Source organism: Vanellus vanellus (genome assembly GCF_965231255.1).
Source record: "Vanellus vanellus genome assembly, chromosome: 1".
NCBI lineage: Eukaryota > Metazoa > Chordata > Aves > Charadriiformes > Charadriidae > Vanellus > Vanellus vanellus.
Genome location: NC_138905.1, coordinates 79,053,957 through 79,198,135, shown reverse-complemented (window position 1 = coordinate 79,198,135; position 144,179 = coordinate 79,053,957). Strand labels below are relative to the sequence as shown.

Genomic DNA, 144,179 nt, shown 5'->3' with positions numbered 1-144,179 from the left:
ACTTGCAATTGCTGTTATTGCCAAGATAAAAGAAGCATCAGAGGAGATTAATTATGGTGCCAGGATTCTCAAAACAGGTGTTTCTAAATTCCCATTTTCCATCAGTGGTGTCCTTTCAGTCTGCAGGTGCATACTTAAAGCCATACACAGTCACTATGCAGTCACAGCTAATTAATAGTATGCTTTGTTAAAGTTGCAATTGTGGAAAGAAAGCACTTCAAGCTTCTTAATGTTCCTTACAGAGTTTCAGACATAATACATTTAATAGATGTGGAGCAAAAACTTGGAAGGGGAATTGTTCAGATAATGAATATCTATTTAAGAGCTAGGAAATGGAGCATTAAAAAACGTAAACCAGAAGATCCTAACAATCAGGGCTGTTTCTGCATTGCGTGATCACTGCACTTAAGTGTCTTATAGTTCTGTCTCTAACTAAACATAAATCCTGAAATAGTACTATATTACTAATTAATATTCTGCTGTAACTACTATTATATTTGTGCAACATTTTGTATTATATGATTTATGCCCACTGAAGTCAATATGTAATTTTTCCATGGCTGATTGATTTGGCCTATGTGACTATCTTTCAAGATACCCAACAGGAAAAAAAAAGTCATTATACCTACTTATGGTTGAAGGGAAGTGAGAAATGGAGCACATGCTCACTCACCAGGTCACAGAGCTGGGAGTGAAACCAATAAAATCTTTACTGACATGATAAGCACTTTGCGAGTAGGATGTCCATGACATTAATAGCACTAGCAATTCTAGAAAGGGAGGCCTAAAACTTAGACTAGTGAAGATAAAGAAGAAATATAGATAAAGAGCACTGTTAATATCCAAGAACGAACCCATCTTTCCCTGGCTTAGATTTAATCTAGCATGAGATGTCTACCTGTAGTATGTTTGCAATTTTAAATTGCAATGCTATTGCTGAGCCCATGGTAAAGGAAGCTGACACTTCACAGTGGGGTTAGGAATGGTTGGCTAAATAAACATTACATACACATCTACATCTGAAAAACAGATTTGGGTGTACAGTTTCCAATATCACTCAGCGAAAGAACTCAGCTGCCGATGTACCCAGCTACATAGTCCACAGACAGTATTGCCTGGAGGTCCCAGAGCCAGAGGTGGGTTTATATTCCAGCTGTCTGAGGCTAAGTGCTGTTCCCATTTTACAGCTGCAGAGCTGGAGCAGAGTAAGTTGACAGGTGTATGGGAAGACTGAACAGGAAGGAGGGGGATGGCACAGGAACTGAACAAATCCCTCTTCCATCCTTCATCAGTTATACTTTGAATAGCCTGACAGCTTAGTGAGGGTGACATGCCAGAACGTATCTTTCTGCCTTGGATGAGTGGCTTGCATGCTTCTAGAAGCCCAGAGGGGCTCTGAGATGCTCCCAAGCTGTTCAGATGAGAGGTGACAGCTTGCCTCTGTAGCAGGCAATAACTTCAGCAGAGTTGAAAACTCAAGGGGAACCAGGAGCTCACAGCCACTCACTTGCACTGCTACCTCTTTCAAGATACCTGGCCTGAAGTGGCCACATTGCAACATCCAAAAGTCAGCCATGTGCCGAGTTTGGCATTGAGGCCAGAGAGTCTCAAGCCCTTCACTGGAAAGGTGGCACTCTTTCCTAGTTTGAATCTGCATAACAGAGAGCTGGAGAGAAGGCTGCAAGGTCCAGAAGAAAGCTGATGTTTGGAGCAGACTGCCACTAGCAGCAAATTTCAAAGGGATTTCTGCCCCTCATCTCTGCCTGCTTAATAGGGGCAGGATCAGTTGCAACATGCATAGAGGCTATGGGTACTCCCACAGCCAGCTACTTTTCTATTTTCACTTGCTTTCACAGCAGCAAACTTTGTGCTGTCTGTAATTCCAGACTTCACATCAGGCCATCTGGTCCCTTGGCCCAGGAGCCAAGGGGGAACCGCAGGCAGCAGGACAGGGTCCTTACCAGGCAGGGCCCATCTCATAGCCCCAGGCGAGCAGAGCAGGCCTTTGGGTGCAGGAGAAGCAGCCAGGGTCCAGGCCATCAGGCAAGGTTGTGATGATGAAGCATGTCCAGCATCAAGACAAGAAGTCAAACCACAAGTCAGGATCAGGTCCAGCAATGGTAACCTGGGTCAGACAGATCCCAGTGACCACCAGGCAGATCAATGATGACAACACAGGCTAGAGGTGAAGCCAGAAAGGCAACCCACAGGTCCAGATCAACAGGGTCCATAATCAGGCAAGGGCACAGCTACAGCTAGGCCAAAGACCAACACTCCTACAACACTAGTCAGGCAGCACTCATAGCACAAGGCTGAGCTTAAATAGACCCCTGGGCCTATGGGCAGGGGTGTGGTGGAGGCCCAAGGTGAGGCTGGTCAGGAACATTTAGGCCTATTTGGTGCCCTCAGGGCCTTGACACTTCAGTAGAGTTGCCTCCATTTACAAGGAAATTAGAGAGCTTTAAGTTTGAAAGATGTCATGCTGGTATTACCTCTTTTTATAAATGGCTTACTTTAGAGGTTTACATAGCAAAAGACAAAAACTGTATATTTTAACTGAAAGAAAAATATACATTTTAATTATTTGCTGCTTTGTTTACTGACTTAAAGCTGCCATTACCCTAGGAGTACAAGGGAAGAGAAAGACCATGTCTGCCTTGGAAACACACATTCAGTAAAGTGGGAACATTTCAACACATGTAATTGATTTATACTTCAAGAAAATGAATTATTTTTTTCCTCCCCACTCCTAGGCTGCTTGATTGGAAAGTAATTGCTCTGCTTTCAGGAGGTAAAGAGAGTTACAGACCCAATGCTTACGTCAAAGCTGGTAGCCTCAATGCCACATCAAAGCCACACAAAGGTGGCTGTGAGTGAAACCAGATAAATGCGGTGATAGTCAGTCAGCATGAGCACTGGCCAACTGAGACAATATTTATACATGTGCAGGGAGTGTATTTTATTTAGTGTTTAGAAGGTGGTCATTTGATCAACCAGAACTTGAGTTTGTTTGGTGGGGATGAGGAGGCGGGGGGCCTATGGAGGTCCGACCAGATGTTCTGATTGAAGACACTAGCGCTGATTTCTTACTCCGTGTTGCCACCTAGTGAAGTCATAGGTGATTTCATGCCTGCTCTGCATTTAGGTTTTGGGGCGGGTTTGGTTTGGTTTTGTTTGTTTTCCTCATTTGAGATTTTTGGTTATTTTGTTTTCTGAGGCAAAAACAAAGGAAAAGGGAAGCCCAGAAAATGTAACCATTGCAGGTAAGGACTGGAGAGAGACTTTTCTGACACATTTTCAGGTCTGATATTCTGCTATATGGCCAAACACAGGTAAACTCAGGAAAGCTCCCATAAGCTTCCAGGCTCATAAATTTTTACTTATGTTCTTCTACATGCAGACTGGTTGCCTGGTACCTCACCATTACAGTAGGATATGTTATTGCTTCTTATTCTTCCACTACAACAACAAGCTTCCTCCCCATCAGCCCCTGCCCCTTGCTTATTTTGGCTTCTTTCTTCTTCCTTTCTACTTCTATTGCCTCTGTCTTCACAAATCTTGGTCTTCATACTGCCTCCCTCCATAGTTCCTTACTATGAGCAAGACACCTTCTCCATGTTGTGTTTGAGAAGTAAACATCTCCTTTAGTCATTGTCATATGTTTTGGCAGTAGAAATTATTTTTTTTTCTGGTCAGTTCTAATTCTGCCCCCTGTCTTGGCCCCTGAAACATCAGAAAAGGAGTGATACAAGGACAACTTCTGACTGAGGTGCTAAACTGGGCCTTGGGAACTCCAGTTCCTTCCTATCTTGTAGCTTTTTGTGTGACTATGGCAAGTCACTTAATTGTCATGTGCCTCAACTACTCTATCCTGAGAATGCCCCTGGTCTTTATGCTTTGCATTGTGAGTCTGCTTTTATTATTAAAAATTGTGACAACATGACAGAGACATCACAGAATTTGTCCACAGATAGAAAGTATCATAGTATCTGACAGATAACATTCACCCCTCTGCACTAAAATGAAGTTTGGTTGACTTCTCTGTGCCTTAGCTGCCACCTGGCTGGCTTTCCCTCATTTATTCTGCTATTTTACTTATGCTTTGAAGTTCTCAAGGGCAATATGGAGTACAGGGTACGTAAAAACCCTGCACTTCTGGTCCTTAGTAAAATAAGAGTTAATAGACTCATCATAGTTTGACAACATTGCTGTTGCAAATAGCAACCTTATTGATTTGCATCAGCACCTAAGAGATTATTTGAGAGACACTGCATTTTACACAGTAGTGATTTGATCAACAAAAGAAAGATTTCAACAAGGTAATGCCTCAAATAAACATCCCTTGTTCAATTTAATACTAAATGAAGCAATAAATTACAGGGGTGAAACACTTGAAAATTTCAGAAGCAAAAATAATCACCTCTTGGAAATGGCAAACATTGATTGAACTGTATCTTTGGAGGGGAAAGGTTTGGCTGCCAAGGTGCTTCATTTATAAATTGAAAAAGACCTGCTGATTAGAAAGGCCAGTAGAATTAAAAGATCATTTTCCTCCAAGAAAACACACATTTATTTCAGGGGAATAGTCTTTCTCGAATAGTATCTTAAAACCAGGAGAATTTATTAGCTGAGGTCAGAAGATTAATAGGTGTTTTCATACTTTGCAGCTCCAAGGCCTTTTACAGCTAAAGATTTCCACACTCAATACTTAGACATTGTTCTATCACTGCTGCACATAAGAACACCAAGGACATCCTATAGATAGGCACGTTCTCATTGTGTGTAGGCAGTTATTACCAAGAAGTATATAACAGTTCTGTAATTTCATTTGCCCATAAGAATTTCTTCCCCAGTTGCACCTAAGTACTGCTGACAGTAGCATAAATGTGAAAGTATCAGAAAACTGTCATTTATGACAGACAATGGACACTGCTGATAAAATTGCAGCTGGCATTAAAATTGGCAAAAAAAGTGTATAACAGTAGAGGTAAAGCAACACACAAACTGACCTTGAGAGCCTAGTAAATCTCATAGCCAGATGCAAATATCATGCATCTGAACAAGCAAGGTAAACTTTGTCTATGGACAGGGGAACACGAAGCTTCAAATCAGTCATTCTGAGAAGGACTGAAAAATCACAGGGAGGAATGAACAGACCCCAGAGAGAAAACTGCCATTGGGATGATAAGGTAAAAATTATTCACGTCATTCTTTGTGAATGGAAATTGGGAGTTATGTTTCCTAAAACATGAAGACAACATGATGAAGATCACTGGAAGCAATGACATCTGCATAAAATTCCATAACTTTCTTATGACAAAGATTTCAGTTTGTCCAAAAATAGTGCATGAAGAGAGAACTTGGTTACAGCACATGACAGCCTCTGCAGGAAGAAAAGACCATGTACTCTAGTCTCTTACATTCATTTAAGGGAAAGGCAGGAAGAAGTGAGGAACAAAAATGAAGCCTGCTAAACACAAAGCTTGGCAAAGCCTTGTCCATTAAAAACTGAGAGTAACTTTTTAAACATAAACATGAACTAATTGAACAAGCCGTGACAAATGATGCACTAATGAATCATTGGTGAATTCAAATCATTGTTGGATAACCATAGGGCAGAAAGCAGAAGTTACATGGATAATGCAGCAGTGGTTCAAAAGCCATGTTCCATGACATGCAGGCATGAGACTGAATCATTTAGTGTTTCCTTTGGGTTTAAATTGCACATTCTGAACAATAATAATTTTCAGATTTCCTGAGGACAGTAGCATCTAAACCAGTGTCATCTCTTTTCCAGCCATTTGCCTGAGTTGGAAGAGTTACAAAAGTAACTCTGCTGACTGCTAACTCTGCTAACTCTGAGAGACTGCTAGTCTCTCAGAAAACCTTTCTGCCTTTTATCCTATCTTTCTTTCAACAGCAGAGGAACTCTATGGCATATAGAAGAAAATTCGTGACTGAGAGGACATCAGAAGGCAGTTACTATTCTGTACCAGAAATTTTAGGTCTCCTCTGCCTGGTTTTGGTGAAGGAGTTGCTAATTAATAGGAAATGGCAATGGCTCCCTCTAGTGAATTGCACTCCCACAGACACGCAGGTGTGCAACTCTTGGGACTCCTGCTTTTTCTACCAGAACATCCCCAAAACTCTTTTTCAGATTTAGTGCTATCACATACTAATTGCAAAACAAAACACTCAGATTTAAATCCCTGGGACTTTAGAAAAGTTTAAAATGTATTTGTATCTAACTGTATGAAGCTGTAGTCCGCATCCTATACTGGGCCGGTCAACCAAACTGTTTTCCTACAGCCAGGATGAGAAACCATCAGGCTTCTTGGATTTATGCTGATAAGAACGGGCTTGTGAATGAGTCTGCAGGTGCTCCAGTTAAGCTCCCATTTTTGCCCTCCCTCACAAACAATAGAGGGTCAGGCTCAAGGGACCTCAGTTTCCATTTCTCCTTCTCTGGCCAGAAGGAAAACAAACAGGATTCCTAAGAAATATGGAGGAAAAGGTTTTTAGCAAAGGCTGTCAAGCTGTCATGCCTAACCATTAGCATCTTAAATGCTCCTCTGCCTTTCAGATTATTCATTTCAAGTACATGACCTGTTGTCTTCTCTCATGCCAGCTAACATTGCATCTTTTTCCCACTCTTTCCAAGTCTTGAGCCTCACCTCTCTCCTTTCACTCCATTTCTGCAAATGAGAGGCACAACAGCAACAAAAGAGAACTGCTGTTTTTGTTTGTCCTTCAAGATAAAACAAACTCCTGAAAGGAATCATCAGTTATTCTGAACATCAAGATATGAACTCTGTCTTCATGGCTATTGCTACTTGTGCTGCATAAACCTCTTGCAAAAGGTTTTAGTGCAGCTATAAATACAGAAATGTTTTCTTGTCACCTAGTTATTTTACTGCTTTTCCCTTCTGAATTAATATTAATTCATCAAGCTTGCAGCCTGCAAGGTGCTGAATGTCACACTCCACATAAAGCAGTCATGGAAAACAAGCTTCCTCTGACTGTGGAACAGAATAAGACAGTAGTTGAACTGGAAATAATAGTCCTCCAACTTAATCCCTGTAATGTCTTGGTTTAACAATGTAATTCTGAGCTTCCTCTCAGAGAGGTATAAATGTCTTTACTGCCAACAAGCGCTGTTCAACAAATGATTTTATGGCCATCTTTTGTAAGTATTGCACAATTCAGAGTGTGAATGTGACTACAGATATAGAGCAAGATTCACATATCCTTTCTGTGTGGCATTGGATAGAATTAAGCAGGCTGAAAACTAGTTTCCTGAGCTGCCTTCCCCACTGTGGGATGGGGAAGACATCTGGGAGTGGTGGAAGGGAATCTCAGAAGGTGGAAGGGAAGCTGAGATTCAAGACAGTGTTGGTCTAGATTATATAGTTAATACTAAACCAGGAGTGAATTAAATCCACCATAAGCTTGGTCATATTCTTAGTGCATGTGCACAGTAACATCTTTTCCCTTGAATTGGATAGTAAAGTAGCTTGCATTAAAGCTAGTGAGGAAGGAAATAAATCATTTTTTTGAGCAGGCAAAGCAAGGGGTGTTGTAATCAAAAAACTACGGAGTTTGCAAAGGAAAACACTGAATTATAAATCTTCAACTCAAATGTTATTTTGCCCTTTATCTTTGACTATGAAACCTGGAAATCCACCAATGTTCTGAAAAATCTCAGAATGCCTTTTGAAGGCAGTACTTCAGGAAAACATTTGTTAATGTATATAATGAATTCTTAGTAAGTGTCGAGATTGTCACATAACTTATCAGCTTTATCCAAAGAAGGTGGATAACTACTTGAGACACAAAGGAAATGAAGCCAAAGTATCTACTATGACAAGCATACCTTTGGACAGTCCAAGAGTAAAAGGAAAGGGGTCAATCAAAAAAATCCCTCTGCTGAACAATACTGAGGAAGGAAGAGTGTATTGATTTTAATCTAGAAAATAAGTAAAGCGTGGCCCAGGATTAACAGGAATAGAAGAACCTTGTTCATGACCTCAGCAATGTTCATCAGGCTAGAGAGAAGTGAACTTATAGTGTCCTAGTTTTACTGACCACAATTCAACAAGTAGACATCTTCAATAGCTTTGATTTTGATTTTGAATTAAGAAGGCATTATCTGGGGAAATTATTTCTGGTGGGAATGATTTGAAGTGACATTGTTTGAGAAAAACTACTTCAGATCATTCAGATTCAGATTCAAAGTAATTTTGAATGCTTTCCCTAGAGCTTCCTGTTGTAGTCCATCCTGCCTCCAGCAGTATCTCAAACCATTTCCACAACTGCTAATATAAGAGGAAATTCGTAATGGCTATCTTATTTTTGCAAATAGCCAGGCGCAGCTCAGTTGCAGCTGGATGTTTAGTTATGGATATGGGTGCTTCACGCATCATAATAACTTCACATACATTCATCTTATGTAGCCTAACCAGCTGTAGTTTTTGACTGGTAATTTAGCTGATACTTCTATATTGCCAATTTTTAAACCTTAAAATTGTGTGTAATTTGGATGAGTTGTGGTTATAAGGGAAACCATATTGCGAAGACTGAGTTTGTAGTCATTGCTGTATTACTTTGCCTTTTATTACTTTGTAATTTAAAAAAAGCAAGTATTTTCTTTTTCTCTAGTTTTCTTCCTGTCCTGCTTTATTTTTATCCCTTTGTTTTCACATGTTCTTACACAGCTCTGACACTTCCCAAGCTGTTGCTCCCAGAAGTCACATGATAATGTGAAGCAACTGGGTTAGGACAAATCATCCATTTTCCTGTAATTTGGCCTATTAAAATGATCAGGAGTGTTTCAGGGAAATGCAAAAGGACTTTATAATAGAAGTCTGAAGAGTAGCAGTCTGATTTCTGCCATGGAGAAATCTTTTAATAGCAAAACACAGAAGGAACTAACAGAAGTGAATACAGTGTCCAGATTTTCCAAAGGACAAGCAAATTTATTAATGCAAGTCAAACTTGGTTGGTTTGCGAAATAAAATTAAACCATCTATTTCTATGTGCCACAGGATCCTGTGAGGGGTGAAGAAGGAACAGAATAGATTTTATACGGTGATATTGTGTAGTACTGGTTGCATTCTGTCTTCCACTGTATGTAAAGCATGCAATGGTCTTTTTTGCTCATCATTTCCTGAGAATCTATTTTTAATTATCATGTATGCACAGATTAAGAGTCTGTTTTAACTTACAGCCTGAGCTGAGATCACAGAGTGAAGGTGGGAGAAGAAAGTGACTCATACAATCATAGAATGGTTTAGGTTGGAAGGGACCTTAAAGATCATCTGCCATGATCAGGGACACCTTCCACCAGACCAGGTTGCTCAAAGCCCCATCCAGCCAGGCCTTGAACACCTCAAGGGATGGGGCATCCATAACTTCCCTGGGCAACTTGTTCCAGTGTCTCACCATCCTCACAGTAAAGAATTTCTTCCTAATATCCAATCTTAATCTACCCTCTTTCAGTTTAAAACCATTACCCCTCATCCTACCTCTATACTCCCTGATAAAGACTCCCTCTCCATCTTTCTTGTAGGCCCCCTTTAGGTACTGGAAGGCTGCTAGAAGGTCTCCCCAGAGCCTTCTCTTCTCCAGGCTGAACAACCACAACTCTCTCAGCCTGTCTTCATAGGAGAGGTGCTCCAGTCCTTTGATCATCTTTGTGGCCCTCCTCTGGACCCGCTCCAACAGGTCCATGTTCTTCTTATGTTGGGGACTCCAGAGGAGGACACAGTACTCCAGGTGGGGTCTCATGAGAGCAGAGTAGAGGGGCAGAATCACTTCCCTCAACCTGCTGGCCACGCTTCTTTTGACGCAGCCCAGGATGCAGTTGGCTTTCTGGGCTGTGAGTGCACATTGCCGGCTCATGTTGAGCTTCTCATCAACCAACACCCTCAAGTTCTTCTCAGGGCTGCTCTCAATCCATTCTCTGCCCAGCCTGTATTTGTGCTTAGGATTGCCCTGACCCATGTGGCAGGACCTCGCGCTTGGCCTTGTTGAACTTCATGAGGTTCGCCCAGGCTCACCTCTCAAGCCTCAGAAAGACCTAAAAAAGAAAAAATACGCCAACAGAATAGGAAGTCAATTGAAGAGTGAGATACCGGATTCAGGACTGCAGGGCCTCCAGCAAAGTATTCTCTGCACAGCACTGGATATCTCTTCAAAATGGGACATTTTATCCTTAATAGAGAAAGCAAATGCAATTAAATGAAAAACCAGGAAATGGCTTTTGATAAGTGATTTCACAGTATCACAGTATGCTAGGGACTGGAAGGGACCTCAAAAGATCATCTAGGCCAATCCCCAATTCGGGATTTGCTCTAGGGAATTGTACTCTGGCAGACAGAGAGAAGCTTCATCTTCCATATTGTACATGACACTTTCTAGTTTAAAGAGAATTTAGGAAGATGCACTGGAGAACAATCAGATAATGTAGAATGAAAGGTACTTGATCTATGTTTGATAGTATTGGGCAATACCACAGGGATATTGCTCATGGATTGCTCAGGATGAATACCTAAATGAAGATATCAGTGGAAACATAACAGCTAGTGCTTTGCATGTTTCCAAAAAATGACATCTATACTTCTTAAATTAGCTCTAACAGCTTCTAGAGCAGGTAGACTCATGCCACAGCAGGCCATGATTTCAGATGAGTGAAGAATAGTTGTTGAGGAATTGAACATTAAGTTAATGTATGGCACCTTTAATAATTTCTCAAAGTTTAATCAGGCTGTATACCAATAAACATGAAGTATTTCTCAATGGTAATGGCACATTCAAGAGATTCAGTACATTTCTAAAAACATTGATTGGTTCAAAAAGTAAACACAGATGCTAAGCACAGGAAGATGTCAAAGATATTACTGAGAACACAATACTTATTCTCTTAATGTACAAACCATCTGTAGGAAGCAGCTAAAGGATATTTTGAAGAGGGGGATTTCTATTATTTTAGGTATAAAAAGACTGTTTTGTCAGCCTGCAAATTTTATTCTTTTTCTCCCCCTCTCATGGCTATAAACTGCACAATGAAACAGCAGCAACTGAATTGGGAGGTGAAAGACACAAAGGAATCACTAATTTGTTGGTTTGTCTTCTGACGGACAGGTTATTTTGTAATGTCTCTCAATGGGATTTTTCCCAGTTTCTTCAGACTGGTTCTATAAATCCAGACTAAATGACTACAGAGACTAGTGTGAACCAAGTGCACAATTCCTACTGTGTGTGCTGACTCTCTGAGGTGTTCCAAGTGCCTCACACACAAATGTAGAGAGTGGGAAATATTTCCAGTTTGTGTTCAGAACAAGGATATTGCCTGTGTTCAACAAATGACTATTTTCCAAACAAGTTTCTGTTAATGCAATGATGAGTTTAAGGTTTTGCAGAGAACAAGGCAGATAAGCTCAGGCACTGTGTCATGTTAATACTGTGAACTGGCTGCCAGACAGGGGCTGGCTCATCTTCTGGGTTACATGGAGAGGAGGTTAAAAAACACACAGCTATATATGTTCATAACCACAGTGAGCTAGCTACAAAAACTAGAAGAGAGGCCACATGCCTAGATTTCTAGTGCCCTACCAAAATGAAAATAAAAAGGGGTTGCTATTGGTATGCAAGAGATTTATATATCTTTATGTGTGTTAATGGTAGTTAGTCAGTACTTTGATGGGTATATCACTGTAAATTTTCAACACAAAAATGATTGACTCAAAAGAGAGAAGCCAAAATAGAAATGAAATGATGTGTGTCAACCAGCTCTTGATAAGCTTCACTGAATGCGCCTTCTGAATTGGCTCATCCTCAGGCTGTCATGATTGTGTGGCTGAGAACATGCTTGAAATGATTACTATACTGGCTTTAAATTTAAAGACGGCTGATTGAATCAGCTTAAGTATTAACCAATTTTAACCCCATTTTATCTAATTGGAATCTAAGTAATGGAACATCCCAGCCCTTTCACTTCTTCTTATGGAGACTCGTATTTCTGGCACAGCTGGATGACTGAACTGTTGCTCAAAACAGCTGTTACGATATTTCTGTCAACTTCTCCCAAAAAATTCACGGAGAGGGGTTTTGCCTTGTTTTCATGCCTGAGTCGGCATTTGATAATTATTCTGTGTATATGCCTTCCCAAACTGTTCTTATCCTCAATCTCTGAAGTGGCTGATGAAATGCGTTGTCATTGCAGGGAGGTGTATCTGCCACAGAGGCTGCCTTCTTCACTTACCTGATATACCACAGTGTCAAGAGTAATGACTGACTTTGGTTTGTAAGGGGCTTGCAGCCGCTCATACTACAACTATACGCCTTTTCCTGGTCAGTGTTTTCCTGAGCAGACTCTTGCTTATGACTTTGTCCATAGCTATTTGACAACAAATTCCTCTGAAAAGGCCTGAGGGAAGTGGCTCGTGAGCAGGTTGCTCTTTGGGGATATTCTCATCTCAAGCAGTTATAAAGCTATAAAGTAGCTTATTGTTTTGTGCAACCTATAAATGTTCACTGTGGAAATGAGAGTACTTTTGTTTCAACAGCTCCCATAAACAGGTCTTTCTTAAAGTTTCTCAGTGCACGACTAACTACTTCTACTGTGTTTCTGCATTTTGTGAGTGAGATGAGCCTCTTTACTGCCAGAAGATGGAGGGACAGGAGGGCATTATGCGGTCTTCTAAACTAAGCCTCACTGCCTCCTTTCTACTTTCTGAAACAATACAATTGTCCAGATAAAGTAAGACCTCTCCTAAGGAGGAAGAGTCCTGCGCTGCTCCCTTGTCCTCTACTACCTTCTCTGTGCATCCTGTGTTCTAAACAGGGTAGTATCAGGCTCCCATGCAAGCAGCAGATGAGGCAGTGGGCAGGAGGTGGGAGTTGTAGCAAGAGATTCACTTGCCTACACCAAGGCTGAGGAACATTTCCTGTCAAAATTGTATTTTTGTGGAAAAGTATTTGTTTGCTGTATTTTTCATTTAAGATAAGGTATTTTTTTGTTGGCAACTTACTGAGCTTCTTAGATTTTCTGTGTTCAGGGCTGATGGAAAGTATTTTTTCTCCAAAAGACTTCCCAAGCTATTTTTATGAGCAGCTCTAGTTTTCATATTTGATAAGGAATTTGACTGAGTTTGCTGTATGAATTAAATGTATACATTTTCTAGAAAGGAAATGTGGGAAAGTTTGTATTATGTTGGAAGTTAGAAATGGTAGAGTATATCATTGACTCTGGGAAGAGAAAGTGGGATATAGCTGAAGGTGGGCTTAACCTACACAAATTTGTTTAATACTTCCAGTACCCCTCAGCAGATCTGGGTCTGACTTGTCAAGCCTAACAAGTATTTTGCAAGTGTGCCCAAACTGTCTCTGCTAATTAAAAAAAAGGAAATTATAAGAATTTAAATTTTGTTCCTTTGCTCCAAACAGATGGACAGAGTGCTAGAAAAGGGCTGTAACCTTCCTATTTCCTTCTAGGAGAGGAGTTGTACTGCTCAAGACATACTATTCCATCTTTGGAATATGTGTATGTGCTATCACAGTGAAAATGTTTACTGGTTCCTGCGCTAGCAGGATGTTTAGCTTTGACAGAGTCATACAAACTGGATAATTGGAGAGTAGGGACCACAAATGCAGTGGTTGTCAAGGTCATAAGCTCAATCATAAGCTCACAGACTATCCCAGTAGAAACAAATTAAGATACAGAAACACAATAAGATAGCCATTCTGGCAAGCAGCCTGCTAAAATAATGGGTTTTCTCTTGGCAGCCTTGATAAGCCTACAAAAGCTACTAGTTAGCTGCAGTGTTGAGAATCCTTCATTTTAAAGACAACACAAAGTAGATTTGAGGCATTCAGAAAACTGTGTGCAACAGCAAAGTTATGAGGTGGCAAAAAATGTACAAATGTAATTTCAAGATTGTCGGAGGAAGCTAACATCAGTGTTCAGTATCAGCTGATAGAAGTCATTGGCAGGTGACGATAAAGTTGTAAATTTTAAGGGAAGCAAAACTCACTATGACTAGCATTAATTACGGCTTTCAGAACAGAGAAGCGTTTCTGATCCAGAAGCCAGCTGACAGCTGATCAGATCCACATGAAACACTGGCCATGACACATGCAAGATGAATTGTGAAATGCTGAGCCCTCACAGAGGGTACAGCTGAGGTAAATGCTCAGTTGTACAGCTACCTTCAGATCCTGAGTGATGGTGCTGCTGAGAGAATCACCTCCTCAGGGTGAAGCTCCACTAACAGTTCAAGCTGGCATAAACCAGTGTTGTATCTTAAAGAGGCATTCCCACCCTACCTGCTATGTGTTCCTGCCACTACACACCTATTGTCTCTTGTGACTGCACAAATATTTGTGAAAGTGAACAGTGAATTGATTCTGGTTAACCCCCTGAAAACAAAAAGCTGTAGTTAACCCAGAGAACTTCCCTGAAAAGGTTCATTGGAAAAACCTTCCAGGAATGTCTGAGCATGCTGAAGTGGAAAGCAAAAGCAGTTCATTTATGGTAAGATTTGAGATGAAATTAAAAATATATATAAATGTTCAGAGCTGTACAATTTTACAGAGGGCAAAAAATTAACATACAAGCACAACAAAAGGAATATCAAATTGAACCAAAGAATAAGTTTTGAGATGGTTAGATCAATACAAGAAATTGGCATGGTGTTTTTGCTGTGCCAATACTGAGGAAGCCTTAACAATTGCAATTGCTTTCTAGACAAACAAATCTGAAGTCTGATGAGTGAAGACACATAAATCTGTGTGAAACAAGAGCAGCAACCATGTCTCAAAAATGCCTCCAGAAAAATAAGCGGCAAAAAACCCTGCATAGTGTACATTGGGAAAAAGCAACACTAGGAGAAACAAGCAAATATGTGAATTAACATTATCACAAAAGCTGAAAAATCTTCCAAAAGGTAACAATGTAAATCACTTAATTAAGGAAAGCAGAGTTTTGACTGGCAAGCTTATATCAACTGGAAGACCTGGTACAAATAGAGGGAAGTTTTAGAAACAGAAAAAACAAGCCTATGGACAAATCATACTTAAGAGATGGAACACTGGAAAGCAGCACAGAAAACCAGTGATGCTGACAGAGAGATTAAACAGTCAGAACCAAACCCTAAATTATTTCACATCACAAACAAAGCCGTGAAAAAGCTATATAAAATGTAAAACCAATGCAGTTTCAGGTAAAGATTAAAATCTTTAAAAGAAACCAGTCACAAAAAGCTGGAATTGGTAAGGTTATAAGTAAAACTACCAAACTGTAAAAAAAAATCTATGAGATCAGGAGAAGCTTATGTGAAAACAGCATTTCATTCAAAATGCCAAAGATGGCCTAAGTGTATGCAACAACTAAGCAGGCTCCAGGGTCCCTTCAGTCTTCTGAGGGCAAAGACAGCACTGACTTAAACAGAATTAAAGAACTAAGGCAAAAGTAAAGAAAGAGCAAGACATATTTCTTTCCAGAAAACCACGTGCCCACCAGATTTTTGTCCCAAGAATAGTCATCAAAGAGAGAATTGAATAGCAAAAGCCACTCACAAACTTCACATATTTTAAGAAAGCTTTTGACAGGCTTCAGCATCAATGTCATTCTGGAACATCTTGAGGTGTTATGATATCTGATGAAAATAATAGACATCAAAGCTTTTATAGCAAGGCTTAGCTTTATATTTTAAGTAAACATAGATTCAGAGAACAGTTTAACATAGAACTCAGTGTCAAATGAAAATGCCTTTTCTTGTTTCATCTTTATGGAATTTCTTGCTTCATTATGCCAATGGATAATTATATGAGAAAGTATTTAACATTTGTTTTATATAGCATCAGATATAGCTTAACAACAGCAAGCTTGCTTTAGATTTTACTGGTGGTACTGTGACCACCCTACCAACATAGTTATAAAAGAGCTTGTCCAGGTTTAAGTGAAAAGATAGCCTTAATAATTAGCAATGGCAGAAGTCTAGGGAGAACTCACCAAATTTCAGTTCAAATTTTCTGAAAGATGTCATCAACAGTGATAAAGGTGTTACCAGAAGAGGTTTAATTAGGCAACCAGAAGAGGTTTAATTAGGCAAGACAACAACAGCTTTCCCCAGCTTGAACACTCACAGCTTAACTCTGCTTGGACTTGCAGGCATATGAAAAGCAGTATCCATTCAGAGCTCTATCTGCTCAATAAAACCTATTCATCCCTGGGTAACACTTATGATATGTACATCGCATACTGAATGAACTTGCATTTCATACTCATTACAGTGAAATAATATATTTACAGGCTTGAGAAATGCATTCCACCCAAAGAGTCATACATTCCAAAGTAGTCTGAGCTGAATGAAATTGAGAAAGGGCTAGAGAGGTGGACCTCTGAGGCAAAATAATTTTGCATCTGATCATCTTAGGAATGCCTCTTAATTTGGTGAGCAAATAATTATTTATTTGTTTAATAATGCATTATATATACATTCACATAGCTAGGTCTACAATATACTTTCAAAACAAAACATCAGCTGTTCCCTTGGTATTTACGAGAACATATGAACACAACTGTTGAAACAACATGGATGAGAGGTTAGGCCTTTGGTGGGTGTTAGACATACTTGGACTCCTCCCTGCAAACAGTGTGGGTAATTGAAGGGTTGGACTAAGAACAGCCGTGGACCTCATGCTTAAGTGAGAGATTTGGGTACTGATGGTACTCCTTACTGCTTTTGATTTTAACAGAAGAGAAATCAAGCCTTATATGCTAAATGAAAGAGGACTAATATTTTTTCTAGGTCAACATCACTATGTGATGAGCGTAGAATTCAATTTTGCAGTGGTAGAAAATAAGCAAAGACTTGATTTAATCTTTCAAGAAAGGGTTGCCGCATGGTTTCTCCCTAAAAGACAAACACAGAATGGCTGCTTCTAATTCTGCTGGCTATCCAAGATGAACTCAGCCAGTTCACAATTAGGGAATCAGTTCTGTGGGATTAATAGGATTAATCACTACTGGTCAGTGGGCTTGAAATGTGCAAGTATTTTTTAAAAAACTTTCTGCTCAACATTAACACAGAATCACAGAATGGTTGAGATTGGCAGGGATCTCTGGAGATCGTCTTGTCCAATCCCCCTGTTCAAGCAGGACCACCTAGAGCTGGTTACCCAGGACATTATTTTTTTAATCTCTCTAAGGGTGAAGATTCCACCACCTCTCTGGGCAACATGTGCCATCACTCAGTCACCCTCACAGTAAAAAGTGTTTTCTGATGTTCAGAGGGAATCTCTGGTGTTTCAGTTTGTGCCCATTGCCTCCAGTCTGGGCACTGGGCACCACTGAAAAGACCCTGGCACTCTTTGCACTTTCCCTTCAGGTATTTATATACATTGGCAAGATCCCTCTGAGCCATCTCTCCTCTAGGCTAAACAGTCCTACCTCTCTCAGACTCTCCACACATGAGAGGTGCTCCAGTCCCTTCATCATCCTTGTGGCCCTTCATTGGACTCTGTCCAGTATGTCCATGTCTCTCTTGTACTGAGGAGGCCAGAACTGGACACAGCACTCCAGGTGTGGCCTCACCAGCACCAAATAAAGGGGAAGGATCACCTCCCTCTACCTTCTGGCAATACTTCTGTCTAATGCAAACCAGGATGCCATTCACCTTTGCAGCAAGGGCACACTGCTGGCTCATGTTCAAACTGGTGTCCACCAGGACACACAGGAGGTCCTTTTCTGCCAAGCTGCTTTCCAGTTGGGTGGTCCCCAGCATATACTGGTGCCTGGGGTTGTTCCTCCCCAGGTGCAGGACTTTGCCCTTCTTGTTGAACTTTATGAGGTTCCTCTCAGCCCATTTCTCCAGCTTGTCGAGGTCCCTCGGGATGGCAGCATGACCCTGTAGTGTGTCAGCCACTCCTCCCAGTTTGGTGTCACCTGCAAACTTGCCAAGGGTTCCCTCTGCCCCATCATCCAGATTATTAATGAAGATGTTAAACACAGAAATGCTAGACTTATTACTACACTAAATATATTATTTTATGCATCAAATTTCTGATGATAGTCTTCTTTCATGAAATCAAAACTAAGTAAACATTTGCAAATGCTGTTTTTGTAATGGATTACTTTTGATCAGAACTAGACAGCTAAGAACTAATTCTCAGAAGTGTGGGGTAGCTGTATTTTCAGTTAATATAAGTGAGGGCTCATGTACTTCTCATGAAGCTAAAGAGTTCTTTCTCTTTAAAACTCAGATGTATTTCATGCCATTTCATGCTCTCTATTCAATTGGCAAAAGAACAGACTTATTATATAGTCATATTTTTATGGTGTGACTCACAATTATTATAAAAATCATTATTCAGGTAATGTAACGATGTATTCTAGAGGTTCTGCAATTAGAGAAAACTGCTACCACTAAAATGTCATTTGAATAACTCTGTATTAGTGTCTTTCACTGTAGTTCATTGATCCTTTGGCTGCTTACTTCCAGCAGTCTTATCTCATCTGGTGATTCTAGCTCACACGATAATAATGAGTTTCAAAAATGCATCATTAATGTCATTCATTCTTTGTGATAAAGGAGAAAAAGCTGGGAAGAAAGGGGAAAAAGAGCCTATTTTTTTCTTTTGTTCGTGACAAATACTGTTGATAATAATACTGCTGATTCAGGATCAACTGCAAACTGCATTAAATAATCAGATTTTCTGAAGCTATTGATTGTCTTTCTCCTAGTTCAAGAGGAAGACTTCTCCCCTCTACACTACCTGCCCTTTACACTACCTGCCTCACATTGGCACTCCATCTTTGGTGTAGATATACCCCAGTTCCTCAAATGCCCACCTGGTTTATTTGCAGCACTGCTTTGATGTCATTTGAGTATGTACCTCTAGAGAAATTGAAAGCATCCCTAACTTGTTAGGTTCAGTGGAATTCATTTTAAATGGCAAAGAAACTCAAAATTAAAACAATGAGGTTTATTCAAACATGACGGTTAAATTTTCATTTAAAACTGGAAATAAAAGCAAGAAACACAGACTTTGAGCATGGCTAGCCTTAGGCTTTGGTCTGGGGTTGTCCAAGGCACCTCTTAGCTGCAGTCACCAGGGCTTGACTCAAGAGAACTCAGCCTCGAGGGTGCTGCCCAAGGCTACCTTCCCACCTCCGTTTATATCCCAAGTTTCCCGATTGCTTTTGAATGTCAACGATGCTTCAAAGTCCACCACAAAAATCCGCTGTTTTCCAGAGAACCTCGCCTGAGGTGCTGCCTTAGGCATCTGAGAGGTTGCTGCCAGAATGTTCCTAAGCTTACCTGAGAATGACAGCCTTTGAAAGGTAGAGGAATAATTCAGGAAGCTCATTCCTCTTCTCATGTTTGTCTTTTCTTTTAGGAAGTCTTTTGAGTAATAGACTTGCTCTAATATATGTTACAAATCACATGATAAATGTGTTTTTGTTTTTATTGTGTAGCAGTTTCAGTTGCCTTCTGGTTTACTGACATTTCAGGGGGATCACATTTGCATAGTAAAATTAGGTGCTAGTTTTGAGGGGCATCCCTCCTCAAGGCATCTGCATCTAGGTTTTTAGGAATCATAAATGGGAAGTGCTCTGAACAGAGGTTTTGGGTTTAGTATAAAAGGAGAAGGTCCATTTGCAAATGAAATCCCAATTCTTCATAGGTCCAAGTACCTCTCAACAAAACAATGTTCAATGAGTGATATTTAAATAATATAGCATTCTAATTTGGACAGCTTACTGCAAATTCAACTTTTGAGTATTCTATAGGGTTTTTTTTTTTCAAACTTAAACAAAGTTTGCTGCTTCAGAATTTATTCTTTATCAATTTTTTTGCCAGCTACCGCCCCAAAGCAAACTTCTTAGTATGCATGTGGGGGAAGAATCCACTTTTAGTTTGGATTTTGGCGTTTGTAGCAAGAGTCATGTAAAAATCCAAACTTCGAGACCTCAAGCACAAAAGTAGGATCAAATGATGGGTTTATCCTCTGTAAATATACTTTTTTGTTGCAAAAGGAAATTTTTTAGCTATATTTTAATAAAGTATCTGTTCCCTTCTGGTGATGGTATCATTGTTAGAAAGGGTTCAGTAGGGTTCCCTTACTCAAAGTCGAGGGGATCTATTGTTTTATTGTAGTGTTAGCTGTTTCCCAGTTAGGCTGTAACACAGTACAAGACTCCTGCCTGCTCACTCTTGTCAGTCACTGAAGACCTCACAGAACTGTAATTTCTGGAGCTCTGGCCAACTTTCAGCTGAGATCATTCTGTCTTTTACTCCTAGTAATTCAGTCTATGTTTTCAAGTGGAGAATCCTTATGCCTCCCTTTCTGAACTGTAATGTTACAGTAAGTTATTACATAGCTGGTTTTTTTCACCCTGACAGCAGCTGTATTTTACCAGTAAACCACGTAGAATGGCTTAGGTTGGAAAGGACCTTGAAGATCATCGAGTTCCAACCCCCCTGCCATAGGCAGGGACACCTCCCACTAGACCAGGTTGCCCAAGGCCACGTCCAGCCTGGCCTTGAACACTTCCAGGGATGGGGCCTCAACAACCTCTCTGGGCAACCTGTGCCAGTGCCTTACCACCCTTAAAGTGGAAAACTTCTTCCTAATGTTCAATCTGAACCTGCTCTCTTCCAGTTGAAAGCCATTCCCCCTCGTCCTATCGCTACATGCCCAAGTAAAAAGTCCTTCCCCAGATCTCCAGTAGGCCCCCTTTAGGTACTGGCAGGCCGCAACAAGATCTCCCCGGAGCCTTCTCTTCTCCAGGCTGAACAGCCCCAACTCTTTCAGCCTCTCCTCATAGGAGAGGTGGTCCAGCCCTCGGATCATCCTCGTGACTCTCCTCTGGACATGCTCCAGCAGGTCCATGCTGGTGATATAGTTTTCATCTTTCTTTAAGAGATATTCATGACTTCATTAATGCTAAAAAAGGTTTTTTGGTAGGTCTTGTTGACAGACTTAATACAAACGCAAAATATTTTTATTCATAATTGTTACTATTTGAGTCCCTTTTTATTACTCTATATATTTCTCTAGTAGGTGAAATTCAATCATTTTTAGAGTGCTTGGAAGGCTTCTGAATTATGTTTGTGACAGGACTGAGGAATGAGTAATGAGAAACCTAAGGGAACATAGGTTTGTGCAAGAGCAAACATAGGTTTGTGCACAGCCGCTCTCTTTATCCTCCAAACAAAATCACAACATCAGCACATCTACTGCTCACAGTATAAAATAATTTCTTTTGAAATCACCCTTTTCTACAGTGCTTCCATGTTAGCTGTCTCTTTTGTTGTAATAAATTAACAGTGACCCCCCAAATGAGAAGTGCTGCACATGGCAGTGAGATCTGAGCCTTGGCTTGAAGGCAGGGGAAAATGAATTTGGATATAGCGCAACCTCTCTGAGCGTGGTGCTGGCTGTGGTAAATTGAGATGACTAAACTGTATTGATTAGAACCAGTCTGAAAGATTAATGTTTTTCAGGGGAAAAATGAATTTTAAAAAACCCACACTTCGGGATATTCAAAACTTTCTTGTCAGTACAGATATTGTGTTCAGGACAATTCAGCATCTGTTTGGGCCAAATTTAAAAATAATGGATGAAGTTATTGAGGATTTTCTTGAAGAAGCAATGCAATGGAAGGAATGTAAACATAGGGCTGGATTGCAGTCTGAGATATGCGCTGTCAGTGGTAGCCAGGAACAAAGCAGTGATAAGATACGACGAGTTGAATATTTAGCTAGGAAATGCAAGGAGTACAGTATCATTGACCATTTCCGCATTACAGTCTACCTCTTCTTGGGCCTTGTCTTCATGGGAAACTACCGTGGAACACATGAAGGTCTGAATGTTGGATGCAAGAGGCATTCTGTGCAAAACCTTTTTCTCAACACAGTCATATGTCCATTTATATGTCCACATTTTTTTTTCTAATTCTTTTCGGAATTAAACTAAGTTTACTAAAAGAGCCTGCAAAGAAGCACCCTTGTGTTATGAAAATGCAAGCAGGTAGCTAAGGTGAAATGTCTACTCTGCAGTCAGCCTTGCTGCATACACAAGGACCAAAAGAAAAGAAAAATCCCTCAGGCCAAAATGTTTTGAGTTAGGTTCATAAATCCTCAGTTTAAATTTAGGATCAAGAGGTTTCTGAAGCTTAAAGACCTTTTAATATCTGGCTCCTAAATGAATAGCTTGGTCCTTGAAAGCCTAAACACCTTAAGCATTTCTGACTGACTTAAATATGTCTCATAGGTCTTTTGAAAAAATTAAATCATAGCGGGCATGCCAAAATATGACTTCAGGATCCAAACTGACCTTTCCTGGTTTTAAAAGTATTGATAAATACGGGTAATATGGAATATCTCTCTTCTGGGAGGCTACCAGTCTCTCACAGTCCAGCCAGGGAATGTGCTGGTCTCTCCTGATCTCCTTTTCTAGACCTGAGCATGCTACACACCGCCTGTACCCAGGTATTGCCACAGGTCGGTGATACTGTAGCTCAGAGGGAGCAATGCTGTATGCAACAGAGCAATGCAGTGTCTCTGCAGCCCACCGTACAAACCCTGCAGGAAACTCAACTCCCAGCTGCTTTAAGCGACTGTTCTTCCTGCCAGAACACAATCATGTACAGACTGGAAGTGGGGAAGGGGTTAAAGCTAATGCCTTTCTTTCTGTCATTCAGGTCAATCTTTTTATAGTCATGCTAGGCTTCATAAATTCAAGTTCCCCTTCATGCTGGGCAAGGAGAAAAGATAGGGTGATACATCTTTAAGTACTGAAGATGAGATCATCATCTTTTTATAGAAACTGAAATCATCCAAAAGCTGCACAGCAGCAGGCTGAGTGCATTTCTCAAGCTGCATGGAAAGAGCACTACCTGGGAATTTCCTTCCAAATTAAAAGGGAGCAAATACCCAGCTAGATCTTATCTTGAAATATGACTACTAGACACTGTTTTTATGTCTTGGAGAGAACTAAGGGTTTGACTGGTTTTATGTTATTATTTCTCTAGGCATTTAATTCCATCCTTACAATCATGAAAGTGAAAAACAGGTCTGTCTTTTTTCCACTGGGTATGGCTGAGAAATCATTGTAACACTTTTAATCTCACCTCAGAAAGGAAAAATCTGTTGCAGTTATGGAGCTATTACTGGTCATCAAGATAAAGCAATAAAGCCCACATAGAAAAGTATCCCATCCTAACACTGTTCATTATCAGATAGGCACATAAGAAAAAGAGTGAATATTGCTTGTAAAAAATCCTCGATCCCCATGCAAGCACACATGGAAACTCTCGTATAGGCACAAACACAGACATATAGTGTGAGTCATTAGTGGGTCAAGCATGTTCTGGCAAGCAAGTTCTGGCAGAGGCCAGAACTGGGAATCCAGCAACAGCAATGATAATGTCACAGGGCATGTTTGCAGTCATGGCTTGCCCCCTGTAAAAGCTCCAAGAATGTATTCTAAAATTAGACTACCACAGGTGCATCCATAAATCCAAGTAATACCTTCATTTAACCACACGTTTTGAAAACCGAGTGACATAATTTTTTCCAACTGTTCTGTACCTTGCATTGCTTAGTGTAAGTCAAGCTAGAATCAGCTTCTTTTGTGGTTTCTGATTTTAACAAAGGTTTAGTAGTTTCATGCAAGAATTGAATATGTTGTGAGGTTTGCCTTTGGCTGGTTTCATACACTGTAGCTTTGCCTGGCAGAGGAGAAACAGTCCTTAAAGCTTAGTGAAAGCTCACAGAGAAGTGAAGTTATTTAATCAACGCAACCAGAAGTTAGGTCTAGCTCCCCAGACTGGCAGTCTGGTATCTTGTTCACCAGACCCTGGTGCTTCCCCATGCAAGTTCAGAGGGTAGAGTTCAAACAGGATTTTAATACTTGGTGTAAGTGGACTGAAGGGAGTGGGGAGTGAGACGTGTTGAAGGTCTGTGAATGTCTTTACTTGCAGTAAAAATGCAAGGGGATGAAGCACTGCTGTGCTGTTCCAAGGTTTAAGTCTGGATCCCCACTTCTCTGACACAGATTCCCTGAGGCACAAAGGAAATAAAATGGCCACATAGTGCAACAACTATAAGGAAACATTTCTCTTGGTCATTAATGAGCCTAGATTGTGACAATAAAAAGCCACAGTACATGGATACATACTGAGCTGCTGGATCATCGTGCAGGAGGAGTCTGTGCGGCTCCCTAACCACATCCATTTCAGGCAATCTCAAACTGCTTCACAGCTTAGAAAGCCTGTTCTGCTGTGACCTATGAACAAGTAACCTGTGGGACAAGCTGCACCAGGCTGTCCTTAGCCATCCTGCAGCACCATCAGCTCTGAGCCAACAGAGAGGGGAGGGCTTCCCACACTGAGTGCGCCAGCCTGCGGGAAGGCAGAACTATACAGACCACTTTGCTGTTTGGAAAGCACTTCAAAAACCAAGTCCTGCATGATCTTTTGGGGGAGGTGTAAAGTAAGGAAATTGGCTGTAATGACCTTACCTAGTTTTCAAAACTAGTGTGTTTGTGCATGTGCGCTCCTCAGTAGATATTACTTTGATTTATATTTGCTGAGTTTTACTATGGTATAGGCAGACCATTGCAGTATAGTATTACAGTGTAGGGATTCCTCTTAGGAATGACATAGATCAGAAAACCACAAAAAGAAAAAGGCAATTACAGTAGAATGTAAGCTTCATTTCTGAAATAGTGTCTTGTTTTATAGCTGTCTTCTCAGTTTTGACTTTCATAAACCTCTTATAAAATCAGCTGTGAAATTTCACTCCACCTTCATTAACAACCAAAACCCAACTACACTGAATGCTATGAAAAGCAGATAGTCTATCCAAGATAGTAAATATCATAAATCTTTAATATTACTAATACACGGCCATATCCTTAGCACTTGTAGACTGGCACAGCTCTGTTGGTACATAGGCAATACACCCTAGCTGAGAAGCCAGCCTTCAACATCTTATCCCAAGGACAGTCATAGAACAGTTGCTATCAATTTAAAGCAGGCTTGTTTCTTCTTCCTGACATTTTTTTGGTCTATTTTTTAATCAAAGAGCCCTCTTTTTATGTGTTTTTGTATGAAACAAAATGTGTGCAATGGGTTTGCATTTGATTAGTTTACTATAGTTGCATTCCTAAAGTTTATTCCTAGCAGGACAACATACTTTAATTGCAAGAATATACAGTAGTGTTCAGATTAAACAGTCAGTCTTTCATTAGATCATATTTTTGTTTTAACTGAAGCCTTAAGTTAATTCATAGAAGATGGAGTATGACCAGTAAATAGAGTGATTACTGATACCTTGTTGTATCTTCAGTAATCATTGCCTGACCATGTCTACTATGATGAATTCTAACTGGTTGTACCATGGAATAATCAATAATCTTACAGACATTCTTACAGTTTTCATCATAACTGTATCTGATTATTTCAAAACCAATAACTGCTTTTTCATATAATTTTTAATGTGAGAGCGATAAATACTTATTTAATATTGGAAGGTCAAGGCACAGAAAGAATCAAGTAAAAAAAAATACACTCATCTGGAGTATCCCATATGGGAAAGCAAGAACTATATATTTTTCATCTCTATTGCATTTTGTGTCATTTGTTCCAGGCACAAAAAGCATGGACTTCAGTTTCAACCAAGTTGATCTTCAGGAGACCATACTTACTAGATGCATTCTTAGTTTCTGCAACATCTGAAGCAGAGAGATTGTAGACCAGCTAGTTCTTTAAACAAACCTAAATCAACCCAAGAGCAGCTCCAGGTCAGGGTTCAAGTGTTAGACAGACACATAAAGTGACAAAGGCTGCTTTCAGGTTGCACAAACTGTGTTAACAGAGGCATTGCGGAACTTCTGAGCCCTAAGTTGTGCTACTTTGTTTTTTTTCCTCAAGCTTTTTTTATGCTGTCCCCAACATTTTAAAAATGTTGACCAAAATAATTTAAAATGATGACCGAACCCCTCCAACATAACTGTCTTTTTTATACTGAGAAGTCATCATCAGATTTAGAACATCTTGATATGCTACAAAGTGCTCTGCCACTTCACCTGGAAAGAGGATCACTACTGTAGTCAGTGGCCACCCCTCATACAGACTTGCAGTTGGCAGGATAATATTGCTTTTTGACAGTAGGTTCAGCAGTATTTGTTGACAGACAGTGGAACAAAAGGGCTGAAGGGAATAGGACCTCCATAAGACAATATGCCCGTGCAATCACAGAGAGCCTTTCTGCTCATGTTATTCAGGAATGCTGGTATTTCTCATTTTGTTCATCCAATTGCCCAACACCAGCAGAGACGTATTCTTTATAATTTGCTAACAGGCGAAGATAATGACAATTGCTACATCTGTATGATTTCTGTACCTTCCAGTCCATTTTGATACTTAGGTGGAACCCTGGTTAGCCTAAGGTCTGTCACTACTCAAACTGCAGCCCACTTCCCAAGTCTTAGGAAAATTGATGTAGCCTTTAAATAAAAGCATGATCCCAACTTTAGGGTTATCACCCAAACTAAACAGCTAAAGTTTCTGAGAGTCATTTACTACTAACAAAATGCATATATAACCAGGAAACCAAGCAGAAGTAGGATAGAAACCTTAAATCAGACAACGAAGACAACAAGGAATGAGTATGCATGTGTGCATTTAAATGTGTGAGTATGTTTAAAAGATTGCTGTATCTTCTCATTGATTTTTGCTAAAAAACAGTCATTCTACAAGTTAGATAACTTTAAAGCAATCAATTCAGAGGCATTGCATTAAATAATTTATCTTTTTTCTGCTGTCCAGCTAATAATTTGACTGTTCTAAAATTAAAACCAGTGTCAATAAAAAGAAGGTACAGGAATACACATGGCACCTTGCCCCTGAAAAATTTTAATACCTCTAAAATGAAAAGCTCTGGCTTTTTGGTTAAGGTTCATTGTGTTGCTCAGAGAAATGACAAAAAAAAAAAAACAAAAAACAAAAAAAAAACAAACCAAAAAAAACAACCAACCACCAACACAAAAACAAAGCGTAGCATGACTAATTTTCTGCCTTAACTGCATCAGGCTAGTAATAGCTGAACTGCTGCAGAACTATGTACTGTAATTCCTTTAAAGCCATGCTTAGAGTGCAGTATGCATGTCATTAGGCAATTATATACTGCTCTGGGCTGCTTATCATATCTGTGATATCAGAGCAGGAAGAAGCACTTCCTGCGCTGCCCACAGGCTAAGCTTATAATATCCTGTTTAGAAGAGACAAATGCTGAACCATCACTGGAAGGCAGCCACAGATTGAAGCTGGATACAGATGACAGTGGGAGAGTTAGTGTTCTGACTTCAACTTCAGCACCAAGACAGCACGTTAACTTCCATTTTCTTTGACTGTAGGAAAAGATGAAAATTATCCCTTTAAAATGTACTTATCCAGAGAATAAGTTGGGTCAAGTCCTGATCTCAATTCTTGGTAATTTTGCCGTGTTGTAAATTCTGATTTTATAAGCAGCTAATATGAGAAAACACGCAGAGCCATTGTCCCCTTTAGCAAAATAAATGCTGTCCAAGTCTAGTTATACAGGTCTGGCTAAGTTTCTCAGTGAAACACATGGCAGAGCAGCTTCCAACCTAGCATAAAGTTTGGGTGAACTTGCCTACGCAGATTTTTCTACTAATGCCATCAAGTCTTACCTAGCTTATTTCAAGCTACTTGTGGTATTTCTACACATTATACACTGCAGACATACAGAATTCTTGGAGCTAGAATTATAAGCCAGATTCAGTCCTGTTCTTGTGTAGTTACTTAACCACTGCAGGATAAATAATGCAGCCATTTTGATTTGTTGTTATTTTCTGTCAACCTTCCATAACGAAAAATGTGCAGAGCTGATAAGTTATGTCTTGGTTTCTTTCAGTTGTTTGGAAACCATAAACCATCATACATTTGTCTCTCAACATACAGGAAATTACTGTTTTGCAAAATTCAGAGTTGCAGGTTTATTTCCATTTGAATCAAATACTGATGTCTTGAAGAATGTGTATTTTTGAGGAATTTTGTTTATTCACAAAAAATTAATCTAGAAGTCTGTGAAAGGAAACAGTAGTTAACCATTTATTTGATCAGGAAGAACATCAAACATGCTTCTCCATGTTTTCTCATGCTCTTATCGATTCTTTCCCAGGCTTTCTGCTGACTTTTATAGCCTATTTTACATACATTCTGCTATAAAATACCTTAACATTTTCTACAATCTGCACAATACTGTCTTCAGCAGACCTTCCACTATGTGCAACTGTATCGTGGTAAAGGAAATATTTTTATTTTTGTCTCTTCATATTTTGATTTACTTTTATTAGGTTTGCTATAATCTTTGCATCAGATTCACCTAATGGCAGCTAATTAGTATCTTTCTAATTTATTTCATTACTGTAATGAAATATGTGTGTGTATTATAGCATAGAGACTATAGGAAAAACAGACCTACTGTGCCATTTCACTGATGAACAGAAAACCAACTACATAATTTTGCATGCAGTTTATTTAACTCTCTGCAAAAGGATTCTTGCATCTATGAACCGACAGAAGTCTGAGTAAGCCCATCAAAATTAAACCATATTTTCAAAAATGCTGAAAGATCTGAGTTTCATCTGAAGAACACCAGCAAATCCTTACATTTTTCAGAGTTTAGCAACCACAACTAACACTTATAATATTTGTCATCATTTTTTTAAAACAAATCACTGACAGGTGTATGGAATATTTTTGAAAACTCCACTTTGCTGTGGGCATTGAACTACTATGAACATCCGGGCCAAACAATGGTTTGAGCAACGTGATGTGTGATGGTTGTCTGTACTGGTGTGAACTTCATGTACAAATCACAACCAGTCAAAGACTCCCAAGTTTATGGTGTTGATTGTCCTACCTAATTCCTACTCCTCCTTCTACACCTCATTTTCACAGGAACATACTGAACAGGCACAAAAATCCATAGCCTGGACTGGCTAGGAACAGTAGAACCATTTGTATGGTCAATAAGTATATAGGATGAGGATATAACCCTGAGTACTGGCACACAATTGTCCATAAAATTAAATTGTTAGTATGATCATTTGCATGCTTTCAGCCCAGACCAACAGTTATTTCTCAGGCATCACTGGCAAATTAATGCAGGTCAGAGACCGTTTCTAGTAGGGAAATTCAGAAGTACCCCTATTTGAATGGCAAGACAAATATTTCATTATGTTTCTTTTTCTTGATATAAACCAGGCATTTGAAGTTAGAAGCACAGGAAGATTTTTGCTCACTTTCAGGAGTCACATTGTGGTATCACATATATTCTCTGGCCCTTTTCGTGAGGAAACCATGAAACCACTGTCCTTAAACACTGCTAAATTCACAGGTGTTTGAATGATAATTTTGTGTGGTTGCACATTAGAGGCTCATTTCAGACTATCACCATCACTAACAAGGGACTTTGGGTTGGACTTTGAAGGACTTAAAAGGAGGTGTTTCACTTTTCTTTGGTCAGAGCCAGATGAACTCTAGTCCTTGCCGCTTTTTCCATATGACGGAAAAATAAATGACTGCTCTTCAGTGGGGTTTCCTGCCACTTCCTTCTATTTACTATTGACAGGTTCAAGTCCCTCAGCTTTTCTGATTTCACATTTGCACAGTGAACAAGCTCTCCTGTTCTTAGCCTCTTTCTATCCCTGAACTTTTAGGCTTTGCAACGGGTTCAATCACTCATTTAAAACACTGGAGCACGTAATTAAAAACACTGCACTGTCTGTTAAAAGGTCTTTGTCTAGCATCATCCTACTCAGGCCCAGGTGATTATAGCAACATACATTTGACAAGGTAAGGGCTGAGTACCATTTCTGCTACCTACAGAACTTCATGTGCTCAGGATCCACATGAAATTCTGTTGTTTAATCTCACCTTTAAAATAGCCCTACAACTGGCTTGATTTCTTAAATATAGTAGATACTATGGGTTAAAGATGCTGTATCTTCATAGGCCTGTTAGGACAAATTAATTCTGCTACCACAGTGTTTCCCAAATATAACCATACTAGAATTACCAGTACTTTTTTTGCTCTCAAATATTGTGAGCTAGGTAGTGGGCCAACATGGGAAATCAATAGTCATGCATTGCAGATTGCTCCTGAATACCTAAGACATTTCAATAAGATTAACATCACAAGTGCTGTGCTAATTACTTCTGTTTCTAAAGTCTTCTTCATTGCAAGAGTAGATACTAATGAATGATAAGTAACTCCAAGATCTTCTACCTCAGAACAGCACTTCTCCTGTCGACTGTTTTGGAAACAAGTGGAAATATCATGAATGTGATCCATTCTTGACTTTAGAAATGGGATGAGACATCCGGATGTAGTTGCCTGATATCATGAACATCTTATCATTTTGACCATTTCATAAAGACCTAATAAAAGGCAAAGCTATTTTTTTCTTTTCTTATACACTTTTGACAGTGCAGTTCTAATTCACATTCTTATTGACAATGGAAGGAGCCAAGTCCTACTCTCCTGCTGGGTCAAAAAGCTAGATTATTTTGTCACTAGATTTGTCCTTCCACACCAAGATACAGATAGATTAGTAGGACAAGTATAGGAAATCTTCTGTTGAAGTTCCCCCATATATATTAGTCACTGCTTAAATAGGGAGCTTCCTCCTTTTTAGTATTACTGTTATGGCACTGCCTAAAGGATCCATCACGCTAAATGATCCACTATGCTAGGGCCCATGCAGATATTAGTCTCCTGAAGGGGTGAAAAAATGAGTCACTACTTAGTGTCTATACAAGTTTGACATAGAAGATGTTGAACAGGGAACAGAGGCACACTGGTCTAAACTGACTCATTCAGGACTGACCAACATGTCAGTGGCACAGCCAGGAGCAGAATCCCGATTTCCCACATTCCTAGCTCGAAAAGGTATTTCTGATCTTTGCCATGTGTGTATTACAAGCCTCATTACCTTGCTGTAATGCAAAGCAGCAATCATAAAACACCCAGCAGAACAGTACATGCTGCTGGGTAGGCAGTAATACCTTTGAAGACTAGAAAACTCTCTACTGGAGCAACAAGTGCCAGCATCAGGTACGGTTGTGTGGAAGGTGGAGTTTCTGCAGATTTAGCAAGGAACAATCTGTGAATTCATCTGCCCTGAATGTTTGTTTTTTAGCCTATGCTAATGACCAGAGGCTACCTAATAGCAACTGCAAATTCAACAAGACACTGTTGAATGCATTGGAAGCGTTTCAGGCTACTGTTTTGTATTTTGCTGTGCTCTTTTCATCTGTATCTGTTCACTTCATGTTGGTTTATGGCTGGATCATACATTCTTTGAGGAAGAGTTTTTATTTCTGTTCTGTTTGTACAATATTTAGCACAAAAAGGATTTGCAAATAATAATTACCCTTAGCATGGTAAAACTAATGGCATTTTTCCATTATAGCCAGGAAGTTGCCTGGTGTCTCTCACAAAACCATGATTTTGGTGTGTGCCCCCCCTCCCTTGTTTTCCTTATAGTTACCCATTTTAGTTGCTTATAAAAGAGTTCAGGTTCTCTCTCCCCTAAAGTTTTCAGGAAATATCTCAATCTGTAAAAGGAGGACAATCTGTGAGATGAAGACACATGTTTTCAGAGTACTCCTTAATCTCTGGTGCATGTTCAGGATGTGTCAAAAGCCATGTGACAGAGCTACCACCATGGTAGGAAAATGTTGAATGATTCTCCAATAGAAAGTTGTTTTGTTGATTCTCCCTCTTTCTGAAAGAAGGGGATGAAAGAAGGGAGCTTCTGTGAAGTGTCAGCAATCCCAAACAGTCCAGTGCAGCTATACTTTTTTTTTAACAAGAATTGCTTGATAACTAAAAAGGAATACATTCAATGTGAAAACAAAACTTTCCATGGAATTGGTAACAAATATTTCAATAAGCACACACTGTCATGGCATCCCCTTGGTGCTGGGCCATTTGAGCAGCAGACCCACACTCCTCCACAACAGCGTTAGTTCCAAAGTGTCCTACTTTCAGGCTGATGTATTTTAGCATCAAAAAAAGTCAACATTTACTGTGGCAACCTGCTGTCATTGTGCAGCCAGCAATATTAGATTGGTACATATACCTACCACATGCAATAATAGCTATTATAATACAAGATGACATTTATCGCAATGACATCAGACCCTTGTGCTCCTGAGGGCTAAGGGAACTTTGCATCAAAAGTTCTTTACATTGGCATATGTTCCTCATGATTGAAAACCTCTCCCAGGTCACAAACTGGTGGATGACTACCAAAAGTACCTCTTGTCTAGGTGCTGAGGCAGCTGGCTGCTATGCAAGAGGAAAGCCATGAGCTCCCAGGGATTCCCATGGGACTGACAGTGCAGGGTCCTCACCAGCTAGGACCTGTCCCACCACCCCTAGCCAGGGAGGGGAGCAGATTTTGGGGGTGCCCAGGGCAGTCTCTAACCCAGAGCGTCAGGCAAGTTCATGGCAACAGGCTGGAAAATCAAGACCACAAGTCTGGGCTGGTGTCCAGATCAGCAGGGTGCGTTGCCAGGCACAGGCATGGCTGCAGCAAAGCTCAAGCTATGAAAGGTGTGAGCCTCAGCTTGAAAGCAGCTCCCAGAAGTAGCATGAGGAGCCCCCACTGAGGCTTCTCAGCAGAAATGTTCAAGGGGAGCCTCTGCAGAGGCTCCTTATCTTTCTTTTAAGGCTACCAGCTACATCAACTCTGGGCTGGCCTTGAGCCCAGGTACCCAAAGCCCCAGGGCTCTGACAGCTCTCAAGAAGCTTTTCAACATTTTTATGCCATGTCAGCTCTCTGCCTCTTTTCAAGGATCTACTTAGTCATATTTTGTTCCTTTGTGAACTAAGTCTGTTTACATTTTTATTACACCTGTAACATTTGAGGATGTCATACATCGTGCTTGAATTCAACTACTGCAAGTTCCCCAGACTGAAGATGCAATTCCCTGATATTTTCCTGACAGTATATTTCAGTGAAGAGCCTTGGAAGACATGTTCAGTGGGTCTTATTGCTCACTAGTTTAAACTTCCGCTACTGAACTTATTTTTACTCTGAATTCCTTCTGAACTCTTCCGCAGCTTCAGAGACTAGCATATAAAACAGGACAGAGATCCCTCTCTGTCCCCTAGACAAACTGGTACAGCTGACATCCAGACAGCTAAACTCCCTTATCCTCCAGGACAAGGGGTTACCACTACAAGTCACTGTCCTGTGCAAACCCCCAAACCACAGCTGGGAATTATTTCCCCAGACCAAAGCTGCACTGGTAGCTCTTACCAGTGTGGAAGAGTTGTGTGCCACGGTTCAGGGCCAGCCTCATGCCTGCTTGGTTTGCTAGCAAAGATGTGGTAAAACATATCAAGAGTGAGCAGACTGAGCTGTAAACAGGTTTCATTTCTCATGAGTTGCAGGATTCATCTAGGTTTGACAAAAAGGCTGGAGAACGGAAAAACAAAAGAAAAGAAGAAATGAGAGTGAGAGTTGCAGCCAGCTATATAGAAGGCAGATTTTTGTGGATGAAACGTCAGGTGACATCCAAGTCATAGCAAAGACCTGACACTTTGGGATGCTTTTGTTATGACAGTTTCCTTGTCTTGATTACTGCCATGTCTGATTTTTGAAAGACTTTTAACATCTAATTTCTAAAGCCTTATGCATAAGAAATAACTAGTCTGTTTAATCTCTTCAGGACAGAGACTATCCCTTCCTTTGTGCATGCATAATAATAAGACCCAGCATAATTTAGAGCCTCTAGATGTTGCACGGGAGACAAGAGCATTCAAACTTCATGCATGGCATTTTTTCTTTAGTTTAATTTGAAAATATTACCCTTATTCTTTTCATACTGCCCAATAAATGAATATGATCTTCCCAAGTGGAATTGGCCCTTTCTACCTATTGCAAACACAGCTATGTTTACAGCTCTGAACATATGGGCCTTACAATAGGAGTCCTGACCCAAGCTTATCTGCAAAGGTGCAAGCAAGCCACAACAATAAAGCATGACATCAAATCAGCTCATTAAGAGAAACTCTGACAGTTATCAATTACACTGTTGAATGAAAGCATTTGTCGGAGCTAATATACAGCCAGGCACCCATGAACAGACAATGAAACACTAGCTAATTACCGACCAAGTCTCTCCATTTACTTGATTGAGTTTGGCAGGTAGATACAGCTTGTGAAGCCACCATTCTACAGGGACTTAATGCTTGCACTTAGAGACATTAGCTCTTCCTGACAGGAAATTGCTTTTCTCACTTAATGTTTCCACAAAGAGCTAGTAAGACACAGGAAATACTTCTATGCATTTGGCATCCGATGTTCATAAAGCTTCAGCAGTCCCTGTAAGCAGCTAGGACTAGACGTAAGAGTTGGTACACAGAGCCTTTGACTCTAAACAGCCATAGCAGCATCCCTTGGCACTCCTGACATGCAACACTTATTAGATAAAGAGTTTTCCAGGAGAGAAGTTGACAACCACACTTTGGGTGGATTGAAAGAGACATCTGTGATAGAGGAAGAGACATTTGCAATACACTGTTGCCTTTGGCCTTAGGGATCAAACTCATGCTTCAAGAGTGAAAAGTTTCTGCCTGAATTCATGACATCAAGGAATCACCCAATGCTTTACAAGTGATTAGAACTGCGAAATTCAAATTGATGTTCTTCAGCTTATTTATGTTATATATGCTAAGAGAAGCCTTTTTGCAGTGGAAAGAGGTGTCTTGCCTCCTGAAGCTCCTTAACTGCCTGTTTTTCCTTTACATTTCCTTTACATCAGTAGAAGGAATCCCATAGCCTCTGCCCAAGATAAGCACGTAAACTCCCTAAATCTAGCAGACGCCTCTACATTCTAAGCTGATCTGGGGAGAACTTTTTAAATCTAAAATATCCAGCTAAGGAAGAACACCTCTACATGAAGGAGTGCTATGCTGGGGGGAACCCAGAAACCATGAACAGCCTTCGACTGCTGATGATGTAAACCATCTCTTCCTGTTCTGACTGCTCCAGTCTGACATCAGCCTCACTCCTCAGCACTAATAGCAAGTGGAGATGGACATAAACTGTAGTTGACTCACTCTGAATGTTTGCCTAAGTAACTATGAATCCAAAGAGAACCCACCATACCAAGTTCTTTATCTAAAGCTGCTGCTTGTGCCATTTATTATAGCAACCCAGCTTATAAAAGCAGATGTTCTTGAAAGTACAATTTCTTTTGCTGTCTGTTCATAGGTTCTTTCTTATTTTACCTGTTATTTAAGATACTAATGTTCATTAAAATTAATACTAAAACAAACATATATAGTATAAAACACAATATAGTATAATCAACTAAAAATCAGAAAAATAAAAACACTGTTCTATTACAAAAAAAGCTTTATAAAATCCCCTTATTAGATATTTCTAAAAATAAAAGATTCAATCACTACTAGTTGCATTCATACAATTGTTACTCATTCTCAAATTTTATTTTGCCCCTACATTTTCAGAAATGTACGCAAAAATTCAGGAGTTTAAGGTCTCATTTCCAGATTCCAACACAATTATTTAGAAATCACTACTGAAAATTCAGTTTATGGAAAGTTATTACTCATCTTTTCCCCAAAGAATTCAGAAGTGAATAACTACATTATTCATAAACTGTGCATGATTCGATCACTTCTCTGAACAAGTAATTTCTTTTATACCCTCTAGCACTGCCTATTAGGATTTAACTTTCTCCTTAAGGCAGGCTGAAATTTGTTGTGATCACAAACAGATCTCCCACGAGACTTCAGCATTATCCAAAGTGGTCAGCAAACATGCCTGATTCCAGCAGCAGCAGCCAGATTGGTGCAGCTTGGAGTTACACAAGGTCAGTTCACAACTCTAACTCACCTTTCTGAGCCACTGCAGACTCCCCAACCAGTTCTCTTTAACCAGACTTGTAATCTCAGAGGATATAGGTAATACCTGAGCTCTCTTACACATTTGCAGTTCAGAAATCCTGTGTCCCTAGGAGGCAGGCAACATTTCCTTATCTGTTACTGCTTATGCACTCAAAGCTTGCAGATATATCTATATAGGCTAAAGAGCATCATAGAGACAAGACGGATAGCAGAAGGTGAACACTTCAAGGGGCTTCAGAATATATAAGCGTCAAATGACACTCCAGTGAAGAGCAATGCTAAGTTTGCCACTGCTTTGGACAGACTTCTACACACATATTTGGCCTGTGCAAGCTCCATGTTACCTCTGCTATCTAAGGCAGCTTCCCAGCCAGTTTTTCCAGCAAAATCCTGTACCCTGAATACAAAGCTATACCCAGACTGGCTGGGCCTGCCTTCCTGCAAGGGGCTTACCTTTACCAAGGGACTGCCCAATTTCCTCTTAGGCAAGAGCTTAGCTACGTAATAAAAAAAAAATATTTCATTCTTGGACTTCAAATTTGCCAAGCTGATAGAGAGCTTGGGGTGGGTTCATAAGTGGTGAAGTGGTCCTAGTGACAATACAAGTACAATTCAAGGAAAACAATGACTCATGGATTCTGTGCAAGTGACTTATAAAACCCAGGAGCCTGTTATCACAAAGACTACAGTTCACCTCTCAATCCTATTAAGGTAATTGCACTCTCAGGAACAGCACAGGAGGAACCTAGGATAAAACGCTCAGGTGCAGAAGGCTCTGGTTTTGGCAGCAGAAGAGAGCGATCAGGCTGGACGGAAAGCTACTCATACAAATTCAAGCATGTTTCTACTCTTACAATGCAAGACTGAGCATCCCTGGCTTCCATTTAGCACAATATCCTGTGGCAATTAACTGATGAAAGTAGTGACAGGGATAACAAGAGTAGTACAAAGAAAGAAGGAAGGACAAAAGAAAGTTGAACAAGTATAAAACGTCTAACTTCAGAAATACATGACCTTAAGCACTCTGCTGTGCATTCAGAGGAGTAACCACAAAGGATAATTTTAGCTGAAAAAGACTTGTAACATTCTATAGATAGACTTTTCAGAGCTTTAATTGCAGATTAATATTAGGAGCAGAGTTAGTCCTCTGCTGAATACTGGAAGGTTCCAGTAGTAACTTTGAATTATCTTTCAAGCTGTCCATTTTAACACACTTTATAACGGGAGGCCCAAAACTCTCTGTCCTAAGTCAAAATGCCTTGATGCAGTTAGGGAGACAATTAAGTAAAAACTGCAGAATTAATTTTTACATCTAGACTCACCAGATGGCCCACTGACCCACAAGCATGCCTTCATCAGAAAGCAGCAGACTACTGAAGATGGAGATACCCCAATTTGTGACTGATACGTGATTAGGATTTTTAAGCAAATTAATCTCTTCAGCACAAAAATGCATTTCATGCCCAGTATCTTTAAAGTGGATATAACATTCATTTGCCACAAGCAGCTGTTATAAATCTGAATTTGTTGTTATCAGTAAAGACATTAAAAAAAATGAAGGTACTTTGCATGCTAGTAATGGGTAAAGCCTGGGTAGGACTTTCAGAGCTTCAGAATTACAAAGTATTTCTGCAACAGTTTATGCACATACAGAGTTTGAAGCACACAAGTAATGCTAATCTTTGACAGGCTATAAGTAGCTACAGAAATTTTGACAGGATCAGTGCTGTAAGGCATATATAGTTAGGACTCATTCATTAGAAATGCTTATTTAATGCATTTGAATGTATGTGTGTGCTAACTTGCAAGCTCATTTTAATTGTTAGATATTCACACACTATGTGGTCTTCTTTACATGTACTGCAGACTATCACTATTAGCTGCTACTAAAATAAATACAGTAAGGAAAATATAACCTTATATACATTACTTGACTTTTGTGCGAGTGTAGCAAAGCTTGACTACTAATGACTAATTCAAAAGACATGTTTTTCAACTTGAAGTCAGCTGATTGCTTACTATGAACTTGTGTTTTTGTATTTTTACATTTCTGTAAATGTAAAATTTACAAGTTAATTCCTAAGTTAACAAGATGCATCCAGCCTATCCTCTGACCCATAGCCTATTCATCTTGTTAATCAAGCTACATATTTTACATCAAGACACAAAGAGCATTATTACACAAGAAAGTACAGGGATGTATTGTCAGGTCACTGTGCAGGCTGGAAGCTCCCTGGGGGCCACAGAACCAGGGGGGACACTCCCAGGTTGGCAGGGCACTTGGGGGCCACAGCTTGGCACTACAGAGCCTAAACAAGGGAACAGGGTAAATCAATGAAACTAAATGAACTAGGTCAAAAGGTACCTCTGCAGTGAGAGGGCAGTCTACAGATCAGAGTCCAGATCAACAGCATCCACAGCCAGACATAGCCACAACTCCAGCAGACTCAAAGACCAACAGTCCCGCACCACAGCTCAGGCAGAGCTTCAGGGCTAAGATTAAATAGAGTCCCCAGCCTGTAGGGGTGTGTGGAGGCCCCAGGTGAGGCTGGTCAGGGCCATTAAGGCCAACTAGTGCCCCCAGGGCCTTAACACCCATTACCCCTTTGCAAGATAGAGAACTTATTATTTTTATTGTGTAATTGAGTTCAGTGATAGCATTCGTGGTAGGATAGGGCTCCTGATACCCATTATGGTGATAACATGGTGATAAGTGTTGGTGAAGAAGATGTTTAGGAGCAATATGTAAAGAGAGAATACAATCCCCCCTCTCCATCAAGAGTTTGGCTAGACAGAGGGGTTTGCTGTTTTAAAATGTGCCGTGGGATCTTTAAAAAAAGAAAATCAATTAGCATTTCAGATTTCTAATTGATCCTAAGTGTACTTAATCAATAGCCCCTTTAAGAAAGCAGACTTTATCTTTCTGTCTTCTGATCAAGAGCTGTGATATTGGCTGGGGAGACCTATGAGAAGAAAAACAACGGAGGATTTTGTCTCTGGGCCTGTTTTGGTAGAAGCCAGAGAAAGCTGAAGGCAGGGCTAGGAACTGAATAAGGGTAGGAATCCCATTTCATTATAAAGAAGGCCTTGATTGGGCAGCAGCAGGTTTGCTCAATTGCATTTTTTAAGCAGGGTTGCTGGAACTTTAGGGTGAGTGTTAACGGTTCAGCAGGACTGAACTGCTGGAGGCTCTGGAGAAACGGCTGCAGGGTTGTCTACTGGCTGCTGACACAAGAAGTGTCAAGTATTTCCATGTACACCTAACATGATAGTGGTGTTGGGATCAAGCAGTAATATGCTGGGAGAAAATGCCCAATCCTTAGCTAGTACAGCATGGCACGAGGTAAATGAGACCATAAGCTCCTCTGGCAGCAGAGAGATTCTTCCTCCTATCTCGAGTGTCATATCTTGGCAATGTCAGGAACAATTTGGAGGCTGATAGTACAGCACAGTCTTCTGCTGTTCCCCTTTGTAAGCCCATGGGATAAATAACTCTAAAGCATGCATTTACTGAGCCAGTGTGTGAGTGCAAACCTTCATTCTCTCCAAGAAGAAGTACTATCAGATTTAACAATGGAAAAGGTGCTGAAGTCCTATGATTGTACGTCCACGCTTTCCATTGCTTTGTAAAAAACCTAGATATTTTACGAGCAAAATGTTGCGTGGACTTAAAATTTCTCTCATGTCTCCAATTCAGTATGGGGGCCTTCTGTAGAAAATACTCTTGTTTGTGCCCTTGTAGTGGAAAATCAGTACGTGGTTGTAAATAGCATTTGTCAGGGGTCTGATTGTTAGTTTATTGGTGTTAGAAGTTGACATGAAACTGAAACTGAAAACATGGCGTAAATGTATGCTATTTTGGAGAATGACCATGCAGCATTTGAAAACTTTTCTTTCTTATTCAGCTGTAGCAAAAAGCCCAGCTCTCAAATGATGTCCAACTCAAGTCCTCTGTCCCCTTCTCTCCTTCCCACCACCACCTTCAAGGCCTGCCAGGTTTCAAATAGGACTTTATAGAGAAGAAAATGCTGCATAAGCCTTACAATGTTTTTAGGAACTAAGGAGAGCATAGCGTAGTATTATCAATTTTTTAAAAAGTTGAGCAAATTGTTTGCAGAAGAACTGGGCAGGCAGTTATATTGCTCTCCATCTGTGGCTTAGCAAATCCTTAATTCATGAGCTGAGGAAGGTTTGACCATTGCTGGTATCTGCAAGAGTCTGGGGGCAAATCTGGGAAGGATGGGGAAGGAGGTATCCAGAAAGCCTGACTGGAAACAAAAGATATTTACATGGGAGGGATGTGGGACTGCATGGGCTGCCCTGCATGATAGTCAAGCTTGTGGCTGTGCTCTCCTTGCAGAGCCTGCCTGCAGGTGGATTTTCTTTCTGCTTAGCTGTGTGGGGTTACAGACCACCTGAAACACTGCTCTGCATGTTATGCTTGGACATATAGAATGGTTTAGGTTGGGAAGGACCTTAAAGATCATCTAGTTCCAAACCCCCGGCCATGGGCATGGAAACCTTCCACTAGACTAGGTTGCTCAAAGCCCCATCCAACCTGGCCTTGAACACCTCCAGGGATGGGGCACCCATAACTTCCCTGGGCAACTTGTTCCAGTGTCTCACCATCCTCACAGTAAAGAATTTCTTCCTAATATCTAATCTTAATCTACCCTCTTTCAGTTTAAAACCATTACCCCTCATCCTACCTCTACACTCCCTGATAAAGAGTCCTTCCCCAGCTCTCCTGTAGGGCCCCTTTAGGTACTGGAAGGTTGCTAGAAAGTCTCCCCAGAGCCTTCTCTTCTCCAGGCTGAACAGCCCCAACTCTCTCAGCCTGTCTTCATAGGAGAGGTGCTCCAGCCCTTTGATCATCTTTGTGGCCCTCCTCTGGACCCCCTTCAACAGGTCCATGTCCTTCTTATACTGGGGGCCCCATAGCAGGACATAGTACTCCAGGTGGTGTCTCACAAGAGCAGAGTAGCAGGGGAGAATCACCTCCCTCAACCGCTGACCACACTTCTTTTGATGCAGCCCAGGATGCAGTTGGCTTTCTAGGCTGCAAGGGCACATTGCTGGCTCACATTGACCTTCTCATCAATCAGCACCCACAGGTCCTTCTTCTCAGGGCTGCTCTCAATCCATTCTCTGCCCAGCCTGTATTTGTGCTTGGGATTGCCCTGACCCACGTGCAGGACCTCGCGCTTGGCCTTATTGAACTTCATGAGGTTCGCATGGGCCCACCTCGGTTCACGCGGGCTCACCTCGCCCACCTTCAACTTGACTGCTTCTTCTTACGGGAACGGGGGCGGCCTCGCCGGCTCCTGGCCCCGCCCCTCCCCGCCTAATGGGCGGGGAGGGGCGGGGCCAGGAGCCGGCGAGGCCGCCCCCGTGGCCGCTGTAGCAGGAAGCGGCGGAGCGCGGCTGGGCAGTGCCTGTGGGAGCGATCGCGTCGTGCCCGGGGGACTGCTGGCTGCGCCCGGTTGAAACTTTCTTGCGGGGGAACCGGTGAGGGTCGCGCCCCTCGCCGAGCCGGAGGTTTGAGCGGGGCCGGGAGGTTTTGTGGTCGTTGCCACACGGGCGGCCCCCGACTCCGCCCGCCGCTGCCGGGAGAGCCGTGCGGGCGGCGGGGGCGGCAGCGCCGGGTGCCGCGGCCGCCTCCGCGGGGCGGCCTGACATGAGATCATCGCCGGCGGCAGCGGCGGCAGCGGCAGCATGGCCTCTGCCAGGAGCGGCGGCCGCGCCGGGCCGAGGGACGAGGAGGCCAACGGCGACCTGGACCGCTCCCTGCAGCAGATGCTGCGGGCGATAGCGGAGGAGCGGAGCCGCGCCGGCCTCCGCCAGGAGATCAGCGGCCTCGGTGAGTCGGCGGCCGGGGCCTCCCCGCCGGGTGGGCGGGAGGGGGAGCGCAGGGGCGGGCGCGGCGCCCACGGCCCCCCCCCCGGGCGACAGCGGGGAGCCCCCGCCCCGCTACGGCTGCGGGCTGGGTCAGTCTCCCGGTTCGCCTTGTGCAGGCGGCGGCCTGGAAACCTGTTGTGTGCTGCCGGTCTGTGCTGCTGTCACCGGGGATGGGCCCTTTTTCCTTCCGAAGTCCCCGAGAAGCGGAGAGAGCAGCTGTCTGCTCCATTGTCTGAAATGCCCTTGGAGGAAAACGGTCAGAAGGCACCGCGCACATCAGCCGATGTTTTGGTTTTTTTAAGTATAAACTGTGTGTCATGTGTTTTGGAATACAAACAGAACAAATTTTTTGTTACTTTTGCCAATGCATGTGTTCGTATGGCTCTCAACTGATCTCTGTAGATTTTTTTCCTCTTCTGAGTCAGACACCTCCCTTCTCTGAGTAAATGACTTCACGCTGCTTGCCATGGTCTAGTAAGCACTTAAGGTCGTGGCTTTTGGTGGTCAGTAAATTTTTTAAATCGTGGAGGGTTTTTTCTTGTTTACTAACATCTCGATCAATGCAAATTATGCATGACACATCTGTATTTAGCTTTTGGAAAAGCCTACGCATTGCAAAATAAAAGTTTGAAGTTGAAATTCAGTTGACTTTAGGCGACAGAGTGATACGACAGCTCCCTTAACCAAAATCCTTTGCATCAGGAAACTCTTCTGGCTAGGCTAATGAACAAAAATAATTCATTTTTATGGGCAACAGTAGAAATCATAGACAGAAGTTTTTGACGTGAGGAATAGGTTCTACCTTATTCAAAACTTCTGTGTGTCCTGGACTGGACGTGTGCTTTAAGGGGATGAATGTCCAGAAGCCCTTGCAGGGTCAAGGCTTCGAATTATGAACGCTGATGTGCCATACTTCTCTTGTTTCTTCTGTGTGGCCTTTATTAAGGGTTTCTCCTTGCTCAGCTCCTTTATAATGTCTCAAAAGTCTCTGTTTCTGAGTCTTCCTTAAAAACTCAGAATGAGTTTTTATTTGAGTTTTACTGGCTTTGTGGTGTGGATTGCCATGGGAAATCTCTCTGGTTCTCTGTCTGACCTTTATGCATCAGTTTGTCTGCCAGTGCTTACTGTGGTCTCCCCAGGGAGGAATGGGCTCTCCCTTCTTTATTTCTGCCTTGCATATAATGAAAGCTTGTGCAAACAAAGAGGAATGATGAGTCTGTCTTTGTCCTTTATGCATTTTTTTTCAAATGAAATTGAATCTCCCGGCTTTACTGTAGTGTAAAAACATTAAAGGGCCAAATAAAGTGTTGTGGCAAAGAAACTCTAAACAAAAAAGGAAAAAAACCTCACAAAATCTAAATGCCTGTGAGATTGCATTCATTTAAAAGATGTTGTCAGCTCATGTTTGGCCATATCATGTTTGAGTGAAAATAAAGTCTCACAGGAATAGAAATATCACCATTGCTTTTACTGAAATTGGAAAAGGGAAAAACTGTGGTGGCTGGTAAGAACGTAGAAATGCTTCCTCTCTGCTTGTGTTTGAACACACATCCACAATAGCTCATCATGAGAAGTCTTGCTGTGTAACTTTGGGATGATCGCACAAGTAATAGGACAGTATTGCACCTCTCTTCTACCAGATGAAGACTTGAAAGGAAAACCTCAGGAGAACTGCTTAGCTTGTTGCCCTGAGGGGCTGATCCTGGCCGTGGAGATTTGCCTGTGTATGTCTATACTTGTGTGGAAATAGGTTATATGTCACCACAGGAGTGCCTCAGATGTTCAGATTTTATGTCCAGGGAACTTTTAGTTGAAAACACTGCAGTTTGCCAAGCCATTATGCCTTTCTCATGAGTGCAGTGTCCTGCAGGTGGACAAGTGCCATGTATTTCCCTGCCTTTGGCAGCTGCAGGTGTGATGGATCTTCAGCTTTTTTTTTTTTTTTTAATGCAAGGAGAATCCTACGGTGGTTATTTCTGAGCACAGTTGCTGAGTTTGAGTTCCTGCTCGTGCTCCCCTTGCTAATTCCCAAGCATTGCAGAGTCACAAAGTGGGACCCCTCTCAGGATTAGCCATTCCAGACTCAGTTTGCCATAGGGACATTTAAATTATCACAGCATCTGACCATCTTATTTTAAATATATATGTAGTATTACTTAAAGTTTGGGAGGAACATGGTGGGGAGCTTCCTTAAGGCCTAGGAGACAGAGAATCTCTCTGTGCTATAAATCTCCACTTTTGTATATGGAAGGGTTTTCCAAGATCTTCATTTCATTGTGTGCTGCATGTTACCTGGTATATAACATTGTCACTCACAGTGAATGAGTGTGCTTTTTCCCTATGCTGTGACTTATTACTAGGGAAGTAAATAGTTTAAATACTTCTCTCTTAGGAAAAACACTGAGCTTTTGGAGTGGTGCTCAATAGGAATTGTAGATGAACAGAAGGTTATCAGGTGTAATCCTGTGGCTTAAATTTATGCATGTCTGGACTGCACTAGCAAATGCTGCTGCAGGGCATGCAATGTAGTCAGAATAGACTGGGCTGTTCCGGAATATGCTGGGCACTAGCAGCACAGCAGATGTAAAGGTTTTTCCTTGAGTTCAGGACTCGTGAAAGTAGTCACAGTTGCATATGGGTTCAGGTGGCTGACACAGAGGTTTTGTCTGCTCTTCGTGCCTGTGTGCTGTTATTCAAAACAGCCCCAATGATCCAACCTGGGGCATGTCACCTGTTGGGCTTCAGGAGGAGCATACACACAGCTGGTTTTATATTAGTAGTGTTTCTTTTTGCAATGGCCAAATCCTTTTCAGCTGTGTTAGTAGGTTAAACCTGTTGTGAGTTTTTCTGAGTTCTCTTTAAATCAGCTGGCAAAGACTTTGACTGTGGTAATTCTGTGTTTTCCCTGAGTGCTGTTAACCTCTCAACAATAAAATGGGACTTACTGGGTCATAATTTGGGCAGTCTTTCTCCTTTTGTGTATTTTCTTTAAGTGCACCCCTGCTCCCTAGCCTAAGGAGGAAATTGCTATTTTTGCTGACACTGGGTTTTGGTGAGAGGAATTACTTTATATCTGGAATATCACATGAGCATTTGGACAAGTATTGTCGAAAAATGTAAATCCCCTTGCATGGGATTTTCCATATAGTCCTGTCTGTATAATGTAGAAAATACAGTAAATCTGACATTGCGCTTCAAAATAATGACTCATGCATGACTCCTTACCCGGCTACTTAGGGGGAAAGATGATGCCTCTCTGAGAAGAAGTCTGGGCTGGATGTTAGTGTTATCCAGTTGTGCAGAGTATTACACTGGCATTGTGTGCAAAGCTCACTCTGAAATGCTGTTTGTTAGAAAGTTTCTCTGGCAAAATAGTTCTCCTTCTGGGGGAATGACAGACTTGCTGTATGTCTCCTCAGCCAGGCTGCGCATAAGGCTCTGAAGTTACCTTTTTGGCCAAAGCCCTGAAAAGGGAGGGTTTTATTTTTGGTTGTGCCTGAAACTACTGTGTAATGTTGTCAGGTGCTTAATTTCCCTGTGTCCGTCCATCCTTGAGTGACAAATTGCCCTGCTTTTAGTATAGCATAGTGTGCTTGGGTGGAGGTGTGACTTTGCGCATACTGGAACTTATAATGAGTAAGGAAAAAATAAATAGGTAGATCTGAATAATGTCTTGAACTGTGGCTGATAGGTAATGGAAATGTGTAGCCAGGTGAAAGGTGGAGGAATCATAAGGAACCTGAGAAGCAGGTGGCTGCCCTGTGGGCTGCAGGAAATGGGGAGTAAACAAGTAGTTGAAAACTGCTGCCACTGGGCACTGAAGGTCTGTAGCGGTGGTGGTCATGGATGATGGTGGAGAGGCCAGACCCTGAAGAAGGCCTGATAGTCTTATCAGTGATGAAGTGTTTCTTCTGTTTGGTTTCCTTGTGGTAGAGGAGTCTTCTCGTATTTGAGCAACTGTTGATGAGAGGAGGACAGAGGAGGGTGTACTTGGCATAGGGACAGCAGAAGGAGGAACATTCTTCGTCAGAGTCTGAGGGTTGCTTGGACTTGTTTGTGCAGCAGTGCACCTCGGGGCTTGTCATGTGAGTAAAGGCAGTGGGATGATTCATGTGACAAATTATCTTGATGAATAAATCCTGGAAATAAATATGTCTCTAGCCTTCCTGAGAGAAGGAAAGGTGAGGTGGCATACAGTAAGTGCTCATGAGTGTTGTGAAAATATGATGGAAACATAAAGACGCAAGTGGGAAATTGTGGATAGAAGGATGAAGAATGGTGGAAGAAATTTTTGGAAAGCAAAAACGGTTAAAATGAAGAAATATAAAGAAGAATTAATATCTTGGATTTGAAAGTACTAGATTCAGGTCTTTAACATAGTGTAATAACTTTTAATTAAATTATAATATTCAAGAAAGAGATATTTGCTTCTGAAACTTTGAAGAAAGTGTAGCCACTGAGTAGGTGGAAGTGTCTGCTGAGAATTTGCTGCAGTACAGAACTGGTTTGACAGGAGTAGCTTTCATGCAGAAAGAAAACATTCTTCATTCATGGTTCTTTCTGGAGTTAGTTCAGTGAGTTGTCTGGTCAAAGGTGAGAAACTACAAAAGTTGAGAAGCTTTGTTTTCTTTTGATCTATGAATAACAAGAAGGTATGAAAATCACCTGGGTCCTAACGAAAACTTGAGGGACATATGCAACCAAATTCACTAACTACAGGTAAAGTCCCCTGTAATGCGTTAGTTTAATATACAAATATGTTGATCAATTTACTTTCTTTTCATTCAACACAATTAGAAGGATTTAATTTTAGTTTAAAATACAGTTTTTATTACTTGTACCTTAATATTCGTACAAGTTTTTTGTCCTATTTATAAAATGTTTTGCAGCTAAGGAACATGAAATGTTCAATAAAAAATGAATAGTCAAATACTGAGGAGGAAAAGAAAAGATACTAATGTAACTTAAAAATAGTAAAATAAATAAAAAAAAAAATGTTTATGGAGTAGCTTCCTAATCAGTAAAAATAAATAAATAAATCACAGCATTCCAGCCAGGAAGAATCTGTAGTTCTTTCCAGGAAAAGTTCTAGAAAGTACAAATGCAAAGCAAGATCAGAACAGATTATTTAAATCGGAGTTAAAGTAGGTATTTTAAAGTCAAAGTGATTTAACCAGCAGCTCACCCTGGGTATTGAACCTCAGGTTTGTGTTGGAGAAAGATGAGCAAATAGCTAAGAAATTCCAGTGTGAAAATGCTGATGTGTGATTTTTTATTTTTATTTTTATTTTTTGATGTAGAAGGGGAAGGTGATTTTAAAGCTGCCTTTTTCTTTCCCCAGCACAGAAAACTCTGGGAGAAATTTCTCAAATCCAGCATGCATGTAAGCATTTGATGCATAGTTGAGTGCTTGGATAGGGTGATGTAGGAGAAACCACAGCTGGAGCAGATTCTGAGACCTAGTGGGTTTGGTCATGGTATGGGAACGTGTTTCTGCTTCTCCACCAGCCCTGCGTACAGGACTGATGGGGTGAGGGATGTGCTTGCTAGATCTTGCGAGGGATCTGTCTTGCTTTCTATCATAGCAAGGCTCAGGGGCAAGGAGCGGGGCTGGCTGTGCTGGAGAACAGAGCGTGGGAGAGAGGAGCTTGTGGTGCTGGTCTGGGCTGGGCCTCAGCAATTAGGGGTACTGTTTGTACTCCAAGGATGTCAGACTCAGGCAAGTCCAATGGAAGGTAGTTTTGGATGCTTGTATCAGGGCTAGAGCGAGTAATTTTAAAACCAGGGTGCAACGCCAATTTTTAAGGTAATGGATCTTGCTGTAATGCAAGAGAACGAAGTAGTTGAAGGTGGCTGCTGGGAAACTTCCTTTCTGGCAGTGCTGTGCTGGGTGGCATGCTTTTTGTTGGTGAGATTTCTTTCTGTTAGTATCAGAGCAGAAGAGAGGCATTCACTTTGCTGTGGTGTTTTTCTGTGCTGTGGTGGGGGGGACTCAGAAGCGGATAAATGAGAATATCTCACTGGGACTGGGAGATCTTGTGGTGTTGGGTTAGGATTGTGTAGGATTACAGACAAAGGCGAATAATGATGTTTAAGGCTGAAAAGAAAACAACTGGTGTCAGGAGGAGTATTGAGATCTTGTGCCCTAGGATCCCATCCTGCCACTTCTGCAGTCAAGCGTAGGATATTTAGGAATATCGATGTAGGATCAAGTCATGAAGAATGGCTATCTGGGGTAAACTCTAGGGCTGTAACCCTCCAGGGTAAATACCTTTTTTTTTTTTTTTTTTTTTTTTTATGGTGGTTCATTTAAAATTCCATTTTCGTTGTTTATTAGAACCTTGTTCACACTGTTGTCACTAATGGCCTGTCAGGCTTTCCATTACACACCAGTGTTTTCAGGGGATTTGTAATTTGGCTATGAAGGTTGGCTTCTGTCGGGAGCTTGACAGACATCATCCCAGATCAATAATATAATGTGGTCTTTCTTTTATTACAGCTTTTACGTATTTTTGGAGCAGCTGGGTTATTAGTTTATTTTTTTCTTTTTAATGGAAATGAAGCTTTATGGGATTTTCATGTTCTGCTCAAGAGTATACATCTTCAAATTATAAGTCAGACTGGAGAGGCTGAACTAAGGAGGAAAAATTTAAAACAAAACAAACAAACAAAAAAACAACAAAAAAACCAAAACACCGAAAACCCACACCACAAAAAAACCCTCTAAACAACAAAAAAAATCAAAATACCCTTCAGGACATTATTATTGCCCCAACTAAATAAGTGGTTTAGTTTTTTTAAAACAAGGCTTGCTGCTCTTCATTTTTGGATGCTAGCAGAAGTTGCTGGATACCCAATTTTTTCAAAATGAGAGTCCCTCAGGGCTGAATTATGAATATGTAAGCCTGACAGTGCGAATGGTCAGGGTGTTTTAAAGCACCCATCTCTTAGGTATATAATACTGTAGTTCTAGTTGATACTTTAACTGTTTGGTTTTGTTATTCTAGCAGTATACTCTCTAAATCTTTAATAGGGTACTAGTCGCAAATCCATTTTGAAGTCTGGGTTCTGTTTTAAGCTTTGAGATGGATGGGACATGTGTCTTAAGGATTAAAATACCTTTACAGTTCAGGATGGATCTTCTAAGTATTTCATGGTATATCTGGTCGGATTCTATCCAAAGGAATGAAAAATTTGATTTCCTGAAGGATGAAGCATGTTGGTGTCCCCTCTCATCATCTCTGCTCAGGATGCTGATCGACAGAATCGTAGAATGGTTTAGTTGGAAAGGACCTTGAAGATCATCGAGTTCCAACCCCCCTGCCATAGGCAAGGACACCTCCCACTAGACCAGGTTGCCCAAGGCCACGTCCAGCCTGGCCTTGAACACCTCCAGGGATGGGGCCTCAACAACCTCTCTGGGCAACCTGTGCCAGCGCCTTACCACTCTTAAAGTGAAAAACTTCTTCCTAATGTTCAATCTGACCCTGCCCTCTTCCAGTTGAAAGCCATTCCCCCTCGTCCTATTGCTACATGCCCAAGTAAAAAGTCCTTCCCCAGCTCTCTGGTAGGCCCCCTTAAGGTAGTGGAAGGCCGCAATAAGATCTCCCTGGAGCCTCCTGTTCTCCAGGCTGAACAGCCCCAACTCTTTCAGCCTCTCCTCATAGGAGAGGTGGTCCAGCCCTTGGATCATCCTCGTGGCTCTCCTCTGAACACGCTCCAGCAGGTCCATGTCCTTCTTATGTTGGGGACTCCAGAGCTGGATGCAGTAGTCCATGTGGGGTCTCACAAGAGTGGAGTAGAGGGGCAGAATCACCTCCTTTGACCTGCTGGCCACACTTCTTTTGATGCAGCCCAGGATACAGTTGGCCTTCTGGGCTGCAGTTGCACATTGCTGGCTCATGTTGAGCTTCTCGTCAATCAGCACACCCAGGTCCTTCTCCTCAGGGCTGCTCTCCAGCCATTTCCCACCGAGCCTGTATTTGTGTTTGGGATTGCCCTGACCCAGATGTTAGACCTTGCTCTTGGCCTTGTTGAACTGCATGAGGTTGGCTTGGGCCCACCTCTCCAGCCTGTCCAGGTCCCTCTGGATGGCATCCCTCCCCTCCAGTGTGTCTACTTCGCCAAACAGCTTGGTATCATCAGCAAACTTGCTGAGGGTGCACTCGACCCCACTGTCCATGTTGCTGACAAAGATGTCGGACAGTACAGGCCCCAGTACTGACCCCTGAGGAACACCACTCATCACTGCTCTTCACTTGGACATCGAGCTGTTGACCGCAACTCTTTGAGTGCGACCGTCCAGCCAGTTCTTTATCCACCGAGTGGTCCATTTGTCGAATCCATGTCTCTTCAATTTAGAGACCAGGGTATCGTGCGGGACAGTATCAAACGCTTTGCAAAAATCCAAGTAGATGACATCAGTTGGTCTTCCAACTGAAGACGAAGACTTCCAACTTCCAATGAAGAAAGACTGAGGGAATGGGGTCTCTTTAGTCTGGAAAAAAGATGGTTGAGGGGGGACCTGATCCATGCTTATAATACTTAAAGGGTGGGTGCCAGGAGGGTGGGGCCAGGCTCTTTTCGGTGGTGCCCTGTGACAGGACAAGAGGTAATGGGCACAAACTTGAGTATAGGAAGTTCCACCTAAACATGAGGAGGAACTTCTTTACCTTGAGGGTGGTAGAGCACTGGAACAGGCTGCCCAGGGAGGTGGTGGAGTCTCCATCTCTGGAGACATTCAAAACCTGCCTGGACGTGTTCCTGTGCAACGTGCTCTAAGGTGTCCCTGCTCTGGCAGGGGGGTTGGACTAGATGATCTCCAGAGGTCCCTTCCAACCCTATGATTCTATGATTCCCTTGTCCACTGCCGGAAAAAGCTCAGAGGATGCAAACTTTTCAACAGTTGAAATACACTGTCTTATGTTCCTGCTACATTTCGGGGGGAAAACAAAGTCTTGCAATTAAATAGTTAGTAATGATTGTTGCATGTACTTACCCTTGTAAATGGGCTAAATAGGATCGGGGAGCAGCTCACTGACAGTGAAATTATTACCATGAAGTGAATGATAAGGTGTAAGGGGAAAGTCTGTACAAAATCAATTAATGCTCTTAGGAGCCTACTGAATAGTGAAGCTACTTTGTTCCAGTTGGTATTCAAAAGAATGTGAAACAAGCTGGTTTTGATCTGTTTGCAACTCCTTGTGCTAAACAGGGTAGATGTCAGAGAATCAAGGTTACTCTTTTTTGTATGTGTGGTCCCAAAGAATGTATTGGTTACTTTTCTTGGTGCAGGAAATAAAATGCAGTCAGGCTACAGAAACACCAAATACAGCATCGTGCTGCTCCCGTTAGAGGAGCCTGGGCATGCTTGAATAGCACTTCTGACTGAAGTTAATCAGATGCAGCAACAGTCCTAAGTAATTTTCTTCCCTAAGTTCTTACTGTTTAAGGCATGAATACTACCTGTAAGGATTTATAGGGTTTTCTGCAATCCCATTTTAGAAAGAAGGCTTTAAAACTGAAGTTCTTGTCATTTTGGTTTGCCTGGTCTCTAGTACTGTAGTACTGGCTGTGGGCCAGTACTATGCAGAAGTTGAACCCTGAAAACAATAATATTCTTTATCTTCCTTCTCTGGAGGTTCCTTAAACATATTTCATCAGGGGTCTCAAAGTTAAATCCCTTGAGGCAAGCGTATTGTTTTGCAGGCAGTTAGGGTGTTGTGACATGAAGAGCAGTTCCTTCTGGGGCCGTGTCTTTCCTGCTGCTGCAGAATGAGGAAACAGCTACTAGTGCTGGTATTTTGGCTGTATCTGGTGTTTCAAAATATTCTTTGCATTATTTTCTTTCTTACAACTGGATCTATCAGGAAGCATAGCACACGGCAGGCAATGAATAGTCTTTCACATTAGGACTGATTTCAAGGCATTCCAGGGTGTTTCCAGGCACAATGCTGTGCTCAACATTCAGAAGTGCATTTGAGACAACCACTTTAACCAGGATGTGCTCGATGAGTCGGGGTGACACTGCCCCTGGTTTTGATGTTAGTGTTGGGGTGATGAAAATCTTCATGGCTCGATAGCAACCTGTCTTTTTGTAAGCTACCACACAGAGGAGGGAGGCTCTATATTCAGTAATTGCCAGAGGCTGCTGCCATGTCTGGATTCTCAGTTTCAGAAAATTTGCATTAGGTGTTGCTACCACTTTATCAATCCATTGGGGCTGCAGCATGTACGGTCTTCTGTAGGAGGACTGGCAGCACTTCGCCTTTGAACACTTGGGTGGCGTTTCCCTTGATCAAATGGATGTGGCAGATGTATTACTTCTGATTATCTATATTGGAAGTAATATAGGTAGGTTTTGCTCCAATCTCTGTTTGCGTGTCTAAATACCAAGATTGGATAAAAAGAAGTGAGTTGGGAGTTCATGGTTGTGTCAGACAGGGCTCCATGTAATCAGCAGGAACTTGAGAGATGGATTAAAATTGCCAGTGAAGCTTGAGCTGTCTTTGCACTATGAAGAGTTTGCTTTAATTGCCTTGAGATGCTGAAACTTCATCAAGGTGAGGGGAGTGGTTTGAAATGGATTTATAGTATTCTGCTAAGAGCTGTGAAAGGTTTCACCAGAAATTTATTCCTCTGATTTTTCAGAGAACAAATATAGGAGTTCTTGAATATTTAGCAATGTTACATTTTCAATAAGGAGTATGTTTACTTATCTGCCTTAAAGGACATTGAGAGATGGATTTTAAATTTCTGTAAAACTCAGCACTCCATAATAATACATAGCGTGTTTAGTGTGATTTAAGTAATCAGTCCTGGGGAGATGAGTTTATTGCCTCATAAGGGTCACTTCTGCTCAGTTATTGCCTGAGCAGATCTTTTCAGAAACAAAGAAGCAAGCTTATCACTTAGAGCTAAAGCTCTGTGTAAGCCCAGTGGCTTCCTAAATAATCATGATCTAGCTTTTTATATACTTCATAGGAATGCTTAAATACTTTTTTTTCCTTGGTTTTAATGAGAAGTTTAATTCTGCCTAAAGAATGAAGATCTGAATGGATGACCCATGTTTTTCATAACGAGGGTGACTAAACTCTAGTCAAAGCATCATGTGAATTGTTAGTAGGCCATGTTTTACGTGAATAAAGGGGAGCTAATTTCATCCTCTTTGATCTTTGATATTACAAGCATAGATTACACTATGCTGTGTTCTTTAGTCTGACTCATCAGATTCATACTGGATTGTGTTTCATAAGTGACTTTTTTCCTTTCAGTTAAGAAAGAAAAAAAGATGTAAAGGTGTACATGAGGTCCTTTGGGCATGCAGGTGCTTTAAAAGTGTTCCAGGATCAGAATAATTATCATGGAATTTCTCACTTCTGTTCAACAATGTCAGGCTAACTCATTTGATTATATCTGTATATATATATACACACGTGTATATATTTTTAATTCAATGCATTGATCCTGTGACAAGATAAAACTATTTCTTTTAATGCAAGAATGATGCCTTTAGTAGTTGTTCCATGTTTGAATGTGCCTAGTTGCTTGTAGAAGCCAATGGGAGAAAAGTGATTGTGAGCCTAACATGAACAAGTAAAAAAGCAGGCAAAATCTAAGATCCAAAGTATGCTGGTTGCTACTTTAAAAATTTTGCTGGCTTGCATTTGTTTATAAAATAACATTTCTAGGTGTCTCCAATATAAAGAGATTAAAAAGTTTGGACTTGCTTGGAATCCTGTCTTGAAGCTCCCTCTAATGTTTTGCTCTGAGGCTTTATGATTTGGCTTTTGTAGATGTTACTAACGATGTAGGTGTTGCACTCTGCCGTCCTGTTTCTGGAAGCTATGCAATTCTCTGCACGAGAGGCAGTCTGCCTTACGTCCTTACTGTGACATATCCAGGAGCACCACCTTCAGCTAGTGATATTTTACTGTCAAGAAAACTTTCGGGTGTTACCAGGCTTTAGAAGACTGTCATCCATCTGATGCTTGCTTGAGACTTTATTCAACCTGAGGTTTTATCGTTCATAGTTCTTTTTACTGGATGTTTCTGGCACTACAGAAGGAGGAGGAGGATTGAGTCACTCTCTAAACTGGAACGCATTCAAAGTCTATAACCCTGCATGTGTGTGCTGAGGAGGGATATACCAACCATTAATGCTGAACTTCAGAGATCTGGGTTTAGTGTCTGCTCTTCTGTGGGTTTCTTTTGTGATTTTTGGGCAAGTTGCTGTCGCTCTTTGCACCTGTGTTCCCTATCTGATATTGGGAAATAATAGGCCGTTACCTCAGAGGGAAAGCTCTCCTATGGTTGACAACTGAGACATCCCTCCATAAGCAGCATCCTGGAGGAGTGGAATAGCACAGCAGAGCGCACCAGAGAAAGCGTGGGTCCCATGTGGACTGTCCCCTTCAGTCCTGAGCTCGTTGGTTTGGCAGAAAGATTGTGCAAATGAGAATAGCAAGGAAAACAGAAGACTAACAGTTCATATAGTATCACAGAATGGTTAGAATTGGAAGGGATCTTCAAGATCGTCTAGTTCCTACCCCTCTGTCGTGGGTATAGACACCTTCCACTAGACCAGGTTGCTCAAAGCCCCATCCAGCCTGGCCTCGAACACTTTGAGGGATGGGGCACCCACAACTATACTGGGCAACCTGTTCCACTGTCTCACCACCCTCGCAGTAAAGTGATTTAATGGCTTTGTTCCCTGTCTGAACCAAAACAATGCCTATAAATAAAATAAGTCTTTGCTTTATTAACAAAAGATATGAACACAGAGTTGTCCGTGGGGTTTTTGGGTCAAAACTTGAATTCTGAGGTCCTTTCCAACCTGAATTCTTCTGTGTACCTGCCAGACACAAAGAAAGCACCAGGTTCAAGTTTTTCATCCTGTATTGTTCTGAATGGGGCAAAAGGGGGAAATCAAGCATAGGCATGTCCTTCCTCTTTCTACTTTCCTGGCAAGAAACTTCAAAAGGAATCACAAATGTTTCTTCTTCAGCAAAATGCTGTGAAAAACACAGCAATTAAAAATGTAATGCTTACCTTGTACTTGTTTGTCACCATCTCTTAAACCTGAGGTTGAGGGTGTTTTCTAAAATTTACAGAAAACAAAAGGACAGAGGGGAAATTGGGCCTTCTGTGACTGTATCTGAAGCCTTTATGTGTCTCTTCAAATTTCAGATCTATGCTTCAGTGCTTTGATGATTGGATGGAAGAATATTAAGATTTATATTCTTTACTTCAAACTCTAGTGGCAACATCAAAAGGTAGTAAACTATGTAATCAAAATCACAGGGGAGGGTGTTCATAAGGGAGGGTGGGGAAAAGCAAAAGAAGACATTGCCTTCTTGTGCTTTTGCTGAGGAATTTTCTAAATAAGACCTTTCTTTCTCAATTCACATGTTCCTACTTGAGACCTTGTAACTGTCATGAGATAGAGGTAGTGGTTTCTTAACAGATAAAGGTTGTGACTGTTTCTGGTTTTATAAGCCATATTTCATAACGATTTTTTAGTCTGGAGAGAGTGGCTGGTTGAGGGTGATGTAGTGGGTGGCAGAGAGACGGGGAGGGAGGGAGGGAGGGACAGCAGAAGAAACAGAGCTCAAGCATCAAACAATAGCTATGTTGCAGGTTGGAGGCAAAAGGCTAGGAAGTCTTAAATAGTCCAATATCATATTCCCTGTGCCACTTCACTGTAGTACTTCCGTGTGCAACGCTTCCAGATATGTAGGGATTTGTAGCTGTGCAAGGCTCTTCTTTGGAGGAGAAATTGGAGTAGTGATGCTAGTTACAAATGGAAAGGGAAAGGAAAGCATGTTTTCAGCAGCTAATGTGTTAATGGTAGGCTAAACCTCCATTTATTATACCAAATAGTAGTTCTGCAGTAGTTGCTCTCTGTCTTAAGGAGTAGATTGCTGCTAGCTTTAGGGCAGCATGCCATCAAGGGGATTGATGGTCTCCAGATCTGGAGTTCTGCAAGCTACGTGCAGTGCCTACAGGCCAGCCTTGGACTGGTTTCTTGCCCCTTGATGGTTTCACAGTGAAGCAATAAGCTGTTAGAGGAAACATTTTTCTTCCTTGTATGAATGTGGTTTGTCTAAAGAGGAGGTTTCATTAGGATGTATATGAGTGGGCAGACACTCTTCATTTTTAGCTAAACAGCTGTATTTGTTATCTTGGAAGCCTGTGTCAATAATAATGGAAATGCTAAAGGGAGTGCTGCCTAATTAACTGAAATATCTAGGCACTGGCAAAGATATTCAATTTGTTGGATATAACATCAAGTACCACTTTGCTTTAGCCTGAAGACTTTAGAAAGCAACCCCAAGTGGGATTTCTAAAGGGTTTGCTTTTTTAAGAAGTACCTCCTTCTGCAAATTAGGCTTCTTACTTATGTGTGTCAAGTTGGACACCCCGTTGAGAGACACAGTGTCAAAAAGTTTGGTGTTTTTTGTTTTTTGTTTTTTTTTTTTTTAAGTCTTGGCCTTAAGATGAGTGAAAGTGTCAGTTGTCAGCTTCTAAAAGCGAGTGGGTTTGTGGTCTAGAAGGTAAGTGAGAATTACAGCTTCCAGTGTGAAGTTGCCAAGTGCTTACTCGGAAAGCTGCTGCCAGTGTTTCTACTTAAAACAAAGAAACTGAATTTGGAAAATACCAGTGTGTGATAGTAGGCATGTGTAGGAAATAGCACTGCTTCCCTGCAAACTGCTGTTGTAATAATTACTCCTTCCTTCTTCCTTGGCAGCATGATACTAACTGGCAGCCTGCAGCAAAGATAAGATGCTAGGGGAGCTACATACATGAAAACATCAGGAACAACCACACTCTACATAGTTTTTAAAGGCTGGCGTTCTTCCAAAATGCCATTTGCTGGTTTTATCTGATCTACCACAATACTCTCTCAGGTAGTGCTTTGACAGTGGTATTTATTAAGTGTGAAAGTGGAGACATTGCATGTCCTAAATTTACAGGACTGGAAGTCTTTGATCAGAGCGATTGTTTTGGCAGAGAACAAAAATAATTTGTATATATAGTGTTGAAAATGCTTGTTTGTCCTGTTACAGACAAGTTTCTGCACTCCAGCAGTGCAGCATGCTTCATAAGTAACCAACTGGTCTTCCCAGATTCATTTTAGGTCTTGGAAAGTTTGGGACTATTGTTGGTAGATCCTGGAAGCAGCAGTAGGGAATGTGTAACCATTTGTCCCTTTTACATGGGGTTTAAAGTGATTAGATCCAGTGGAATCAAGGTTGCTTCTGTTAAGGGAGGATGGTTACACCTGCATTAAATTCCCACAGTTATGTCAGTTAGGAAACACAGACGCTTTCTGCATTAGTTTCTTATGTGAAAGGCATAACTAGGTGATTCCTCTGGTGTTATCCTAATGAATAAATTAAACCTGTGGAAGTGGTGCTTCAGTCCCTCATGGAATTGCATGTTGGTTTGAGCAAGGCTTGGATGCAGCTTCTGGGGAACTACCACAGTACAGAAAAGTAGCTGATGACTGTTGGATGAAAATAAGTTTATTATTTGTGTACATTAAAGTCCAGTAGTGGATAACTGTATTCTGTCAATTGTGTTGACCCTTGCTATGATTAGGTATTTAAAGTAAACTGGCAGATGTCTGTAAGATGCTGTCTTGATTTGGTATTTCATACTGTCGTATGATATTAAATTATTTCTCTCTAAATTTAATATCTAGGATTGTTGTGTCTCTGAAAATATTTCATGAATTATTTATGGTTCAGTTTGAATTCCACTTCCTTAAAGTGTGTATCTGTAGATAGTGCACAATAGTTTATGCTTTTAAGTCCTGTGGGCTTTGATTCAATGTTAAGTGTTAACTAAAATGGTTTCCACAGCATATGTAGTAATAGAAAAAAGATGACTGACAGAAAGAGGCGTGAACTTTAAGAATACGTTTTACAATTTTTATTCGAGAGGAGGCTGTGTTTGTGTTCTCAGCCATGATAATATGCAGCAATCTTCTGCAGTGGGAAAAGAACAAATGCAAATGGAAATGGAGAATTGAAACGAATGTGGATGAGAGAAAGTAAGGTCTCCCCCACCTTCCCCTTCTGAGTAACACAGAAACCATCCCAAGGAAAATAAAGCAGAAAAATACAGTGCCCAGGGTCCAGGCACTAAGACTTCTTGATGCTGTTGTGTGAGTGAACAGTTGTTTTCCTTTGATATTTTCATTACTTGCATGAAATGAAGTAACAAATAAGCAAGATTTTTTTTTTTTTTTTCAGGATGGGAGGAATCAGAAGAGAGTCCAAATTTGAGGAAGCTTTAGAACCCCAGCCAAACTTTGTGGCTTGTGTTCACTCAGGCGTGTTACACCTTTCTCTGTCACTTTTAGTGGTCTTTCAAATGCTGCACAAAGACTTGGATGTCTATTGCATTTTGTCAGCCAGCATCAAATGTATTACAGCACTGTAATATACAATATTACATGGCTATCATGAAAAATAAGCATTCCCCTTAATATTTGCATTTGTAAGTGCAGGTATTCATATGCTTAGAATATACTTTAGCATGAGTTGCAGGATCAGCTGAGTTGTTCTCTTCACATGACTTCCACAACAACGTTTTGAGGTGCTGGAGTTAAATAATACATGAACTCGTGCTAGACCTCTGCAAAGGTCATTCTGTGTTCCTCTCAGTGGGAGAAAACAAAGTGAAGACAAGTATGATAAAAGTGATCAAAGTAGCAGGTGGTATGTGAAGGTTTAGAAAGCAGAAATCAATTTTCCAGAAACTGAAGTTTTCTGAGGTGACCAGAATTACTTTAGAAAGCATTTTAGGATGTAGATAAGATGTGTTATTGGTATCTAGAATGGTGAGGTGAGTACTGGGCAGAAAATCTTAGTTTGGTAAGAAAATAGGAAGAAAAAACCCCAAACCCTAAAACTACAAGAGGATGCTTACCAAATCTAGTATTTGAACCCCACAGTGCCCTTTTTCTCACAAGGTAACAGCTCTTCATGGGAGCTGTTCTGCTGATTTTTAGCTGTTTTCTGTATAAGGAGGTGCTCAATTTGACCTACAAAAAGCAATTCAGTCTGTGAAAGAACTTCTCTTTGTGTTGTGTATTGTTCTCCTTTCATTGTACATTACAGATATAACTAAAGCCAAACTCAGGATAACTTCTGAGAAACACTTCTCTCTTAGGTGAAATTCAATAAAATGGAAAATAGCAGAGAAGAATGGTTTGAATTCAGAAACAGTCATACAAGATCTTAAGAGTAAGGAGGCAACTGAGAAACATGTTGCATTGGTTGATTGCTCTTCAGTTCTAAGGGTGTTCCTCAGGTGGGTGGAATTGTTTCCATTGCTGATGCAGTGGACTTTTATTAATTTAATCGTGGAAAATTAAAACATATTAAATATTGAGATTTCCTTTTTGTTAGGGCTCTTTTCCTGTGTTACATATTGTTGATAAAGAGGCGCTCAAACCCAAAAGCTCTGCGCTGAATTTTCTTAATACAGAGCTATGCAATTTCATACTATGGTTGCATTTTAAGTATTGCCCATGAGGGCTCTATTATACCCTCTTCTAGGCCTGTTAATATGTCCTCTTGTACAAGAGCACATTTGAAATCTTGATCATTATTCCTGGCTATGCGCGAGGGTAGATTCTTTCTTCTAGTCATACTAGAGCTCTGCAATGAGGAGATTTGAAGATCAGGGGAGAAGACGAGATAGTTTTGTGGAAAAGCATGTATATACACAAAACTTGGTTTTATTAGAAACTTTGCCACTGGGTTTAGTTGATTTAGAAACATTGTGTTCATAGAACAGGTTGGTATTACCTGGTTTTGGAGCTGTAATAGTTCCATAATAGTTCCTCTGTTCAATGGAGTCAAAAGAGGAAGTCAGGTGTTAAAAGTTATGAGGGAAGGAGTAGAAATCAGTGTTTTGCCACAAATGATTCATGGCACATGCTCATCTTTAATACTATAGCCTTGAAAAGGTTCAAAGAAGGGCAGCACGGGTGCTATAGGGATGGTTTCCTTACAGGGAATGTGTAACTGGTAGGGTAGGACATCTCAACCTGGAAAAAGGATGCTTCAGGTCTTGTGTGTGATGGAGACTTGTAAAGTGGGTGGCATGAATACAGTGTATAGGCAGTAATTCCTCACTGTGTCTTCCTGTGAAGAAAGCCGTGAGCCAAGTCTCAATTGTCCTTGTGGGGGACTTAAACTTATCAGATGTCTGCTGGAAATACAATACAGCTGAGAGAGAACAGTCTAGGTGGTTCTTGGGGTGTGTTGAGGATAACTTCCTGACACAGCTAGTGAGGGAGCCAACTAGGGAAGGTGCGTTGCTGGACCTATTGTTTGTGAATGGAGAAGGACTTGTGGGGGATGTGATGGGTTGGAGGCAGTCTCTGGCATAGCGATCATGAAATGACAGAAGTTTTGTTTCTTGGAGAAGCCAGGAGAGGGGTCATCAGAACTCCTTCCTTGGTCTCCCACAGGGCAGACTTCAGTCTTTTCAGGAGCCTGGTTGACAGAGTCCCTTGGGAGGCAGTCCTGAAGGGCAAAGGAATCCAGGAAGGCCGGATGTTTTTCAAGAAGGAAGTCTTAAAGGCACAAGAGCAGGCCATCCCCATGTGCCAAAAAATGAGCGGTGGGGGAAGAAGATAGGCCTCGCTGAACAGAGAGCTATGGTTGCAACTCAAGGGAAAAAGGAGAAGAAAGGTCAGGCCACTCATGAGGACTACAAAGATGTTGTGAGGCAATGTAGGGAAAAAATCCAGTTCTGGCCAAAGCCCAGACTTAACTAGAACTTAGTCTGGCTTCTGCTGTTAAGGACAATAAATATGTTTCTATAAATACATTAGCAATAAAAGGAGGACTAAGGATAATATCCATCTTTTATTAGATTGGGGGGGGGGGGAACATAGTGACCAAGGATGAGGAAAAGGCTGAGGTACTTAATGCCTTCTTTGCCTCAGTCTTTAGTAGTAGGACCAGTTATTCCCTGAGTACCCAGCCCCCTGAGCTAGAAGACAGGGAGCAGAATGGAGCCCCCATAATCGAAGGGGAAATGATGAGTGACCTGCTACACTACTTATACACGCACGAGTCTATGGGACTGGATGGGACCCACCCAAAGGGTACTGAGGGAGCTGGTAGAGGTGTTCACCAAGCCACTTTCCATCATTTATCAGCAGTCCTGGCTAACTGGGGAGGTCCTAGTTTACTGGAAGTTAGCAAATGTGATGATGCCCATCCACAAGAAGGGCTGGAAGGAGCAGGATCTGGGGGGTCCTGCAGGACAAGCAGGTTATCAGGCCTGGATTTATCTATCAGCATGGGTTTATGAAAGGCATGTCCTGCTTGACAAACCTGATCTCCTCCTATGATGAGGTGACCTGCTTAGTGGATGAGGGAAAGGCTGTGTATATTTTTTACCTGGGCTTTAAAGCCTTTGACACCGTTTTCCACAGCATTCTTCTGGAGAAACTGTCTGCTCATGGCTTAGATAGGCATATGCTTCTCTGGGTAAAAAAACTGGCTGGATGGCCAGGCCCAAAGAGTTGTAGTGAATGGAGTTAAATCCAATTGGTGGCTGGTCACAAGTGGTGTTCCCCAGGGCTCAATATTGGGGCCAGTTCTGTTTAATATCTTCATTAACAACCTGGATGAGGGGATTGAATGCACCCTCAGTAAGTTTGCAGATGATACCAAGTTGGGCAGGAATGTTGATCTGCTTGAGGGTATGATGGCTCTACAGAGGGATCTGGAAGCTGGATCAATGGGCTGAGGCCAATGGTATGAGATTCAACAAGGCCAAGTGATGGGTCCTGCATGTGGATCACAACAACCCCATGCAGTGCTACAGGCTTGGGGAAGAGTGGCTGGAAAGCTGCCTGGCAAAAAAGGACCTGGGGGTGTTGGTCGACAGCCAGCCAAATACGAGACAGCAGTGTGGCCAAGAAGGCCAACAGCATCCTGGACTGTATCAGGAACAGTGTGGCCAGCAGGAAGTGATTGTCCTGCTGTACTTGGCACTGGTGAAGCCCCACCTTGTGTACTGTGTTCAGTTTTGGGCCCCTCACTACAAGAAAGACATTGAGGTGCTGGAGTGTGTCCAGAGAAGGGCAACAAAGCTGGTGAGGGGTCTGGAGCACAACTGTAATGAGGAGTGGCTGAGGGAACTGGGATTGTTTAGTCTGGAGAAAAGGAGGCTGAGGGGAGATCTTATTGCTCTCTACAGCTACCTGAAAGGAGGTCATAGTGAGGTGGGGGTTGGTCTCTTCTCACAAGTAACAAGCTACAGGACAAGAGGAAATGGCCTCGAGTTGGGCCAGGGGAGGTTTAGATTAGGTATTCAGAAAAATTTCTTCAGAGAACGGGGTTTCAAGTATTGGAACAGGCTGCCCAGGGAAGTGGTAGAATTGCTGTCCCTGGAGGTATTTAAAAGACATGTAGATGTGGTGGTTTTGTCAGTGTTAGGTTGATAGTGAGACTTGATGATCTTAAAGGTCCCTTCCAGCTTAGATGATTCTAAGATTCTGTGATTGCATAAAATTGGAAATTGTTAGGTAAAAAAAAAAAAAAAAAAAAAAAAAAAAAACCAACAACAAACCCAGAACACACAATGTACAGTAAAAACTGTGGTGTTCATGGTCATGGCTGTAGGTTGTAAAAGCTTGCATAGATCCAAGGATAGCACGAACAGATAAATGGAACAGAGATCCATTGGGAGCTGCTATATACACAGGTCTCTGGTACAGAAGCTCACTGACCTGCAAATCACTGTAGGCTGTGACGGTACTGAGAAGAAAGGTAATGTACTCCTGCCTTTGCTGGCTGCTGTTTAAGGCACGATACTGGGATAAACAACCTTTGGTCTTGGCTCACAGTTCTTATGTGCTGGTTTTGTATTCCTTGGAATTGAAAGAAAAATGTTCTCCAAGGGATTTCCTCATCAAGAATACCCTGTAATAATGTTTCATTAGGTAATGGCTTAATACAGTAAGAATTTGAAGTATTTCTTCTTTAATTTCATACTTTACAGTTCTCAGTTATCTGAATTTAGCTTCTTTGTGCGATTTCTATGCTGTTCTTGTAGTAACTCTGTAGAGTTACTGGATATATAACTTTGATCGTTAAACGCAGTGTAAGAAATTGTGCTGCAGAATAATGCTCCAGTATTAATCCCAAGCAGCTAATAAGAGATAAGAAGAATAAGCTCTTTTGTGTTGCTGTTTGATTAACCAAGGCAAATCAAGGTACTGGCGTGGAGCTGGTTTAGGGAGAGGTTAAACTGCAATTTTGTGGTATCTTGTCAGTGTTCCCAAAGTGGTAGTTCTAGGCAGTTGATGACAATGATGTTGATAACCGGTGTCTGACCAGATCTTCGGTATCTTCCCTACTTTTCCATTGGTGCTCTTAGGCTTGTCTATGCTTATGCTAGTTTGAAGTCATAATCTACAAAACCGAGAGCATTTTTGACAAAGAATACCTTAAAGCACATTTTTCTTTAACTACAAATGAAATATTTGGAGGATTTTTTTTTTAATGAACTGGTCTGTCTCTGTGACAGGATGAAAATATCGCCTCATCCTGACAGATGAGTCAAGAGAGGGCTGTTAAGTGACTTACTCAAACCAAAAGTGTCAGTGACACGGGGAGTCAACCCTCTTCTGGTGGTTTTTGACTTGAGCTTTTTCCTGGAATGGTAACTTTTCAGTAAAATGCAGCATACTGCATTCAGTCCCTCTGTTAATGTGTTTGCGAGGTCCGTGGATTATTATGGAGGAGTGGGGGGTGTCAACTTTGCAGAAGTTGAATCTTCCGTAATGTTATGCAGGCAGTCCTGAAAGTGAGGACATCTAAGTTTTCATGTCTTCTGTACAAAACAGGATAGTTTGGGAATGCTTCTTTTTGAACTTAGTGTCTAAATATGTGAAAGAACACCTCCAAAATCGTCAGGTGCTTTGGTTATAGCTATCTGACTCTTCTCCCCACTGTTTTATCTCCTGATTCGACTCTTTTCTCTTATGATTTAGGTGTGCAGAAGTGTTGTCCCTTCCCCCCCCCCCCCTCCACTTTGCTACTGAGGAAGTACACAAACTTTTGGGCCCTAAAATAAATGTTGAAGAAGACCATTTGGTTGCTGAGTTGTCAAGCCCTGCGCTCTGCTTTGCCCTCTACTTTGTATTCCCTCCCTGGGAAGGGTTGCAAGGCCAGAACCTCTTTTTGGTTGCTTTTTTCTTCCTTGGGGCCTTTTCCGGGTGAGCTAGAGCCACCTCTTATACTTACTCTTTTTTTTTTTTTTTTTTTTTTTTTTTTTACCCCGAAGTACTGTATTTTATTGTTTAAAACCTGCTGAGACCTTCCCTTTCCCAAACTGAGTGCTTCAAATGGTGTAATTGGTACTTGTGGCTGAGGATTTTCTTTGCCCTGTGCCCTCCTCTTCCATTTCTAAAAGTCTTTGAGCCTAGTAGTACCATTTGGGCTAAATTAGGTCCTTAAATGCATTAGACATTAACTGTTTGTGTCTGACTAAAAGTGCAATCACTGTGTTCTTATGCATGGTATTAATGTACAGTATCTAGAAAGACTGCGTGGTATTATATTAAGGAATCTAGAAGCTGTGGTCTGGTATTATTTCTGTCTATATGCACAGAAAGAAGGCAGCTTCTGTGAGGGGGAGAAGAGGTTGAAATAGTAGGAGCTGCAGAAAAAAGTAGGTAAACAGATTGTAGGTTTTAGAGATGGTTGAAGGATAGCAAGACCAACTTCTTTTAACTACAGTAAAACCATTATTTAAACATAAAAGGCGAAGTAACTCAAAACTGATGTAAGAGATTAATGTATGAATTGCTTTTCTGGTGATAAACATTTAAGCAGAATAATTATGACAACCTCTTAAAATAAAAAAATTGCTCTAGAAGTCAAGATAATAGCTAGTTATACCCAGTAATAGTCATATATAATTAGGTGCCTGGACTATATTTGAGAACTTTGTATAAAAGTCAGCAGAAAGTGGTAGAATAAATGTACTACTGCTTTTTCTGTTCTTTGTACAAAGTATTTATTTCACAAAAGTCTGCAAAGAGGTGGTCAATGCTTTTTCTGTATTTGGTAGATCATTATCAATACTGTTAATGAATCAGAAATAACTGACAGATCAACAACCTCAATATCTCATTTCTGCTAATGTGGTACTGAGTCTGATGAAAGCAGCTTCACGTAAGGAACTGTGCTCTGATCTCTTGGCATTGATTGTGTTTGCACTCCTCTTCCTGTTGCCAGTGGCTAATTAGGAGGTAGAAAGAAAGACCCAAAATATGGTACAGAAATACTATAATTACACTTATTAGGAAGTCTGTGTACATGTGTTAGATTAGCACTGGCTATCCTTGTCTTTAATTATTTGATTTTGGTAATTCACTTCTGCAGCCAAGCTTCTTGTTAATCAAGGCAGATTTACACCAAACCCTTGCATAATGCTTGAGTACAGAAAGGCAGCCAGGGGTAAGGATTTTGGTGTTGCCGCCTCCTTGCCTGGGGCTGTTTCGGGAAGGGGATGTGGTGGTTGAGCTGTTGGGGAGCAGTGCAATGGCAGTTCCCCTGTGGAGGCTGCAGAAGAGTCCCTGGTTGTGCGTGGGCAGTGACTTGTGTGTGACACAGAGGAGAAGAGATGCCACCTGCCTGGTCCTTCCCTTGTCTCATGACCGGAGGTGAAGGACTGGGTTTTGGTGAGCTTGTGGGTACTTTGTGTGTGTTTTTCCAGGTGGATTTTGTGGTTTGTAAAGGTGAGTTCGAGCTTCATCCTTGCCCCGCACCAGGGGCCTTCAACAGAGAGGTTCTTCCTTGTGCCTCTGTTCCCTGGCACCTCTGCGTAGACGTTGTCCCATCTCACTGTGCTCACTTAACTGTGGAATCCCATTGGCTTCGGTATTTCTGAGGAGCCTTTGCTCCCTGGTGCATCATGGGTGGTCCTGGGCTGGTGGTTGCCCGCACTCCTGGAGCGACGGTGGAGGTGGGAGGAGGTGCAAGAGGTGGCTGTGCGGTACCGTGGCCCCAGGAGCTGGAACAGCACTTCCACACTTTCCACATATCCTGTGGCATTGCTGGTGTGGTGTCCACATCTCCATGTGGCCTTGGTAACCTTGCTGCGTAGGGAAGGGCAGAGGAACAGCTGCCCCAAGCAAGATGGTTCCAGGTCCCCATCAGGGACTGGCAGGAGGAGTGCAAGTGGGAAAGGAAAGAGGCTGCTGCTGCCAAGCTCTCAGCCCCAGTGGGTCTATTGTCTAGTTCCCCATGTGCCTTGGTGGAGTATGGGCAGATTGGCAAGGATGGCTGGCCACCCCTCAGGCACAATTGGTGGAGGAGACTTCTCACTGATCTGTGTGGATGGATCAAGCCCTATAGAGTGAAGACAGCCCCCTGGGCAAAGGAAACACCTTTTGCAGAGCCTGTTTATTCTAGCTTCAACTTGGTTTATTTGTGTCTAGTTTTTGAATGTATCTAATTTCACCTTTAAAAACAAGAAAAAAACAGAGTGCATTTTATTTGTTACATGATGTGAATAGAGAGACCCTTCTTTGCCTACTGTGAAAATGTTCTTGTGGTACCCATTACACTCATCTGTGTGTTAAATATAAATAAAAAAATTCTCAGCCAAAAAGCCTGGCCAAATAAATCTTTAAGATCAGCATGATGGGGGGAAGATGGCAGCCCATCTACTGACAGCAGAGCAGAGGTTTTTCAGATGCATTTTTAGGGAGAAGCTGCAAGAACAAAGTGATGGCAATAACGCTAGTTTGGTTTTGAAGGAAGTTGTTTTGTGAAAATTGATCTTCAGGAAAGTCTGATCTTATCTGTGGCAATTCAGTCACTGTCATGTTCAAAACAAGAATTTTAGACCAGCACTCTGTTTCTGTTGTTGTTTTTAAATAATTTGTAGGTCTACCTTTGGGCAACACTTTGGACAACTGATCATTTTAAGTGGTGGTTCTGAGTTGATGCATTACTGCCACAGTAGTGGATAAATGGCTATTTAATCATGAACTGATTAAAAACAATGAGTGATGAGTTGTTGGTGGTGGGCAGAAGAGAAGGATGACAGGCCACGTAGGGACCAGCAGTGTGGCAGCTGTGTATCATGTTCTTGGGCATGGCCTGTGCTGCAGGGGCAGGAGGGAGGAGGGGGAGCGCTCCTGTGCTGGGTCCCACTGGTGATCAGGGGAGGTCCTGCCACTGTTGGGGCTAGCCGGGTGGGACTGTCCTATGGCTCTGGACCAGTCTCCCCAACATGCAGGTTGTCTGCTTCAGGCACTTGCTGAAAGCAGGAGCTTCCTGAACTTCTCTCCCCTGGACTCCTGGGTCGACCAGTGGGTTTCCTCTGGTGTCTTTGGAGGACCTTTCCCCAGCCTGGCTTGCCATGGCTTATCTTTATATTGGAAGTCTCTCTGGCTTAGATGTCACATGAGTCATCCCACCAGATCGACCTGTGTACTGGATCTGGCTCGGGTGTAATTAACTTTCTCCTTAGCAGCCTGCATGATGCTGTGTTTTATATTTGTGATTAAAATAGAGTTTCCAATGAGCGTTGCCACTTCAGAAGGTTTGTAAAATGTTACAGATCAGCTGAGTGCAGTATCCTTGATAGCTCAGTTTGCTTATACAGCTATTGATTGAAATGAATATATATGGGTTAAAATCAACATGTGTGGGTTAAATTGATGCATTTACTCGTGAAAATGTATGGTGCTTTCATGCTTTGTGATACATTTAGAGGTGCCACATTAAGCAGCGTCCTTGGGATGTTACAGTTGAGCTCGGTGCGCTTCGCATGGTTCCTTTTGAGTTCAGCCCAGGACACTTGGAAGTTTCCCCGACCCGGGGTTATCCCGGCGCTGGGAGCCGCGGGGCGCGGGGGGAAGTGCGCGGTGCCGCCGGGTCGCTGTCCCTGGTGCTGGCGCGCAGGGACCGCCCCGCGGGCGAGGCTCCGGGAGTGCCTGGCCAAGTTTCAAGCAGATTTTTGGGTGTTTGGCTTTCCTGCCCCCCCACCCCCCTCACTTGAGGATAAAGTGCTCAGCGAGAATTGGGTGGCAAAGGGGGGATGATACATTTTCTAAACGGTTTTGTTCAAGTACAGATGATGGTAAATTTACTTTAAACTTTTTTATAGAACTCTCCTCGTTGCTGTGTCATCTTGTCTACAGTGATTTCATGCAATTGTTTATGAAGCTTTTAAGGCAACTTATCTCAGGTTTTGAAACAGTTTTGCCATTATTGTTGAGAACCTAAGTGCCTGTGATGCTTTGAATCACAGGGATAGAGAGGATTGGCAGCCCTAGCAGGAAAAGATGTAGGTGGCATCATATGACACTGTATCATTCCTGTCTGTTGAGGCAGAGGACTACAAAATATTTGGTGATAGGTGGATGCATATATCTGAGTGGAACGTGTGTCCTCAAACATGTGAGTTTATGGCTGTTCTTTGTGGAGTTTTGGGAGGCTGGCAGGGCTTCTGATGAGATGTCTAAGGGATGAATAAAAGAATCTGATCTCATAGAAGAGGAGATGGGGGAACATTGAAAATCAACTGAAGCCTGAAGAGAAGACAACTGCTACATTTCTTGATTAGGCAATTTCTACTTTTTCAGACACTTAGTCTTTATGCTGCTGGGTGGAGCAACGTAAGAAAACCTTTTGAGTTCTTCAGTATCCACTTCCTATAGTGGTACTTTCTGCTTTCCTTTTTCTCCTTTCTGTTTATCTCCATGAGGTTCTTTAGTCTCTGAAGCTAATGAAAAAGAGGAAGGAAGCTTATCTTCCCAGACTCAAGTGGAGGAAGGGTGGCTGATTGCTTTCTCACTTTTGTTGGGAGAGAAGGGACAACTTCTTCCCATTTTAATTCTCTCCAGATAATTTGATTGGGATCAAGCCACAAACTTGGTAAAAGGTCACTGATGCTGTGGGATGGACTTCCTGAATTTGTAACTACACAGCTTTATAGTACAGTGTAGGTATGGATTTCCTTGAAATCAATACTTGCTTGACTGCAGCCAGGTTACACACACTTTTATGGATTTCTTGGCTCATCTACAGCTGTTTTATGGATAAGCATTAAGCTAGAGATCTCAGTTTTTCTTGCTGGGATAATACTGAGTCTAATTATTTTATTACCTTAGTGGCTTTAATTTACTGTCTTTTCTGTGAGCTCTAGAAGGCGGCTCTCCCCTGTAAGCACTACTTCTCTGTGAGGTTACTGGCTCGGGCTTCCAAAGAACAAATACCTGGCATTAATGTGAAAAGACATGTGGTAGATGATCAGCAGACTCATGCTGAGAGGATTTGAGAGGCTGGCAGCCCCAGCTGTGTCTGCCCTGATGTCTGCTGGAGATGATTGTCTCCATAGCAGAGGTTGCAGAATGGTCATGGGGTCTGATCCTTAGGTGCTCACAGCCTGGCAGACTTAAAAGAATCAATGTTAGTTCATGTTAATACTCTGAACTATGGTTGTTGAGGTGCAGATTCAACACCTGTTCTGCTGTCCCTGCTCCAAGGGCAGTAATTTACAGTGGAAGAAGGAACCTTCAGCCACAGATGACAACCTTTGAATTTTTTCCAAGAGAAATTGTATAAGTGTATTTGGAGTTGCTTTGTGCACATCCGTGATGGAAAGGTGATAGTTTCATGTGTTCCTTCTATCCCTGGGCTACTTGTGCTAGTGTTCAGGATTTGAACTTTAGTTCATTCCAGGAGAAAATTTGTGATCCGTATAGTGCACTAGGCTATTTTCAGTAAGTGCTGCGCTAGAGGAATGCTGTGGGTTTTCTTCCACTTTTCTTTGTTACACATTTTAGTCAAGAGAGTCATCTAACTGTACAAAATTTTAACATATGGAAGTGCCTTCCTCCTGGCAATTGATTGTCCTGACACACCAGGTTTAGGAATAACTTTTTCTTTATTTCAGGTATTAAAATCATCCATGTGAATATTTGGAGGAGAGGTAATTTCGTGTTTAACTTGTGATTTTTTTTTTTTTTTTCTCAAGCTGCGAATCATCTTTCACAACGATTTCTGCTATTTTCTTTTCTGTATTTTAATTTGACAGAAAATTTCTGACAAATACTTTTCATGCTTAATCAGGACAACAATAGTGATGTGGCAGTGATCTGAATGTTAGTCATCTTGACAGCTTGACAACTGATACACTGTGAAGAAAGCTTAGTTTTTTCCTGCAGAAAGAAATGCATATGTCAAAGGTATCAAGATGTCAGATTTCCTACACAAAAGAAAGCTGGATGGGAGAGCAGATAAGAATTGAGGTTTTTAATCTGTGACACGCAAGTGCTGGGTCTCAGTGGTAACTCATTTTTTCCCCTCTTCTTCGTTTAGCGAGTCGGAAGCTGTTTATCGCTACTCTGTCATACTCCCTTTCTTTCTTCCAATTAACTGCTTTAGCTGCCAAAACCACCAGCCACTCAGGTGCATTTGCTTAGGTGTATTCTCTAATGAAATTAAGTTTTTGTTTCACCAGAAGCAAGAAAGCTTGGGGTCCTTGCTTGTTAGTAAAACCAGAAATATTTCATTTATCTTGTCTGCTCAGCACATGTCTTTCAGGTGAATGCCTGGCCTGTCTAAGCTATGTTGAAAGACTGTAGAATAATTGTTATGTATTTATGGCTTTGTATACTAAATTCCCTTCCCCCCCCCCCCCCCCCTTTTTTTTTTCTTGCTTTGATCTTTCAGATGTTTGGCTAAGAACAATTGACTCAGGAAATGCATTTCTTCCATGTAGCCAGAAGTATTTTTGTCAAAACGGCATTCAAAGCCTGGTGGTAGATTCCATATTTTCCCCAAAACATGCAGGAACAACTGTCATTTGGTCCATGGTCTCAGGTGGTACAAATACCAGCGGAAGCTGGATGTTAGTATGCATAGAGGGTAAATGAGTGCAGTTTTCGCTTTGCAATGGTGCCATAAGTCTGGGCTTTATGTGAAGAAAAACAACAAAATGAGGTTAGAAGATATACGATTAATCGATTTCCCCTTCCTTTCTATTGTTTCTGTTATATGCTATCTTGCTTCTTTCACTGAGGGTAAGTTACACTGTCTCTAGGGCAACTTATCAACAAAATAAATGTTGGTGTGCGCTGTGTAGTCTATGTTGGCTACTTGGCAAACAGGCTTGTGTTGAGGGCTCTCCCCTGTCAGTTCCCTGCTTGTTGATGTCACCACAGTTTTTATTTTATTCATACCCTGCTTCTGGAAGTTGACCTACGTAACATTCAAGCAGTCTTCAGTAAAATATCAGTAGGGTTTAGATACCAGACCAGTTATGCATACTAAGTTTGGAAAGGAAATTTGGTTCTAGCTAGAAGGCTAAAAAGAAAAAGGAAAAAAAAAAAAAAGAAAGAAAAACAAGTTAGGAAGGATATCCTTTTGTATCCTAGGCAGCCTCAGTGTAAGGAATTTCAAGATATTCAGACTGTGAAGAGCTGGCATGTAATTCTGGTACCACTGTTATGCTGCAAATGTGAAACAGTATTAGCACATCGCAGCAGTCAGTGGCAGAGCAGGCAAGCATCCCCGTGTACACATGCCTTACCTTGGCATGTTGTGCAGTTACTGACATCTATGCAAATGTCGAGTAGAAAGAGATGGAAAAGGCCTTGAAATAGTATCTTAAAGCTTACAGAATATGACTAAAGTAGGTAAGGATAGGGCATATTCTGGTTTTGTCTTGGTTTTTTTTTTTAGTCAGCTTGGGTTTCTTTACAGGTATTATTTTACTAGTGGAGAATTTAGAGGCTGCTCGAGAAGTACAAAGACTTGAAAAGGAAGAACAAAAATAAAAAAACACCTGTATGTGTTTTTTGCGATGTAAAGAAGCAAAGCTGACCACAGGAGAAAGCATCCTTTACTCTGGTTTCCTGAGAGGAAACAGGGCAGCTTCCTAGGGTAGCCAAAATAGCCTGCAACAGAAGCCAAAGCAAAAGCAGTGTTGGTGAGTGTTGCGGTCCTGGCCATCGTGGCAGCCCTCTGTTGTGCTACGTGTTGCTTTGAAGTGCTCTTGCTTCTTTCCTTCTGCATGGTTGGTTTTAATAAGAAAGTAAAATTTCAAAGTTAGCATCTGAAAGTAGATTGATGCGGTCTTTTGTTAGCATTGGAGAGCAAAATTATAACTGCTGCCTTCACTTAGCTGTTTGCTTTAAAACTAGCTTTATTTTTTCCTCCTGAAATGCAGGGATGTAAGGATGTGTAAGACATAATCCTATTCTACCAGGATGTTTATATTTCTCTTTTTACTGCTTGCTACCTGTGGGTGCCTTTTTTTAACAAATATCCTCGTTTACTGAAAGAGCTATTTCATGCATGTCTTTTGCATTATGTTTTCTGAAACATTCAAGACTTCTTAACTCTAGTTTGATCTTGTGATGTAGGATTTACCATTCAGTCGTCACTCCCAGCCTCTGTATTCACTTGAAACAAATCACAGACCATTTGAAATTCCTGTTTTGTAGCCAGAGGAAGTATATTAAATGTAATACATTCAAAAGGTTATTTTTTGCTATATTGATAATAATTGTACGTTATTATCTTGTGTTCTTAAGAGACATATATTTTAAGTATGTAGCTCCTAGAATAGGGCTAGAATTTACACCAATTCTGGTAATGATGGCAGCTTGCAAAACCTGGCATAAATTCCGGTAGGCTTTGTCTTCGCTCAGTAGGTCTGTTAGCATTTCCAGTAACCTTTCCCTTCTCTTGATTTAGCCCTTCATTTTCATCCCAGATGCTTTTGTTTGCATTTCAAAAAAGAAAAAATCTGTTAATTTCTTTTTATGGAAAAAAGCTTAAAATAAATCATATTTAATGGAGAAATTCAGGGCTTTGGAAGGGGAGAAGGTATTAAATTCTAGATTCCATGCAAGAGTACGTTCATGTTTTAAAAGAAGCACTTATCTACTGTTTCTTAGTTAGCTGTTTTGATATCCTGATTTTATTCTTTGTTGTGTATATTCTCAGGGGAAAGGAGACATACAATGGGAATTTTGAAACAAAACCAAGGGATAGAGCAGAGGGAAATGTGTATAATATCAATAACAATAATAATATCACATAATAAAGTGGTACTTGGAAATACAAGTCTTTTGACTTTCCATGAAACTTACACTTGAAGTGCTTACAGTTTGCTTGGAAATGGGATCTGGATTTCTAAGTTAGATGTGTTTTTAAAATATTACTGTTTCCTGTGATAAGTGCATTTGTTGTCTTAGAGAAGCCTAGTACGTGCTTGGATTGTACTTGCTTGTCTCGATATGGAAATGACTATTTGTAGCAAAACCACCTGGAGAATATTTTGGCTGGACGCTAAAACTTGTTGTGTTTGTCCATGATTATTGCCCTGGAAAGTATACATTTACCACATGCTCCTGGTAACCAGGAGCTAGTATTGCTAATCCATTTTTATGAGAATACACTTGTTTCCTGTAAACTGCAAGAGGAATTTTACCTTCCTCTAGAAACGCTCTAGCTCCTGGTTTTCCAATGTGAGTTTTCCAGAAGTGGCAAAGTTAAAGTTCTGACGTAAGCAGTATCACATTTTCTATTATTGCCCTCATAGAAATTAGTTCTGCATGTTATGAAATATTAAAACAAACAAAAACCCATCACGCCTCAAAAAAACGCAACCCTAAAACTACATTGCTCTTTTATATCAAAATTAATTAATCGAGTTTGAGAACCTGCCAAGTTTCAGAGGTTAATTCCTATATTCATAAGATTTTTTTCCCAAGTTATAAAGGCAAATTAGGGTAATTCCAAGGTTCTAGAAAGCACAAAAATGTTCATGTTTTAAGGTGCACAAGCTCCAGCTGCTAAGTGTTAGGGTGAGACTTGGGTGTGCAGAAGGTTATCCCGTACCTACCTGTTATGAAATTATTCTCACTTTTTCTGAGGCTCCTGGTCCTTGTTAGAAACAAGATATGGTGCTCCATGGTCTTCCAGGAATGAGCTGGAATGTCAGTTCTCATGTTTTATCCTTCACATGTTTCTTTAACAGTGTTTCCCTATGATCTCTTCAGATTCAAGATACCTCCCCCCCACTCCCCCTGCTTCATTGGCAAGTAATTTTGGTCTTCAGTAAGCAAATGCTTCACATGAAGAGCCGGTGGTTTATGTTACTGTTTATGTTAACAGATACTATTTCTATACTGCTGGCAAGAGGGCAAATGCTTTTTAATGCTAGTATGAAAAAGTAGTATATTTGGTTTCATTGAAAGGAGTGTATTATTACATGATACTTGTCTTGAAACATTTGAATTTCTTGAGAATTTTTTGTAATGCAAGAGCAGTTGTTCACTGTCATCTTCAAGTGATGTAATTGGGCCTGTAGGTCCTTATCTATAAAGTAATCACTCTTTATGTAACTTCAGTATTTATATCCTGTCTATGCTGTTAAATTCCTCCTTCCACCTGAGAAGCTCAGAAAACACCATTTTGAAGCCTAATTTCAATAAGTGTTTCTTGCCCAAAAGTGTAGAACATTTGCTGATTGTTAATGTATATAATGTTAATTGCTGTTTTTTACAATCGGGGGTAATTAATAGTAGCATTAGAGCACCAAGAACCGATCCCTCAACATCTGCAGGATTTCCTCCCCATCTTACTGACACAGGTGAAAGCCAAGGGAATGGATGACCAGTAGTACTAAGTTTGTACACTTGCAGGCTTAGGGGTCAAGTTCAGTGAATTCAGGATTTCGCCTTTAATTTATAGCTATTAAAAAGCAGGCTTCTCTAGGCCCTTTCCAGAACCATGATGATGGTGGAACTTTTACTAAGAAAGTTAGGAAAAGGAATAAAACTTTTTTTTTTTCCTTATGCAGAGGATGTTGCTCTAAATTTTAGGCCAAAATATGTCATTCTTGGGACAGATTATTTCTTTGGAAATTGTTGTCTTTTCTTGCTGTTGAAATGGAAGAAAACACAGTCAATATTAGAAATGTCTTCTGTGTATAATACACCTTGTACTATTTTCTGCTGACAATTCACAAAAGAAAGAACTTTTAACCAAATGATAGATGGATGTAAATTTTGTTGTCTGATCCTCATCTGTCTCCGTTCTCTTGGATATTTTGCTAAGGTACATTTTGTGGCATCAAAGTTATTCATGGATGATTCTTAGTTGGGAAGAATATGCACTCCTAACAACTTTGGAAGATATTGGGAAAGTTTAATCTGCATGTATTGCTTTCTCTCCTAGGCAGAAAGGAAGAGCTTGTTTATGATACCCAAAGTGATGCTGTAATATAAAGGAACTATTTCATATTTTCCAGGGAGACAGGAAACTGGTTGTAGTTGACATCTGCTATGTTGAAGAAGGTAGTAAATTGTGGTGACAAGGTAAACTGTGAAGTACCTACTGTTTAGATGTTTGGAAATTGTGCTATATTGAAACAAAAGCCTTCCGTCTTAACATTTATGGCACCAATCTATCCCATCCAATGAAACAGCAAGTGACTAGGTAGGGGTTATGATGCAGAGAATCTATACCTACTAAAAGCCGTCTGCTCAACAGATGTCCCTTGACACATTAGTCTTGACCCTGATTGTGTAGCCTCTGCAGATAAAAGAGAAAACTTCAGAATCTAGCCACAGCCTGTATCTAACTCTATGAATGAAAATGAATTGTATTAGAGTTAGGAGACAGTCTGAGGGGTCAGGAGGAGCATGGAGCAGTGGAGAACCATCAGTAGTGAATGTCCAATGTACTTCAAGGTTATTCTTTGTTCTTCAGAATCCTCTTTTTTTTTTTTTTTTTTTTTTTTTCCCAGAGTGATATAATTCCATCTCTTTGCAAGTAGAGGATAGGTGTGTGATGTGATTGACAGGTACTTTACAAGTATGGACCACAAAGTTGCATCACTGCAACTGTGGCTTGACTTCTACATAGAATTTCAAAGTTAAAGCTCTGTGGTATAGGAGGGAAACTATTACTGGGTAGGGTAAACTGTGGACTTTAGAACAGAATTACATTTTATCCTCTATTGTTTAGTTCAGCATAAGGCTTAAGCACAACTTAGTCAGCTCTGAGTCATTTCTGTGTTTCAGGAAAAGGAAGTCATCAGTTGAAAACGAGCTCAGTTTCTCTGAATCTCAAGTGTTTTGGACCTACTATTTCATAGAATTGTTCACAGGCCTTCATGGAAGACTTTATAGTCTATTCCTAAATGTAGAAATGTGTTTATCTTTCCCTCTCCACACAGAGGAACACATTTGTCTTTGATCCAAGTGGCAGCTTCTGGCTCACGTTATTTTGGGCGTTTGAGTCAATTATCTGGTAAGAACAGACTTTAAATGTAAGGTGTGTAGTGAAACTGCATATTGATTTTGTGGATCTTAGTGATACCTACCATTTAGTTGTGCTTAGAGAAGGTGATAAATATGAGAGAGCTGATATCATCTATTGGCAAATGAATAAATATGGAACAGCATCTGTAAGCGTAATTGGCCTAATGTTTTTCATAGCCTTTTAACATTGATGACTCAATGCTTGAAGCTCAAATTTTGTTCCCTTATAGATATGCTATGAAGCCAAAGTTTAAATCAATTATTTTGCTTTAAAAAAGCCTTATATATGCATGCAAGTTTGAAAGCATGATAGAGGTTATATTCTTAAAGTGCCCACAGAAAGAAATGAAAGAACGTCAACATTTCTATTTGGTTTAGAGTATTCTTCATTCAACTTCAAATGAGCTTCCATCCATCCTCCTTGTTAATTACTATCTGTTAGTAAAGAAGTGTGTGCTGTATTTGTTGTAAAAATTATTCTCTCATCTTTAATTATATTCTGCTTATCCTCTTCATATTATATTAATGAATGTGTGCATGCAACACATGATGGGGTAGGGGAACAGCTATGTCCATTTTAGGGTGAGGGACTTCGGTCTTTCCAGTCTGGAGAAAAGACGACTGAGGGGGATCTTATCAACACTTATAAATACTTAAAGAGAGGGTGCCAGGGGGAAGGGAGCAGGCTTTTTTCAGGGGTGCCCAGTGACAGGACAAGAGGTAACGGGCACAAACTTGAACATAGGAAGTTCCATCTTAACATGAGGGGGAACTTCTTTACTGTGAGGGTGGCAGAGCACTGGAACAGGCTGCCCAGAGAGGTGGTGGAGTCTCCCACTCTGGAGATATTCAAAACTCGCCTGGAAGCTGTCCTGTGCAACCTGCTGTAGGTGACCCTGCTCTGGCGGGGAGGTTGGACTAGATGATCTCCAGAGGTCCCTTCCAACCCTGACCATTCTGTGAAAAAAGGAGGGTTGTGTATGTGGCAGAGTAGGACGTTTAATCTGTGGCATCTGTCTTGTCCCTGTCACTGCTGTTACCATGATGCCTTCCTTTTCTAGCTAGAGTTCTGCCAGAAAAACTTATGTTGAAAGTATATGTTGGGTTTTTTTCTGACAGATTTAGGACTTGCGTGCTTGCAAAAGCACACTTCTCACTGTGCTATGTCACTACAGCTGGCATCAGTGGCGGTACTCCTTTCCCAGCCCCAGTATTTATGACAGAGGATTGTGCTGCAAGGATGTGCCCTGGGGGCCTCTCGTTTGGTAATGCATTCCCTCTTGCATTGCCTGCTCTTGAATTGATTGCCAGTGAACCTCTGAAAGTTTGGTGATGTCCTGTGTTTGTATAAGGTCAAACTGAAGGGTTTAAATTATGTCCTTTTATGTAGGCGTTAGAAGAAGACTGAACTTTAAAATTCTAATGACTGGCTAGCTGGCAACTTTTACTGGACAGGGAAAGTCCATTCTGATTTTATGCAGTCATAATTGTAACTTCATAATATCAAAGATAGCTTTAATCTATGTGAAGCACTTCTCACGTTGTCCTTGCAGAATACCTGGCTAAACTCAAAACAAAAGATAAATATAGTGTGAATCGCTTAGAACTCTAGTTTGCTTTCCATGCTGGGGCTGTAAAAATCTTCATAAGCATTTAATTAACCCCTAACCATCGACCGATGCTCATTTTGCAGATGATAGTGCTGTGGCAGAATTGGATAAAATGAGTTGATGATGTTTCACAGTTAAGAGTAGCTCATGGCAGGCTAGAGGAATACAAGCATAGGAAGAAACCCTGTCTAGCTGAAATTACTGTTCCTCTAAGCTCTGCGTGGTACATGCTGAAAAAATGATTATCCACCAAATGGGAAATCTTTTTTTCTATTCCTTTGAAGCAAAATAATATGCTGACACTTCTCTTTATCCACTGATTTTTTGGAAAGCATTAATTAAAAAAAAAAAAATAGATCACAACATCTTATGTGGCTCTGGAGTCAGTTCCCTGAAATGAATGCTCAATATAAAAATCTAATAGGTAAAAAGAAAGACATTTATTACATAGCAGCTGGCATAAATCTTGCCTCTAATGAGGATAAAATCCATGTAAATGAATCATTACAGTAAATTGTTGTAATTAGGATTTATTCATGACAAAGGTCTCATAATTATATAATCAACTTTTAGTGTATTAAGATTTAGAGTCTGAACTTAGTTCCATTTTATTCGTTTAGAAGCAGAATTTGCTAGGGGAGGAGTGTTTTCAGGAAGCTGTCTTGCTACATGCTCTCAACTATAGATGGAATTTGATTCCTTTGCAAATACCATCTAATTCTGGTGTTGCAGAAGGCTCAAATTCTCCTCTGGCAAAAATAAAACTGTTAGCATTTTAAAAGGTTTCCCCAAATACTGAAGTCAAAGCTTCAAGGGCTTTTAAGTGCCAGGTGGTTTATTAAGTGCCTTCCAACTTAAGGGTAATGTATATGCATGCATGCTTGTCTTCTGAGTGTTGTGAAAACGGTGATGGACCGACATGATAGAACGCAACTCATTATTGTCTGGCCTACGAAAAATTGGCTTGTTTTTGATCTCAGTCCTTGCCAGGTGGATAGAAGCAGTATCGAGTATAATAGCAGAGGGTTAAGGTCATCAGCAATCCAATTGCGAGCTGAGTCTGTCCAGTTCTTTTGTGAGTGGCATGTAATGGGGACAGAACTGCTCTCTGAGCTCTACCATCTCCAGTGCGGCTGAGGCCCTGCAGCAGGGTGCTGTGGCAGAGGCTGAGAAATTAAGGCTTTGTGCTTTCTTCTGTCTATTGAAAGGAATAATTTTGTCTGCTGGGCTGTTAGTCTGACAGTTTCAGAACCATCCCCCAAAAAAAATCTTAAAAGCAGTTTCCAAGTTTCTTCTTGGCAAAGCTGGAAGGCTTCCAGTGAGATGCTGTAAACCACCAAAATAACTGTAAGGGTATGCCATGCTTTTGGGGATGTAATAGTTGAAGGCAAGCTTGAGCGGACATATTGGATGTGCCAGTTTCTGGCTTGAAACTGGAATAGATTTTTTCCCCTTCTCAAGTTTTAAGAAGTCTGGATTACAATGACAATTTTCTTGTCTCCTTTCCAAGTTAATTGTATTTAATAGTAGATTTTAAAGGCTAATTCTTCTGTGTGCTGTTTCCCATCCTTCCTGCTTCTACTAAAATTTAATAAAAACAGCTGTGTTACAGTGATTTGGCTCTTTTTGGCTTCAAGAAAAGTTCTTTAGCCACTGCAGTCAGAACAGTTTGAACATCCTCAGGCTGGTTTTAATTACAGAAATGTCTGCAAGTATTCCTGAAGCTTGGAGGACGATTTTACATCTGATCTGTTGCAGGTAGGGTTTTGAATTGACGGCCGTCCAACAGAGCTATAAGGGTTTTCAGGTTTTTTTCCTCTGCATTATGCTGCAGTGCTGCAGTAGCTTCACTGTCACAGCACTTCTGTCCCCTGGTTTTCTGTTTAGACTAATGTTGAATACATTGAATCAGTTTGTCCTGCATTCCCCAGCATGGGCAAAAGCACACAGTAAGTCCTGGTACCTTATCCTGTTCTGCTGTTCTACTGTATGTATTAATGCTCTGTTATTACCACCCATAAATCGTTGAGAAGAGCATGTTAACTCCTGTGCTTTATTGCATAAAACGTATCTGATGGTGTAAGCAGCTCTAATGACAGCTTCTCAGATTTTTGCAGGTACTGCCAAAATTTAGTTGTTTAACCCTCACTTATAATGCTGGGTATAGATAACTTGATGATTTTTGCTTTATAAGAGAAAAATATTTCCCCCAAAAGGAAAACGTTCTTATATAAATTTAGCAGTGGCTTGCCTAGGGTTATTTTATTTACTCATTTATGAAGCAAAGCCAAAGTGGTGTGCTTCTGAACACTAAAACTTTTTCAGAGATGATTCTCACAGAATGTAGATTCTTTTTTCTTTTTCCTTTGATTTTCCTAGAATTCCAGATGAATTCAGGACAACCCTCTTTTCCCCCTTTTTGTCCCCCCTCTCCATTTAATTAAGGCTGGGAATTCAGGTGCTCAAAACCCATGAGATTTAATAAGTTTCTTTGAGACCATGAATCAAGATGAACATGTGCCCTGTTTTCTATTCTTTGCTAAATATAGAGGTGGGACTGGGTCATGGTGTCCTCAGCTGTCACTGGTAACACATGAGCCTTCTCAACCAAGTTGAGCTCTATCTTTACAGCTGTTGGTATTATTTTCTTCACTATTTCAGTGGAGGGGGCTGCTCCAGAACTTCATGGCTTGAATGCTTAGGAATCTGCTTCAAATTTCCAGCCTACATATGTGTTGGTGCATAGTTCAGAGCCATTTGTCCTTGTGTCAGCAGTGTATCCTTAAACCTTTTTTTCTTCTCAGTGTTTATCAGTAAATATACTGACTGATGATAATCCTGTCCTTTCTCAGCCTGGTTTTGGTAGTCTCAACTCATTTGAATCCACTCTTATGTGGTAGGCTCTCTGATATAGCTGTTTGCCATATGGTCCTGTTCACCTGTGCCCAAGGGAGGGGTGCAGACACCCAGCATTGCGTATCTGATATCTCCAGTGCTTGATTCCCTTTCTCTGCTGGAAAAACTGGATAGTACTTAAGTGCATTGCAGATTTTATTCACGATTGCACATTATGTTCTATGCTGCCTTGAGTAATTGAAATGACTTCACTGCAGCCATGCAAATAAAGCAATTGCAGCATGGCCTGGAATTAACCTGCACTGGGAACTAACTGCCTTGGCCTTTTTTCTGTTCTCTGTCAGGCTTTACTTTTTTTTTTTTTTTTTAATCAACTATATACATATTTATCAAATACAGTCCTACTTAATGTTGATTAAGGTATTCTGTGCACAGTCCATCAGTGGAATTTAATTTTGTTTTCAATATTAATTTTGGATTTAGTTGGAGAGACCTAAGATTTTGATTTCAATCACTCATTTGTCTGCTAAAAAATTTGAAAGTCTAATCTCCTGCCCACCACAGTAATTAAAGATTGGAAGAAAGATTCCTTTTCCAAATATTGCACGCACAATGAAGTAGGAAAATGTGCTGAGTTACACTTGTGGATTAAAAGATTGATTGCTTGCTTTATGAAGCTCTGAAGTTAGCCACCAGTGTCTAAGAAAAATCATGTTCATTGTTATGGTATATGTCAGCTTTCTTGGCAATTGACTGGAAAATCTTCTAAAGCTTAATCCAGGTATTGTGGTAAATAAATGTCACTTCTGTCTCATGCAAGGTTCTTCTGTCTGTAGAACTATTTCATGTGTGCAGCGTACTGCTGAGAGGGAAACACAATAACCTGAATAGTAGCTAAGGGCTGGGGAGCAAGGTGCGTACCAATCTGGCAGCCAATCTATATCTTTTAGGGAAATAAGCCACTGTAAAGGATAGATATTCTGGAGGATGGGTTGTCAGCTGCACCTGTGTACATAAACACACCCTCACCTGTCTCGCTGTCTTGTATATCCATCCATCATCCATTTCAGGTTTTTGGTGTTTCTCAGGAATATAACTTTTTTTTTAGTGTTTTTTTTTTTTTTTTTAAAACCCATGAACAAAAACAGCTAGACTCTAACAGCTGCAGTTATCTTTCAGCAGGGCTTTGGGGAGGGGATGCAATTACTTCATCAGGGGGCCTGCAGTAGGACTGAGGAGCAGTGGAGAAATTCCGTTCCCTTGTCACCAGGCACAGTAGTAGCTTTGCTCCTTGTCTGTGTAAATTATGGTCAAGTCTGCAGGCATTACGACACTGAAGAGATGCAGCACCTTTTGCTGTTTTATTACAGTTAAGTGCTTTGAGGAGTTTCATAAAATGTGATGTCACCTCTACTGTGTCTCCTTTTCCTGGTGAGAAGCCAACTGCCATGCTATTGCTGATATAATTTGTCTCCTTGAACAAGATTTTGTTGCACTTTCCTCTTCTGTTTTTTCCCCTTCACCCCCCCTGCTTTTTCATGTTTAATTGGGATTCAGGACTTCAAAACTCCTTGTTTCCTTGAAGAGCTGGGTTTTGTTTCTTGTCAGAGGGTGAATTACATACCTGTGTGGGTTTGTTTTTGTTCCTGTGTATTGATTTAAGGAAGGTACCAGCTGCTTGTTTCTAAAGGATTGGCTATACTCCCTGGGAGTATATAATAAACCTGTTGGCAGCTGATGGCATCATGTCATTAACTAGAGCATGTATTGGCACTACATGCCTTTGAAATTACTCCTTGAGTGCTTCTTTGATGTATTCTCACTCAGTACGCCGGTCCTGTCCTTCTCCATGGCACATGCATAGCCGGGATGGGCCCGGCTCATGGGCCCTGATCTATGTTTGTTGTGCACAGCGGCAGATTGTTTGCCAGAAGGCTGTTTTGGTTGACGATGGCCAAAGATGGGCTGTGGGTTTGTGCCGAATAGTGGTTGTGTTGTACACTGTAGAAAAACTTAATCTGAGCTGTGCAAAAGTATTTCTATTATCTTTGGGCTTAACTGCACCATATGTAGCAAAGACTGCAGGTGTCATGTTAAGTGCAATTAAATGCAACATGCTAATTCCACAGCTATAATTTCTCCTTTCTTTCATGTCTTTTAGGGTGTTTCAAAGATGACCGTATTGTGTTCTGGACTTGGATGTTTTCAACGTATTTTATGGAGAAATGGGCCCCCCGGCAAGACGATATGCTCTTTTATGTCCGTCGAAAACTGTCCTATGTCAGTGGTGACAGTACAGAGGGGAAAAAGGTGAGTAATGATATATTTTCATCTGGGAAATTTAAGGTAACATGGGATTTGGTGTTCTGGAGTACCTGACACATATGAGAACTACAAACCAAGGATAAGGAATCTTAAGCTCTTCCCACCACAAGAAGTTGTGCAAAATTGTCCCATAGAGAAATACTGTGGTTAACACTGAACATCAGCAGCAGTATAAGTGAGCTTCACTGTCACAGGAAGGAGATCAGAGAGTTTGCATGCTTTTTTGGGAAGCTTTTATGTTGATCAGTCTGTGTTTAGGGGGAAAGAGAGGACATCCATGATGATTTTTGTTTTGTTTTTCAATGATGATGATACTTTATAAATTGAAAGTTTAAATCTATAAAAGAGGAGGAAGGTGGTCACTCTGGTATTTCTAGAAGAACCCTTCCTGAGATACCAGAGCATCAGGAATGAACACCTATTGGGTACTCAGTAGCAGAGTACATGCAGCCTCCTGGAGCTGGGATACAGTAGTGACAAACAGTGGAGGAATGACTGTATTCTCATAATCTACATTTCAGACAATATACCCTCCTATAGAAGTATTGTTTCTTGAAAACACATAATCAGGTAGCCTAGTGCTGCTTCACAGGTATTGTCCCATTAGAGATTTGAGAAACTTCTCAGCATTTCATGGCAGTTTTTAACTTAGTTAAGGGAAACAGAAGCAAGAGAAATTATGGTTTTATTGGGAATTAAGGAGATGGCTGCAGAGGATCAAAAGCAGGAAGATAAATGGAGGAAGAAAAGACTGGGACTAATGTCCTGATGTAAATAATTTACACTTTTGTTGAATCACAAATACATGTGCATGGTGTGTGCAAGAGTATTTTTAACCAGGTATACCAGAGTTCTCTAGGTTTAAATGTGGTGACATAAAGAACCATAGTTGTCAACTCCCTTGAGAAAAGGATCCCAGGAGATTTTCCCATGTTTTTGTTGGAGTTACAGGGGTGGAATTATTTTCTCTCTTCTCCCCACCTGTCCAACTTCCATCCTGACAACCACTAAGGAGAAGATGGCAAAATATTGTTCTTTCTCTGTCAGGTTAGTGGTTTAGTAGTCTTTGGCCAGTGTACTTGGAGCTTTAAGACTTTTGGAGGAAACTTTCATCCTAATCATTGTTTAAATGACTATAAATGCATTCCTGTTTCACATCAAACAGTATTGTGGCTTTGTTTAGCCTAATAAAAGTGTGGGTTGTTTAACCTCTTGTCCTTCCCAACAAGGAAGGTGAACCTCAGAGGAAGCCTGGACACTTAGATTTGTTCACAGACCCCTGATCAATCTCTGTTTAACTTAACAGTTTAAAATGGTTGAACCTCTCATGGAGAGAAGACAGTGAAAGAAACCCTTGCATTTGCTCTGAGCTATATTTAAGCCTCCTAAAAGCATCATAAATAATTTTTATTTGTGGGAGGGTTTCATAAGTGGTAATTATAACAAAATCAGCATTAGTGAATTGCTTGCCATAACAACTAAAATGGGGACTGTGCCTTATAGTGCACACAGTATAACTCCCTCTTGACGGTTTGTGTCTTTCTCAGCCTCTGAGAAATGAACCTTTCCTGTGACTTTGAAGTACTTCAGATAGCTTGTGAAACTTCAGAGTTTGGTGGTTCTTTGGTGTCTGTGCTGCTCTCCTCCTGTTTGATTTTAGCTGACTTCTTTGCAGTTCCAATTCCTCTTGTATCTAATTTTTGACCTATCCTGTGCAGTGAGGCACCAAACAACTACTACTCTTTGAATTATGACTAGACAAGTTTTTTATTTTCCTGTGTAGTTTTGACCATTCTTTCTTGAAAGATGGATATCAAAATACCAAAGTAATATCATTAAAAGTGGAAAAACCTAGAGATTGATATTTATAGAAGCCAAATATAACTTCAGACATCCCTGCTACCCACCAAACTGGGTACTGTCATTTACATCCCCAGAGGCAAACTGAAAAGGCAGATGAAGGGGAGCAGTTCAGAGTTGCTTGGGACCAGCCTAGAACTGGAGTGGCCCTGTTGACTCCTACCTTGTGCCCAGGCTGTGCTGAATGGTCTGGTGATGATTTCTCCATGGGCCACGCAGAAGCTGGCTATTAAGTAACTGTAGAATCATTGAATGGTTATAGTTGGAAGGGCCCTTAAAGATAATCTAGTTCCAACACCTGGCCATGGGCAGGGACACCTTCCACTAGACCAGGTTACTGAAAGCCCCATCCAGCCTGGCCTTAAACATTTGCAGGGATGAAGCATCCACAACTTCCCTGGGCAACTTGTTCCAGTGTCTCACCATCCTCACAGTAAAGAATTTCTTCCTAATATCCAGTCTAAATCTACCCTCTTTCAGTTTAAAACTGTTACTCCTCATCCTACCTCTACACTCCCCGATAAAGACTCCATCCCCATCTTTCCTGTAGGCCCCCTTTAGGTACTGAAAGGTTGCTAGAAGGTCTCCCCAGAGCCTTGTCTTCTCCAGGCTGAACATCCCCAGTTCTCTCAGCGTGTCTTCATAGGAGAGGTGTTCCAGCCCTCTGGTCATCTTTGTGGCCCTCCTCTAGACCTGCTCCAACAGGTCCATGTTTTTCTTATGTTGGGGACTCCAGAGCTGGATGCAGTACTCCAGGTGGGGTCTCATAAGAGCGGAGTAGAGGGGCAGAATCACTTCCCTCAGCCTGCTGGCCATGCTTCTTTTGGACGCAGCCCAGGATACAGTTGGTCTTCTGGACTGCAAGTGCACATTGCTGGTTCATGTTGAGCTTCTCATCCACCAACACCCCGAAGTCCTCCTCAGGGCTGCTCTCAATCCATTCTCTGCCCGGCCTGTATTTTGTGCTCAGGATTGCCCTGACCCACGTGGAGGACTGTGCACTTGGCCTTATTGAACTTCAAGAAGTTTGCACAGGACCACCTCTCAAGCCTGTTCAGGTCCCTCTGGATGCATCCCTTCCCTCCAGTATGTCAACTGCACCACACAGCTTGGTGTCACTGGCAAACTTGCTGAGGGTGCACTCGATCCCACTGTCCATGTTGCCAACAAAGATTTTAAACAGCACCGGTCCCAGTACCAAACCCTGAGGAATGCCACTTGTCACTGGGTGCCACTTGGACATTGAGCTGTTGACTGCAAGTCTTTGAGTGTGGCCATCCAGCTAATACCTTATCCATTGAGTGGTCCATCCATCAAATCCATGTCTCTCCAATTTAGAGACAAGGGTGTCATGCGTGACATCATCAAATGCTTTGCACAAGTCCAGGTAGCAGATGTCAGTTGCTCTTACCTTATCCACCAATGCTGTAATGCTGTCATAGAAGGCCACCCAATTCAGCAGGCACGATTTGCCCTTAGTGAAGCCATGTTGGCTGTCATCGATCACCTCCTTATTTTCCATGTGCCTTAGCATAGTTTCGAGGAGGATCTGCTTCGTGATCTTGCTGGTCACAGAGGTGAGACTGGCTGGCCTGTAGTTCCCCATGTCTTCCTTTTTTCCCTTTTCCAGTCAGCGGGAACTTCACCAGGCTGCCACGGCTTCTCAAATGTGATGGATATGGCTTAGCAACTTCATCTGCCAGTTCCCTCAGGACCCATGGATGAATCTCATCAGCTCCCATGGACTTGTGTACCTTCAGGGTCCTTAGATGATCTCAAACCTGGTCTTCTGCAGTGGGCCGTTCCTCATTCTACCAGTTCCTGCCTTTGCCTTCTGCAACTTGGGTGGTGTGGCTAGAGCACTTGACAGTGAAGACTGAGGCAAAAAAATTATTGAGTACCTCAGCCTTCTCCATATCCTGGGTGACCAGGTCTCCCATCTCCTTCTGGAGAGGGCCCACATTTTCCTTAGTCTTCCTTTTATCGCCGATATACCTATAGAAGCTTTTCTTGTTGCCCTTGATGTCCCTGGCCAGGTTTAATTCTATTAGGGCTTTAGCTTTCCTAACCTGGTCCCTGGCTGCTTGGACAATTTCTCTGTATTCCTCCCAGGCTACCTGTCCTTGCTTCCACCTTCTGTAGGCTTCCTTTTTGAGTTTGAGTTTCTCCAGGAGCTCCTTGTTCATCCATGCAGGCCTCCTTACATTTTTGCCCAACTTCCTCTTAATTGGGATGCATCACTGCTGAGCTTGGAGGAGGTGATCCTTGAATATTAACCATCTTTCTTGCGCCCCTCTCCCCTCCAGGGCTTTATCCTATGGTATTCTACCAAGCAGATCCCTGAAGAGGCCAAAGTCTGCTCTCCTGCAGTCCAGGGTAGTGAGCTTACTGTGATCCCTCCTCACCACCCTAAGGATCTTGAATTCCACCATCTCATGGTCACTGCAGCCAAGGCTGCCCTTGAGCTTCACATTCCCCACCAGCCCCTCCTTGTTGGTGAGAACAGGACCCAGCATAGAACCTCTCCTTGTTGGCTCCTCTATCATTTGGAGAAGGCAGTTATCATCAATGAATTCCAGGAACCTCCTGGATTGCTTATGCCTTGCTTGCATTGTCCCTCTGACAGATATCAGGGTGGTTGAAGTCCCCCATGAGGACCGGGGCTTGTGAATGTGAGGCTGCTCCTATCTGCCTATAGAGGACCTCATCTGCTCGGTCTTCCTGGTCAGGTGACCTGTAGCAGACCCCTACTGTAACATCACCTGTCCCTGCTCTCCCTTTAATCTTGACCCATAAGCATTTGGCTCCTCATCCATCCCCAGGTGGAGCTCCATGCACTCCAGCTGACAGTGGAGAGACAGAGTGACACCCCGGCCTGTCCTTCCTGAAGAGCCTGTATCCTTCCATTCCAATACTCCAGTCATAGGAGCCATCCCACCACATCTCCATCATGCCAGTAAGATCACAGCCCTGCAGGTGTGCATATGTCTCTAACTCCCGTTCATTCCCCATGCTATGTGCATTTGCATAGAGGCATTTAAGTTGGGCTCCTGATGAAGCTAACTTAGTGGCTGGTATTCCTTTGTGCTGCGCTCCAGGTACTCTCCTGTTGACTTGCAACCCTTCTCCAGGCTCTGGGCATCTATTACTGGTGTTGGCATCATACTGGTAGGAGTGGGACAGATTGAGGTTCCCCTCTCCCACCAACTCTAGTTTAAAGCCCTCTTCACGAGCTTGGCAAGCCTCTGACTGAAGATACTCTTGTCATTCTTTCTCTGACAAGTGGACCCTATCAGGCCCCAGTAGACGAGGTTTCTCAAAGCAATCCCATGGTCTAAGAAGCCAAACCTTTGGCTGTGGTACCAGTCCTGTAGCCATTTGTTGATTTGCCACATTCAACTGGCCCTATCAACCCCCTTCCCTTTGACTGGGAGGACTGATGAAAAAACTACCTGTGCCCAGAGTCCCTGACCTCTGCTCCCAGGGCTCTATACTCCTTGATATTCCTCGAACTGCTGAAGAAGTTGGGTCTCTTTGTAGCTTGGGTATATAGTTAAGCAAGTTCATTGTAGTTCTTCCATAGATGCTATGTATTTGCTCTGCATTTGGGTGGCTGTTGTAGGTTGTGACTGAAGAAAGTGTGAGGTGAATCGTTGTCCTATGACATCTCGGAGCACTAGTCTATATTCATGAAAATAAGATCTGTGCAGCTTTGAGCACAGTAATCTTCTGTAGGACTGATAACAATGACAACAAAACTGGATTGAGAGGGGAGGCAGTGTTTGTCTGAATGCTAACAATGGTGATGTTTGTTTTCTGAGATTATGAGCTCACGTGGCATGTTCGCATCATTTGCATGCCATGGTGTGATGATTCATGTCAACAAGAAACAAGTGTTGAGTTATCAAACAGTTTTCAGGTTTTGATGGCTATCCTGTGTGATTAAAAGTCATTCCTGCTTGTGGTTTTTTTTTTCTGTTCTTACTGGTGCTGAAGAGTGTCAGCAATAACGTTTGATTTTAAGTTGAAGTCTAATAGAGGATAAGCAGAAAAAATGTGATAGGATCAAGATTTGAGGTTCTACTCAATTTTAAGGCTGAATGAGAATGGCTTTGAATACAGCTTAGTCACAGCAGCTTGAAGTAATAAATCTCTCAATTTGATGTATCAGTAGGCAATGCTGGTAAACTTCTCTACGATCATAAATTTTATTTTAAAAGGCCTTATAAATTATCAAAGTAGGTAATTTATTAGACCCCCTGGTCTAAGCAACTTTCTGTTTGCCTCTCTTTTCCACCCCACCGATTTCTAAACTGCACATGTATGGGTGAAACAGCAATTGAGTTCTTAAAAAGGTCTATGTCAGGGCAGAACTGCACTATCAAATTCTGGGCTATATCCATTGCGCGGGCTCTTGGATTCCAGAGAAGTGCATTCAATTCTGCTTCCTTGGCATGTTGCCATAACACTCTTGCAGTTTTTCTTGCCAATTTTTGGAGGTACTACTTCTCTAGTGTCTTTAAGCAAAACCACAGACCCCATTTCTCAGCTTCTGTGCAGGCAGGGCACTGTGGACCATAGCTCTCCTCAGAGTTAAGGGATTTAGTAGGCTTTTTTAAGGTGGAATCCCCTTACTTGTTCTTTATGCACCATTAAGTCAAGACTCAAAACACCTTTGCTGCTGCCTCACACACCAGCTGATGTGACCTACTGGAAAATGTAAGCCCGGATCCTCACTTACAAAAGGTCCTGTACATCACCAAAACCTACAGCTTTAAATGGTTAAAGTGGTTGGACTTGGGATTCTGATTTTAAAGTGGTATTAGATTAATATTTAATGTCTCTGGCTCTTTCCAGTGCAAAAGGCATATAAAGGGTTAGGCTTCGTTACAACCGCAAGCTTCTGATCTTTCTGTAGAGAAGTGTTACTTTCTCAGGAGACTACGGAAGATGCTAGAGTTAAGAGACAACTGCCAAGTAGGGAAACTAAGGTAAAACCTCAGTGATGGACCAGCAGAACTAGCTTGTATTAACCCCTTCAGCCTTGAATCATGCTTTGTCATCTGAAAAGGGTGCTGTATTTATAGGGCAAAGCAATAAAAAAGATTAAGACACTTGGTATATATTCTGAGCTTGCCTGGATTTTGGAGTAGGTCCTGTTTTCTTCAGCATCCTATAAATGTGGAGGAGTACAGTTGCTGCCAAATGCATGGGGGAGTCATTCAGGCTGTTAAGTCTTCAAAAAGCTTAAGCTACTGATGTTGTGGCTGCAGCATCGGAAACAGAACTGAATTGGAGCCATGGTTTACAGGTTTATGTGGATCTGTACCTGTGACACAACAAATACTGGCTGTGATGGGAGACCAGTTAGTTTCCAAAGCTAAATGACTTTAGGCACATGACTCCCACTGAAAATCACAGGATTTTCATAGCTGAATCTCTAATTCACTGTCACCATCTGTCTGGCTTGAAGATTTGACAACCTGAACTCCACATCTAGCAGAAATGCAAGTTTTATGTTGCTGTCTCTGTTGTATCTTTCAGAGCGGTGCTTTTTTTTTTTTTTTTTTTTTTTTTATGTTGTGAGCAAACAGGATGTCTCCAGAAGAGCTGTTCAGTATACTTCGTGGCAGTTCCACATCACCATCTGAATACAACAGAGAAACAAATGGCCAAAAATGCATCTTTTTTTCTGAAGAAATTCTCTCCATGTACATGGATAGTACATGGGAACAAACAATGATTGCAATGTGTGGAAATCAGTACAGCCAGCCAGCTGCTCTGCCTTAACTCTTCCGTTGTGCTAAGTTTGTGGAGGTGTTGCAGTGAGTAGGAACAGTGGCTTCCGCAAAAGAGGACAGCATCAGCACATTGCTCTCATTTTGAAACATAGAAAAGGAACACTGGTGTTATCAGATTGATATTGATTTTCTGTAAGGAGCTCAACATCTTAAATGCAAAGATTTGGCTTTTCTTTTACGATTATCCTTCTCAGAAATTCCTGTGCTTTCTCATGGTATTTTGCTGATGTTTGGTTGTCTAAATACATGAACATAAAGGAGCTGCTACTTGATAGCCTCTGCTCATGGTGCATTTTTTGCAAGATCACCTCCATTTACTATGTGTACTGTGATAGACTTCTTGGAGAAAACAAACAAACAAAAAAACCCACAAACAAACAAAACAAAACAGAGAAGAATACTGCCACAGGTGTGACAAGAACATCTCTTTCCCACGCAGAACTGCATCTGGCTGTCTGTGACCTGGAGTATGCTTGTAACGTAACTGGCAGCCTAATGAGCCTTTGGGGTGGAGATGCTTTTACATTCTGTCTTATTTCCAGAGTAAATTTGTGTCTGAGGCAAAGCGAGCATGCAGCTAAAACATCCTCACAGTGTCAGAGTCAGTAAACTCCTGACTCAGGAAGGGGGGGTGGGCTGTGGGCATTTCTAATGAACTGGTTTTTATTGCTTCCAGTGTCTGAAGAACTCCCAGCAGTCAAATAGGGTGACAAGAAAGCCAGGATCAGAAGTGAATTTAATATGAATTGCACTGAAACATGGCAGCCCTGAGTCATGTGGCTCAGACAGTGCTCTATACTCTGCAGCAGAGAGAGACTTCATTGGGCAGAAAAGAAACCCAGACTCAGTTCCCCTATCTGATAGATTTGTAATGAATAATTCAGTATTGCAAATGCAGCATATCTGAGTCACTGGGAGGGATGAGGGACAGAAAAGCACTGCTAGGCTGGACTTCACACCCTGGAAAAGGTAAAAGTGTCTGCTTGGAGCTCCCTGAAAGCTTCATAAGGCTACTAGTTCAGCAGAGTGCTTAGTGTGTTTGATCTATGGGTTACACAATGTTAGCTTGCTCATTAGGAGTATGAAACTGTCTGTTTTCAGTGTTGAAATTAATACGCAATTGATTATGATAATCCAGAGCTTCAATTCAAGTCTCTAATAACACTAGTAATTAGAACTCAAATGTGTGTTCTATCTGCCAGGGTTTTTTGTTCACCCACATTTTCTGGTCAGTAACTCAAGTTTATGCATTTCCATATCCAACAGAGTTGTTTTGAAATACGGTGTTTTATTAACATTCTGTAATGTTATTTCTCATGTGTCTTTGTCTGCTGCCTTCGTTACTGATGTAGTGTGCCTTCCCTTGTTTTGCTGACTGTATTCTGCAGGAGGCGTGCTACGTGTTACTTCAGGCACTCGTGCTTTTCTGGGGAGGAATTCCGGAAGCCTAGTAAATAATATTACAGGAATAAGGTAACAGTGACCAACCTGTTACATCTGAAAATACTGGTTACTCTGTGGTCTGGGGTCACATTTGATAGTGCTTAAATAGTCACACATTTATCTATCCTTTCAATTTTTGAAAGCTGATTTAGCAGATTTATGGAGCGTTTGACTTGGGGAATGAAAACTGATGCGAATCACAGAGTACAAGTGTCAGGTAGCAGCTAGGATTACTTTGTCAGTGTCTTAAATATAGTGATTTCTTGTCTTGCTGATACTGATCAGCATGTTTTAACTCCCAGCCTTGTCTTGCTTAGCCGCAGTTGCAATGGCTTTCTTGGTGCCAGAGGGAAAACAGTTTCCACACCCTGTGTGTCCTGCGGTGTCCACATTGTTGCTTTCCCCTCATTTGTTTGATGATGGTCATCAAACATTCAGACTGTTCCAGTAATTTGAACAACTTGCACTTTCCTTATTTTTAATCTTTTATGCCTCTTTTGCTATTGCGATAATTGTGAAGACAGAACTAGACTTTTTGGTTTCTTTTCACGTAAGTAATTTCTAAGCTGGCTTTTAACTCTGTGGGTCCCATTAGCTTTTCTCAGTCTTATAATTTACTTGTTATTCTTGTACATGAAGAATCTGAAGTGATAAGATGCAGATGCTGGAAACAGACTTGTAGGCTTGTTAGATCTTTGTTTTCTATGACTATGACTTGCCGATCCAGAAGGAATGTCTTGTTATTGTTAAAAAGAAGAAAACAGAATATGTTTGGTAGGAATTCCTTGTGATTAAGAATTACTTTTGCAAGAGCTATAATTAATTTTAATATAATTTCTTTAATATTGAGCTATAAACTTAAGTAATAATGAAGAAAGAAAATGGGAATTCAGTGAGAAAGCACAATCTCAAGGCAGTGCAGGATATGAAAATCCTAGTGTTTGGTGTGTGCCCTCAACTGAGGGGAGCAAACAGTATTTTTTGCTACAGATAGGTGAAGCACAAAGGTTAGAGAAGGATGCTTTCTGTCTTTGAAGAGGGAGGAAGCTGCTGTTTCTAGCTGCCAACTGATGCTGTAGATCACCCTGCGTGCCTTTAACTCTTGTCTCATTAGGGATAAATGGGGTCTGACTTTTTAAAGTTTACCGTTCAGTTCAGACCTAGTCATAGACCAAAGTGTGTTCTTCCCCCAAGAGCGCAGTTGGGTGGAAGGAGAGGATGCCAATGGATCAAAGTTGGGTGATGTTTACAGTGATGCGTTGCCCTTTCTGGAAAGGGTTGAAATAATGAGCAGTAGTGCAATTAACCTTGAATTTCAGGGGCTGGACTTCACAAATCAAAGCACTTCTCACTCTAAGGTAAACTAAAACGTTGAGTTTAGGGCAGTCTTACGCCATTAAACCATCATCTGCAACCAGATCAATAAATGACAGAAGAAAGATTAGTTTATAAGGAATTATAGTAGCAGTGAAACCCATGTGAGCAGTGAGAACAGCTTTGCAGAACTGAGTATCCAGAAGGAAGGGACTAGGAGAGAATAAAAGTTACATGTGAGTTGACTGCTGGTTTCAATATTAGACTGCAACTGCAGTTGTTCGGTGAACAGGCGATGAGTCAACCAGTTGTGGGTACAGTTTCCTCTGTTCTCCCCAGCCTGAGCCTTTCAGCATTACTGCGCATTAGTCTGTGGAAGGTGCAAGAGGGTTGTGTAATGGAATGCTGCGAGATTAGGATTTTAGCATATGTTGCTCAGAGCTTTTGTTCAAGGAACAATCAAGCAGAAATACTGGAAATCTCATTCTTCAGAACACTTAACAGGGACAAAACAGGGCACTGAAAAATATGTGACAGGAGAGTCCTCTTAAGGAATTAAGATCCATGATGGTTTTTCTATCCTCCCTTCCCTTTACCTAGTGTCTCACAAAGCATTCCAGCACTACAATCAAAATACCCATGTGGCAAGGCACAGCAGAGCCCTGCTTTGCTCTCCTTCACAGGTGTATGAGGCTTTCTTCCTAAAAGCTCTTGGTTAGCATAAGAAAATGTTCCCAAGCCATCTGGTTCATGATCATCTTATTCCCTTAAGGATTTAAGTCCTGTTTGATTGTTAGAAGGCAGAACAATCAGCCTACTCATCTTAGAATCATAGAACCATTTTGGTTGGAAGAGACCTTTAAGATCAAATCCAACTGTTAACCTAGCAGTGCCAAGTTACCACTAAACCATGGCCCTCAGCACTACATCTACCCATCTTTTAAATACCTCCAGGAATGGCAATTCCGCCACTTCCACCACTTCCCTGGGCAGCCTGTTCCAATGCTTGAAACCCCGTTCTGTGCAGAAATTTTTCCAAATATCTAATCGAAACCTCCCTTGGTGCAACTTGAGGCCACTTCCTCTTGTCCTAGCTCTTGCTATTTGGAAGAAGAGACCAACCCCTACCTCACTACAACCTCCTTTCAGGTAGGTGTAGAGAGCGATAAGGTCTCCCCTGAGCCTCCTTTTCTCCAGGCTAAACAACCCCAGTTCATAGATCATAGAATGGTTTAGGTTGGAAAGGACCTTGAACATCATAGAGTTCCAACCCCCCTGCCATAGGCAGGGACACCTCTCACTAGACCAGTTCACTCAGCCACTCCTCATAAGACTTGTTCTCCAGACCTCTCACCAGCTTTGTAGCCCTTCTCTGGACATGTTCCAGCACCTCAATGTCTTTCTTGTAGTGAGGGGCCCAAAACTGAACACAGTGCTCGAGGTGGAGCCTCACCAGTGCCAAGTACAGTAGGGCACTCACTTCCCTAGTCCTGTTTGCCACTCTATTTCTAATACAAGCCAGGATGCTGTTGGCCTTCTTGGCCACTTCACCTGGGCACACTGCTGGCTCATACTCAGCTGGCTGTTGACCAGTACCCCCAGGACCTTCTCTCTTTAGAATCCCAAATTAGCTATGAAAAGAAAGCATACTTCTGGCTTTTTGCCTTATAAAAGCTAAATTTAAGTGTTTGGGAACCATGCTGAACCTTATCAAATATGGTGAAATCACGGCCTTTTTTAACCTTCTTAATTAATATCAACCCTTGGGAATAAAAAAAATAATAGTACGTATCATGCTAACGATTCTTCTTGCAACATCTGTCTTCCCCGAACATACCTGTCTAGTTTCATAATTGCAAGTGGAGCCTTCAAGTGACAACAAAATATAAATTAAATTTTTATAGTGTGATATTTTACTTCCTTATATATTTTTGTACCAATTAGAAATGTTTCATACAATCAGATGTTTTCTTTTTAGTTTCCCCAGCACTCGTTACCTTATTATAATTATTACTCTTGCTTTATATATTCCTTATATGAAGACTAAACCTTGTTAGGTCTGTGGCTTTTAATGATAGGACTGCAAAGAGCTCTATAAATCCAGCAAATTACTTTGATCTGAAAGGAAAGGTCCTGTGTGGTGAATTTTCATATTAATGAATGTTAATCTCTAATTATACCTCTTTGGAATCTGATCATAGTTACAGTGGTTTGCCTAGTTTTTAAACATTTCAATCTAGACTATTGTAGATACACCAATGTCAAATTTACTTTGAGGTATGTATTTAGAAGTTACAAATACTTGGAAAATCTTGAGGTGAAATCCCAGCTTCTCTGAAGTTGCTGAGAATTTTTCCATTCACTTCAGTGGGGAAGAATTTTGTTCTCATTAAATATAAAGGGTAGAATAAACTATTCAGTGATTTGCAAAATAATATAGCAAGGCCTATGAATATGTCTGATCTCTTGTAAAAATCCACCTCTTATAATCTTGCTTCTCTTCTTGTCTGCTGTGTCTCCATTGCTGCAGTATTCCCCGGACCACTTCAAAGTACAGCCCCCCATCTCCTTGCTCTGTCCCCAGTGTCCCTCCAGCAACATCCCATGCCTTTTACCTTGTGTGATCTCTTTCTGGCTCTTTTTTGGTTGCTACCAATGCAAAAGGTAGCCAGCACTGTGGGTGGTTCATGGTGAATGGTGGCTGAGAAGTTAAAAAAAGACTGAGCTTCCCTGGCCCTACTTCTGCAGTGATAGTAATGTGAGGGTATCTGATTGCCGACTGTCACAATGGTACAATCTGATAGACCTCTGTCAAGTTTGCCTGAAGTTGGCCAACACGTTTGAAATATGGCTGGGAGCAGGAAGGATCTCAGTTGTGTAAGTCCTATTTTCTTAAACCAGATGTTGTGGAGTTTTTTTCCCATATGCACCATTATATCATAACCCTACAGCATACTGTGCATATAGTCGGTTTGCTCTAAGATGACATCTGTCTGGTAATCACACATTCACATGAGGTGATTGCTGATGTTGTGAAGTCCTAAATACAAGCAAGAGATGGGAGAAAGAGGACAGGAAGGGAAAAGACCTTTTATAAGAAGTTCAGCTTCTTATTTAAACTGACACAGCTTCTTCAGGATAGGAAATATTGCAACTATTCTTGCAACCTAGTCTGAATGATTTTGACTTGAATGGGTCTCCCATTTACAGACGTAGTCGTTTGTTTACGTTTCATGCTTTTTAAAAGCATGTTTGCTGGTAGCTGCCTGTGAACCACCAGTGCCTGATTAGTACCGGCCGGAGTAGGAGCGGTGTCTGTTGCAGCAACACCTTTCATGTGTCATCAGCCATCCTGCAACTTGAGTGATGAAAGAAGATAATCCACTGCCATTCTCCAAGGCTCTTATTCCACCTGCAAACACCTTCCCATGTCCTTGCCTACACATACATGTAGCAGTTGCAGTAAATCTTTCAAGTTGAATGTTGAAGCTAGATGTCAGCATGGTGTTGGCAGAGGTCGGACAGAGGTTGGCATGCCTATTGGGATGATCTGGGCTGCAAAGTTTCTCACCTGCAGGTCATGAATGAGTAGCAGAAGTTACAGTCACCCAGCATTTATCACGCCACCAAATGGAAGAGAGAGTCTGAAGTTATAAATAGATTCTTCCGGGTAATTGCATCACAGAAAAGATGAGCGTGTGCTGTTGGGCACCAACTTGTCCCATTTGGACCTTTGAAAGAACCTCTGCAGGACACTGGAGTCTAAGATGCCTGATTGGTGTTCTGATTTATCCAGAGACACTAGAAATTACAGTCAACTTTTTAGATCATTTACTTCTCTTTCTGTTGGTTTTGGTTGGCTTTTGATTATACCAACATAGTTGGGGGGAGAGAATTCCAAGTAATTAATACTGAAGCAAACTTTTAGAAAAGGGATGGTTTTATCTGTAGCTGAACTTTGTGTCTTACATAAAACAGTTTATGTTTGCTTTATTGCAGTGGGCTTTGTTTCAGCTTTATAGCTAAGGTGGGTGTCAAGTTGCCATAGCTACTGGGCATTATGCTGTATTTATGTGGGCTCTAGAGCGCGTTCCAGGAGGATCAGGTGCAACTTCTGAATAATTAATAGTATCCGGGAAAATGGAATTGGAATTCTGTTTTGGAGGGCTTTCTTCTTGTTGTCCTTCACAGTTACTGCCACTAAAAATTACAGTAGCCCTAATCCTAAGAAGAAAGCTCCTTATGACATCTGAAAGAATCTTTCTTTTTCATTTTAATACATTGTTGCATTGTTAAATGCAGTTGTCCCCTTTTAAATATTATCTTGGATATAAATATTATAGGCAAGGCTTATAACATAATCTGTTGTCAATGTTGTCCCTTCTGCAGATTCTCTATGTGACAGGACTGGGGATGCACCCTTCCCGTAGGACTTCTCTGCACGCTCCAGAAAATACTAGACTACTTTGATTTTCTTCCCGTTTAATAGAGACAGGTCTGTCAATGCTGGGCAGATGAGTGAGCAGATGGATTTTCATGGGTGACTTGGTTGGATCAGTTCATATTGTCTTATTGGGTGTATGTTCTACAATGATGCTTGGCAGCCTATTACAAAACACATAAACACAGCTTCATATACAGGTCTGTGTTATTTTGACTTCTCCCAGGTTCTTAAATACATGTGAGGCAAAAGTCTTTGGAGATTTAAGTAGTGACCTCCATGTCATTCGTGGTAATTTCTTGTTCCGAGAAAATGCCCTATTTCTGTGCCAAAGAGTCCTGGCAGCTCCTGGGATACTGTCTTTTCCTTCTGAATTGCATCATGTTGTTGATACATTCTAGACAAGGAAGCAAGGAGTGACCTGCGTCTCAGTGGTCTGGAGGTGGGGAATTTTTGCCCAAAGAAGTGAACACTGCCATTACAATGGCAGCTCCACACTGTAGGGAAAGTTTGGGCACGTTTTGGAAGGTCAGTCTCTATGCAGCCAGCCTTACTCCAATGAGCTGGAGGAGGTGCTAAAGCCAGAGACATTGCAAAAACTTCAGTATTTGTCACGCAGATCTGTATTGCCGCTGGGTTTCAGGCAGCATTCTTATTTTCCACATTTCCTTTTTTAATGAATAACCTCCACCCCCTCCCCAAGAGCAAGATGAACAGGAATGACTGCACGCAAACCCTCTTCTGGTACTGGGTAGCTTTGGCTGGGAATGAATCTACCTTCTAATATCTGCTAATCTTAGACCTGACACTTGCTGGTAAAAATATCATAAATGTTCAGACTAGGATAGAATGCTCTGCATTAAATCAGGGTCATGAGGCTTATTGACTTTGTTTTTTAGATGTGGAAATCAATATAAACCTTCCTTTTCCCATCACCAGTGTATTAAATTAGCCTGAAACATTTGAGAGGCTGATTGAAAACTTAGGGTTGCTACATCTTTAAATTAAATAACATTCTGAAAGTTGTAAGGGGGTGCGGGTGTATTTTTTTTCTTTTAATTAACATTGTTAGGAGCAAGCCTACTGGGATTTGAAGTATTTTAGAGCTACAGTGAAAGTAAAACATAGAAAACGAATGCCCTTTATCATTTGCATTCTAATGGAGGTCCACTTCTATCAGAGGACCTGGATTTTTCTCTTAATGCCTTTTTTAGGACTCTTCTAAGTGTTCTAGAAGCTTATCATAGCTTGATTACTGCCTCAAAAATGGATTTGTGTCAATGATAGTCTTGGTGACTTTAGTCTTGGAGATGATGTAGAAGCCCACAAGCATATTGGGTTTTGAGAATTGGGTTTTGAAGGTACTGTATTTTCAGGTTACAGGAGAGCTGAGGTTTGGGAGTGAGAATTGATGTCTTTGTGTAGGTTGGGGAAAAATAGGTTAGTTTTTGTGGTGAAAGAAGTGAAAGATGACTGTTTATGGCTCGATGTTTGTTCTTGCTGTCTAACCAGTTGGTTCTAATAAAAAGCTGCTGTAGTCACAAATTCTCTCTCCTTCACATCCATAAGCTGTCTTGCTACAGTAGCACTATTGATGCTGTATGAAGTGTTTCAAGTTATTTGTATGCATTCAAAGGATCCAGAAAGAAAAGGGATTTTAATGTTTTGCCCAGCTTGGGAATATAACTGCAATTACATTAACATTGAGGTTATAATTAACTGTAATTTATTTTTGTCTTGACATTGTTTGATGGCTGGTTTTTAGTGTTTAGCACCACTTCTTTGTTTTACTTTAAATGTTTTCTCTGACTTTTTTAAAGACATCTTTTATTCCCCTAAGATAAAAGTTTTATTGTGGTTTGTTTTTTTTTTTTAATACTGGTAAAATATATCTTCTTTCACGGTCCCAAATTTATAGCCAAATGCCTTGTGCTGTGTGAAGCGTGGTATGTATCGATTACATAGGAGTCTGATATAAAAGCAGCTGAGTATCGCACCTGTGTATCACAACTGCATGGACAAGCTTTTCTGATGCCCTGTCTCCTGTGGAGAACCAACACTTCTGCTTGGAGAGGGTCTGGATGTCTGGATGGGGTTCATGTGTGTCTGTGACTGCCTGCAGACTGTGAAACAAATCCTTACTTCCAACTTCATGCCATGGTGGTGGTGCTGCATGTGAAACTCCTTTAAATGGAACAAGAAAGCCTACCTAAAAGCTTGAGTTGCTGATTTGTGCCAGGCTTATGCTGTTTGCAGCTTCGTAGGTACCAATATCAAAGCTGTCTGGTTTCCTAATGCTGTAGGTTTAGTTGCTACAGTGAGGGGTCAGGATTCCTCACAAAAGTCCCAGCTATGTGATTAGATGCTTAAATAAGTGCCTGTGGAAGTACAAAATATTAGGTGTCCAAGAGTAAAGTGTTGTCTATAAAATGGAGGCATGCTTTGCTGCTGGTAATACCAATTTGCTCCGTTAATGTGCATCTGGGTTACACCATTTACTTAAAGGTACCTCAGTGCTGAAAAAGAGATTGTTAAAGTGGGAGGAAGTAAAACAAGTGGCTGTCAGTGCACAAGGAAAGTGCAGAACAAACTGAGACTGTGTTTGGGGGCAGATCTGAAGCATGGGAGAGAAGGACATTAGTTCCTTTGGTCAGTGAATTTAGAAAAACCATTTAATTTGGTCACTATTTAAGATGCTATTTTTGGAATTACACCTTTGTGCTACAAGGAAGACTAGTAAGAGGAAACACTTGGATAACTGTGAGAAAGATGCTTCTAATGTTGAAAGCCACTAGGCTTCATAACTGTTGGATGCAGTGTGTGATGGGGGCTTTTAAAACTGTGCACTGGTAAGAACACACTGGGAGATAATTCTGCTTTTGTAGAAGATGGGCCAGTTTTTGAAATAACCTTTTTTCTTTTGCTGATTTTTCCTGATCTTTTGAACCAAAACTGTCAATGTAAAATCCTAAAAATCAAATTTCAGTCTCCGTATTGTAGCTGGCTCTGGACACAGTAGGAGTATTTGCTCTCTGAACTTGTATTGTGGATGAAGTCTTGAATTTTGTTCACTGTATCTTCTTCCTCTCCCTTTTCATGTTCAACTCCCTCCCCTTTGCTGTTTTTCAGTGAATGTGGCCTGAAAAAAACCTGCAAAGTGGTGCTACTACTAGATAGACCTGTAATCCCATTAGACTTCTCTTTAAAAGAAGACTAGAATCTTCTTTTTTTGGATGGCTTCTGAATGGCAACAAAATAGTGCTCCTTGTAAACCCTGTTCATATTACCCCATTCTTTCTGTGCTGCCCAGCTGACAGCCTGTATCGATTTTAATCGTAGACTTCTTTTCAAGAGTTTTTCAAAGGCTTATGTGCTAAGCTTTGCAAACAAGATGATTTTCAATTCACATGGGTTTCATCAAACAGTTCTAATGCCTTGGGAACTATATGGAATTAATGCTTTCCTGAGTGAGGGTTTTTTCTGGGGGGAGTGCGGTGCTGAATGTTGTAGTATTCATATTACTAATATCAATAAAAAAAATAAAGCACATGTGGGAAGTTCTGGGGAGCAAATAGGCTTGGTGGAAAAAGTACTGAGTTTACCAAAAGATTTTAAACCTAGACTGGTATCTCGGATGTTTTTTTTTTTCTGTTAAAAACGTTCCAGCTCTCTGTAACTATATGACTAATGTGACTAATGTGTGTGTTGTACTGGCTTCCGGTACAAGATCTGATTTTGTATGACTTGAATTCTTTTGTGAAGGTAACCAGTCCACAATATATACATCTCCAAAAGGCGTATTTTGATGAATAAAGTACATTAATGTTAATAGATGCTTTGCTGTGTTGCATTTAGGGTGTTCCTTTTGTGCAGATGATAGCTTCTGCCAACAGTTTCAGTAATAATGTGTGTTGTGCGTGGGAGTAGCTGTAGGCAGGAGTAGCTGCGGGGCTCTCCAGGACCTCTGGTGTCCCTCCAGAGTAGGCACGGGCATTGCGGCAAAGAAGCCCATGAAGTCCTAGAGATGGACAATAGCTTGACTAGTATGAGAGAGCTGTGTCAGAAGGTACCCAGAACGTTTACCATGCATGGAAAAGAAAAAGGCTGAGGAAAAGTGGGATGATGGGGCGGGTCCTGGTGAGCAGGAGTGGCAAAATGGGGTGGTCAAAGGGGGAAACAACATTGGCTGGAGGTGTTAGTAAAGAGGCTCTGCAGGGACCAGCAACTGGGATTATAATATTACTGTGGATTCAGATTTGGAGATGACGCACATTGGTGCTGCATGAATTACAATAAGGGCTTGACCACTGGACTGCGCAGCCTAATTGCTGGGAAATGTGGATCCATTTATTAGTGTAGTTCAATACTTCAGTGCCAGGCGTGTGTGCAGGCTTTAGAAAGGACAGGCAAGGCACAGAGCGTAAGTTATTTAGCATAGGATCATGTTGCTGCGCAGAAAAATTGCAATCCTGAGAGAGCAGTAAGAATGTGTACACCAGTGCTGTGCTAGTACCAGAAACCTCCAATACTGGTGAAATATTGGAAGGATGCAAAAGGAGCACAAGATCTGCAGAGCTGCCCTGCTATAAGACCTCCTAAAGGAATACTGTCTGGTTTATCTGAAAGATTAACAAATTAAAAAAAAAAAAAAAAAAAAAAAAACAAAGAAACAACCAAATCCAAAACTGAGAATGAAAGAGCTTCTTAATATAGTGGAAATAGGCATGACAAGAACCAGAGGCTGGCTAAAGGAAAGCAGCTGAATTAAATGAAGTTGCACACTTTCAGCCAAGAGGATGATTAATCATTGGAATGAGTTCTCAAAATAAAGTATTTTCCCAGGCACTGTCTAGTCAAATGCGATTAACTGGGCTTTGTGAAGAAGTAACAGGGTAAAAATGTCTGTGGCACGTTAGGTGGTCAGCCTAGCTGATGTAATTTTCCTTTCTAGCCTTAGCTTGGCAGCCCTGTGAAAACTTTTTATAAAGGTGGTATAATGGATTTCAGCTTGCTAACGCTGTAGAAGGGTCATCATCTTGACTTGAATGAGGAAATATCCAGGTAGGCATTTGGATTTCACTGGCAATAAATAATTAGTATTTACACAGTTCTTTCTATTAATAAATTTTCACACTTGCAGGAAGGCACATCTAAAGGAAAGCCAGATAAACCAGCATAGAGGTGAGGTATGGCCAAGTGAATCAGCAGCAGACCTGGCAAAAGCCCCAGTGTCTCCTGGACAGACTTGTTTTCTTGGGAGGACTCAACTGTCTGAAATCCAGCATATTCTCTAGCCCGTATCATTACTTAACTCCAGAAGGCCAAACACAACAACATGAGCTAAGCCTAGAATATCCCAAAATGGTGTTCTGATGAAAAGCACAAGGTGTACTAGGAAATCATATGAATTTTTAATTTCTATATATATTTTTATATATAGAATATATATTCTATATATATTTCTATATATATTTTATATATATTATTTTATAGCTATAATAAAATTAGACTTATATTTACCATGTGATTTCTATGTAAATGTAAGGCAAGACTTCTGCTAGGCAAGTGTTTATCTTCTCCTCATTGTAGGAAGTCCTGTGCTCAGCACTGGCAACACTGCCTTACCTAAACTCATGTAATGATTTCTGGGACCTCATTGAGGTTTTGAGGGCACTCCTATTTGTCCGAGCCCACAGAGGTCAGAAGAGCAAACATGTTGGTCTTCTGTTCCCCATGCTGTCAGTCCCAAATGCCTACATTCACTTGAAATGATTCACTCAAATATAAAAGGTTAATATTTACCCCTTGACTTCTGGATTTGGGACTTCAATGAAGAAAATATCATGAAAGTTAAAAGATAGCTACTTCTACGCTATGTCATCTTACAACTGCAACTCTTTTGCACATAAGGAACCTGAGTCACGGGGCTTTCTGAGGCTTCAGGTTTTGATTTTATGTTTTGGCATATATGCCATTTATATGTAGTACCAGGAAGAAAAGAGTACAGATTCTGAACAAGCTTCCTAAGGATGCAGACAAATTAGGTCAGCCTACCAAGGACTTTAGATTGCTAATTTTGAACAATAGTGCTTGGTATGTATGAAATGGTGAAAATTTGTGTTTAAAGCTCTTTGTTGGGAGGGGTGTTGTCTTGGGGTTTTTTATTTATTTTTAATGATTGTTTTGCATTCCTCCAGTATTGGCTAATGCTGAGCAGGTGGCTGCAGGGTCCAATTGGAGTCAGCCCCAGTCTTTCTTACATCCTTGGTCCTGCCTGAGACTGCACAGTGTGCTGGTGACAACAGGATCATTTGCTAGGAGTTGAACTGAGCCTGTTGCTTTATTTCACATAATTTCAGTTCATGGGCACCTTAACGTGTCTAGCACTGTGGCAGCAGAGGGTAGCTGAGATTAATGCGTGACAGCACTTGCATGGGAAACTGAGCCCCTGGAAAATGTCGTTTGTTTTGGCCAACACAGATTTAGCACTTTGCTTTATGTTGAGATGGCATTTTGCTATTTCTGGAAGAATTGTTTAGAAATTAGTAAAGGAGCTGTTGCAGATAGAGGTGTTTATGAGTTAAGGGGTGAGATTTTTTTTCAAAAGTGACTTGTAATTCGGGTGCCTGCACTGTGAAGCATATTACCAGTCAGTCGGGGAGCGGCGGTGCTGCTCGTTATAGCACCCTGGTGAGGGCTCACTGTGTTCTATAAAGCAGATCCTTCTTCAGGGGTTTGGAAAGTAAGGCATGTGAAACTACTGTCTTGCGTATTGGTGTAACTACAGCCCTCGTGCTGGGTAGGGCTGGTTCGTCCTCCTGATGCTCACCGAGGATGCTTACCTGATGAGCAGGAGCTGCAAAACACGTCCGACAGATGCCAGTGCCGTGCAGAGCACTTGGAAGTACATTTTCTGTCTTTCTGGGGATGGATGAGTGTTGCCTCTGTTGCTTCTGGGTGCTGATGGCTCCTTTCTCTCTGGGAAGAGGTCAATCCCTGTCTTCCCCAGTTTGACCTGTTGAACAGAGATCTGTACCCCGTGCAGTTTATGGCCTGGCAAAAAAAAATAAATAATGAATTCCCTAAATTAAATTCCTTTGGAATACAGTGTGGCTTAAGAACTTGGCTCAGGGAAGCAGCCGTGGCAGTGATTCATGGTGATCCACCGTGCCCTGCCCCGCAGGTTGTACTGCCCAGGGATCCTACCCTAAATTAGCGGTTAGGGAAAAAGTGATTAAAGAGAGGCTCTTTTTCTGTCATTATCTGTGACAGGGTTGGGGGGTGTTCTGTGAAAGAGTTGTTGTGCAATGGCTTTGTAATTGCTGGGGAGAAGTAGCGCAGCACGTGAATTAATTTCACCAGCAGAAAACGTTAGTGGCTGACTTCTGCAAAGGGAAGTTTAAACTTTATCATTAAGAGATCATTAAACTCTGCCTGGATTAAAATAAAGGTTCCATGGATATGGAGGCAGAAGAGACTGAGATAGCGCCTGCTGAGCACTTGAGCTCTCTTACCTTGGCACGCGTTAGAGCTGGAGTTTTACCCTGCAGTTACTCAGTCCTGCCTTCATCCAGCCCTCTCTCTGCATCCTTCCTTCAGAGACAGGATGGCTTTTGTTTTGAAGAGTATTTCTGGAATCTTGCGAATGTGATGTTTCTGTGCTTTTTAGGCACGAAAGTGCAAATATCACCTTTGTTTATTTAGAGATGAATTTAGATTATTTCCCTCAGCTGCTCTTAGTTTTTTACAGTAATTCTCATTAGTTTGTGCGATTATATTGCCAATAGAAAAACTCATTGTCAGGAGCTTTAGAAGAAATAAAAACAAATAAAGGGAATGATGAATGACTCTATGGGAGTTTTTAAAAGATATTTGTAAGTAAAAAAAATTAATAATAGGAAACGGTGCATTCAGCTTTCACGTTACTGATGATGGTGTCAGTCCTGACATATTGTACTGTTTCACTCTTGCTCGTTATATTTCGATCTTGTAGGCTTATGCTTCCCAGATGAGTTGAAATAAATGCACGGTTACTAATCTTACTCCATTTGATTTCATTCACATATTCTGACTTCTATGACAATCTGGTTTCTAACAAATCGGCTCTACCCTTCTTTGTCCCAACCAAAGCAAAAAAAAGGTTCATGAATTGCCCTGTTTGCAGTGGTGTCAACAAGTCACAATATTCCAAATATTTCTTAGACATCTGTTAAAGTATGTTACTGTGTTAACCAAAAAAGACACTTGATAAACAAAGAGAAAGCAAATGGTTTTCCAGGTATTCTGTCAAGGTAGTACATAGCTTTGACATCTGTTAAGTGTGCTGCTTGTCACCCTATTTTTATTACACACCAGGTCAGAGATTAAGCTGTGCTGCAGATATTTTGTAGAGTGTCAAACTACTGTTCAACTCTGTGTACTACATCAAGTTTTATATTTATCTCAGTTGCTTCAATATGTTAGCATTGATAGAGTTGTTCTGCTTTCTGTGCTTATTTGGAATTTTTCACTTGCTTGGGTTTGGTACACTGAAAATCTCACGTATAGTGGGGACCTGTAAGTACTGTCAGCATGAAACATTTAGAAGAGGGGTTACCAAAATGTCATCTTTGAGGCAGTAATTAGTGGACTCATCTTCCCAGAGTCTCCTGCCACACCTGGGAATAAGTGACAGCTACCAGGTAGATGATGTTGAGTATTAGTTTGGTGACGTTTGATTCCAAGGGGTTGTGTTAAGAGAAGTATATATGTGTGTGGATAGAAAATTTTATTTATTTCATTTTTGCTAAAACACACCCATCATAAGGAATAAATGAAGCTGCTGTCCAAAACTGAGATTCCCCTGCACAGACCTGCCTTTCTCACCTGTTCTCCCTCACATCCTCTGTCCCCCCCACCTTCACTTCTTCCACGCGAAGCCTTCCGTGAGGGCTGACTTTCCATGGTCAACAAAATCCGATCCTGACAGAAAAATACAGCAAGAAACTGCACAGCACGCAGCTTCTGGTGTCAGTTTTATGTATGTATATAGGTACCTTTTAGGTTATATTTTTTAAGGAGATGATATATTTTCTTAGCAGGTTGAAGTTGAAGTTTACCGGAGAGATTCTAAGAAGCTCCCTGGCCTGGGAGACCCCGACATTGATTGGGAAGAGAGTGTCTACTTGAACCTCATTCTACAGAAGGTAACAGTGGTGCTTATCTTATTTTCATGGGCTATTTATGCTAGAGAGGTTTAGAGGAAGGTTTTGATCTGTTCCTTTTCCTCCCTAGCTTGGGGGACTTGAACACTTCTGGACGATACAAAGAAAACATGATTTTAATTTTGCCTTTCAGTGTCTAAATGAACATAAACTGAGATGTTTATTATATTTTCAGTAGAGTCCTAATAGATTTCCTCAAAAAACTTTAAATACACCTAGTGAAGCTGGGCTGAATTTTATGATCTGTAACAGAGTTTTGCAAAATAGAAATCTTTGTCAAGTTTAATAGTTTCTGAGAGTGAACAAGACTGTTAGACAAGCAACTTTTCCATTAGAGTTCACACCACTGGTGCAGCTAACAGAAGGAACTGCTAAGTGGAAATGAAGTAAAGGTGTTATGTATTGCACTGGGATTTTTCTGCTCTTGATATCAGAACTTTAATAAAACTTTTTTTGGTGGTAGAAAAATGAAGCTGGCACAAATTATTTGTTTAATTAACTCATAGGTTGTTCAGTTATTGCATATGTTACATTGGCGCTCAGGGAAGCTGAACATTACTAGAGTAATTCAAGATCCCTTAAAAGTTTTGTTGGTTATGATCTCGGAATGAGAGACTGCTGGCTCATTGCGCACATCCTGGAAAATAAATTGTTTTCATTCTCTCTCCTTCCTCCCAAAAGCCTCATTGCAGAATTTTCTGCAGAGAGCAGTTTCTGCTTTTATTTGATGCTGAATAAAACCAGGATCTGTTTGCTACAGTCAGAATGCAGAGATGTTGTTACAGCTGGGCATTACTGTCCACAGCTACCACGCTTGCTCCTTACAAGTTTTTTCAAGTTGTTTGGTAGGCTACGTTAATGGTTCCTGAACTCTCTAATCTGTGCTTGTGTTCATTAGTGTTTCTGTTTTTCCCTTTGCAAAGGGAGGATATCGTTCCCATTTCTACCTTAAACTGTGCTTGTGTGTGTGTCATGCTTACTGCTCCAGCTGACCAGTAAGCTAGTGCTAAACAATATTGACAGGAGTTTCTTTACTCATAGGTTGCATATCATCTGTGCAAAAGCTTTCAGTATAGAGTCAATAAACACGCAGGCTTGAAAATTGTAGGAGTTTCAGTATAATAAAGAGAATAAAGAAAACGACAATACCAAACCATCTTACTTTTTAGCCAGACAGCTAAAAAAAATGAAGACAATGTGTTCTGCTTCGTGCACATGTTCTTGTTTTTCTAATTCTAAGCCTTTATTTCTCTATCTGGTGCCCATTGTAGCTGGATTATGTGGTGACATGTGCTGTGTGCACACGCTCCGATGGAGGAGATATTCACATTCACAAAAAGAAATCTCAGGTGAGATCACCGTGTTATTACTGTGAATAAGAGGTTGGCATTCAGTATTACCTAATCTGAAAAACTGTATCAAAACCAGGGCGGCGGTTCTTGGGCTGCACTCTGACAGATACATCCTTGTGAAGTGTCTCGAGTTTTTGTCTAGTGACATTTCCTGCCAGTCAGCTAAATGTGAGATCTAAATGTCCTTTATAGCCTTTCTCCAAAAATCGTAAAAACCTCTGTATGCTTTCAAGATTTATACCTTTGCCTACTGGATTTGAGGAGGGTGTGCTGGGAGGGAGTATGCCCAACTGTTAACCAATCTGAGGGTAAACCTGAAATTGCATGAGGCCTGAGTTATGAGAAGCCTTTGGGGTAAATCTGTAATGCAGGGCTGTTAAATGGTAGACAATTTACTGATTACCAACGTATCTTTTTATTGTTTTCTTGTTTTCTCTCTTAAACTGCTCATTCCATCTGTCTCCATACCAAAGGCTTTTATCACTTGTGTGCAGCATGCCGTTAATCCAGGGGTTAGCATAATGGAGGAGACTGAATAATAAGCATGAAGGGGATAGGAACCCCAGCCTTCTTCACTCAATTTCCAGCAGATCTTGCAACGACTTCTTATAGTTGGCAGAAGTTATTTTTTAAAAGGCTCCTGTTGCCTTTAAAAGGCTTTCTCTCACAAACATTTCCATTCCTTTTGGTCATTCAGCTGCTTACGTGGCTAACCTAAAATAAACAAATGCTCTTTAATCCTTTAGTTTTGTTTTACCACTTTAAAACAATCATTGCTTTGCCTACAAACAAAACTAGCTACGCTGATTATTGTATTTGTGATTTTCATTAGTTAGGTGCGTAATTCCCTTCTGGTGCTGTTGAGACCACATTACGCTGATGTAAGCCTTTTATTTCTCATTGTCTTTTCCACTGTTTGCTAGTCCAGATTTCATCACGAGTTAACTTCTGCAAAATTCATTTGAGAAGATCTGTAAACAATGCGTGCAGATTTGAAAACTAGGAAGATGAGGATGAGAGACCTGCCCTCACTGCGTGTGAGTGGTGTGCAGAATAAGGAGGGGATTTTCTGTTCCTCGTTCCTAGGGGCTCATACTGTGAGACTACTTACAAATTCTGCTTTGTCTGTCCTTTTCTAGGAGAACTTCAGCATGCGTTAAAACTTACCAGTACATACTAGTAACATTTTAACATCATGAATTTGATCTATGGAGAGAGAAAATGCTGTATGCTGTGGAAAGCACATTTGCAGTAGGGCATTTCATTGTAACGTGCACCATTTTGGCTTTTAGTTTTAAATGAACAAAAGCCACCTTTTTTGGATCTATATTACTGCTCTGGTGGTTCTTTGTTTCGAAAGCATGTATTATCCTGTCAGTGTGCAGCCAGATGTTGAATAGGTAGAAGCCCTATTCAGGTATAGGACTTGCTGTACTACTCCAGACCTATGACAAAGCAACTGCGTTCATACCAATAGAGTGTCTAAGGCACAAAACCGGTGTAAAAAAGGTTTTCCCTAAATTATTTTGCAGACTACACTGTTTCTCTGCTAGCTTGACAATAAGATCTCTACAAACTGTATTTTCCTCAGGTGTGTCTGAGTGGACATGAGTTTGGGGTGTGTTTTTGCTTTGCTTCTGGTGGCATGAGAACAAGGATGGCTGGAAGACATCCTTGTTTCAGACATTGGTGCAAGCATCATCTTTGACAAGTCTTGTTACTTTCTAATGTTGTTCCTTGTCATGAAGCAACCTTTCTTTTTCATAATCTGTCTTTAAATGTGCATGTAGGCTTCAAAAGTACAAATATGGAAAAGCAACCCTCTCGTGAATATCTAATATCCTACCCTTAGTCATATTTCACGTTGAATGGTTTGTAGCAAGAATATCACAAGCCTGACAATCTGGGCAGATTCAGAGCTTTCAACACATTCATAGTGGGCTAAGATTTGACAGGTTTCTTTAATTCAAAGCTTTGTTTGTAAACAGAGGTAGAAGCAAAGAAAGCTACTGGGTATGAATTCTTCTCCCTTTTTACCTGCTTGCTAATCTTGTTGGAATGATAAAATCAAAAGCCGTTAGCTATTTAAACATTGGTTGTTTTGAGGAGTGAAGTGACCAAAGGAGTTCAAGAACTGCTTCAGAGGGAGGAATGTGCAAGAGGAAGCACACTGGATAGAGAAAGAAGCAGAAGCAGAAGATGAGAAATCAAGTGCTTGTCCTCCTGAGGGCCTTGTACTGAGTGATGTTGATCTTATCATGGTACTTAGCAAACAATAACAACTAAATTAACTGTACAAACAAACAACATTTAGGCCAGCTACTCCACAATAACTTTCTTGCTGTGTGTGCTTTTACTTTACAGCATGTTGCAGCAACTTAAAGGCAGCTTGAGGTTGTTTTCTCTGTTAATGAAAAGGAGGATACCTTAGCTGTACCATAGGATGGTGAGAGGTCAGTTATGCACAGGGACATTTACTGTGGAGCAACTAGTATTTGATAACTTGCATGTGAAAAGGCAAGGATTTCACAAGTGGTGTCATTATTACAAAACAGGCTGTAGTCAGAAACCAACTCAACTTTGCCTGCAGGATGTCCAGCATCTCTAGTGTAAGTGAAAATGTTGGCTGACTGAGCAGTATTGGACTTGTGGTGTTTTGGTATTGCTTGCCTTGAGTTCAGTGTTTCTATTCCTGAGCATGTTTAACTGAGAGGATGGTTTGTTTTTTTTCCATCTCTTTCTCAGCAAGTGTTTGCATCTCCTAGCAAACACCCAATGGACAGCAAAGGAGAGGAGTCAAAGATCAGCTACCCCAACATATTCTTCATGATTGACAGTTTTGAAGAGGTGAGTTCCTTGTTGCAGCAGCACAGTTTTGTCCTATTCTAGTCTTATGTCCTGATCAGCTGTTTTCTTGTGCCTTTTGAACAAGTGTTCTTGGCTAATTGAGGGTTCTTTTCCAGTAGTTTTTATTTTATTTTATTTGACCTTCCTCTCTTTCTTTAATGTTTGAAATCTGAGCTTAAAGCCGGATTTTGGCATCTGTCTTTATGAGCTAAAGCAAGACAGGCTGATGTGATAGCTGCTTATCTCAACACATAATTTGCAGCATGCACTGCCTGAAGTTTGTTTGTTTTTTTTTTTTTGAAAGGCTAGGGTGGAGCATACAGCTCCCTTGCTTTCTCCCATTTACATTGAAAGTGCCTTGGACCTAAGGAGAATCATGGGAATCTGAATATATTTGAACTTTAACAGCTGCCTTGCCTTGAAGTGTTTCATCTTGCATCTTTGGCAGGTTTTCAGTGACATGACTGTAGGAGAAGGAGAAATGGTCTGTGTGGAGCTGGTGGCCAGTGACAAAAGCAACACCTTCCAAGGGGTGATTTTTCAGGGGTCCATCCGCTATGAAGCACTCAAGAAGGTCTATGACAACAGGGTAAGGCACTTCTGAAAGACAACATCCTTTGTACAATGAAATTCTGACCACAGTTTTAATTTGCTGCTGAGGCTGTTAGCTTTTTGTCCTGTTAGATCATCTGCATTGTAGTCTGTCCTTTTTGGCTTTGAAAATTACCTGAAAGCTAGTGCTTTTGGCTCAGACAGCTGAGAGTATTCAGATCAGGATGTATTTCTATGGGGTTTACCAAAAAGAGTGAAGTTGATTAAGTAGCCAAGACCATGACACAGGAATGGATCTGAGTAACAGAGTTCTGGGAGCCTCTTAGTTTTCTTCAAAGGTCATAGATATTTCTAGTTACTTCAGAGAAAGCATGTTTTTGGGGGAGATCTTAAACTCCAATAATTCCCTTGCTACATATAAAACGTGTTTTTCCTTAGTTTGTTTTGTACATGTGGCATTTTCAACAGGCCACTGTAGTTTCACTGCCACAGAAGGAAGCTTTCTTTGCTTTCCTATAGAACCATGAAATGCCAGCACTTTCAGCTTCAATTTCAGTACTTAGTGCTGAAGTCGAGTAGGTGCAAGAGCCAGTAAACTTCTGTTTGCTATGGAGACAGTCCAGAGGGTTTGGAGAAAAAAAAAAAACAACAAAAAAAACAACCCCACAAACAAACAAAAAACCCCCAACATCCTCCCTCCCTCCCCCAAAATAACACCAAAAATACCTCAAAACCCAAACAACAAAACACCACCAATACCTGCTATGGCTGCAAACTTCATTTCCTTTTCTTCCTGCCATGTTCAGGAGAGGTCCTGAATAATTTCCCTTCTCCCTGTTTTAGATGTGAGTAGTTTATACTCTTAAGGCAATTTTTTGAGAGAATGTGAAACTAAAATTGTTTCTCTGTCCCACCATCATCTTATGGCCTCTCACAATCAGCAAATGGGTTATTAAAATACATGGGAATGCAGAATCACTAAAGTCAGAATAAGAAGAAAGACTTGCAGTGGAAAGACAAAATTTGATGGGGTAATGTCACCTTGTCACCTAGGAAAGTCCTGTTTGACCATGCTGCTACTTTACTTTGTTTTGTTAGATGAAATAAAATCGTTAGATCTTCAAATACTCGATTTCCAAAGGAAAAACTTGAAATTTGACCTTTCTTTTAACAGAACAGAAGCAAGCTCTCTATGCTTCTGAAGATTACTTGATTTCAGTTCTGTCTGTTCATTCTTAGTACAGTACGAGTTGTATTACACAATGAGCATCTTGGCCCTTTCGGGTGATAAACTGCTGAAGGTTGTGATAAACCACTTAAACTTACGGATAAGTCCTACTTGTTTCACTTGGCAAAACCTTGACTGTTTTCATATTGGTCTGTTCCTTTTTTCAGTTCTCAGTTCAGTTTTCAGTTCAGTTGTGTTAACTGGAAATTGAGCCCAATTGTCTGTTGAGAGGGTTCAAAAGCTGTCAGGGTTTTGCGGTGAGCAATGCGATGCAGGTTAGTTGTGCATGGGGGCTGGTTCTTTATGCTTTGGGCTTGACAATATGGACACAGAAATGTCTGACTTAACTTGTCACAAAGTAGTGCCAGAATTGTGCAGTGCGCTTTCCTAGTTTGGGGCATCTTGTGTGCATGTCTGTTGCTTTTTGGACTTAAACAAGTGTCCCTGCACAGGCTGAGTTGTGCACGTGCCTGCTTGTGCTGTGGTATGCCACATTGTGTGGGTCTGGATAAAAACCTTTTATTTCATCTCGGCGTGTCATTGGGTAATTCTGCTTTTTGGATAGCTGAAGGAATTGATTCTTCTCTGAGTTTCTGGTTTTGTATCTGTAAAATTGCTTCCCTTTTGGAATTCCCTTCAGACTGTAGCTTAAAATGCTGCTCAAGAATCAAGAAAGTGATCATTATCCACCATGTTTTTGACTTGTTCTTAAATAACTGCTTTCAGAGAATGTTATTCTTGTGAAACATGGAGACGATATTACATGGTTTTCTCTCCTGTCTTGATGCATTGTAGGTGAGTGTTGCAGCTAAGATGGCTCAAAGAATGTCTTTTGGCTTTTATAAATATAACAACATGGAGTTTGTCCGAATGAAAGGGCCACAAGGGAAAGGACATGCAGAGATGGCAGTGAGTAGAGTTTCTACTGGTGACACTTCACCATATGGGACAGAAGAAGATTCAAATCCAGACTCCCCAGTGCATGAGAGAGTAAGTAGCAGACAGAAATACTGACTTATGGTTAAGCATTAATGTTTTGTTCCAAAGCCGGTAGATAGACTGAAGCTGGGATTAACTCATATCACGGTTCTAAACTTAGGTTTTTCTGTTTATATTTTTGAACATACTCAGTATATTCAGATAGATTTTTAGCAGTTTCCCTTGAGCAAATGCTGAATACAGAGATGACTGCATGATTCATACTTCTGGAGGAGTGTTTTGTTGAAACAACAGCGATGTTGATGCCAGGGAAAATGATGATTCTGCCTGTTTTCTATGAAAATTAATAGATTCCATTTCTGTACAAGATGGGATTTACCTAGAAACTTGGAATTCATGTATTATGTAGGTTGCTTGCTAAACTTTACAGTAAAAGGTACTGTTAGGAGATTTTGCCATTGATGAATGCTGCCAATGTGAAGCCTATGTAATACTAAAGCAAAGATTATGGATCGAGATGCAGTACCACATTTATGCATATGCTTGATTTTAATGTAAGTGCAATAAAATACCAATAGAATTAGTCCATAGATACTGATCTGGCCCTTATTCAGTCCTGAGCTTTGTTTTCAATTAAGGCATTTTACTTAGTTAATGGGGATTAGGCAACATGCCTTCAAAATACCTGCACAGATGAGTCCTGACCTGGGCTGGGAAGTTCCTGCTGGATTCTAGTCTAGTTTCCTGTGTAACATAGCTAACTTGTGTAGTTTAAAGATCTGCCGGACTGCTTCTAAAGGTCTCTGTGCAAGCTGTGTGATTTTTTTTTTGTTTTGTTTTGTTTTGTTTGTTTCTGGCTTCCTAAAAGGCAAAATGAGCTGCCTGCACAGAGCTCGTTAACTTGATGTGCTTGCTCTCTGCCATAGAGATACAGCCTGGAGAAATCAGGCCTGGAGGGACTTCCTGATCTTTTGGCTCCAAGACTTTGTGTCAACTGGAAAATGTAAAAATACATGTGATAATGTATTATCATTGCTTTTTGCTAATGGTTTTAATGATGATTTGTCTGTTTGTGGTTTTCCCTCCAGGTGTGATATGAAATGGCTTCAGAATTAAAAATACAGACAAGCACAAATTAGAGATTAAGTACACTAAAGAGAGAATCAATTGGGTGGTAGAATACTTCTGATTTTTTTGAGGGTTTTTTTACATTAATGATAGAGGGATAACAGTGTTTCTGCAATGCAACAGCAACCCAGCTTGTCTGTCATCCTCACTCACATGTCACCTCCCTCCTTATTTGTATGGACAGGTGTGAGCAATCTCAGATCTTATCTCAGGAAGAGTCATGGGATTATTAAATGAACTTTGTGAAGAAGGAAGGAATAGATAGAAGTTGTTCACCTCCATTAGCAAAGTAGTTATCCCTATTTTTTTTTTTCATTTTAAATGAAACTATTAAAATACTACTAGCAAAAGCAGTACATAAGCATTGCATTTCAATTCTTTCTGAAATAGATACGGTTGACTATAATTGTGGTTTACGCAAGAGCAACTACTACTCTAAAGAATGGTTGTCTCTCCAGTTTCGTCCCTAAGATGTGTCTCACCATAGACAATTATATCCTTCTGTTTGTCATATCCTTCTGTTGACTAACCAAATCATCAGGGGCCTCTCAATTTGTTTTTCCCCATCCTATATTGAAATGTGATACAAATATAAATGTACATTGACTTCACTTTTGCGTCAGCATCTTAGGTTAAGTAATTGCCTTGTGACCCTGCTTCACAGAGACACCATGACCTTTTACCGTAATCCCATGTGGTGTTCTTCTAAGCAGAGAAACTACTACCTTGTGTTTGCCAAAGAAATAAAGATGCACAATTTTAGTATGTCCAGTATAATATATTCTTAGCCTATTAAGTCTTCTGAATTTCAACATGCAAAAATAAGATTGACGTTCTTGGTACCTAAATTATTAATCTGTATTTTGTTACTTTATGACTATAATTCCTTGTTAAGTGATCAGATGAGGAGATAAGTTTTTCATGTTCATGTAACAGTTGAGAGTGATGATATCTCAAAATATTTTCATCTTGATGAGCATCTTGAAGCTGAGATGACTGTTCAGCTGATATTTTCTGACCACTCTGATAGAATTTACAGCTAGACACCAGTCGTGATTCTGATTTTTACACGTGACTGCCTCATGGCACATGTTTAAGACTGATTACTTCTTACAAGAAGCATAGAACTTCGTAAACAAAACTTTCTCTAGCATTTCTTCTATTTCCCTTTCAGGTCACTTCTTTCAGCACACCGCCAACCCCAGAACGCAACAATCGCCCATCCTTTTTCTCCCCATCCCTCAAGAGAAAAGTGCCCCGAAATCGAATTGCTGAGATGAAGAAATCCCACTCGGCAAATGACAGTGAGGAGTTCTTCAGAGATGAAGATGGTGGAGGTGAGAGAAGTAATATCAGCTAAACAGACTTGTCTGGAGAGGGCACAGAGCTATGGAAAGGGATCCCATTGCTGGATTTTCCAAAAGGTTTCCTGTGTAATAAAACCTAGCTCCACAGAAAGTCCAACGCCATTGTCACTCTGAAACTGTGGTTATTCTCAGGCTTAGCATCTCTCTGAACGCTGGAGACCAACAATTCCTACGTACGTTTAAAACTTATCTACCCCTTTTATATAGGTGCATTTGAGAGAAACTTGAGAATAAGCAGGAAAGATCCTCCCACTTTTCCAGATACCACACTTCCAGGTGTCATTCTCCCAGATACTGCAATGTAGTGGGGTAGAGCATACTCTCATGGACAAAAATTTAATCTGATTCAGAATATAGTGTATAAATCAAATCATATCGTAGTTTTGTTAGGCAGGAAACTCACAAACATCCAAGTCCAAACTGCTTTTCATACGTTTAAAAACAATTCAGTAGAAAAGCCAGAAAATCTACCTATCTGCAGATAGAATATCTGTAGGAACAGCCCGTGAGGGCCCACTTCACTTACTTTTGCTGTGTGCAAGCATGATACAACCAGAGAATTGCACTTACTCCAGCTACCAGACTCAGGTCCTTCTGACCTGATCACCACAGTGCTCTTGGCATAGTGGCAATGTGGGGGGGAGGGAATAGACTGCTTCGTTATACACATTTATGGGGAAGGAGGGAAAAAAGTGCTTTTTTGCCTCCCACCTTGTTATGCATCTTGCTAGAGTAGCTGCCACTATGTATGTTTCCAGTGCTAGGATCTCTTCGAGTGGATCAGGACCCACTTTTAAACAAATGAGTCCCAGAGCTTGGATCGCTCTGGACCATGATTTTTGTGTTCACTTCAATATCTGCTTTTAGCACTGTGGGACAGGACTGAGTTTTACAGCGGAAAGGAGGGAAGATTTAGAAACTCTCGAAGTATATGGCATGTGCGTTTCTGGCTGTGGGAGAGACCTGCAGCTATGAAAACCGCCTCTAGCCTACATTGGATTTGGCATCCTTTTGTTTTAAAAGCTATTTGTGGACCTCTAAACTGATTATGGGAAGAATGGCACTGCTGAAGGGTCCCAGGTTTGGCTTGCAGGATGCCTGGAAATCTGCAGTGAACTGCCTTATTAATGCTGACTCTCCACCTGTCTTGTAGATGTCAATTTTCTTCATAATATACAATTTTACTTCTCTTACACTTGTGAATTTCTGCGTAAGTAACTACTTAATTGTAGGGATGTTCTATTATTTTATATATGAGAGAATGATGGGTTAGGATTCTGCTTGTGTAGTGTGGTGGCAAATGCTTTGTTCCGTCTCCTGGCTGGTCTGTTAGTGGATAATGGTCTGCTACTGCTGCCAGCTGCTGATGCAATTCATTAGCTTCAATGTAAATGGTGAGTTCTGTGCTGGGCAAGATCTGAGTGATTTTAAAAAAAAAAAAAAAAAAAGTAATACTGGTGACCTGCGTGTGATTTCTCTCTAAACACAGAATAGTAGACTTTTCTTTTCTTGACTTTCAGAAGCTTTCATTGGACCTTCCAATAAACCCCAGAAAGTATAGTAACCTTAAGCTTGCTGTCTTCTACCTTTACAGATCTGCACAATGCAACAAATCTGCGGTCGCGGTCCTTGTCTGGAACAGGACGGTCTTTGGTGGGCTCGTGGCTGAAGCTGAACAGAACAGATGAAAACTTTCTACTCTATGCACACTTAACTTACATCACTTTGCCATTGCATCGAATTTTAACAGGTAAGTTTTAATGTATATTAAGTGTGAACAGAGAGTCCTTTGGTTCGCAAACAGCCTTCTGCACTGTGGGATTTTTCTATCAAGATAGAGGAACAAGTATTTCTCTGTAAGGAAACATCACTTCACAGACCTCATTTGCTGACTGTAACAGCAAATCAGCGTGAACACGTGGAACAGTTTCAACCTGTTCTCTGTCTTTGGGACAGTTTTTCTTAGTGACATTCCAAAGAAGTTGGTAGATTGCTCTAACAAGCTTCCAGAGGAACATTAGTTGCTTTGATACTGGAATTCAAACTTCATCCATGTCATGAGTGCAAGGCAACTCATTGTGAGCCCATCCACTGACAGCAGTAGTTGTGGCAGAGACCTGTGGCTGCAAGCGTTACAGAAAGGCAGCTCTGGAATTTGGAGTGACTTCCTTCACCAGTTTTGACCCTTAGATTTTAGTTTCCATATAAGTTGCTTGGACTGATCAAAGTACCCACACTGATGCCCATAAATCTGTCTTTAACCACACATAATGATGTTTGTGTGTCCTATCAGAGTCCCATGTCATTGATCTAACTATGCCAATTACTGCACTGATGACAATCATAGAATCATAGAATTGCTGAGGTTGGAATGGACCTTTAAGATCATCAAGTCCAACCATTAACCTACCCTGACAAAAAACACTTCTAAACCATGTCCCTAAGTACCACATCTACCCTTTTTTTAAACACCTCGAGGGATGGTGAATCCACCACCTCCCTGGGCAGCCTATTCCAGTGTTTAATAACCCTTTCAGTGAAAAAGTGTTTCCTAATATTCAATCTAAACCTCCCCTGACATAACTTAAACCCATTTCCACTCGTCCTATCACTTGTCACCAGGGAGAAGAGGTCAGCCCCCACCTCTCTACAACCTCCTTTCAGGTAGTTGTAGACGATGATAAGGTCTCCCCTCAGCCTCCTCTTCTCCAGGCTAAACAACCCCAGTTCCCTCAGTCGTTCCTCATAAAATTTGTCCTCCAAAACCCTCACCAGCTTTGTAGCCCTTCTCTGGACACGCTCCAACACCTCAATGTCCTTCTTGTAGTGAGGGGCCCAAAACTGAACGCAGTACTCGAGGTGGGGCCTCACCAGTGCCGAGTACAGGGGGATGATCACTTCCCTAGTCCTGCTCACCACACTATTCCTGATACAGGCCAGGATGCTGTTGGCTTTCTCGGCCACCTGGGCACACTGCTGTCTCATATTCAGCTGGCTGTCCACCAACACCCCCAGGTCCTTTTCTGCCAGGCAGCTTTCAAGCCACTCCGCCCCAATCCTGTAGTGCTGCATGGGGTTGTTGTGACCCAGGTGCAGGACCCGGCACTTGGCCTTGTTGAACCTCATACCATTGACCTCGGCCCATCAGTCCAGTCTGTCCAGATCCCTCTGCAGAGCCATCCTACCCTCAAGCAGATCAACACACCCACCTAGCTTAGTGTCATCTGCGAACTTACTGAGGGTGCATTCGATCCCCTCATCCAGGTCATTGATAAAGATATTAAAGAGAACTGTCCCCAGCACCAAGACCTGGGGGACCCCAATTGTGACTGGATACCAACTGGATTTAACTCCATTCACCACCACTGTCTGGGCACGGCTATCCAGCCAGTTTTTTACCCAGCAAAGAGTACGCATGTCCAGGCCATGAGCAGCCGGTTTCTCCAGGAGAATGCTGTGGGAAGCGGTGTCAAAAGCTTTGCAAAAATCCAGGTAGATAACATCCACAGCTTTTTCCTCATCTACGAAGTGGGTCACCTTATCATAGAAGGAGATCAGGTTTGTCAGGCATGACCTGCCTTTCACAGACCCATGCTGACTGGGCCTGATCACCCTGTTCTCCTGCATGTGCGATGTAATGGCACTGAGGGTGATCAGTTCCATGACCTTCCCAGGCACTGAGGTCAGACTGACTGGCCTGTAGTTCCCTGGATCCTCCTTCCAGCCCTTCTTGTGGATGAGTGTCGTATTTGCCAACCTCCCTGTGTTTGTTCATCTGGGCTGGAATAGCACACAATAAATTGGGTTTTACAGTCTGCCGGCAGTACTGAAGTTTGGGTTTTCATCCAGAAAACTATTGTCCACCTACAAATACAGGTGGACTAGAGAAAGCAACTAGTCTGTTTGAACTCTATCCATCAGCAAGCCTGTTAGCCTTTCAGGGATACAGCTTACGGTATGAGGGTGCCCATGGAACTCTTGACATAAATCTGAAAACTGAGAAAGTGGTGGTTGAGGGCTCTTTCCTCTGTCTAAATGCAGTGGCAGTTTCTTTTATATAGACATTCCTAGTGTTACTATCCACTCTCTTCATTCTTCCTAAGTGACTTCCTGAAGTGCCCTTTCATTGATCATTGTGGGCAGAAAGTAAGTTTGATCCAGCTGCACAGCAGTAACTTAGGCAAAACTATTGCTCAACTCAGAATCTAGACCAGAATAAAGTTATGGTCCTAGAGCAATGTGAAGTCCTGTCTCTAACCCTGAAAGTTCCTTAAAAGTTACTTCCTCTAAGAACTTACTCTTTTTCCTTCTGTTTCCATCCAGCAGATGGGATGACTTCTGAATAGGTTTGCCTGGACTGTGGGCATTTTATCAGTGCTTGCTTTTTCTTGTCTGGGTCTAAAAAGGGAACACCCCTAAAAACAAAACCAATATTACACAGTAGTTATTTCCAGACTGTTCCTGAAAGGTAGCTAAAAGGAAAGGAGTTAGGAAATCTGTTGTTAAACAAGTTAATCTGCTGCTAAAAGTGATGAGAAGACAGTATTGGTATTAATGCCATTGGTTGTATTGTGCTAGTGTAATAGTAATAGCTGCAGTCTTGTCCTCATTTGCAGGCCGAGATCTCGGAGCCTGTTGCAAAAGTAGACTTTACAGAGAAGAAAATTGTAAGTGATAAGGTAGAAGTGGAAATCATTCTTGGCAAAGAGGTGTTTCTACATTTGCCCTTTCACTGTATGTAGGGATTGATTTCAATTTAGAAGAAATTACAGATTCCAGTAAAAATCGATCCTCTGTAATTAAGGGCGGATTTTGAACAAACTATGTAATTTTTCTTTATGATAATTGTATTGATAATCTTACAGCTAGTTAGCTGGCGTTATCAAACTCACTCGCTCTCTCGCCACAGGCATTTTGGAGTTCACAGAAGACGTATTGTTCCTGCTGGCATTTAATACTTGCTCAAGTGGGTGGCATAAATGCCTCCATGCTCAAATATTTGCTTTGAGCTTGAACATTCTTTCTGAGACTTAATTTGTTTAACATACGGTTGCAGGAGTCAGTGTATACATGGAGATGCACAGAAATAGGACATGAAATGTCTGGGCTGGAAGGCAGAATTTTAATCTGCAGTTTTTCTCTACCCGTGTTTGCTTTAGCTTGGCACATTGGGCAGAGTCTGTTTCCAGTGCCTTTTTGTAATTAATGCATTTGTGCCAGTCACAGCTTTCCAGCAAACAGGAGCATTACATGTGGGGCAGGGTGACGTGGGAAAGATGCTCATCTCCCTTGGGTAATTTAGGAAGCCTGTACTAAGAAATTAAAATCCCGGTGACAGCATTCAAAGTACAATTTAAAATGTCTGGAGTTTATACATATTGATAAGACTTCCTCCGCTCTGAGCCTTCTCTCCATGCTAGATAATCCCAGTTCTCTCAGCCTCTCCGCATATGTCAGGTGCTCCAATCCCTTAATCATCTTTGTGACCCTTCACTGGACTCGCTCCACTGTGTTTCAGTCTTTACAAGTGTGGCTAGAGCCCTCTGGAGCTGTGGATCAATTTTTACTCACGTCATCCTCTTTGTGCAGCTGTATGTGATCAGCTTATTAATTAAGCGTGTGCTCCTTTTTCCCATGTTATTTGTTCTCTGTGTAGCCTTGAAAAGGACATAGCAGCCCAGTTTCCAAATAATTTCTACATACTGCTGTGCCAGCATGCTGGTTTTACTGTCCACGTTTGGAAAGCTACCTATGATAATGACAGATATTTTACAGGATCATATTGTGTCACATTTGGACAAAATGGAGCTGAGGAACCAACAACAGGAGTGGTTTTTGTGACAGATTTTGGAGTGCAGAAATGTAGGCTTCAGGATGTGGAATGGATGAAACAGTTGAATTATTTGTACCCACATCTTCAGAGCCAAAAGTCTTCTTTAAGGATCTTTGGGATGGTGCATTTCTCCCTTCAAGAAAGGGAAAACCCTTGGCATCTCCTGTAATGGTACTTCCACTTCTTTCTCTGGAAGATTACGCCACTCTTGTCTGACACATGATGTTTCATCCCACTATAAATGATACTTAATAGAATAGCTGTCATCTCTACGTGATGGGATATATTTATGGCTTACCATCTCTCAACTAGGATGCAGCTGGGGAGGAATCGAATTGGACTTTAATAGGCAAAGTGACATACTTATGTTTTAAATTCCTTTACTGTCATAACAGGGGGACTGTGCTGCAGTCCACAATTGCATCTCTGGTTCTTCATGCTTTCTGGTCCTGTGGCTACTTTCAGGAGCCTGCTAAGTTTGCTGTATCTGTTTCTCTCCCTTGCCCAGATATCCTGGAAGTGCGGCAGAAACCAATTCTGATGACATAGCAGAGAGCGGGCACTGCCTTGGAGCCTTGTTGCCAAGTGCCTAACCACAGCGGTTTTCTGTGCTAACACTACCATCTAGTGTCAGGAACATAAACCTCCGCAGGAAAAAGGGAAGTCCAAGAATACCAGCCGATCAAAAGTGCCTCTTTCTTCCTTCCTCTGCTGTCATACACCGTATGCACACTTGCAGTACATCGCTTGAGTGTTTCTGACTGGAAAAGGACTTTCAGCAAGATAAAACGAGGGGGCTGTGTTTAAAACAAGTCAATGCTTTATGGACAGTTTGTTACCGTGTTTACTTTATAACTAAGAAACCAACAATATGTACAGAATGTGTTAAACTTTATATTCTTTGAGAGAAACAACCTGAGAATTTCATAATGATGTACTAATGAACGTTGTTCCATAGACTCTTGCCCATACACTCTCCTTGTCGGTTTGGCTTAATGTGTCTGTGAGCGCGTGTGTAGGGTGGGGGGGCATTGAAGGGATGAGAGAATAATTTCCTCCTGAGGGACGAAAAGGAAAAAGATGCTACAAAGATACATCATCATTTTGGTACATGCAGTGGGTCAGGCCAGAGCTTAAAAGAGGCTGAAAATGTTCCCATTTGTTCATGTGTCAGTTTTAGGACAGGTGAATTCTGCTGACAGATTTCCGTATCTACCAAAGAACAGCAACATTTTCATCCTCAAGAAGTGGCTAAGAAAATAAGCCAGTGAAAAGAAGGCTAAAATGTGCTGCTATAGTAAAGCCGAGGTTCATATCGAGTACTAATGCTGCTTATCTCTCTGTTAGCTGAGTTGGTACAAGTTTGAGTCTGAAGTGGAAAAATAGGAGGCCGTAATTGGACTCCAAAACTTAAAAACCTTATCAAAACCCAACATCCTCCTGCGTGCACTGGACTTCATAGTATGTAGAGTCGTCCTTGTTGGTAGTGTTTGTAGCCAAGGAGAATATGAGAGCTGATTAATGGCTGGGTATTTTGCCCAGGTTCTTCCTCTCCTGGTGGTGTTTCACTGTACTGTTACATGCTGAAGCACAGAGAGTTTTCCTGAAAGACAAAAGACTGAAATGTAATTCTGCTCTGAAAAGTGACTAAAAATAGCATCGTGGGAGGTCTGAAAATTGTGTGTCAGGAGCTCTCAGGAAAAAAGCCTTATGTTTACAGGTAAAATGCAGCTTTCTCTAAATAGCAAAACTCTGCTGTCCTTGACATTTGAAAGCTAGATGCTTGAATACCAAGATTACTGCAGTCTGGTTCACTGTTTTGATATGGGACCCAATCAATACTTCAGTTTATTTACGACTGCATAACTGGCACAGCAAAGGGTGGGGTAGCGTGTCACTTTGGGCATGTGAGACTCCAATATATGTACAAATAGAGAGCAAAGATGGCATTTTTGTCACTTTTCAGACTCTGAGCACCTAAATTTACGCTGTTGCCACAGTTACCCCAAATGGCACGTGCTCTGAGCCTGGACCTTTGTCTCCCTCATACCCAGCCTTTCCCCAAGTGCTTTGTTGTTATTCTCTCAATAGCATCTGATGACTTCACCTCTCAAATAGGACTTTCTGCTTTTTTTCCTCAGGCCAGGTTCCATGGGAATAGCTCCACTTCAGCATAAAGGTAGACTAACTTTATCATTCAGCCCAACATGGTGAATCCAGCATGGTAAGGAGGTCTTTTTTTATTTTAGGCTATGCCTGGAAGCAGTCATCTTAGTGTAGAGTAGTGACATTTCTAACACCGGCAGCATGAGTACATGACAGGGATGGCTGACCAGATTTTAGTTTGCTTCGAATGTGTTGCAGCAGCGTTAGAAAAAAAGTTCACTCTGTCATTACCAGCACAACCACTTTTCACATTGCAGCCTTTGAACTTTGCTCTGTGGGAGTGTGCACTTGTGCATGCATGTGTGTGAGGGTGTTCACGCAGTCTAACCTGAGGCACGTAACTTGGGTGCCAAGGCTTCCTTCCTGAGCTGGGGGGGAAGGTGGAGTCCTAAATCAGCAGCTGAGGTGCGCTCTGAAGGAACTTGCTAGGCAGCCTAGGTAGCTTACCTGAGATCCCGAGGTAGTGTGCCTAATGTCAGCCGGTACAAATATGCTGCCCATGCCGAGAATTAAACCACTCTTCAGCTAGAAGACCAGTCCTACTCTGAGGCCTCTGAAGATGCTCCTTATTCTGTGCTTTCATACTGATGAGCTGGGCGAGTCAATGCTCGATTTTCCTTTAAATATTCATTGGGGAGGGAAGGGAGAGTGGGTTAATATTTGTACTACTAGTGATAATTGATACCTTTCAGTCAAACAGCCAGAGGAATGACACACGTGAAAAGGAAATGTATCCAGATTAGAACCCTAGTGGTAGGTGCCTGAATACTGCTCAATCAACTGTAATTTGTAATGTTTTTTTCGTATCGTGTATTATGTTTAGGTAGCTTAATCTCATGTGGTCTGAAAGACTCAGCAAATCTTGCTGTGTAAGATTTCAGAGCAAATGAAGAATGATTCTAAACTAGTATATTAGTGTAAAGACAATGTTATAGAAAGTACGGTTCTGATCCCTCATCTATTATGCAGGAACTATCAGCTGCTCTGTTACCTGTACGTGGGTGGATTTTGATGTCTAGTTTCTGAAGGGTTGCAACGTGTGTGACAACGCATCCTGAAAAAATTGTTTTATTGTATCCTGCTAGTGGATATACTATAGGTACGTTGAAGACTCACCTTTTCTACTAAAAAAGGGCTACAGGTATGCCCAGATGGACATCTATAGAAAATAGAGGTAAACTCTATTGAATATTGCTAGTGCTTTTTGGAAAGAAGTAGATGTGCCAGATTCTCAGTTATTCCTTCTCTAACAACTGACTTAGACTTCTTACGTAGAGCCCCTGGTTCCTACTTTCTGTTATCAAGTGGGGAAAATAAATTTTGCATTTTGTTTTGCTTTTAAACAAACCCTTAAAATCATAATTTATTGTCCTTGTATAGACAGATTGACAGGGAAGATGATCAGAGTTTTGCTTGGGCCGAGGTGGCACAGCTGGGCCCTTAACATGCTATTGCACTATACCAAAAAAGCAAAGGGAATGTTAATAGGAACCTCTCACCCTTTTAATTTGGAGGGGTTTTTAATTCTGTAGGTCCTAAGCAGTAAACCATTTTGAGCCTCTGTTGGCCATTTAAATAATTGCTGAAGAATGAACTGTCGTGTCCTAAATGCCATAAAGGCTGTATGGCTGTCAGTGTCTTAACTGTTGGAGTACAGTGTTAACAGTTTTCATTTGTTAACGGTTATGTTCATGCTTGAGAAAGCAGCACGGTTAACAAATGTGGGAAGCTTTGTGGAACAGCTTTATTTATTTACAGAATTCCACCATACCTCATTACTCAGTTAACTACTACTATCCTTCCGCCCGTTCACTCCTTCTGGAGATCGAGATTTACCACTTGAACTGTCCATAGATGATTTATATTGATAGATGTCAAATGCAAGGATGTAAACCTATAAAACAGGTTTTTCACTGCTGTCAGTTTAACAAGTAAAAAACCTTTGTTTTTTAAGAAAGCTCTTAAATCAGTTATTTTGTATTAGCAGATTATTGCTCTGCCTTAGAGACCACCGCGTGTGTGAAATCACGTTCTCTTATTGCCAGCCAGCACAGACAGGGTGGGTTCCAGGTCTCCTTGTAAAAAAAGAAGCCATTGTTAGAAATGCCACAAATCTTTCAGCTGTCTTGGCTAATTCAGTGTGTGTAGGTTCATGTTCCTTCTCTTTTTATTCTCTTGGTCCTCATTGTTTACAAGGCTCGAGCATGTTGGGCTCTGGATAGCTGTTACTCAGTTTTCCATTTTTGGGCACGGTGTGCTTTCCTGAAAAGAGAATTGTTTGCACGGATGACTTATCCCAGTAAAACGCTTTTCCCAAAGTATATTTTTACACCAAGTTTTAATTTAAACCCTGAAGTCCTGGGCTCTGCAGACAGATTTCTTCTGGGAGACCCTCATGTACAGAATCCCATCTGGTCACTGAGGTTCTGTATGGATGTGAAGTCCACATAAATAGTCTACACTTTTAGGCTATTGAACTGATTCTTGCCAATCATTAATTTTTCCCTTTCCAGATGATTGCTTGTCCTGTATTTTGTAGTCTCAAGCTTCCCCTTATTAAAAATAGATATAAGATAAAATCTTCAGAAGTGCCTAAGCCCTGTTGTTATCCAGTGGGGTTTAAGAACAAATTTTTATTTGGGAAATTAATAATGTAGTCTTAAATTCTATCTGTGTTGTGTGTAGCAGTGTCAAGAAATGACAGGTTTATAGTTCTTGGAAGAACTGGCTGTCTCCTACGGACTCGCCCTTTGTGTTTGAAAGACTCGCATGGTTTCCAAAGGTCATGGCAGAAAGCTCTGGAAAATGGATTTCTTGTGATCACAGCGGTCAGATATCTGTGAATGCCTTATCTTGTTTTGTGAGGTACGACTGAAAGTGTGTGGCGCTGGTGTGTAGAAATTCTGTGTCAAAAATAGGTGCGGTAGAATCCAGTTAAAGGCATTGTGAAATAAGTAGCTTTTACACCAAACCTTAAAAGAAAGAGTATTTTACACCAGAATGTAGCTGTTTGGATGCTTGGTCAAGATAATACAAGGCTGCAAGCAGGTTACAATGTTGAACGTTCTCTGTGTAAATATATAAATATTCTCAGCCTAATTTTATCAGACTTAACACATGTTGCATGGTTTGGTTTTTTTTTGCCTCATTGATCATCAGTGTTGATGGGTTGAATAAAAGATGATGGGTTGAAAATCATGCTGGCACGGTACCGAGCCCTTTGAACAAAGAGCAAGGAGAACCTTTGTACACCAAAAATGGAATTGACTTTGCAAATGGCAGCAGTGCAGAAAGTGTTGGACCCTGCAGCCAATAAACAGACCTCTTAAATGACCATGAATTCTCTTAATAATGTTTTCTCTCTACTGTGCCTAGTGGTGTTTGAGTTTCAGCATATTCCTTACTGGTGGCAAGCGTAAACGGTGGAATAACACTCTGTGGCACTCATGGTAAGCCACGTAGACCCTCATGAGACAAAGTAGCCTCTTTACTCTTCGTTCTTATTCCACTTTGAGCGAAGCCCAACTTCTGATGCTGCTTGCGGAATCTTTCAATGATGAGCCTCTGACAACTTGACATTGTATAAGGGGGAAGAAGGTAAAAGTCACTGTACTGAATTTGTTTAAAAGGCTTTTTGTTTTTTCCTTTAGATGTTAGTATTAGAAACCAACTAAACAAACAAACAACAAAACACCAAAAAAAACAACCAGCCCTTCTAAACTGATCTGTGTTTTGTTTTAAACTTAATTATGTAGTCCTGAACATTTAGGTTTGTGCAATGTATAATATTGAGAGACTGATGGCTGTAATGGCTTCTTCCTGATAAATTCAGGAAAAACTTCAATATTGGTTTGTGGAATATTGTAAAAATGAGATTGCCCTTTAGTTTTTAAGTGTTTATACTGCCTTAAATTGCACATACCAATACTGAATTGGTTTTGGTTTAATGATCTGCAAGACACTGCATTCTCCCTCTCCACCTGATTTTTGTGACTGACATTTCACAGTAGGCTTCTTCATGGGATTTTTCTATCTAAATTAGTTAAAATGAAACATTCGTCAAACAAATGTTACCAACTATAGATAAGAGGTGACTTGCTGATGATGCCATTTCAAAGAATCCCAGCCCAGGACTGTTTTACGAACCCATGCTGCTAATTTCAGAGAGTTAGAAAAGGCTTAACTGAAAAGTAAAATTACTAAAAAGAAAGTTAGTTCTGTTTTACCTCAAACCAGGACACCATGTGTGGTGTAACAACATCTCTGCTAAGCCATGCATGATAGCTTTGAGACATGTGGTCTGTTAGACAAAATTAAAAAACAGAGCTTAGGAAGCAGAACGGAGAGTTTTAGTTCTTTATATGGGTATTTCAGCAGATTGTTGGCAGTGTTGTTGTGTGTGTGCATGTGCAACCGGACAGGAATCTTAACTGGTTGGGAAATACTAAAATATGGCTTAGAAACAAACGGTGTGATTTTCCTTGAATGCTTTAAATTGAAAGCTTTTGAAAGCAGCCATAGTGGAGGCAGCATTATTTAAAACAGGACAAAAGGCAAAGAGCAGCAGAAGCTTACAAATCATGGTCATAAACCTCACCTGTTTAGGTAGTGTTTCAACATGAGTTAGTGACAGCAAGAGGTTTTGGTTTCACTTTTTAATCCAAATGCTGGGGGGACAGAAGACTGCCACGTACATCTTTGAAAAGCTTTCACAACTTTAATGAATTAATTTCATAAATATGCTAAAAGAAAAATACCATTTTAACCATGTGGCAGTGTATCTTGTTCAATAGAGTCCCTGCTTTGGGGAACCAAGTTAACTTGTGTCCTTTCCTCCTGGAGTGTTTTGTGTCTTGCCTCTCCTCATCTGGAGAGATGCTCCCAAGGAGTACTGTAGTATTGTCTCGCATGCAAGTTTATCGTCAAGGTCAGATTTTACGAAGTAAAATCACACTTTAGAGATAGAAGAAAAAAATATGCATCTTTGGTAGCAAATAGTTACTTGTGTACTCCTGTCAGAAATGTTGTTCCTGAAACTTGTAATTAAAAGTTTGCAGAAAGCAAAGGAATAAAATGCAGGAACACTGTGGGTCTGATTTTTCCATTGACATGAGAATCTGGGAGAAGCAGATGCTTCTCAGTAAAGAAAACATATGAAAATACATAAAGGAAAATACTAGTTAATTCAAGTTCTGTTCCCAGCTTGGTTCCTCACAGGGATAAGGATGGGATCTAGTGATTTCATCATGGGAAAGAAGTCATTTATGATAGGTTAAACCAGAAAACTCTTCCCCAAATCAAGCTAGTTGGCTTTTCCTAGTAGGGTTAATGTTGATTGAGATGGTGGTGCGAAAACCAAGGTAGGTGATCCGTTTTCTTGTTCAGACAAGACAGAAGCATTGGTGTGCACAAATTGGATTTACTGAAGTGTGAGGATCATGGACTTCTTCCCTCTACTGCACTTCCACTGCTGAAGATAAATTGACCAGCCACGTAGCTGTCATTGCACCTGCATGCAATGTATACCCTACACAAAAAGAATGATCTTTTGGCAAAAACATCCTTGTCAGAGCATGGGATGAACGTTGAGGGGTGGGAGAGGGTGAGGAGGCATCCTATTAAATAAAGCAGGCTGGGGCAGCCGCTGCTTGTGGAGGTGTGAGCACGCTGCTGAAGATGCAGAACTTCAGGCAATAACATAAATGTGTTAATAATAAGTACACAAGTAGTTAACTCGCATGGTACTGAGTTCACTTCAAAGAAATTGGTTAAAGGGAGGTGGGAATAAAGAGTTGCAAAACCCTATTGAAATTAATGGAACTGGCTGATAACTTCCAAAAAGACCAAGTCACCCTGCGCAGATCAGTGGAGACCAATTACATTTAAAAAAAGCTTTGTTTCAAAGTGTTAGTTCCAGCTGCTTTAATGTTTCCCCTGTTACCCATTTATGCCAACGTTCTGTTGATTCTGGTGATTCATAACTTAGTATTTCAAGTATTTCACAATATGTGATTACTCAACCCATGCTCTTCTGCCTTCCATCTCCCTGCAACATAAAAGGGTGTTTATGTTTATGGTGCTGCTTTTCCTGTTGGAGCAATATTGCTGGGGAAATCCAGCAAAAGCAGCTTACTAGACTATAGGGCTCTTACTCAACTTTTAATTCAGATACCACTAAACCCTATGTCACTTAGGGAATGCCTTAAGCCTGCACCAAGTCTAGAGGCATTCCTTTGCTCCCGAAGGACAAGATGGTTGGCAGAACCCACTCTTCTGTCCCTGCTCATTGCTGTGAGTGTCAGACCGGGTTTTGCTTTGAAAATGAGAGTGATAGATATAGCATCAAGGAGCAAGAAGTGCTATTCAAGTTTCCTTCTTGGCAAGAATTCTGAATGACATACTCCCTGGTAAGTACCTCCATGGTTAACCTGCCCAGCACATAAGGAGACCAGCATAGGCAATTGTTCACAGTAGTCATTTCTGACTTCATTGTAAAGGTAAGGAAACACTTACTTCAAGCACTGCCAAAGTAATTTAATTTGGTGTATGATCTGCTGTTCTCTCTTCAGTGTTAGGAGTTTGCTTTTTACAATGGAGAAACCACCTGCAAGTTTTCCCTGGAATTGCAATCAACAGAATTACCATTTGCGGGTAAGAAGAATGCCCTGAGTGCCCACCAGTTCAGGTAGGGCTCCAAAACTAGCATTGACCATAATTTAGTCAAAAAACCTTGTACTGTATTATGTCATCTATGATATAAGATAGTATACCAAAGTCAGAGGCTTGTTACTCAGTGGTACTGCCTGAGCAGGCAAATCCTGTTTGTGTCTTTGAAGCCCCTGCAGTCTTCCGGAGATGATCCATTTCTGCACTGCCTCTCAGTAATGGTTATGATGTTCCTCATACCCACTAAACAGATGATTATGAATATTTATTTTTATTACAATACTTATTTGGGATGCCTAGATGCAAATAAAAATTTCTAAATTAGTATGGTGCCTTAAAAAAATGAGGCGTATGCTACCCTAACAGAAGCTTGGGTAAGTACATCGATGCCTACTTCAAACAATGTGAATTCTTTTTCTACCTCTTTGCCCATCTTGTGCAGCCTTTGGTTTCTGTGTGCCGCTGTTGCTCCTCCTGTGTTTCATACAGGTCAGTCATTCACAGGTGCTTACGCAGTCACATACTGGAACTTGTGCACTAATGCAGAGGTTTGTAATCCAGTCATCACCTGCTGAATATCCGAAGTTTATTGCTCTTCTCCACCTAAACGTTGGTTGACTCAGTCTTACAACCTATCTACAAAGCAAGTATTTTGCCAAAGCAAGTGGTTTACCACACTTTGAGTCTGAACTCCTACACCGCTTCAAATGTTATGTCATCTGTAGGGCTACGTTACTCAAAATGACTTGGCTGGCTCTTGCTCTTCATTTGGCTTTCAGTTTTGTCTTTAGCAGATCGATGACAGCGGGTAACCTGTCTGTCCATGCATCGTTTGGATCATGATTGAAGCTTACCTGTCGCTTTCACTATTTTTCTAGCCGTTGACATGTATGTAGCCTTTAGCTTATACGTGATGTACATTTCGGATGAATCAGTTCTGACTTCTGTCTGACTCAGTTGCTGTCAGGGGCATTTTCCTGCTGGAGTAGGAAAGAGGCTGATTTTGCTGAATGCAGATTGTTGTTGGAATGTTGCATTTTCTTAGTCTGGATGTTCAGAACTTGCGTTCTGCACTGTTACTTTTGCCCCTTCCTGTTGTGCAAGCGGTAAAAACTTTTGGTGATTAGCAGAGCATTAAGCATTAGACATCCTACATTGCCCCAGCCCGAAATGAGTAATCAGCTTGTTTCTGCTCTTGAGAACTGTTACTTTGCTTTACTTTGCTTTCTTGTCTTGGAGACTCTGTAAGCAGTGCTGGCTGCATTTTTAAGAAGGAAGGAAGAGATGTCCAAAATGTGGAATAATGCCAACATCCCAAGTAGATGAAGTTGGGGTTTGTTGTCCTGGGGGGTTTTTTGGGGGAGCGGGGCGGTGTTTGTGGTTGGTTGTTTTTTTTTTTTGGTTGGTTGTTTTTTTGTTGTTTTGGTGGTGTTTTTTGTTTTTTTGGTTGGTGTTTTGTTTTGTTTTGTTTTTTTTAAGTATGGGGCAATTTGGGTAGTAATGTGGCACTCTTAAGGATGCAGTTGCTATCAATGAGCTGCAACATAGGCTCGTGGTTTTCCCAATAATTGTAACTGTGGGGGTGTGAGATGATTATCTTTGCTAACCAATAGGTGCATCCTTGTGCAAGAAGTAGCTCCCATTTCTGGGCATAACTTGGATAGCTCCAGGACCATAAAGGGAATTAAGGGAGGTCTCAACAGCATAATAGTGGCTCTAATAGCAGAAAGTACAGTTGGATGACAGGCGCCGTCACAGCCTCCACAGTTCCCGGTGCACTGGAAAGATGATCTACACTTTTCAGAACAAGTCTGTCTTGATTTTGTTCTTTTTCTTTTTTTCCTATTTGCCAAACTGTCACAAAGCAATGAAGAGTACGTTCTACATGTGCCATCAGGCAACCACAGCTTACTTTCGCTCTTAAATCTTTTAACATTCCAAGTGGAAGGTCTTTTAGAGGAGGATCTCTACAGTCATTTTCGTAACATGCAAGCACTAGTTTTTCTCTCTCTAGTCACAGGCAGCCCTAGATTTCCCCCCCCCCCCCCCGGAGCTGATTCAGCTCACTGACCTTGCAGGAGGAAAGCATCTTTGCTGAACTGGCTCTCAGCAATGTGACAGGTTTCAAAGGCAGCATGAGGAAGGGGCGCAGGAGGACACTGCTGCTTTTAGCAGCAGTAAGGCTGTGCGCAGGATTTCCTGGGCAAGGAGTTCACCTGCCAGCAACTGATTGTAAAATTCATTGTATTAATACAGTGTTACACAGTCAAAGTGAAAGGGATACACACGAGACACTCATCTCCCATTCATTTATTCACATTTTCCATGGATTTTTGTACACTTCCTCAATGTATTCAAACTAATGAAAACATTGTTACATGACAAGTTATGTGAAACTTAAGTATTCACTGAAAAATTCAGAGCAGTTTGAAATCTATTAACAATTAACAAGTCATCACATTCAGGAATTTCCTTGGATTTATACTAGGTCATGCCACTTTAAATTGTTTAACGTCAGTTAATTTCTGCACACAGGCACCAGCTACAAAATTTTAGCAAATGCAAATAAGTTAAGGCATCGGAAAGAAAGTCTTTAAGGACATTTTAAATGTTACAGTGCTGCAAAGGGAGCTGAACTGAAGTTCTTAATAGTAAAGCGTACCTCCTAATTGGTTCATGTTCTATAACATGTTCATTTGAACTGTAAATTAAATTTAAACTTTCACATTCATCATCCAAAAGAGATATGAACATGCTGTTGTGCTCCCAAATAGATCATTTTAAGTACATTACAAAAAAACCCCTTGCCTATAGCAATTTGATGTTAAAATAAAATTCAAACCAACTGTAATAATCTCATTTACAGATGATTCTGATAATTAAAAGAAACTGAGATCTTAATTTTCTGTTTTGGGGAGGCGGAAAGGAAAGATTTCTCAGCAGCTGAAACTTCTAAATCACAGCAGAAAGAAGAATGCATGATCCACGAGACACTCCAACACCGATGTACAGCTGAAACAGTGAAGGCAAATGAGGGAGGAAACTTGTGTCTTTAATATCAGGTATCTGATATCCAGCTGTTAAATATATTAAATATCTACCAAGATACAGGAGTGCCTCATTGAGTTGGAATTCTGATCAAAATTCCTTCCTTGTATAGCACGTGCCACTTTGTTACAAAGGCATTAGTATATTGATTTCTGTGCTCTCCACTAACTTTTGCTTTTAACTCATTTTAGGCCTTTATTTCTATATAATAATCTCTGGCTTTTTACAGTATTTATGTATTTCAATATTTCTTAACTAGAAACTGAAGCATTATCATTTTTTTTTTTTTTTTAATAACAGTACTGGAGAAGGGTTGTGCTTTATATGTGAACACCAAGTGAAAAGCCTATGACTGGTTTATCCTGCTTCATAATCCAGATAATTGCGGGTCACTACCAATGATGCCGATTAAAATCTCTAATTTGCAGTAAAATTCTTCCCTAGTCTTTTCGTGGCAACTTTCGCCATGTAAAATGTTCATGAATATAACTGACATTCTAATTAACACAAGATTCCAATTATATACCTTCCCCTAGCTTTACTGATAAATACATACATTGCTAAAGAATTAAGGTGTCTCATCTCAATTAGTCTTTCCCACAGCTAATAGAAGATATTACTTGCTACGATGGATATTGATATTGTGTTGGAAAAATTAAACCTTACACTTTATTACTATTCTATTTATTTTTCCTTACACTCCGTGCTCACCCTCAGAATGCCCACTCTTGAACACATGACAGAGAGGCACTAGTCATTATTCAGTTTGCCGGCTTTAGAACTGGGCCAAATTCGTGCGTGCAAAACCCCCAAGACTGCCTCACTTTGGAGGCAAATCGTAAGGATACGTAGGAAGTTCAGTTTGTCTCTCACTTGTTCAAGTTAGTTGGTCCACATTTCAATGGATGAAGGAACAGTTACGTATCGAGGAGCTTTCGGAAGTAAACAAACACAAACTCAAGACCACTGATACAATCTCTGCAGAGTTGCTTTAAAGTGGGATGCGTAACAAATCTGCTTACCACATCCAGTCTGTAGACCTTTCTGCATGGAAACATGTTTAAGACACTACAGTCAAACAACAAACGCAAAAATAACTGAGCCCTTGGACATTAAACCTGAGCCTGTAATAAACTTTAAAGCAATATTCTGCTTTTCATTCATACACAATTAACATGCAAGCTTTCTGCTTTTGGCCTCCAATTTAAGCATCAGCAAGACTTTGTTTTTAAAAAAAACAAAACAAACTTTCCTTTTTGAGGAAAGTAATGTCACTTACTTTGAATGGTTAAGTACTGAGCCAGATAAAAAAAAAAAGGCACCAGTTAATATCTCTAATAATAATTGAAATCTTATCTAACCTTCTTTTACACTTGAGTGTTAAAAATGCAATTCCTGTGACCGCAGTGCAGCTGAAATGTGGGCAGAGGCCTGGTTTTGAACTTTGGTCAAGAAAGCTATAGATCCTATAAAGTTTCTCCTCCTTTTAGTTGCGAGGGGAAAAAAAGGCCATAACCTGAATTGTGCAGTGAACGAGGACTAAAGGCAGCTGTTTGTTCCACCACGGAGAGCAGTGGAGGAGCAGGTAAGATGTGCTGCATCTAATCAAATGGTGCTGCTACTTTTTCCCCACCCACAGGATGCCACTACTGTGGATTTCCAGGTCCCCTGTGAGAATTGCATCATGCTGCTTTTTTTTTTTTTTAAATGGCATTTTTTTTTTCCTCTGTGCCACATTAGCCAGAGAAGGGTTGGCATGTTTCTTCCATATCCCCAGAGCTGGTCAGTGTGACAGATCAGAGAGCAGTTCAAGTTTAATATTACCATCTAGCTCTTGGATAGTTTCCAGAGCTGGAAGTGAAGCAGAAAAACAATTATTAGGGAAGGAATTTCCAGCAAACAAGATTTGAAAAAGATTAAATAACCAAACAAGGTGTGATAAAGTTGAGATGGAAACTGAGAACAGAATGATGTTCTGATCCACATATTATTGCCACATGGTTAACACAGCTGAAAACTAATTTATAGATTAACCTAGTGCTCCCTACTTCTGTGACAGAAAGCTTGTCCTAAAGCTGCAAACTACTCCTTTACTTAATGTAATGCAGTAAAGCACTGTAGTTTTAGCACACAGGAAAAGTAATTATTGACACACACACATTTATGCATGTATTCTCAGTAACGGCCAGAGGCAATATAAAGATCTATAAAAATCCTGAAATTTGTTTGTGAAAAGAGATATCTTCAGAAAAGTACTAGTAGCGACACAAGTACAACATTTACAACTCTGCCTCTGCTGGGTTTCAGTTTTAGCCCAAGGGACTAGGGAAGAGTACCTCGGAGGGACCATAATGGAAGTGCAACCCTTTGCCTCTGACTTGTCAGAAGTGAGCAAATGCCAGCTGTGGTTGTGGTCCAAAATAAACAGTCTTCCAGTTGTCTGCTTGTACTATTGCACATCATTAGCTTGTTGCTACAGTAAGAACAGAACTGACAGTTCTTCTCTAAGAAATGCTACTGTCAACAAGACTACGCAAACAAATTTTCTTTTAAATATCTGGAGATGCAGTCTCTGAGTCCCAAAAGCACTGAAAGAGTTAAAACACAGTACAATATATAATACCGTTGTTGGTGGGGTAAATTGTTGTCACCAACAGTTTGAAAAATTAGTCTCACCAGAATATAACAGACCAATTGAAATTAAAAATCTGGAGTCTAGAAACAGTTTCAACAGTTAAACTTCAACATCCTCCCTTCTCAAAGCAGGAGGTTGTTGCATTGCACCGCAGTCTGTGAGGAAGCTCTGGTACCATATTTTTGTACTCTGATTTCAGTCCATTCGGTCAAATTGACCACGTTAGAAACATGCTTTAATTTAAATCAATGTGCTTTATCCAGAAGTGGTCCTGCATTTACATATTGAAAAATGAGGGAGCACAGTCCAACACTTGTGTTCTATTAAAGCTTTTATTAGCTAGTTTAGCTTTTCCTCACAGAATTTTTCCAGAATTCCTGTAACAGTTCTTAATATCAGAGTAAAGAGTTAAGTGTTCAAGTGAAGTTATGGAAGAAAAAAAAAAAAAGCAGCAGCAGTTTGGCAATAATTCCTCAAATTACTGACTGCAACTTATTTAAGCCTCCTTTTTCTCCAGTAAGATTTTGTGCAACTCATCTGCATCCTCACTTGTTTTCACCCTTATTAACATAGTGACAGGAACAGCTGGATTCTTCTCATCAATCGGTGGATTAGGAATGCAAACTATAAGAACATTGTTTTTTCCGGTTCTTGTGCATGGCATCTTGTGTGGAATTAGAACATTCAAGAGTATGTTTCCTGCATGAGAGGAGGGAAAAAATTACAATCAGCAATTCTTCAGCTTTTACGACAATACAGATGTTAGTATATTTACTCAATAGGGATTTAAGTTTGTGTTTGAAAGGAAGGCAATTCACAAATATCATATATATTTGTCTTATTCATCCCTATGCATCTGCTCATGGCCACTGCTCTCACATATTTCTTTCCTCTTCAGGAATGAGGAAATCTCTGGAAATACTGTGTCCTCCTTTTTTAAAGGGAGGAATCTGAAGAATATCAAACGATAGTAGGAACACACAGGAAAAAGGGAAGGGGACAAGGGAGAAGCAGCAAATGAGGAATCCAGTCAGTGCTTAGTTTAATGCTTATACAAGTTACTTGTTCTGACCATCAAGCACAATTCATAAGCAGAAGCAAAAAGTTAGCTTTAACACACATACCGACGTGTTAATGTAATATTGGACAAACTATGGTAGAGTAAGTATTTTGTATCCTCAAATCGTACAACACATCTGATGTGGTCTTCCACCGGGTTACTAACAACAGCTCTACGTCAACTTGTTAAATTATGTAGTGAGTTGGAGAGCTTCGGTATTAGTGGTCTATTAAAACAGTCACAAACAAACTCAAATCTGCTTCCACAGAAGACGCACACATTTTGTAAACCTGGTAAATAGTTCAGAACACGGTAGTAGTATTTAGGGAAAAGTCAAGTCTTCGCCTTCCTTTCCAGTTCAGTTTTTCAACACAGTGAGATTTTAGGAAAGGATTATAGCACTGTGTGAAGATAGCAAAAAGGAAAGTGTGCATCACTATGACTGCAGCAGCTTCTAGAAACCGATGCTTGGAAACACCAAGCTGAAATGTCTTTAGTGTATGAGCTGAAGAAAAAGGAAAGATTTCCTAATATATCGCCTCAGATGAAGGTAGAAGGAATGTAAATCAACATCATGAAAGTTAGCCACAGCTGAGTGAAAATCAAGACTTGTGTTAAAGGGCAGGTAACTTGGAGAAATAGTGTTTTCATCTACCCTATTCAACCCATTCAAATCCCCAAGGCAATGCTGAAAGCACTGACAAAGCTGCCACACATCTGCCTTCAGCCTTACTGCTAAGAACTGCCCTTTATCAGGCAAACCTTGTCTCCACTGAAAGTAGTTCGTGATTTACAAGTGACTGACACAGGAGTCCCAGTCTCACCAGGTATTTGAAAACTGCCCCTAATGGACGTGCAGAGAATTTATATAGACTTGCTAAAGTGCATTATAAACTGAAAGTGAGGAGAGATTTACCAGTGGCCTACAGTGCAGTATGGCTTTAGTCCACAGGTCTTTTATAAGCATAATATTTATTCTGTTTTATGGAAGTTGTCAAGTGCTTGTGAACCCCACGTGCAAGTTTGTTGACATTAGGTACTGAAGTGTAGCAAAGTTTCTCAACAATGAATACCAAAACATTGATTTGCACAGTTTGAGTATGGAAACACTCTTCAGCCAGAACACTATACCTTAAAAACTTTGCTTTTAGACCTTAGTTGATATATTAAAGAAACAGTTGGGTTTTTCTTTCCTCTTTCATTAGCTGTATATGTTAACGTTCATCTCAAAAGACATTCTGAGAACTATCACGCTAAAGGTTACTCTAATTCTGTAGAGTCAACCTACCATTTGTGATCCAACTGAAGTTAGCTAAAGCACAGTTCAACAGCTGGATTTCAGTATGCATTTTAAGAGTAACACATATAGCAAACCCCTGCATGACTGATCTATATAATGTTCCCCTTTACCCCCAAGTACAATGCATGTCTGCTCACATGCCCAACTATTTACATATTCAGGATGAACTGCAGGCAAGTGACAGTTGTCCTGCATCTTAACACAAAATTTGTTCTTCTTCATTCATCACACCTGATAAACGTATACTTCATTGTGGATCTTAAGCCACGCTTCAAAGCCACTCAACATGTCAGGGCTGGAGAAGAGCCATTAAAAAAATGGGAGGGGGGGAGGAAATATCCAGATGTAACCATAACCTTTTACTTCCTTTCAGTGCTTCATATGCACTATTTTGTAATACTCATTAGAGGCATCCAATTACTTGTTCAATACCTGAAATTATTCAAAAAAAGTAGAAAGGTTTTCACTAATCATCTCTGTTATGCTGTGTAACAAAAAAAAAAAATCCTAACACTTAGCAGGGAATTTCACATAAAGACTTGCTACTCGAATATATTTACTTACCTAGATTGGTATCTGCTCGGATGAGGAGTTGAGTTTTTTCATTTCCTGCTGGTTTTAAGTGTAATGTTCCTACACCTTTTTCTTTAAATTCATTATCCTTTTTGTAGAATAGTTTGCACCTGTGCAAATAAAAAAACCAAATTGTTTGTGCAGATGTGTAGACATTAAATACAAATATATCTCCCAAATACATGCACACATATGTATGTATACATCTGACTCAGAGTAAGCCAATAGTTTAACAATCATCAGAAGTTAACATGCTGTAAGTAGCGTAAGTCTTTATTCTTCTTGACCTTGTTTCCTGTGCTAACAGACAGTACGTCCAGTTCAGGAAGAGAAACTTAATTATCTCTTTCAGCATTTAAATGTTGGAAGAGAAGTTCAACATGAGCCAGCAATATGCACTTCCAGCCCAGAAAGCCAATCACATCCTGATCTGCATCAAAAGAAGCATGGCCAGCAGGTCGAGGGAAGTGATTATGCCCCTATACTCCACTCTGGTGAGACCCCACCTGGAGTACTATGTCCAGCTCTGGAGCCCTCAACATAAGAAGAACGTGGACCTGTTGAAGCGGGTCCAGAGGAAGGCCACAAAGATGATCAGAGGGCTGGAGCACCTCTTCTATGAGGCCAGGCTGAGAGAGTTGGGGTTGTTCAGCCTGGAGAAGAAAAGGCTCTGGGGGGACCTTCCAGCAGCCTTCCAGTACCTAAAGGGGGCCTACAGGAAAGATGGGGAGGGTCTCTTTATCAAGGAGTGTAGCGATAGGATGAGGGGTAACAGTTTTAAACTGAAAAAGGGTAGATTTAGACTGGATATTAGGAAGAAATTCTTTACTGTGAGGGTGGTGAGACACTGGAACAAGTTGCCCAGAGAAGTTGTGGATGCCACATCCCTGGAGATGTTCAAGGCCAGGCTGGATGGGGCTTTAAGCAACCAGCAATCTGGTCTAGTGGGAGGTGTCCCTGCCCATGGCCGAGGGGTTGGAACTAGATGATCTTTAAGGTCCCTTCCAACCTAAACTGTTCTATGATGAAATGATAAACGCATTACTTTAAGTGAAAAATAAAACACACAGCAACCTGTACTCAGGGTCTATAAGGAGCAGTAACTGTAAGCTCTCTATAAAAACACCAATTACAAAACTAAGAACTTGCTGTATCATGAAGTTATAACAGAACACACATAAAATTTACAAACATCTTTTAAGTGAAGCTCTAATAAACCTAATTCCATTCTTCATAAATTAGCACATACCTTCTCTCAGATAAAGCAAATGACTCTTTGTAGAAGGACAAATTATATGCTAAGTGTTAAGCAGACCTGCAATTACTTGTACTACTGAGCATGCTTTGAAAAACTGCTTCTAGTACAGGTAGTCTCATTTTGATCTTAAAAGTACAACTTGTTCACTACTTCATACAACAATCAGCATTTTCCAACTGAAGACTCTTATTTCAGGCTATGCAAATAGTTAAGCACCTGACTGATTTTTCTGAAGTACAGTATGTTATTTCTGTGGTACAATCCCTACAATGTAAACTTACAAAACCTGATGAAGGCAGAAACATCTTCATTTGTAAAAAAACTGATCACAAGTAGAACACAAACTAGCTGTCAGTGCTGTGTCCAAGATACACACGAATTTTAGTAAGATCTCACACATTTTTGCCTGCAATTAACTTTTTTACAAGTGGAATTTCATACTCTGTATGGCTTCCTAACAAGCTTTATTAACTAGAAGTCAAGAAAATATACATCACTGATTATGCACTGCAGTGGTGAAGAATAGCAATATGCAAGTATGAATTTTATTCTCAAAGTTACAACTCTATTCACTATTACAAGTTAAAACCACTTACTTCTTTGAGTAGAAAGCATCATCCTCTTTTATTTCATTAACAATGACTTTTGGTGGCTCTTCTTCCTCCTCTTCTCCTCCTTTAAATAAAAAGTTTTAATACATTCCATATGTTAATGTTGTAAGCATATAATCTGGAAGGTATTTTTGGCATTGTACTAGAACGAGCTTATGCGTGCTACAGTTGACATATACATGTGTAGCCTGTCAATGACTGCTAAAATACATTTAAATCCATGTGGGCTCAGAAGCAGCTTCAGCTACAGAAAAAAAGTCTTATTTTCTTTTCATTCAGCCACAGCCCTCAAGCAACTTTATGATCATCTTCAATTTAAATGGGATTAAAATACCCAACCCCCCACCAAACAATCAAAGCCAAAACCCACAAATCTAACAAGTCAAACTTCAGTCAAAACCTTCTGTCAGGGGGAAACAGTTATAACATTTCAAAGAATAATCTCCACAAATGGGTCCAAGTAAAGCACAATAAATACTTCCAACAGCCAAGTTTAATTTGGTGGAAGGGTAATGAGTTGCAGGAATGACAGCCAACAAACAGTGGCATGATTATGACTTTCCAGTCCCTCATCTGCTAGGATTTCTATCAGTTCACTGTACCCAGCTTAGCTAAATAGCAGAGTAAAACTGTCAGGTAGTATGCAACTACATTTGCCTTACAGTCTTGTAAGAAATATGAATGAAATTGTTTCGTATCTTACACATTTTACTGAGAGATCTCTTGATAAACCTATCAAGCAGCAGGATTGAGACGTCCTGCAGGCTCAAAGTTGAAATTTAAATCACCTGGAACGTTCCATCGTTTCAAGTCTTGTATTCAGCTAAAGAATTGTATTCTATTACAGAAAGTATAAATCTGATAGAAATACACAGGGTTTGATAACCATATACATTTAGTGTTACTTAAGCAGCATGCAAGACTGTGGTATTTCCAGATTCATGGTACAGTTTTGCAGCTTTTAAATTCAAGCACAATTATGATCTAGTTCAACTTAGTATTATTTCATCTTCGCAGTATTCTTAAGTCACATACATTCACAGCTTACCATTAAAATCAGTGTTTTAAATAGAATTTACCTTTATCATCACTATTTCCACTTTCTGTCTGAGCTTCCAATACATTGGTAGATACTGCAGCCGCAGACTTAGCCTGGTTTGCATCTTTTCCAAACAAACCTGAATTCCCAGGAGAAAATGAGAAACTACTAAGTGTTCCTGAACCAAGGGAACCCAAAACAGAACTGTCGACGCTCTTGCCAAAATTAAATGAGACAGTTGATGTAGCTCCTAATGATGGGTCTTTTTTTTCGGATGCAGCTTCAGGTTTTTTGTCCGAGGTATCCTCAGTTTTGGTGCTATTAAACAAAAAAGTTGATCCTTGCTGTAGCTTTGAATTCCCAAACGTAGAAACTGACTGAGCACTAGGTGTCTTGTTGCTTTCATTTTCAGAGCCGCTATCACTACTGCTTCCGTGTTGCTGTTCAATATTTGCTAAATACTTCTCATAGTCTCTGAAGATGGGTGTCAGGTCACAGAGTGGGTTTGTATTTACATGCTTAACTATCCAGTCACGCACAGAACAGTTTAAAGCTGCTAACTGTTTGTGGTAAACACTAGAGCTACAAACTTTACTCTGAGCGTAGCCAGATGAGGATGGTTGACTGCCACCATTAGCTTTCGGGCTTGCAGCCTTCTTCTCAGTAAACGCAGCAGTAGTAGGACCATTTGACATTGTGGATCCTATTAGAAGAAAAACATGGTTTAGAATTTTTTTTTTTCCCCAGAAAGCACAATTCTCAAAACCCTAAACTAAATGCTCTCAGTATTTCTTTATCAAATCACTCATTCTTGCTCAGCTAGGAACCTTGTCTTTTATCAAAACACTGTGTACCAGATCCTGTGGTACAAGTAAACAGACAGTGTTGTGAAAGAATCCTAATCTCGATAAGTTTAGACAAGTACATTAGTTCAAGGACAGATGCAGCACACTTGTATAAAAATATCCAAAGAAATCTTACACGATAAAACTGAAAAAACAGAAGTTTTGTACTTCACCAAAACCCCCAAAATCTTAATTCAAGTTTTACCAAGCTGTAACAGTTATTAAAACAAAATATTCAGTTATCCTCTTGCTACTCGCGCTTTAAAAAACTCTGAACACACTAGCCCATGATTTTGCACATTGTTGAGTGGTTTCCATATAAAAACCATAATAAGCAAATTAAGAAGATTCTTGTTAAAATTTTAAGTTTCTCATAATTTAGTTAAGCTCACTGAAATCTAAGTTACTATAAACTTCAAACCCCACCATTTTTATCCTGTGGCATGCTGACTCTAAAACAGTGTGGTATGATTAACATTTCTACATCTTCAACACAAAGGGATAGAACCAATATTCTTCAGGCACTATCAAAGCATAATACTAGATTTGCCAAAATGTTTCAGGTGTCTTAAAACGTAGGTATGAATGGAACAGATAAGATTCTAGTACGACTGTTTGCAATGTAACGTGTAGGGAAAAAAGGTTAAGACTT

General features: G+C 40.9%; 2 protein-coding genes and 1 long non-coding RNA gene across 4 annotated transcripts in view; 2 read left to right on the top strand and 1 right to left on the bottom strand.

Moving 5' to 3' along the window:
- The first annotated feature begins 41,768 nt into the window (after nucleotides 1-41,768).
- Nucleotides 41,769-123,250, top strand: KIAA0930. Its single transcript, XM_082493962.1, has 10 exons — nucleotides 41,769-41,847; nucleotides 82,855-83,003; nucleotides 106,955-107,062; nucleotides 108,352-108,429; nucleotides 111,178-111,279; nucleotides 111,728-111,868; nucleotides 113,855-114,049; nucleotides 116,301-116,463; nucleotides 118,088-118,243; nucleotides 122,835-123,250. Exons 1-10 carry the CDS (start codon nucleotides 41,784-41,786, stop codon nucleotides 122,873-122,875), a joined length of 1,197 nt encoding a protein of 398 aa, XP_082350088.1. The 5' UTR covers nucleotides 41,769-41,783; the 3' UTR covers nucleotides 122,876-123,250.
- A 1,228-nt stretch (nucleotides 123,251-124,478) lies between these two features.
- On the top strand, nucleotides 124,479-131,090 carry LOC309669967. Its single transcript, XR_014268956.1, has 3 exons — nucleotides 124,479-124,550; nucleotides 125,462-125,591; nucleotides 131,062-131,090. It is a non-coding gene; the product is annotated as an uncharacterized lncRNA (long non-coding RNA).
- Nucleotides 131,091-137,154: 6,064 nt separating this feature from the next.
- Nucleotides 137,155-144,179, bottom strand: part of NUP50 (nucleoporin 50) — a 15,144-nt gene continuing 8,119 nt past the window's right edge. Inside the window, exons 5-9 of one of the 2 annotated variants that reach the window (XR_014268955.1) lie at nucleotides 142,723-143,385; nucleotides 141,629-141,707; nucleotides 139,766-139,884; nucleotides 138,192-138,302; nucleotides 137,487-137,540 (exon numbers count right to left, since the gene is read on the bottom strand). Coding sequence is in view for 1 of the 2 variants with exons in the window: in XM_082480749.1 (XP_082336875.1) it covers nucleotides 137,338-137,540; nucleotides 139,766-139,884; nucleotides 141,629-141,707; nucleotides 142,723-143,385 (1,064 nt within the window). In the remaining variant the exon portion in view is untranslated. Of the gene's footprint in view, nucleotides 137,541-138,191; nucleotides 138,303-139,765; nucleotides 139,885-141,628; nucleotides 141,708-142,722; nucleotides 143,386-144,179 lie in introns of both variants that reach the window. The other variant, XM_082480749.1, reaches the window with a different exon arrangement.

What these genes read in the sequence shown, in the direction of transcription:
- KIAA0930 (XM_082493962.1), top strand. Translation starts at nt 41,784, where the DNA reads ATGCTGCGGGCGATAGCGGAGGAGCGGAGCCGCGCCGGCCTCCGCCAG. An exon ending in CCAGGAGATCAGCGGCCTCG is followed by an intron (nt 41,848 to 82,854) that starts GTGAGTCGGCGG and finishes CATGTCTTTTAG; the next exon opens with GGTGTTTCAAAGATGACCGT. An exon ending in TTCACAAAAAGAAATCTCAG is followed by an intron (nt 108,430 to 111,177) that starts GTGAGATCACCG and finishes TCTCTTTCTCAG; the next exon opens with CAAGTGTTTGCATCTCCTAG.